Raw genomic sequence first — 144,179 nt, 5'->3', positions numbered from 1 at the left:
CAGGGTGTTTCCATATGTAAGTTGACTAACGCAAATATTGCTGTGGGATGCACATGTAAGTAATTCGTGCCTGTGGGAACCTGGCTTAACACCTTTTATACACCAACGTAGCTTTTCCCAGTTTTAAATATATCAAGTGGCCCAGAAACTTACCCTTTTCATAGATCTTTGGAGCATCAGTCTATCAAAGCATGGCATTTTCTTGTTGATACGAAAACTTCCAAAAACGGCATGTAAGTTTTGCAATGAAGGCATCCAGCATGATGTAAAAATAAATTTGGGGTTGATAACTAACGTCACAGCTGAGCAGACAACTAAATTACAAGCAGAACCGGTACAAGAAGCATCTGAGCAGCACAAACACTGAACACTCTGTTCATATGACATTGTTGCTGCGCATGCGCAGTAACGACTTCTTTCTGGTGCTTGATAGTACAAGCTCTCTGCCAGCTGCTTAAACGAAACTTCTCTGACCTTTCGAGATTAATCACGACCACCCACCATCGCCATCAGAAGAAACGAAACTGGTGTTTTAGGGATTGGAATGTGGAATTTTAGATTAAGGGATATTAGGCTGGCAGAATAAAAAATTTAAAAAGGGAAATGGATAGGTTGAAGTTAGATATTCTGGAAATTAGTGAAGTTCAGTGGCTGGATGAGCAGGACTTCTGGTCAGGTGAATACAGGGTTACAAACACATAGTGAAATATGGGTAACACAAGAGTGGGTTTAGTAACAAATAAGAAAATAGGAATGCAGGTAAGCTACTATGAACAGCATAGTGAATGCATTATCATAGCTAAGATAGACACAAAGCACACACCTACCACAGCAGTAAAAGTTTATAGGCGAACCAGCACCGCTGCTGATGAAAATATTGCAGAAAAGTATGATGAGATAAAAGAAATTATTCAGATAGTTACAGGAGACGAAAACTTAATTGTGATGGGGGACTGGCATTCGACAGTAGGAAAAGGAAGAGAGGGAAAAATATGTCAATATGCCCTAGGGGAAAGCAGTGAAAGAGGAAACTGCCTGGTAGAATTTTGCACTAATCATAATTTAATCATTACTAATACGTGGTTTAAGAATCATGTGAAAGTGACCTGGAGACACCGAATGCAGTTGTCTATATCAAAGTAGCAACGCCAGAAGATAGTAAGAATTTGCAGAATGACCTGCAGAGAACTGATGGTTGCTGCAGGCTCTGGCAGTTTACACTGAATGTAAACAAATGTAACTTATTGCACATACATAGGAAAAGAAATCCACTACTGTACAGCTACACTATTGATGACAAACAGCTGGAGACAGCGTCTGCCGTAAAATATCTAGGCATAACTATCCAGAGCGACCTTAAGTGGAATGGCCACATAAAACGGATAGTGGGAAAAGCAGACACCAGACTCAGATCCATCAGAAGAATCTTAAGGAAATGTAACTCATCCACGAAAGAAATGGCTTATAAGGCGTTTGTTCGCCCTATTCTTGAGTATTGTTCACCTATCTGGGATCCCTATCAGGTAGGGCTGATAGAGGAGATAGAGAAGGTCCAACGAAGAGCGGCGTGTTTCGTCACAGGATCGTTTAGCTGGCGAGAGAGTGTTACGGAGATGCTAAACAAACTCCTCTGGCAGACGTTACAAGAGAAGCGTTGTGCATCACAGAGAGATTTCCTATTGAAATTTCGGGACAGCACTTTTCACGAGGAGTCGGACAACATATTACTTCCCCCACATACATCTTGCGTATTGACTACAAGGAGAAAATTCGAGAAATTAGAGCCAATACAGAGGCTTACCGACAATCATTCTTCCCACACTCTATTCGTGGGTGGAACAAGGTTGGAGGGAGCAGATAGTGGTACCGAAAGTACCTACCGCCACACACCATTAGGTGGCTTGCGGAGTATGATGTAGATGTAGATGAATGTTTCAGACAGATCACATAGAAGTAAGACAGATTTCGGAACCAGATTTTAAATTGTAAGGCATATCCAGGAGCAGACGTGCACTCCGACCGCAATTTATTGGTTATGTACTGCAGATTAAAGATGAAAAAATTTGCAAAAAGGTATGAAAGAAAGGAGATGAGGCCTGATTAAGTTGAAAGAACCAGAGGTTGTCGAGAGTTCCAGAGGAAACATCAGGCAATGGTTGAGAAAAGCAGAAAGGAACACAAAGGAAGATGAATGGTTCATTTTTAGAGTTAAAGTAGTGAAGGCAGCACAGGATCAAATAGATGAAAAGACAAGGCTAGTAGAAACCATTGATAAACATATGAGATACTGAATTTAATTGATGAAAGGAGATGATATAAAAATGCAGTAAATGAAGCAGGTGAAAGGGAATATAAAAGTGTAAAAAATGAGATTGACAGTGCAAAATGGCTAAGCAGGAGTGTCTATAGGACAAATTTAAGGATTTAGAATCATATTTCACTAGAGGAGAGATAAATATCATCTGCAGGAAAAGTAAAGAGACCGTTGGAGGAAAGAGAAACATCTGTGTGACTATCAAGAGCTCAGGTGGAAAACCAGCCCTAAGCAAAGAAGGGTAAGCTGAAAAGGTGGAAGGAGTATACAGAGAGGTCCATACAAGGGATATGAACTTGAAGGCAATATTATAGAAATGAAAGACGGTGTCGATGAAGATGAGATGGGAGTTATGATATTGCCAGAAGAATTTGACACAGCACTGAAAGACCAAAGTCAAAACAAGGTCCCAGAAGTAGATAACATTCCACCATAACTACTGATACCCTTGGGAGAACCAGCCAAGACAAAACTCTGTCATATGGTGTGCAAGATGTATAAGACAGGCGAAATATCCTCAAACTTCAAGAAGAACGTAATAATTCCAATTCCAAAGAAAGTACTTGCTGACAAGTATGGGACTTACCGAACTATCAGTTTAAAGTATCATGGTTGCAAACTACTACCCCAAATTCTTTACAGAAGCAAGGAGAAACTGGCAGAAGTCGCCCTCAATTTGGATTTCAAAGAAATGTAGGAAACACGATCCTATATTGATCCTAAGACTTATCTTAGAATATACATTAGGGAAGGCAAACTTACAGTTATAGCATTTATACACTCAAAGAAAGCTTTTGACAATGTTGACTGGAGTAGGAGCAAGTGGGGCACATTGATGGACAAAAATTAAAAGGGCTGTACATTTTTAAGTAGTCCCTGTATAGTTTTGCTATCACTAATTTTTTGGAGTATAATTATTGTAAATGCAATGATTTATGGAATTAGATGTAAATTTTGCCTGGTTTTCGAAAATTCTTTCCAAATACGAAAGATGTACAATCTCTCATGCTGCTCCACTGGTGGGGTATGTTGAGACATTGTATGGGGAAAGTTGAGACAATATGGGGAAGAATGAGACGCTTTACAATTAGATTTGAAACATTGATTTTGTTCCTATTTTTTAATTATTTGGGGATAGTATTTTAAATTAAGTCATAGGATAAAATATCTCTGAAGAAAATAACACTTAATTGGTTGAAAAAGGCACAAAACAGCTGCAGTAGTGAAACTTTTTACTGTAAGATAAAACATAAAATAAAATGGTAATAGAATTAGAAAGAAAATGTTATGAACTACCTCTATAAAAATCTATTTTAACGAATGTTATACTGCAAAAACGAAACAGGGAAAGAGAGCAGTGATTGCTGGAATTTTGTTCTCTCCATGTTCTTGAGGTTGAGGTAACACCATAACTACAACACTCATCTGGACATTAGAAGTATCTTCAACTACAGGATAGAAGAAATTATTTTCAGGCTTCTGCGACTTTCTCAGAAAACAAACTCCAAAGTCCCCATCATCACATTTTTTTGAAAATCTTCCCTATATAATGGACTACACTTTTCTTGCTGATAAACGTAACGAAAACGTAATGTCCGATGTCAAGGTTTTGTGGAACTGTAACTTAATTTTTACTTAATTGAGCAATATCATCTTCCAAGTCCGATGTTCCATCAATGTGGTGAATTTCGTCTTCAGTCTCAGACCTAGCTTTCTGTTTCTTGAAGAGACTTGTCTTTACATTTGTAACCTGTAGGCCTTCTTTTGTGGACTGCAAGAATTTTACTTTCTGTTTTTCTTCCAGAATTACCTTTTCTGGGGTATGAGTGATGATTTTGCTTCTCCCCTTTTCTCTAAGTTTCTTAGTCCTATTGTATCTTTCTGCTTTTGGATAGCCACAGAGCTGTTCAGGGCTGATGTAACTTGAAGATGGAGGAGAATGGACTTTCTGGTTGTTGTGAAAAATTTGCCTTCCTTCTAGGATCACCACTTTGTTGTGGTAGATCGCATTCAAGCGCTGTCTGGTCACTGTCCTGTCCTTCAGTTGTAGGACCCTGGTTTGTTTCGCTCTATTCATCTGGGGGATGGGCATGTCAACAGGAAAATGCCAGTTTTCTTAAATGAATCGATTGTATTTTCTGGAGTCATTGCACATACATGGGCTATACCTAAACAAGCTGCAACGTTATAGGTGGTGAATGACTGTCCTGGATGTTCACTCATCGACATGTCTACAGCAGCATTATAATAAGCCTGAAATGGCTTCATAATTCCAATGTCGAGTGACTGCATTCTATAAGTTGAATGTTGAGGAACAGTTAAGATGTGCTCAGATGACAGTTTGATCTAACTGGAAACCCGACAAGAATTTAATATACTAATTCGCCAAGAAAGTCTACATAGTCACATCAAGTGCCTCTATGGGGAGCAGATGGTTCAACCCGTCAGTAAGTTTGATAAACTTCGCAAGAAGAAAGGAAAGCATCTGAGTGCCCTCGCCTTTCTACTGAGATGTCGTGACGAAGGTATTATACCAAAATTTGCCAGATTTGTCCATTACATAAATACAAAAGCGGCCAATAGTATTAAGAGGCGAGCTAGTTTGGCCTCAGTTAGAAAACGGATCCGTTTTACTCGTAGACGATTGGATATTATATCCAAAGATTTATTTTATCTTCACTTGGAGATTTTTTTTTATCTTCACTTGGAGATTTCTTCACTGACATCAACAATATTATGGGAGTGGGTTGATCTCTCTTACTGGGCTTTATCAGATTGGGTGCACAGGAGTGCTTCTAGTAGCAGTGCTCTAAATTTCAACGTCTTTGTCGTCAACACTTGATATCGGGAAATGATACTTGTCGACGGACTGTGATTAATCTTACAAGAAAGGAACTGGATGATGTCAAGGTTTCAGTGTTAGAAAGAGGTTTAAACTTAGCACCCATGCCTAGAAGCATTCCCACCATGGAATTCATTTCTTCTGTTGAACAAGCTGTGTTTTGTCTCCCGGAAGAACAGGCGGAAGAGACTAGACAGGAAGTTCCTCACCTTTTGTGTCGGGCTCGGCCTCCACAAAGTAATATTTCTTCAGCTGAATGAGCAGCCATTCAGTCTATTAGAGAGGACCCTGAGTTGTTAATTTTACCAACAGACAAAGGTAATGCTACCGTTTTAATCTCAAAGGCAGATTATGTGAATAAGATGTATGACTTACTTAAGGATCCGTCATATTGTATAGTACAGAAGGATCCCACGGATCGCATAAAATGGACTACGATTTCACTTCTGAAGAAGAGTTCCTTACCTGAGGAACTACGACCTGGTGCGGCCGTTTCACCTAGATTATACGGTTTGCCAAAGATCCATAAGGATGGGGTCCCATTGCGCCTTATTGTTTCTAGTTTGGGTGCATCACCTTACAACTTGGAAAATATTTTGCGTCGGTTCTCAGCCCTCATGTTGGTAAATGTGAACACCATATTTCCAACTCCATGGATTTTATTCAGCATTTAAAGTTGCTTATCTTGGTCCCTCTGAATTTGTTAGTTTTGATGTGGTGTCACTTTTTACTCAGGTTCTCATAAAGAGTCATTGATTTTAATTAATGAAAAACTTGATATGGAAATGACGAAGCTCTGTCGTCATGTTCTGACGTCCACCTATTTTTTATTTGATGACAAATATTTTGAACAAATCGACGGTGTGGCTATGGGGAGTCCTTTATCCTCCTAGTCGCTAACCTTTTTGTGGAGGACTTTGAGGATATGGCCCTGAAAACATCTTTTTTGAAGCCATCGTGTTTTCTGAGATATTTTTCTTGTTTGGCCACATGGAATAGACTCTTGCGCCAGTTATTGGACCATTTTAATTGTCTTCATCCGAATATCAAATTCACGACAGAAATTGAAAAGGACGGAAAGTTGCCTTTTTTGGATGTACTAGTTTATAGAAAAGAAGATGGAACTCTTGGACACAGTGTTTACAGGAAACTGACTCATACCGACAGGTATTTACATGCTACCAGTTGCCATCCACCTTTTCAACGTGCAGGAGTCCTTCCGATGCTGAAAATTTACCAGAGGAGCTGCAACATCTTAAGGACGTGTTCAATAATAACGGCTATACAGACCGACAAATTAGACGTGTTTTTGAGTTTATACTTCTACCTGAACTTTTTGAGGACACCTTTAGGTCTGTGGCTTTTCTTCAGTATGCTGGGAATGTGTCCGCCAAGATAGGTAGACTTTTGAAGAAATATGAGATCAGATGTGTCTTTCGTCCGCCAGCTAAGATTCGAGCACTTCTTGGCCCTGTCAAAGATGATTTAGGTTTGAGGAAGTCTGGCGTTTACAAAATAACGTGTGAGCGCATGAGATTTTACATTGGCCAAACTATTCGTACCGTCAACGACATGTGTATTGAACATCATCGACATACGCGATTATTATAACCAGATAAATTTGCGGTGGCTGAGCATTGCCTCTCAGAGGGACACAGGATGATATACAATGAGACGCAAGTAGTTGCAAATGTTTCTCTGTATTGGGATTGTGTTTTAAAAGAATCTGTCGAAATCAGACCAGAAGACAAGATCATTAATCGTGATAATGGAAACCCGCTAAGTAAAAGGTGGAACCCTGTTTTATCAGACATGAAGAAACATCGGCATCTGAATCGGCCGGCTATGAATAATCATTTGTAACGATATATCGTTTTCAACAGCATTCACCACCAGAGGCGCTGCAACTCAGTTTGCGCCAAGGGACAGCAGGAATGATTTAGCGCATGCGCACTGTATCTAGCGCATGCACTGTTGTACTTCCGATGCATATAAAGGTGCAGTCATTTTGCGAGTGGAATCAGTTATCGGCGAAAGCAGCGTAGCTTTTCTCACCTGATGATGGCGGCAACGTGGACTGCTGAAATATTGTGCTCAGATGACAGTTTGATCCAGCTGGAAACCCGACAAGACTTTGATAAGATGTGCACTCCGTTAGCTTTTGCCATATTAATGGCTTCAATGAACGTGTGACTTTTGTGGTTATCACAAATTAGCAGTGTTTGCCGAGTCATAGAACTCCAGGAATATTTAATAAAATGCAGCATGATGTGTACAAAGTTAACTGAAGTCATCCAACCTGAGGAATGAGCCAGTCCAAGCGTTCCTGCAGATGCACCATAGAGCATGAACTTTTTAAAATGAACTCGTGGGAAAAGCATTATGGATGGCATGGTGTTGCATGCAGCATTGATCACAAGCAGTGTTGTTACTAAAGTCCCCTTTCCTCCGCTGATAACATTGGACACTTGTTTGATTCCATTTTGTGCTAATACCTTCGAAGGCCGCTGGGTGGTTTCGCTTTTCATCTCATCCAGGTTGTAGATGCGGGATGGGTCACAGAGTTCTGTATGTTTCTTAAATAATGTCTCTAAATTATCGAAAAACATATCCACATTGAAGCGATTGAAGGAACTGGCTCTTGCTAGACTGCACCCTTCAGCAGTTCGAAGGGACAGTTGAGGATGGCGCTTGAGAAAACTATAGACCCAGTCTTTGCGGCCATACAATGTTTGTTCCATATTTCAGGACATTCTATTTTATTGATTTTTGCTGTCTCATACGCTAACTTAGGTGTTTCTATAGTTGTGAGACCATAGAACATCTTTGCATTTGCCACTAAAAATTTAAGAAAGTCCTCTTCTTGTTCATCTGACAAAACTCTGCGAACATCACAGCGAGCCTTCATTTCTATAGCACTGCCAGGATTAGTATTTAATTTCTTTACGTATCTAGCAAGAGTCTGAAACTTAAGATTCATCTTTTTAGCAGCACTCCTGATAGCATCTTCTTGTAGAACACGTTTAACACTTTCCTTCACTGTATCTGCATCAAAGGTGCTCTTAACCATAGGCTTTTTTCGTTCTCGCACCACTTTGATCCTTCAACAAACAATCTGAAAGAAAAAAGCATTTATTAAAATAACTACGTCCATTTCTTTCTCACTTAAAGTGAGTATTTACACTCCCCATCATAACTACGCACAGTAAAATCATAGCCTTTACATCCATAAACATTTTCTAATTTGAACAATTTCAGTTAAGCACAAATGCATATGCATTAACCTGATGTGAATTACGCAAAAAGAAATTCCATAACAAATTAAATATATCAAATTACCTGAGTGTATAAAAATTTACATCACTAGTGAGAATTTAGTCCTTCTAGTATTTCTCAGATGTTATACAATTGTGCCAAAACAAATGAAGTTCTTTCGCATTCTCCATGGCAAAGGTATACAGATTTGTCAGAATAGACAACCTAAAGCACTAAATTTTATTCAGAATGATGTTGTCTCAAGGTGCACGTGTCTCAAAGTGCTCCACTTTCCTCTACTCTCTTTGAAATCAGGATGATAGCAGGGCTAAAATACAGGGAGCGAAAGACTGTCTACATCTTGTACAGAAACCAGACGGCAGTTATAAGAGTTGAGAGGCATGAAAAGGGAGCAATTTTTTAGAAGGGAGTGAGACAGAGCTATAGCCTATCCCAAATGTTATTCAATCTGTACATTGAGCAAGCAGTAAAGTAAATCAAAGAATAATTTGTAGTAGGAATTCAAGTTCAGAAAGAAAAATAAAAACTTTGACGTTTGTAGGAGACAGAAAAGGTCTTGGAAGAGCAGTTGAATGAACAGAGTTTTGAAAAGAGAGTATAAGATGATCATCAACAGAAGTAAAACTGGGATATTGAAGTGTAGTCGAATTAACTGAGGTGATGCTGAGGGAATTACATTAGAAGATAAACACTTAAAGCCGGCCGCGGTGGTCTCGCGGTTCTAGGCGCGCAGTCCGGAACCGTGCGACTGCTACGGTCGCAGGTTCGAATCCTGCCTCGGGCATGGATGTGTGTGATGTCCTTAGGTTAGTTAGGTTTAAGTAGTTCTAAGTTCTAGGGGACTAATGACCACAGCAGTTGAGTCCCATAGTGCTCAGAGCCATTTGAACCATAAACACTTAAAGTAGTAGATGAGTTTTGCTTTTTGGGCAGCAAGATAACTTATGATGGCTGAAGTAGAACGGATATACTACATAGAATGACAATTCCAAGAAAAGCGTTTTTAAAGAAGAGAAATTTCTTAAAACTGGATATAAATTTAATTGTTTAGAAGTCTTTTCCGAAGGCATCAGCCCAGAATATAGCTTTGTACTGAAGGGAAACACAGACCATAAGCAGTCCAGACAAGAAGAGAATAGAAATCTCTGAAATGCGGTCCTACAGAAGAATGCTGAACACCAGATGGGTGGGTCACGTAACTAATGATGAACTACTGAACAGAAATAGGGAGAAAAGAAATCTGTGGCACAACGTGACTAGAAGAAGGTGTAGATATTGGAGAAAACAAGATATTCATTCTCACACATTCACGATAACAGCTTACAGTTAAACAAACATAAATGCATGCACAATGTAAGGCATCAAAAACAAACATAAACTAAACCAAACAACACCTATATTAATGCAGCTTGAAACTGCCACCACAAGCAACGTTTATGGGCCACTGTACATTTGTGGGAACAGAGAGTCAGAACAGGTCTCTACATGGCTCCCCCCTTTAGTGCTAACGATAGTGCAGATTGAATTTCGTATGCTGTCGTATGTTATAACTAGTTCGTTCTTGAAACCAGGTGGTACAGAAAAACCTCTTGTTGCTGATTCTTCTGAGTTCTCTGGTTTGCTTTCTGTGGTGGTTGTAATGCCTGTTGCAACCAGAAATGATGGCATGATATGACCCAGTGCGACTGTTCTAGGTGTACCATTGATCATTATGTGAAAAGTATTGCTGCCCGTACTGACTACCAGACACTGTCCATCGTATGATGGCTGCAATGGCTTATGCATTGTATCATTTTGTAAGAACATATATGTGCACTTGTCTAACTCAACAAAACCGAATGTGTGTCTTTCCAACATGTTTCTAGGTATTACCAGTCTCAACTGACGTGTATGATATCTTAATCGGGAGTTGAAGTCTACGGCAGTGATTGTGTCATCTGCTATGCTGAGAAAAAAACTCTCCAGGTAGGTGTAACGTTTGTCCACATACGATTTCCGCTGCTGTGCTCTTCAGACCACCCTTAAACACGTTTGAAGACCTGAAAGCATGAAAGGTAGTGTCTCTGTTCAGTTTGGTGCTGCATGATATCTCAGCACTGCTTTTAACTGCCGATGAAGATGCTCAACTATGCAGTTTGATGTGGTGATGTTGGGTGCTATGTCATCGCACATATGAACTTCGTACCTAATAATGTGATGAATGCTCTGAAGACATTGCCATCACTGATCAGTGGTAATTTTTCAGCATAATTCCAAACCAGGCAATGAAAAAATGTTTCTGCTACAGTTTCTGCTGTGATGTCCTTCATTGGAAATGCCTCAGGCCACCTGGTGAATCTGCCTATCACCGCGAGGCAATAACAGTACTCCTCCGGTGTTGTGAATGGGCCTACGATGTCAGCATGCCCATATTCAAAACGCTGAATTGGCGGAGAAAATGAACCTAATGGTGCTCTGACATGCTGTGTGATTTTATTTCTCTGGCACATGACGCATCTCTTTACAAATGTTCTTCAGTATGTGTGTATACCTGGCCAAGCAAAATTCTGTCCGACTAATCCGACAATGTCCCTTACTCTCAGGTGTGCCAGATTGTGCATTGATGCTCTTTACTTTGTGCTGAATTATGGTGGCACAAATGAGCATATCATTCCCCTTGTTACGTTACAACATACTTTACATTTGCTTCAGGAGATGTAACATGCTATAAACTTAATCCTTTCGATTGTTGCAATGAATCATGCAACTCATTGTCACTTTGTTGCATGTGCATTTGTCAATGCTTCCACACATATGGTGTCATCTGCTACCACAATCACTTTTTCTGCACACGAAAGTGCGTCGGCTGGAACATTTAGTTTCCTGTCCACATGCACAATGCTACTCGTGATCTGACCGATATAAACTACATGTCGCAGCTGCCTAGGCGTTGCTTTCTCTCGTTTTACCTTAAAGGTACAGGTAAGTGACTTATGTTCCATATAGATGGTGAACTGTCGCATGTCTAAATTTTTTGACTGAAGCATAAGTGGCGTACAGCTCAAGGTTATAAGTTGCCCAACATTACTGAGATGGCGGCAACTTATGACTATAGAATGAAATGGACTACTAATGCTGATCAATCTGTTGCTAAAGTGCAGCACGAATAGCAACAGATGATGCATTAAGCATGAGTGCGAGAAGGGCATGCGAGTCAGGGCATGCTAATTGGGTGGTCTCTGCTACAGCAGTTTCCACAGCCTGAAATGCAGTGTCTGCGTCGCTAGTCCAACGCATTCTGTGGTTAGGCTTTGGTGAGCCCTTAAGGAGTTCATTCAGCGGCGTAGTTATTAGTTTGTGATTGCAAATGAGCCGTTGGTAGAAATTTAACACTCCTAGGAATCATCATATTTCTCTGGCCGGCCGGCCGGTGTGGCCGAGAGGCTCTAGGCGCTTCAGTCTGGAACCGCGAGACCGCTACGGTCGCAGGTTAGAATCCTGCTTCGGGCATGGACGTGTGTGATGTCCTTAGGTTAGTTAGGTTTAAGTAGTTCTAAGTTCTAGGGAACTGGTGACCTCAAATGTTAAGTCCCATAGTGCTCAGAGCCATTTGAACCATTTTTTCTCTGGCCATGATGGGCAGGTGGTATTTGCTTATGGCCTCTACTTTTTCATGTAATGGTCGAATACCCAGTGGATTCATCAGATATCTTAGAAAGTGCACCTCTTTCTCACCAAAAAGACACTTGGCAGGATTAATTGCTAGTCCCTGTCTGTGTAGGCGTCGAACACTTGTGTCAAATGCTGTAAGTGCTGCTCTTCTGATGTGGAAATCACCAACATATAATCTATGTACAAATAGAAAAATCTAAATCTCTTGTCACCTCATCCATAAAGAACTGGAAGGTCTGTGCTACATTACACAGTCTAAATGGTATTCTGACGAACTCATATAGGCCGATTGGCGTCGTCACTGGTGTTTTGCGAATGTCTTCCGTAGCTACAGGGATCTGACTGTATGCTCGGACTGGGTCAGTTGTAGAAAATATCGCCTTACTGTGAACATTAGCAGAAAATTCTTCTACATGTGGCACCAGGTACCAGTCTGTTATGTTCCTTGCACTTAGTTGGCGATAGTCACCACAGTGGCGCCATCTATTCTTCTTTTTAGGCGCGACGTGAATTGGAGCTGCCCAATCGCTTCTAGAAACTCTGCAGATACTCTGCGACAGCATGCTGTGAAAACCCTGTTCTACGGCTTTTAGCTTTTCAGGCGTCAAACGTCTAGGCTGATTGTGTGTTAGTGGCCCTGTCGTGGTGAACAGTTGTGCACTTGAACGGTGAGAGTTGTGAGGGTTTGTTCATACTGTAAGTTATCTCGTTGTGATCATCAGCTCAGAATAGTCTGCAGACCTCCGACTTGTTATATATTCTGTAGAACAACTAAATTTTTATCAAAAACCAGGACTTGGCAACTCTGGTTTTTTAAGGCTTTTATTGCGTCTTTAAATATAACAGCCCGCATCTCGTGGTCATGCGGTAGCGTTCTCGCTTCCCACGCCCGGGTTCCCGGGTTCGATTCCCGGCGGGGTCAGGGATTTTCTCTGCCTCGTGATGGCTGGGTGTTGTGTGCTGTCCTTAGGTTAGCTAGGTTTAAGTAGTTCTAAGTTCTAGGGGACTGATGACCATAGATGTTAAGTCCCATAGTGCTCAGAGCCATTTGAACCATTTGAAATATAACACATATTAGATGATAAGTATCTTGTTACAGGAGACCTTCTAGGTAACAAATCACAAGGGTTTTTTCAAAACGTACATATATACATTATTGGTATAAACTTCTGGTCATTGGTATTCCATGACAGCGTGGCTGGTGAAGGAGACTCCTTGCTGCCCTTGACTACTTTACCCATCGAGACTCCAAGTACATCTTCAACTCTCTTGGAATGACATGGAGACCAGGCAGAATACCTCACACAAATAATAAAATACATGTAACACGACTTTTCCCCTAATAAATCTTCTTACCTAATAATTAATATTCTATATTCTGAACGAATATTATAGATAACACAAATGCATATAATTCTGCAAATAAGGCTTGTTCATTTATATTCAAAAATAGTATGAGATTTCACTTCCTCTCAACGAAATTATTTATTTCCAAACTTTGGCTACAAAATATCTGGAAAATCTCGTACACTCACAGATTGTAGGCAACTGTTGAGTTATCTTGGGGTATCCTTTCAGTAACCGTATGTACGGTGCATCACCTGTGACTGTGTGTACCGCTAGTGGAGTGACATAACACACTTTCCCTGGTGTATGCAGATTAGTAGTTAAATCTATTAGATGATAATGTTGCACAACTGGCAGTACGTAGTAGAAGGACAAAAATTCCTCTCCAATAATGGGCTGTCATATTTCTGCCATTGAAAATTGCTATTCAAACACATGGTGTAGCTCCAGGTTAAGGAATAATATGACTGGACCATATGTTCTAATCATGAGTCGTTAGTGGCGAACAGACAACTCTGTTCTCACAGCTCTGGCGTGGCAGCTGGTTTTCTGGATATACCGACACTTCTGTCCCTGTGTCGACCAAGCATTGTAGTTCTGTATCGCGGTCTGTCACAAAAAATCGGTGTGTGTTTGAAATAGAAGTTGTTGTTGCTGTTACGGTGTCTGATTAATGCCTCCACTTGCAAGGCGAGCACCATACCAATCTTCTGTGGTACCAACTTATGTCCTGTGCTGATGGTGATCGATTACGACCTTCTGACTGTTGGTAACATGGTCGTTGATGGTTGAGCATTGTTTGTAATGCAACTACCTGTGTGGTCCACTCTGCCAACTGCAATTGCAGAGAGGCTAGCATCACCATGGGCACATTGTCGTGTCGCAGCGTCAATGCTGAGACACTTGATGCAGGATATATTCAGATATCCTGTCAGCCGTTTTTGCCAGTGTGTTTAAATCGCCCGCACACTTCTTGAGAAGTTTTTGGATGTCTGACGGCAATTGGGACAACCATATACTATGTAGCACATCATTACTTACAGCATCACTTGCCAATGTTCATAAACAACTTAAGAGGTGTAACGGAGTTTGATCTCCAAGCTTTCCAGTGTGCAAAAGCTTCTCTAGCAATTTTACTTCTCATTGCCACAAGTGTGTCTTCAATGCGTTTTTAATCAGTGCATACCGTTTAGTATCCAGTGGCGTGGCTAGAATATACTGGACTTCTACTGCTAATTGCTCCATGAGCGCTACAACCACATAGCTATATTTAGTCTTGTCTGTGGATATTTGTGCAAGGACGACCTGACATTGTAGCTGGGCAAATCAGTATAGAGGATTACATTTCCAAATGGGGGAAGTTTTATTGTCACCATGTTAATTGCACAGCTGGCTACCAGTTCAATTGTGAATGATGAGTCATTCAGTCTCGTGTGAGAATGAGCGTGGCGCAGCTGGCGACCAAGAATCAATGTTGTGAAACTGTGTCAATAGCTGAAGCTGGCACGGATGTGTCAGAATAGGTTGGGGTCACTAAGTATGTGGGTATCAGTGAGAACGAGATGTTTATTCCCACTTATACTCGAAAACAGCTTATAGTTATGCAAGCCGAATGCATGCACAACTTAAACCATAGAGTAACAAACAGAAAGTAAACCAAAGAACAAATACATTAATATGGCTTAAAACTACCACCACACGAAACATTATGCACCATTCTACATTTGCAGGTAAGAACGTCGGAACAGGTCACTACAGAGCGATTGGTTGACAGAACACATTCTGAGACATCAAGGAATCACCTGTTTGGTATTGGGTGAAGTAGGGAGGAGGGAAGTAAAAATCGTAGAGGAAGACCAAGAGATGAATATGGTAAGCGTATTCAGAAAAGTGTAGGTTGCAGTAGTTATTTGGAGATAAAGAGGCTTGCATAAAATAGAGTTACATCAAGCCAGTATTCAGACTGAAGACCACAACAGCCTCATCCACTGCCCTGAACTCGAAGAACTTTCAGCAAGTCATGACTCACTGGACATAGCCCACTTTACACAAGGTAGAGTCATGAGAAGCGGCAACACTGTGAAGATGGCCTACTGAACTGCTTCGTTTGCTGAGAGATTTGCCACTGTACTTATTGTAAACTTTATCTCTTGATGTCGAAAGGTCGCTGGTCTGTTTCTAAAGGTGAGGTTTCTGACTGATATGTTCTTATAAAATGTAGTGTAAATATAATGTAGAGAGTGAAGCCACATGGTGAACATGCTAGTGAAGAGTGGTTCGTTATCTACAGGAAATGTATATTACCATTAATTTAATGATTTTTTTCAGATGCCAGAGAAGTGTTGTGTCCCAGGATGCTCAAGCAATTACAGATCCAGGGGCGACAAAAGCTATATCACGGTATTCCGATACCCAACAGACACAGGTATGCACCAAGAATGGTTAAAAGCCATTCTGAGAGAAGACTGATTACCTTCCAAGAGGTCTGTGGTCTGTGCTAAGTATTTCGAAGAATGGGATGTAATGAATTTTTGTATATTTAAAGATATGCTAGGAAACAAGAAGAAATACCCAAGAGCTTGACTAAAATTGAGAGACGGCGCAATACCAAGAATTTTCCATAATCTACAGCATTATCCAAACAAACTTTCTAAATATGACTCTAGAAAATATCCAGACAAAAGCAAGAGGAAGATCTTCGTAACAGGAATGAAGATTGGCTTACAAAAGATGTTATTGAAAGTCTAATAGTTTTTTTGATTGAAAACATAGGTAGAATTGTGCGAAATGACATGTGATGCCATGCTGTGATTAAAGATTCTGTATGTTCCTATAGGATATCAGTGGAAGGCATTCCAAAAATCATATTAGTGTAAAGATTGACAGTTGTATGAGCATTCAGGTGTGTGTTGGCAATAATACTGTAACTGCACACGATCTGAAATGGATAGTGCCTCTAAACTTGAAAATAACTCTATGGTCACAGCTAGAGAACATTCGACAGAGGTATGTAACATCTGAAACATCCAGTGGAAGTTGTGATCATGACTGTGTCAAAAAACTAAAACGGTGTTGTATACTTGGAGCATAATTTTGCTGATGACAACAGAAACAGCATTTGTCTCAATTTCTCGCATGATAAATTATGTTATATGATATGACAGAGAAAAGGCACTCAGTCAATTTGTTGCTATACGCTTCCTTAATACTTAAACATTCCAGTGCAGCATACAGTGCTCATCATTCAAATTGCCGTTGTATCTACCACAAATGGTTCAAATGGCTCTGAGCACTATGGGACTCAACTGCTGTGGTCATCAGTCCCCTAGAACTTAGAACTACTTAAACCTAACTAACCTAAAGACATCACACACACCCATGCCCGAGGCAGAATTCGAACCTGCGACTGTAGCAGCATGTATCTACCACATCAAAGCAAATATTTTCTTAAGACTGTAGCAGCCAGATTGCCTAAAGAGGCCACCTTCACAGAAGTCGGAGTCTTCAATGTGACACGATCGCACAGTTGTCAAACAGATGACAGGCTTCCCAAAGTGGACGATTGTTGCACATCAAAAATAACCCTGTTTTAATTTGTAACACGTGCAGCTGTATCATTATAGCAAGCACAGAAAAATGAATCACTGATATTCTTCATATTGGCAGTCAGAAAACATAATATATCATTTCAGAGAAGTCTAATGCACTCAGCACTATGTATCGTATGCACAACTACATACACTGGAAAAATACTTTGTTCAAGTGGCCCTAACACTTCCCTTTGAACAAAAATTACTCAGGTACTGAACACTACACGTCACAGATTATACGCTGATGTTTCACCAACATCTGAAACTTGTCCTTATTGAGAGGCTTAGTTATGAGATGTGGTAACATTTCTTCTGTGCATAGACAGTTTATAGTTATATTTCCCTGCCCCATGTGGTCTCCAATAAATTTATGGTTTCTGTCAAAATGTTTGGATTTCACACTGCTGACATTATAGTTGGCAAGCTTAATAGCTCCCATGTTATTACAAATTATCACAGTTGGTTTTATTTTTGTAAGAGATTTTATTTCACCCATCAGTGTTCTGACCCAAATACACTCCTGGAAATTGAAATAAGAACACCGTGAATTCATTGTCCCAGGAAGGGGAAACTTTATTGACACATTCCTGGGGTCAGATACATCACATGATCACACTGACAGAACCACAGGCACATAGACACAGGCAACAGAGCATGCACAATGTCGGCACTAGTACAGTGTATATCCACCTTTCGCAGCAATGCAGGCTGCTATTCTCCCATGGAGACGATCGTAGAGATGCTGGATGTAGTCCTGTGGAACGGCTTGCCATGCCATTTCCACCTGGCGCCTCAGTTGGACCAGCGTTCGTGCTGGACGTGCAGACCGCGTGAGATGACACTTCATCCAGTCCCAAACATGCTCAATGGGGGACAGATCCGGAGATCTTGCAGGCCAGGGTAGTTGACTTACACCTTCTAGAGCACGTTGGGTGGCACGGGATACATGCGGACGTGCATTGTCCTGTTGGAACAGCAAGTTCCCTTGCCGGTCTAGGAATGGTAGAACGATGGGTTCGCTGACGGTTTGGATGTACCGTGCACTATTCAGTGTCCCCTCGACGATCACCAGTGGTGTACGGCCAGTGTAGGAGATCGCTCCCCACACCATGATGCCGGGTGTTGGCCCTGTGTGCCTCGGTCGTATGCAGTCCTGATTGTGGCGCTCACCTGCACGGCGCCAAACACGCATACGACCATCATTGGCACCAAGGCAGAAGCGACTCTCATCGCTGAAGACGACACGTCTCCATTCGTCCCTCCATTCACGCCTGTCGCGACACCACTGGAGGCGGGCTGCACGATGTTGGGGCGTGAGCGGAAGACGGCCTAACGGTGTGCGGGACCGTAGACCAGCTTCATGGAGACGGTTGCGAATGGTCCTCGCCGATACCCCAGGAGCAACAGTGTCCCTAATTTGCTGGGAAGTGGCGGTGCGATCCCCTACGGCACTGCGTAGGATCCTACGGTCTTGGCGTGCATCCGTGCGTTGCTGCGGTCCGGTCCCAGGTCGACGGGCACGTGCACCTTCCGCCGACCACTGGCGACAACATCGATGTACTGTGGAGACCTCACGCCCCACGTGTTGAGCAATTCGGTGGTACGTCCACCCGGCCTCCCGCATGCCCACTATACGCCCTCGCTCAAAGTCCGTCAACTTCACATACGGTTCACGTCCACGCTGTCGCGGCATGCTACCAGTGTTAAAGACTGCGATGGAGCTCCGTATGCTACGGCAAACTGGCTGACACCGACGGCGGCGGTGCACAAATGCTGCGCAGCTAGCGCCATTCGACGGCCAACACCGCGGTTCCTGGTGTGTCCGCTGTGCCGTGCGTGTGATCATTGCTTATACAGCCCTCTCGCAGTGTCCGGAGCAAGTATGGTGGGTCTGACACACCGGTGTCAATGTGTTCTTTTTTCCATTTCCAGGAGTGTAGCTTCCTGGATACTAGATGATAAGGCCATATATTCAGCTTTCACGATGATCAAAGCAACTGTCCTTTATGTCTTCCATGACCAGGATCTCAAAGCAACTTTCAGTGATGGAGTGTCTGCTTTCCAGCTCACTTCCCCAGACTGCATCACGGTAGCCTCCTAAATTTAGATTTGCCTTTTTAGAATGTTTCAGCTTATAACCAGAAGCTCCCTGTATATATCTGAATATTCTCTTCATAGCCATCCAACATTTTTCTCTTGGATCACTGTAAAACGTGCTTACAGAATTTGCAGCTAATGCAGTGTCTGGTGTGGAGGTCTGTGCTAAGTGCAGTAGACTTCCTATGACTTCTAAATACTGTACACTTTCATTATATTTCTTGTCCTCTAGAAACAGGCTTACAATCTTCCATACCAAACTTTTCGAAACAATCTTCCAAACCAAACGTTTCTAAACTTTTTCTTGTATACAGAAATTGATCAATCCATAATTCTTCTCTCTTGGTACTTTTTAGAATCTTCATGTCTAGGTATTGGCTAACTTCACCTAAGTCATGCATATTAAATTCTGACTGTAACAGTTTTAAAAAAAGCCATTTTATTTTCACTATTGGTGAAAACAAAACATAATCGTCTACCTATGTGGACATAACTGTAATTTCATCCTATATATTTGGATCTGCTTTTGTCTGTAACATGCCGAGTTTTTTCAGTTTTATATAAACATTTATTCCAACAATGGCTATTCTGCTTTAATACACACACACCTTTCTTCAAAGGCCAAACTTCCCTTTTCCCTTGATAAGGTCTTTTAACTTCATCTGTTGGGATCACATACATTTCATCTTCCAGGTTTCCATTCAGACAGGCTGTTTTCATATCCATTTGATGAATTAATAGCTCTTCCCTTATGTCAAGAGCTAAAAGAAATCTCAATGATGAATATTGCACCAGTGGTCAGGAAGTCTCATAATAATCTATTCGTTTTTTCTGACAATATCCTTTAACTACCAATATGGGCTTGAATTTTGGTATTTCCCTCTCACAACTTTTAATACTAAACACCAATATTGTTGTTAATAACTTTTAATTTTCGAGTATGTCAACTCATTCATATGTATCATTATCCAAAATTGATTGTAATTTGATTTCAATTGCTTCTTTCCAACTCTGAACATTGGTACACACCAAGGCTTCATCAACTGTGATGGGTTCACTGATGAAGGTTTGGGCAACATACATTTCATACTCTGGATATATTTTGATTTTGTTACATGTGTAGAACGGCTTAAATTGACTTCTTCTATTGAATCTTCTTCTTCAGTTTCATTCTCAAGTAGCATGTCAGTTTGCTCTGTATCGTTATCTTCCTGTGTATCAGTTTCTATCTCTTTTCCAGCACCCTGCATCTTATATTTGATTAAATTACTATACTATTTTGAAGATTTTCATTTACTTTATGTTTAGAGTCCCCTAAAAATACTACATCTCTACTGCTTATTAGCTTCTTACTCAAACGATTACAAAATCTGTATCCTTTTGAATCCTCACAGTAGCCAACTAAAATATATTTCTGAGATTTTACATTCAATTTACCTCTTAATGGTTTAGGAACCATGGCTTCACATTCAAAGACTTTTAAGTGTCTTAGGTCTAGTTTCTTCCCAGGCCATGCTTCATAAGGTATCTTGTTTCCCATAACTTTGGTAGGTGATCTGTTAATTAACTACACCACAGTTGACAGGACCTCTGACTTGAAACACTTACGTAGCTTGCGTCACTTACCATACTTCTTGCCTCCTCTGTGAGAGGGACTATAACAAATGGTAGTCTGATGTTTGGTACCCATATCATTCAACCAAACTGTCTGTTTATATATTCTGGTCCATTGTGTGATCTAATAATTTTAATTTTCTTCTCCATTTGTCTTTCAACTATTTTGTAATAAGCAGCAAATACATCAGTCACTTAAGCCTTGGTACTTACAAAGTAAACATAAATGTATCTAGAAAAATCATCTATGAACGTTAGGAAATAGTAGTTACCTCATAAGGATTTATTCCCCAGAGGTCCACAAAGATCTGTGTGAATGAGTTGCAAGACCTCTGTAGTTCTTCTTTGACTTGATTTGACAGTCTGGCCTGCTTCCCATGCAAACACAACTGACATTGTAAATTATTCTTTCCATAATTTTCCATCCCAGTTGCCATATTCTTCAATAAGACCATACTTTTTCTATTTAAATGTCCAAGTCTCCTATTCCTCAAGAAACCTTTTGCAGCACAAACAGCATGATTTCAAGTTTCAGCAATATTTTGAATTGTATTTAATTTGTAAATACCTCTTACATTAATTGCAGTAGCTACAAAATCACCACAAGAGTCGATTATTTTGGCACTCTCTGTATCAAAGATAACCTTGTTACCCTTCATTACTATTTCACTTACTGAAAGCAAATTAGTTCTTCATTTCAGGTGCATCATGAACAATGACAATTTGTTTTTCCCCATTCGTTAGTAAGTTAAGATCGACTTATCCTGCGAGTTCACACTTTAACTTAGACAACTTAAGCCTATCATTCCAATGTCAGTCCTTCAAATGAAGATCATACGAAACTGATGTAGCTTTAATAATATGCACAGATGCTCATGAATCTAGAAACCATTCTGCTTGGTCCTCAGTCGGTTCACTACAAGAATAAAACTCGGAAAGTGCTTTATCTTTACGAGTAGTTTTCCTCTCAGGACTGCTACAATTAACATGCTCATCTTCATTGCTACTCAAACTTTCGTTGCACTGTGATGAAAAATGCCCAGATTTCTGGCATCTGAAGCATTTAATTGGCTTCTTCTTCTTGTACTTAAGAGTATAAGGCCAACACTGTTTCTATCTTTGGATCATAAGAATCTGGCTCAGTTCTCATGTTCTGTAGAATCTTTACCTTCACACTATCCCCTGTAATGGGTATGCCCGAATTTTCCAATCATAGGTGAATGTTTCTCTGGCTATCCAGCTAACAATAAAGTGCCAATCCATTCTTCTGCAATTTCAAAACAAATGTTCCTCAGACGATTTGAGATTGAAATCATTTTATTGACATATTCTGCCACATGCTCAATCTTGTAGTTATCAGCTTACGAAGTAATCCTGCTTTTCTGGTTAAGCCTCCCTCTTCAAATGTGTTTTACAGTTTGTCCCATTTCTCCTTTGCTGACGTAGCCTTTCCTGCATGAACATAATTAACTTTATCAATCAAAAGGATTAGTTTTGATTTCGCCTTCCACTCCTTAGCAGAAAAAATTGATTCCATAGGTTTCAATATACCATTTACAATGTCCCACAGGTCATCCAAATGCAAATACATGTCAACGGTAAATTTCCAATTGGCAAATTCTTGCGACCTACGAGCTGCTCCATTTGTGGTATCTGTGTTTTACTCCTATTAACAGCCATTTTTATTCAGTGTACACACAAAGTAGCTTTATACAAAGTTCTGCGCCCTCTTACATGAAAGCATGTCAGCATAAAATTTATTAATTCACTTTAACTCAGTGCTGGTCGCATACAGTGCAGCGAAATGACGTGGAAAAACGACTTAGGGACAAAATAAAACTTATGTTTTACTAACACGTGAACACATTTTACATATAGACTACGCCCAAGAGCACATTGCCAATCAATAGCCATATAATATCATTTCAGAGAGATCTTATCACTCAGCACTATGTATCCTATGCACAACTATACACACTGTAAAATACTTTGTTCATGTAGTTCCAACAATTACAAGTTGTAAAACTGCAAGTGCTTGTGTCCAGACATGTTTTTCACTGGATGCAATGAAAGAATGTTTCTCACTCTACCAAATGCAGATGCCACTAGAATGCTAGAACTGTTGTAGCTTCAGGTACTTATGAATTCTCAGTAACACCAGCTATAACACCTCCCTTGAAATGAAATGTTGGATTAATATAAATATAATCCAACTGTAAAATAAATTTTCTTTCCTCATCAGGCAATCTGGCTGCTACAGTCTTAAGAAAACGACAATACTTGACTTATTTTCTGCTGAAATGTTTAAGGAAGCAATAAGTTTTTGGATTTGGTTTGGATGTGGTAGATACAGAAGACAGTTTGAACAAAGAGCACTGTATGCTGCACTGGAGTGTTCAAATATTTTAAGATAGAGTATAGAAAGATATTGACCTAGAACCTCTTCTTTTTCATACCACATAATTTTTTCACACAGAAATTTACACAAATTTCCATTGTCATCGGCAAAATTTTGCTCTAAATATACAACACAGCCTTTTACCTTTGTGACACAATCATGCTCACAATTTTCACTAGATGTTTCAATGGTTACATACCTCCACTTAATGTTCTCTAACTGTGACCACAGAGTTATTTTCAAGTTTAGAGGCACTATCCATTTCAGATCGTGGGCACTTACAGTATTATTGCCAACACACACCTGAATACACACACAATTGTCAATGTTTATGCTAATTCGATTTTTGAAATGCCTTCCACTGATATCCTATAGAACCATACAGAACCTTTAATCACAGCACGGCATCACATGTCACTTTGCACAATTCTACCTATATTTTTACACAAATATGTAAAACTTTTAATAAGCCCTAACATCTTCTGCAAGCCACTCTTCATTCCTGTTACGAAGATCTTCCTCTTGCTTTCGTCTGAATATTTTCTAGAGTCAGATTTAGACAGTTTGTTTAAATAATGCTGTAGATTGGCGAAAATTCTTGGTATTGCGCCGTCTCTTAATTTTAGTGGAGCTCTTGGGCATTTCTTCTTGTTTCCTAGCATATCTTTAAATATATCAATGTTTATTACATCCCCTTCTTCGAAATACGTAGCACAGACCACAGATCTCTTGGAAGGTAATCAGTCTTTTCTCAGGATGGCTTTTAACCATTCTTGATGCATACCTGTATCTATTGGGAATCGGAATACCGTTATATAGCTTTTATCGCCACTGGATCTGTAATTGCTTGAGCATCCTGGGACACAACACTTGTCTATCATTTAAAAAATACCATTAAATTAATGATAATTCAATAATACACATTTCCTGTAGATAAAAAACTACTCTTCACTAGCATGTTTACCGTGTTACTTTGCTCTTACATTACATTTACACTTCGTTTCTATTAGAACATACCAGTCATAAAACTCACCTTTATAAACAGACCAGCGCTCTTTCGACGTCTAGAGTAAAAGTTTTTACAAAAGTAGGATATTTCATAGCAAACGAAGCCAAACCTTCATAATGTACGCAGGACTGCACAGTTCAGTAGACCGTCTTCACAGCGTTGTCACTTCTCAGTTTTCATGCCTCCGGTTTGTGTAAACTTGTAAACTGTAAAGAGAGCTATGGCTATGCACTGGAACCAGGAGAATGTCTCGATCTAACGCATTCGTGTGATCATGACCAGTCCTGACCGTAACTCGAACGAAGCCACTCTTCCCGGGAAACTAGAGTGAAGTCTTGAAGTGAATTGATGCTGAAGTTCAGTGAAGTGTGAATCGACCTTAAATTGGCGTTTTGGATAAAATCTCTGCCTTGTTTGTAAAATATAAACACCAAACAAACAGGACTGCCACAAAGTTACACGTGTTTGTTGTTTGTATTAAGAAACAAAAGGAAAGATGACATATAGGGTTAGATGCATACTGACGCCTGGGTATCACACTGGATCTTGTACATGATAATGCATCTTTTGAGATAGCAAGGAACTGAGGTGAAATGGACTATCAGAAATACAAGATTGAGAAGGTACAGAACTTGAATCAGTCAATATTGCATTAGATGACTTGGAATAGCGCAGTGATAAACAAACCGGGTAGCTTACTTTTGTTTTTGACAACTGATGATATATATATTGTTGGTGTAAAGTTTTGTAGTGTGCACGTAAGCCACTGGACTCGTCTTAAAAAGAGGAAACAAAGTAAGAATTTTCGATTGTTAACATTACGGAGTTACAGGTACACATTTAACAAATATCTGCAATTATGTCAAATTATAGGACGTGTTCTTATTATTTAGCCGTTCCCTTACCGTAATTTCGCAGTACTGATTGCCGTTGTTAGAGGTTACCATTTGAAATTACAATTTATTTTGCTTCAGACATATTGTACAAGTATATGGAAAGTAATGCCTATGCATTCATTGATGTAAAGATCTCACCTCTGTAATCTAAATACGCTATTGAAACTTTAAACTTCAGTAACCATGTGGATCGAATTAGGCACAGTAGGCTACGCCTGGTTAATAAGGCTTTGTATGGTTTTGTTAATTGTTTGTCATTTATATGTGTTGCATTGCACATGTTTTGTAACAACAAGAATTTTTAGTGGATGAGGATGCGTTACACATGAAAAGCATAAAAGCCAATTCACATGTATACATGAAAAAAGTATAGAATAAAATATTAATTCTTAAAAAGTTGCTACAGCAAGAAAAGTAAAGCAAAAACGGAAAGAGCTCACATTGTGAGATATATTTCCCCTTTTATTAATGAGTAGTGCACAGAAAGAAGAACTGTCAGTGAGCCTCCCTATGTATTCATCAATCCTCAGAATTTTAACAGCATTATCGTCATGGTGCAGCCGGCTGTTTTGGCTGAGCAGTTCTAGGCGCTTCAGTCCGGAACCACGCGACAGCTACGGTCCCAGGTTTGAATCCTGTTTCAGGCATGGATGTGTTGATGTCCTTAGGTTACTTAGGTATAAGTAGTTCCAGGGTCTAGGGGACTGATGATCTCAGATGTTAAGTCCCATAGTGCTCAGAGCCATTTGAACGCCATGGTGCACATCATCTCTATTCTATCATCTGACTTCACTGAAGTTGGATGGCCATCCCATGACACTTGTGCTAACTAAACTATAGTGCAAATACACGGCTGATCGTCCTTTTGATAATTCTATCACAAATGGAAAAAAAAACACAATATCCTATGACTATAATATCAATTAATCACCATTGGAATAGGCCAACTCCTGCAAATACCTGGGTGTAAATATTTGTAGGCATGTGAAATGGAATGATCACATAGGCTCAGTCATGTGTAAAACAGCCGGTAGATTTCAGTTTATCGGTGGAATGCAAAGGAGATTGCTTACATATCACTCATGTGACCCATTATGGAATTTTGTCAAAGTGTGTGAGAACCATACCAGATATGACTAACAGGGGATATAGAATGTTTGCAGAGAATAGCTGCACAAATGGTCACAGATTTGTTTGACACATGGGAGAGGGCCACAGAGATGCTGAAGAAACGGAACTGACAGACTCATGATGGTAGATGTAAACTGTCCTGAGAAAGTCTGGTTGCGAAGTTCAGGAACGGCTTTAAATCATGATTCTAGAATATACTACAACCATGTACTTATCACTCACATAGGGATCATGAGCACAATATTAATTACAGCACACACAGAGGCATTTGAACAATCATTCTTCCTGCTCTCATTATGTAAATAGCATGGGAAGAAACCCTATTAACTGGTACCATAGGATGTATCCTCTGCCACACACTTCACAGTGGTTTGCAGGGATTAGATGTAGATGTAAGGGACATAGCCAAATTAGTGATCCCCAAGAACATGTTAAAACTACTGTTCTGTATGCTATCTCCAGTGTGGGTAAATTATGTTTACATAAGGGTTCTTTCAATGAATCTCACTTCTGGCATATGCTTTATTTGCAGTGAGTTTTATGCGGACAGTCTCTTTAAATCGCTCCAAATGCCTTTTTACAAATAGTTAATAGTTTTGTAATCAGACTAAAAGGGATCGCTCCACCTGTTTAGACATAGTACTTGATACTTGTTTTCGCTGAGCATCACCTGTGAGACCTTGCACTAAGCACAGACAGCATAACATAGACCAACATACGAGACATTTCATATAAGGTCCAACACCACGTTGTCTGCTTCCACCACGCAGTAGCACTACTCAAGTGTGCTGCTGAAGTACTGGGTATCATTCATGTTTTTTCTATTGCCGTTAAAACACATCTTTAAGCCAAATATCTCACTACACAAATTTGAGACTACTTTATTACAATGTAAAAACCATTTTATTTGTAACGATAAGCAAAACCAACAATTTCTGTTGCCACTAGGCATTGTATAAAACATGCACTGAGCAGTATGTTTTTGAGCTTACTCGATTGATAACATTAGAGAATAATTTAGCATTTATCTGCTGAAACACCAAATGAAATGTGCCTGATGCCTCTTAGTAGGGACTCTCTCTTGCATTACTACCCATAGCTACTTTCCCATGTGATGATTTTCCCCCCGTTATGATGAACATCCTGCATTCTGTTAGCTAGGAAGTAATCTGTTAAACCACAAAGCAGGTCGAATTATGTGTGAGTGTGTTTAATTGACAACAGGGTCATTCCATGTCAAGTGGCCTAAGGGTCCCCACTCGACCATCTCAAATTTCGATGAAATTTTTACAGGATGTACATATAGAACTTACATGAAGCACTGCCAAATTACAGCTTCATAAGTAGTATGGTGGGGCCACTAGCCACCTTTTCGTAAAGGCTCATTTTTTGACATTGCGACTGAAATGAATAAATGATCAGCTTTGATTTAACATTGTTCAGGATCTAAGAGACCTGTCTTGCTGAAACTCTGCTATCCTGTTCAACTCTTTGGGTACAATAGCTCAGTTGTAGTACAAAAGGCCAAGCTATGGTAAATTCATCATAGTGTGCTATCAAAGTGGATCATAAATCTTGTTGTACCAAATTTTGACTATACTTTGTTGCCTTGTATCTACTGAAAGAATAACTTTATGAAGATGACTGCAAGCTGTCAGCATGTCATAAAGCTCTGCAAGTGGCATTCAGATTGCTCAAATAATAACTGAGTTATCTGAGCTCATCTTGTCTGATCAGAAAAAGTTGTTTTTATTTTGGAGACAGACCAGTCTAGTGTCAACAGTGTTTAGTGTCAACAATGGAGTTTAGTAACATGCTTCAACAATCAGTCTGAAGCACACTGTTGTGTAGTGAAGAGTGTTCAGATGTTGTGTGTGCCTATTTAAATGATGCAAAGTGTGTTATCATTACTGGATAAACATCTTTTCTCAGTAAGTAAAAATTATTTCAAGGTGCGGGGTGACACTTTTGAAATGTTTATGAGGTTATTTAATTTTTTTTTCTGTTGTATTCTCAAGGAAGTTCCCATTATCTGTGATTGTTTAATATTTTTCAGTTGGAAATATACACCACTTCTACTTTATCTAATATTGAAACAACGGCAATTGGAAGCATAAATGTAATTGTAGTGTAATGGATATCAGTGGGGTTTCAGTACCATGTGTCATTGGCTCTTCAGATAATTCTACATGTCATTTGAAAACATACACACATCAACAAGGCTTCATTCCAATCAAAGAATTTTCAATAGAGCAACAGGAATTAATAAAACAAAGAAGTGAGATAGGATATGTTTTACTGAAAATGCACAAATATGTTTTCATCACAAAGCAATACTTGTGGACAAATATGACTTTCTACAGAGATCTTGTAATCCTTTTGGTGCAAAGAACCATTCTGTCAATGTGGAAACAGCAAAACAATTGCAAGCTGTGACTAAGAGCCAATGTGAAACCTGATCAGAAGACCTGTCAAACTTGCAGAAACGATTTTTAGCAAAGAAAGCAGAAAAATCACAGTCAACTTCAAACCAGCCAGAAGATGAAGCATATCCAGAAGTATCAATCGACTCAAGTCTAACTGCTTTGGGGTCTCCCCTCTAAAATTTCAGAGTTTAACAAAAAGGAATGTGAAAGGTTATGTAAAACAAATAATAAGGCTCAAGAGGCAATTGCGAATAACATTGCTGCTGCTGGAGGATTCGCCCCAAAAGATCTTCAAACACCTAGTACAAGCAAGACATGTCCTGATTGTGAAGATTATAAGCAGCTGATTAAAGAATAGAAAGAGAAGTTGCAATTGTCAGGGCAGCCTGAAAAATTGCAAATACTGACATTAGTACCACAAAGCTGGACTATAAAAGAGACAATGCAAGAATTTGGTATTTCAGAGAGGATGGTAAAAGCATCTAGGAAGTTACAGGCAGAAAATGGTGTATTAGCTCTGCCAAAGAACAAGTGTGGCAAGAAGATGCTGTAAAAGAAAGAGTGGTAACATTTTTTCAGAATGAAGAATTTAGCCAAATTTGTCCAGGTAAAAAAGATTGTGTAGAAGGAAAGAAAGTTTTGATGCAAAAATACCTTCTGAATAATTTACCGAGCGAGGTGGCGCAGTGGTTAGCACACTGGACTCGCATTCGGGAGGACGACGGTTCAATCCCGCGTCCAGCCATCCTGATTTAGGTTTTCCGTGATTTCCCTAGATCACTTCAGGCAAATACCGGGATGGTTCCTTCGAAAGGGCACGGCCGATTTCCTTCCCCATCCTTCCCTAATCCGAGCTTGTGCTCCGTCTCTAATGACTTCATTGTCGACGGGACGTTAAACACTAATCTCCTCCTCCCTCCTCCTCTGAATAATTTAAAATAAATGTTTGCTGCATATCGACTTCAGCATGGGCGTGAAAATGGATTTTGCAAATTGAGGCCAAAATGGTGCATCACTGTGGGTGCTGCAGGGACCCACTCAGTCTGTGTTTGCACTTTACATCAAAATGTGAAACTGATGCTTGCAAGCACGCCAATTAAAGAAGATTATAAGAGTCTGATTGCTAAAACAGTGTGTGATTTGGAATCCAATCACTGTGAAATCTTTCTGGGAAAAGAACTACTGGAACAGTTTTTAGAAAGTAGTTTTGAAGACAGTGATCCAGATTATACCATTGAGTTCAAACAGTGGGTGTCCACTGATAGAGGTACATTACAAACCAAGCAGATGACCACTGAGGATTTTATTGAAGGTCTGATTTCAAAAATTGACAGGAACAGTTTTTAGAAAGTAGTTTTGAAGACAGTGATCCAGATTATACCATTGAGTTCAAACAGTGGGTGTCCACTGATAGAGGTACATTACAAACCAAGCAGATGACCACTGAGGATTTTATTGAAGATCTGATTTCAAAAATTTACAAACTTTCCACTCATCATTGTGTTGCAAAGCACCAGAGCAAGCACCTAAAATGCATAAAAGAAAGCTGTAAGCTAACTGAACTGATCATATTAATGGACTTAGCTGAAATTTTTTCCTTCATTGTCCAGGATGCAGCTCAAGGTTTTTACTGGAATAACAGCCAAGCAACTTTGCACCCGTTTGTTGTGTACTTCAGAAATAACTTGGACATCAACAGCATCAGCTACTGTATAATAAGTGAACACCTGGAACATGGTGCAATCGCTGTTCATGCTTTTATAGTGAAATTAATAGAAGATCTAAAGTGTCTGCTTGGAAAAATCACACACATTTACTACTTCAGTGATGAGTCAGCAGTGCAGTACAAAAACTTCAAAAATTTTCTGAACCTCTGCCACCATCAAAATGACTTTGGAATCTCAGCTGAATGGAACTTTTTTGCTACAAGCCATGTAAAATCTCCATGTGATGGAACTGGAGGAACTGTAAAGTGCCTGGCAGCAAGAGCAAGTCTTCAAAGACCAACTGAGGACCAGATTTTGACACCAACTGATTTGTTTAAATGCTGTACAAAGAATATTGGAGGAATCCAATTCATTTTTGTTTCAAAAGAAGAAATTGAAACATAAAAAACTGAGCAGGAAGCAAGATTCAAAAATGGCTGCACAGTATCAGGAACAAGATAGAATCACCATTTTGTGCCATTAAATGAAAAGCAAGTGTGTATTAGAAGAGTATCCAAAGGTACAAATTTTTTGTGGCCAATGTTGACCAAAGTCAAGCAACAATTTCATTCAGAAATATTACAGCCTTACAACCGGACCAATACATTGCCTGTATATATGATGGAAAATAGTGGATTGGTAATGTGTCTGAAGTTTCAGAAGAAGAAAGTGATGTTTTAGTCAGTTTCATGCACCCCAATGGACCTGCACATTCGTTCTATTGGCCAGCTAGGCAGGATGCTTGTTGGATTCCAAACCAACACATTATTTCTGTCATTCCAGCTCCATCAGCAACAAGAATGGGATGACATTATAGCTTGTTAGAATCAACTGTAATTGCTATTAGTAACAAATTTCAGCAAATGAATTAATAAGAACTGAAATATTTGGCTTGTGAACCATAAAGAGTATGACTGGTACATGTATTTTTTAATGTAATATAAATGTAAGTTTATTTGGTACGACAAGATTTATGGGCCACTTTGATAGCACACTATGATGAATTTACCATAGTCTGACCTTTTGTGTTGCAGCTAAGATATTGTACCCAAAAAGTTGAACAGGATCACAAAGTTTCAGTGTGGCAGGTCTCTTAGATTCTGAGTAATGGTAAATCGAAGTTGAACATTTATTCATTTAAGTCGCAATGTCGAGTAATGTAATGTAGTGAAAATGTAAGTTTATTGTTCTCAAATGCAAAGTCTCCAAAATAAAAACAACTTTTTCTGATCAAACAAGATGAGCTCTTTTCAATGGTGCTGAGAAAAATTGAATTTGAGTGATCTCTCTTGAGATATGACCTTTTTAAAGTGAGCCAAAATTGACTGATTAAATTTCTTAGCACATTTTGAACTTCGATAACTCATTTATTATTTGAGCAATCTGGGTGCCACTTGCTGAGCTTTATGACATGCTGGCAGGCTGCGGATAAATAAAGTATTAGCTTCATAAAGTTACTCTTTCAGTAGATACAAGGCAATAAAATATAGCCAAAATTTGGTATGAAAGATTTATGAGCCACTTTGATGTCACACTATCATGAATTTACCATAGTTTGACCTTTTGTACTTTTTGGGTACAAAAGTTGAACCGGATCACAGAGTTTCAGCAAGACAGGTCTCTTAGATCCTGAACAATGGTAAAAAAAAATTGATCATTTATTCATTTCAGTCACAATGTCAAAAAACGAGCCTTTACAAAAAGGTGGCTAGTGGCCCCACCATACTACTTATGAAGCTGTAATTTGGCAGTGCTTCACGTAAGGTCTATTTGTACATCCTGTAAAAATTTCATCAAAATTGGAGATGGTCGAGTGGGGAGCTTGTCTAAATTTAGGCCACTTGACATGGAATGACCCAACAGTGAGGAATTATCTAAAATGCCTTCCAGAAGTTCTGGAATGCGTCATTAACCTGAGCTCTGCTAATGTCTGTAATTCTTACTGGAGAGCTATAATGATGTGTATTCTATGTCACAGTGTGTCAGTCTGTATATGCCAAGCATATTCATGTAATGTGATGTCGTGCAATTTGTAGAGTGGCCTCTTTCGCTGTGAGTCAAAATTCTTAAATCTACCCTGCTTTTAACTACACAGTATTTAAATTCACTGTCTTACTAAAAAGAAGAGAAGCACCCAGAAGAGGAGGAGAATTGAAATCAAACTTCATGGGTTGAGAGGTTGTGATGTTACTTCAATTACACACATCAAAAAAAGTTTTGCTTCACCCCAGTTCACAGAAATCTTGAAGATAGATGTTGACTGTGGATATTGTATCACACACACAGTCCCTTTGACTGTTTAGAGATGTCACTAAACCCGCACAAAAATGTAAACAACCATGCATGAGCAGTGTCTATTAGACGGAGAGGGTCCGAAGCTGATCAGTTCCAGTCATTCCACCAGGAAGGAGGTACACGGCTCATAATGTCTGTAGTTCAACCATGCCTAGACGGTCGATAATGGGGTTCGATCAAATCCGCATTGTTACTTTGTGCCAGAAAGGGCTCTCAACAAGGGAGGCATCTCGGAGTGAACCAAAGTGATGTTCGGACATGGAGGAGGTACGGAGAGACAGGAACTGTCGATGACATACCTCGCTCAAGCCACCTAAGGGCTACTACTGCAGTAGATAACCACTGCCTACAAATTATGACTCAGAGGAACCCTGACAGCAACGCCACCACATTCAGTAATGCTTTTCGTGCAGCCACAGGACGTCGTGTTATGACTCAAACTGTGCACAATAGGCTGCATGATGTGCAACTTCTCTTCCAACGTCCATGGCGAGTTTCATCTTTGCAGCCACAACACCATGCAGTGCGGTACAGATGGGCCCAACAACTTGCCGAATGGATGACTCAGGATTGGCATCGGGTTCTCTTTACCTATGAGTGTCACATATGCCTTCAATCAGACAATTGTCGGAGATGTGTTTGGAGGCAGCCTTATCAGGCTGAATGAATGCCTTAGACACACTGTCCAGCGAGTGCAGCAAGGTGGAGGTTCCCTAGCAAGGTTGAGGTTCCCTACTGTTTTGGGGTGGCATTATGTGGGGCCAACATACGCTGCTGGTGGTCATGGAAAGTCCTGTAACAGCTTTACTATACGTGAATGCCATCCTCCGACTGATAGTGCAACCACATCGGCAGCATATTGGCGATGCATTTGTCTCCTTGGATGACAATTTGCACCCCCATCATGCACATCTTGTGAATGACTTCCTTCAGGATAATGAGATTGCTCAACTAGAGTGGCCAGCATTTTCTCCAGACATGAACCCTAAAAAAAAAAAAAACATGCCTGGGATAGATTGAAAAGGGCTGTTTATAGATGACGTGACCCACCAACCACTCTGAGGGACCAATGCCGAATCGCCATTGAGGAGTTGGACAATCTGGACGAACAGTTCCTTGATGAACTTGTAGATAGTATGCCACGACAATTACAGGCATGCATCGATGCAAGAGGATGTGCTACTAGGTATTAGAGGTACCGGTGTGTTCAGCAATCTGGACCACCACCTCTGAATGTCTCGCTGTATGGTGGTACAACATGCAATGTGTGCTTTTCATGAGCAATAAAACGGGTGGAAATGATGTTTATGTTGATCTCTATTCCAATTTTCTGTACAAGTTCTGGAAATCTCGGAACCGAAATGATGCAAAACATTTTTTGATGTGTGTAATATAAAACTGAGTTAAATTTACAAAGAACTTGGCAGTATCAGTCCACTTGTCAGTATGATGCTGCACCTCCTCTGGTTTGGATGAGTGCACTGATTTGGTTGGAAAGGCTGTCATAATCCACCGTATCCTCTCCTGAGGCAAGCTGGCTGATATTCTGGACACTGGCAATGGGACAGATTTTATGTCCGAGCTGGTCCCACACATTCTATCAAGGACAGATCTGGGGTCTTGATAGCCATGGAAGTACCTTGTCACACATACAGTTAATATAGTCGTCTCATTTGTGGACGAGCATCATCATGTCAAGAAAGTCACTATCATACTGTCGCGCAAGAGGTAACTCTTGAGGGTGAAGGATAGTCATGATGTACTATCAGAGATCCCTCATTGACCATTAGTAGTGACCTAAAGTAGTATCCAATGGCTCTTTGCTCTGTGACACCAGGAATAACACTGCTCATCAGTAATGTTTGTTCAGGGTAGTGCAGAACTGCGATTCCATTGACGAACACAGTGTGACGCTATTCATCAGCTGCCATTTGTGCTTTGGTGGTAATGGCAGTGTACGCAAGGGGGGCTAATTCCCTAGCCTAGCTCTTCTAGTCTCTGACCAATAGTGCAATATGACACAGAATATTGCAGGAAGTCCATTAGATGTTCTTAGGTGGTAGGTGCAGATGTGAAGGACTTAGAATGTGCTTAGTGCACAGTATGGTAATACGTGGTTGATCGGAATCTTTGCAATGAGTACACCTGCCCTCATATTCGGGTGCAGTCCAGCTTTGGGCCAGTCACATCCTCGTGCTCACAAATGTGGTTGTTGTGTGATTCAACCTGCCAGTCAAATGGAGATCGACAAAGAGGCCCCTTTCGAATTCTGTCTCACACGAGTACATGACATCTCCATGTCATTGACAGTGATCATTCAACATCGTACACTGTTAATGTCCCTAATATACCCTACAGGTCTGAAACAACACTGATTCTTTCTGATGATTGTTCTAGCTGTCACAGGAATTGCAGCTCTAATCATTTATCTACTTACTGGTGGTAAGTCTTCTGGAGGTAATTCTGTGTCAATTAAACACAGCACTCAACCCAACCTACTCAGATTTCTTTCAGATTCAGTGATCCAGATAAGAGATAGAAAACTACCAATTTGCAGAGTTGTATTACAATTGCGAAGAAAGCTACAGGTCTGCAAAGTTTGAAAATTGTGTGACATTTGCATGCATATCTCAAAACACCCTATCTTCAGTTTTTCTGAAAAAATATATTGTATTGCTCCAGTATGTTACTATAAACATGGTAAACATTAAAATAGCACATCAGTGGCATCATGCCCAAAACTTATTTCATCTACATTACTACACTAACAAAATGCAGTACGTGTTCGTGTATCCATTTTTTTTTCCAGAACAGCAGCCAATAGCAGCTGCTGTTATTCTGACCAATTGGTGAACATTTCTTGCGGTCAACAGCCAATTAGAGACTTTTATTTCAACCCAATCATCATTAGCTCGTTTCATGGGTGTACTCAACCTGCAGTCTATAGTTGTTGTAGCATTTAGTATCAGTTTGCAAAAAAGTGGATTTCACATCAAAATTGTATTGTTGCAATCCACTTAAAGAATAAGGCACACTAGAATACAGAAGAATTTGAGGAATGTTCAGTAAAAAAGTGCCCCGATGTATTGCTAAACGGAAAAATTTGCAGCAGATGTAGAAACCAAATATCAAAAAACTCATCCGTACCTGCAAGTGATGCCTCAGCTGTGCTAGGTATTCCACAGAAAATTTAAGTGAAGGTGAAACAGCATCGTATCTGGAACTTGATTCTTTAAATACTACCCTTCAGTGCTGTGAAGAAAAAGAGGCTTCAGAGTGAGGTAAATTACTCATAGCAAAAACTATAAAAGGTTGCCTCAAAGTTGGAGCGTATTTACGTGACACAGTTGGAAAAAGAAGAGTGGGAAAGAAATGAAGAAAGAGAAATCTCATAGTCTGGCTGAAAGATAAGTTTCACAATTCAGACACTATGTGTGACAAAATACAAATTTTCACAGTACTTCCAAAGATCTGGAGTATAAAGAAAACCTTTAAAGAATTTTCCGCTTTGGATTACACAGTTTGAAGAGCAAAACAGTAGGCAGCAGAACATGGTACGCTAATGACACCAAACCAAAGCCAGGTAAGACATTGTGTGAGAAAACCGTTCAATGTTTACGTGATTTTTGCTGTGATCATCACGTGAGCTGTGTGATGCCAGGAAGAAAAGACTTATGTGTCTGTAAAAGAAAATGGAATTAGAGTGCACAAGCAGAAGCAGCTAGTGTTGCACAATCTGGAGAAATTATATGCATATTTCACATATACATATCCAGATGTAAATACTGGATTCTCATAATTTTGTGAGTTGCAACCAAACACTGTGTTCTTGCAAATGCCAGTGGGATCCATACTGTTTGTCTGTGTGCTTCACACCAGAATTTTAAGTTAATGGCTGAAGGGTGTAAAGTGAAAGAACTAACAAAGTGTGAAAGACACAAATTACCATCATACAAGCACTGTGTAGCATTTGTTTCATGCAATCCTGCACTTGCAGCATATTTCTTAGGTGCATACCCCTACTGTCCAAGCGTGACAAGACTAACTGATTATCTGTTTGGTACAAACTGCATTGATGAAATTACATATAAGTGTTGTTTAAGAACAGTCAGGGAAGTTCTAGAGACTGTAACAAAATCAGTATACGATTTCAAGAAGTTTTTTTGCATCAAGTTTACAACAGCTTATGCCACATTCATTTATCACCCAGCAGTAGTCACATTTCTTTAAAATCACTAAATAACTCAAAGCAAGTGACTATCTTGTTTGTGATTTTGTACAGAATTACACCTTCGCCATTCAGGATGAAGTATAGGGATTTCATTTGAATAATTCACAGGTTACAATTCACATAATTGTTGCTTACTACAGAGAGACAAATACTAATGAAATACACCATGTGTTATATGTGGAAGTATCTGACTACCTCCATCATGATACAAGCACTTATGTTCTATTTATTGTGCATGGTCTCCTTCGAATTACTCTCATTCACAATTGGTACACCGCTTCCAGAGTCGTTCCCACTTCTGGAATCAGTCTTGGTATGCGTCTTGCTGGATTGCGTGAAGCGCCATCTGTGAATTTTCTGTTTCGTCTGTTGTTTCAAATCTTTGTTCTTTCAACAGGTTTTTCAACTGTGGAAATAAAAGAAAATGTCCACAGGGGTCAGATCTGGAGAGTACAGAGGATGAGGCAGCACAGTGATTTCGTTGTTTGTGCAAGTCATGCACCAACAGCAATGAATGTGTGGGTGCATTGTCATGATGCAAGAGCCATGAATTGTCTTACCACATTTTGGGCCGTTTCCTTCTCACATTTTCTCGCAAGTGTCACAACACATCCCAATATTACCACTGATTAACAATTTGTTGCTGTGGCATGAATTTGTGATGAACTAATCCTTCAAAGTCAAAGAAAACTATCAGTATGGCTTTGGCATTTGACGTGACCTGAAGAGCTTCCCCCCCACCCCCCCCCACCCCCCCCACCCCCTCCCATGGAGAACCTTTCCCTACTCAGTGTGAAGATTGAACCTTGGTCAGTATGGCTTCAGTACTCATACTGTAGGCTTCCTGCATAATTTGGTGTGTTTCTGTAAAGGTTTTCTTGAATTTCATGCAAAATTTTATGCAGACATGTTGTTCCTCTAACTCTGCCATCTCGAAATTAACAAACTGTGTGACACAACTTTCTACTCAATACAGCACTAAAAATAACTAACAGACATACAACAATGAAACTTCCAGCAGTTACACATCAAACACAGTTGTGTGCAGGGATGCCAACCATATTTCGCTGCAGCACACCATTGGTGGAAAATTACGAATGTTACAGAATTTTTTGAACACACCTTGTATTCTGTCTAGCGTAATTTTATTAATTTCTTAAAATGTCACTTTCCAACTCCAACGCACATTTATTACTTTTTGGATATATATGCTGCTCAGTACAAAAACAGAAAGAATTTCAAGAATCTGTCATACCATCAGGAAGATTTTAATGTTTCAGCAGAATGGTGGGAGGCTTTGATATTTCAGCAGAATTTGCTACAGAACACGGTATAGGACCTTGTGAGAGGGTTGCAGGGATTTTGAAGAGATTAGCCACACTTGCCAGCCTCATGCGACCTCATGAAAACCATACTTTGACACCAAACCATACTTTGACACCACAATAGTTGTTTCAGTGGTGCAAAGAAAATGTTCCTGCATGTGTCTTCCAATATACATCAGCTTCCCATTGTGATGAAGACATTGCCAAGCTGAAGCAACATGTCAAGTATATAATAACAATTCCAGGTACCCAGAAACTTCATTGTGTAAGACCTATTAGCAAAGGTGTAGTAAAAACAAAGGTATATTCTGCTTCTTTAATAAGAAAAGTGATTGCTATGGTGAATGAAATGCTGTAAGACATATATGGATTTGTTGCCTGTATGTACGAAAGTCACTGGTGAGTTGTGTATGAAGTATAGGCCAATTTCTTGCATCTACATGGACCACCTCCATCATTTGTTTCCTGCCAAACTTGACACTTGTGTTAACAGAAGATGTGACATTCTCACAAAAGTGGATCCAGTGACACCAACTAGAAAGATGTACAGTCTTCCTGCATCAGATGAGGTGAACATTAACAATTTAAATGGAGACTTGTGAGAGGAGATTTTACCACATTTTATTACCTTTTCATTCAAACTACACTGTAAATGATTCATAACAACACTAAATAATATAGCCATATTTTTACATAACATTACGTATAAATTGCACTTTTTAATAATTTGGGTTTCATATTTATGTGCCACCTCCTGCATTTTGATAGTGTACTGATGCTGACAAAATAAAGTTCTGAGTATGATACCTTTAGTTGAAATCTTGATATATACTGTGTTCATAATAACACATTCGAGCAGTACATTATATGTTTTTCAAAAAAATTGAAGATGGGGTGTTATGAGATATTCAGTGTCAAAGGTCAATGTCAATGACCTTGAATGTGAAAATGCTTAGAAACCCATGTTGCATATCAGCATATCATGTTTACTCATTAGCTTTTCAATAATACAAGTTTCATTGCTGTATCTCAAATAGAACCAGAATTATACTCATTTATTTTGAGACAGATGCATATAAATTTTACACAATTTCCAAACTTTGGAAACCTGTAACTTTCTTCACAATTGTTGTATACCTCTGAAAACTGCTAATTTTCCATCTTTTATCTGGGCCATTGAATGCACCAAATTTGAAAGAAATCTGAGATGGTCAGATTGAAAATGTCACTTTTCTGCATGGAATTGACATGGTATTACCCCTAGATGCTTCACTTTTTTGTCAGGCAGTGTATCTCCTCGCTCTTGCATGCGAGGGTATATGGTTAATGCCATCTAGCAATTCAGCATTTAACTGCAATTCCCTACCACAATTTAAAATTAATAACACTTTGCATTTTAAATAGTATTATTATGTTACCTATCACTTCTCTACATCTGTATCAGACATTTTCTTATCCTGAACAGTTACACCCAAAATGCAAGCTACAAAGGAAATGTGCCTTTCCAATTAGGCAGTAGAATGACCCCTGCAGAGCTCTATGTCAGCAGTGCCACACTATCTTACTTTACAACTTTTTTTCCATGCAATGACTGTAAATTTATACCTTAATGTGCCAAAGGGATTTACTACTAGTAAATGAATAAACAAATTAACTTCACTTTACTCTTAAATTGTTGTCAGTGAAACTGGGACATCTACAGCTGTGTTCATGATAAATACACAGCATTTAAGTAACATTCAACATTCTGATATTTATAGATTCCAGGCACAGTATACTACATTCCTCAGTTCATAACAGAAGAGGAGGAGAAGTACATTATAGAGCATGTTGATTCTGTACCAAAACCAAAGTGGACCCAGTTGTCACACCGTAGACTTCAGAACTGGGGTGGTGTTCCTCATCCGAAAGGAATGATTGCTGAGAAGATACCAGATGTAAGTAGGAAAGAATGGAGTGGTCTTTTTCCAGAGTAGTGTGGAATTTATTTAGACAGTTACCTCAAACCATTAATGGAGCTGGTATCATACTGTTAACAGTGTTGAAGTAAGTTACGAACGTTGTTAATGCTGTTGATCACTTTTCAGTGGTTAAAGAAATATATTGATAAGATAGCCACCCTGGGAATCTTTGAAACTGAGAAATGTCCAAATCATGTCCTAATAAACGAGTATCTCCCTGGACAAGGGATAATGGTAATGTATGACACATTTAATTTTGCACTGTAGGATGCCTTATAATGTGTGAACATAACATTGTATGTAACATCTTTCCCCAGCCCCATACTGATGGTCCTCTGTTCTATCCAACCGTTACAACAATAAGCTGTGGCTCTCACACCCTTCTGGAATTTCAGCCTTCTAAGAGTGAAGACTGCCAGGGAGCATCTGTGGTAAGTCCCTTTAGAGGAAATCAATATTTCTTCTCTAATAGTTTGAAGTCAACAATTACAAAGAAAATTTTCTGTGTATTTCTGTAGCAGGATGATGCATCACAGGGTCCAACATTCTCTCTTCTTTTGGAACAAAGGAGTTTACTCATCCTGCAGGATGAATTATATCACAATTACCTTCACTCAATAGCAGAAGTTATGGATGATCATGTGACAAACAATATTGCAAATCTCCATGTGTGTTCAGGTAATTATGTTTTGGGAGAGAAACTTACCAGGGGCCGAAGAGTTTCTCTGACTATTCGTCATGTTCCCAAGACGACAAAGTTAAAGATCTCAGTAGGCAAGTGACACTGGATTCAATATAAGATGAAGTGTGCTCAAAAAATATTTGTATTACATTTACTTTACCAAAATAAATGTTTGTACATTTTTTGTGAGGTAATGCCTCCCAGATCATTCACCCACCACTTTCTTACATGACTGCTGGTTTAAATATTTACCTGCTGCAGAGATTCTGTTGCCAGATATTTTATTAAAATAATTTTTGTAAAGATTTTTTAGGTAAAGTAGATTAAGGTTTAATGTCCTTTTGACAATGAGGTTGCTGTAGTGAAGCACAAGATCGGATGTGTAAGGAAATCAGCAATGCCATTTTTGAAGGAACCATCACTGGCAGTTACTTAAAGTGATTTGTGGAAACTATGATAAACCTAAATTAAAATTGTCGGATGGGATTTGAACGATTGTAATAGGAAACGTGAGTCCAGTGTCCTAAGTAGTGCGTCACTGCTCTGTGTAACTCCTGAGGATTTTTTAACATTAGCAAAAGCCATCTTCTTTTACAACTCCATGTATTGCACTTTCTGGCAACATTCTGTCTTGTGGAGATATTTACAGCATCTTTAGAGATATTTTCATACTAAGTCCACCTGAAAAATTAAACTGTCACGATGTAAATCTGGCTTAGGCTTGATAACTAATTGGTTATGGCAACTCTTAGGAACTAAACTGATTAATCCTATTTGCAATTATCAAGATGAGAAAGAGTAGTGCTGTAATATTATTGCAATAGTAGTTGGGCTGCTTGTTTATCTGTTGTTTTATTGCTAGCACTGTTTGGTACACAGTAACAATCTATGCATTCATTTAAAGAGGAACAATATGCCCTGAAACAGGAAAAACTAGAGAGCAGCGCATATTCATACAAAATTTAAAAAAAATCTAGAATAATACCTGTAAGAAGTTGTTGACAACAGACAAGTGGAAAAACAAAAAACTGAACTCAGGAGAAAAGTGTGTGAAAAGAAATAAAAGATGCTTCATGAGATGGTGATAAGGGAAAACAATAAAAATAAATTCACTGAAGATATATGTACAGCGAGTCACTTTTCTCAAAATATGACCCTCCTCCTCAAATACACCACAGCACTGCTTTTTTCAGTCTTCTTAGGGCCCTGGAAGGCAGCAATCATGAGGCTGATCAGGCACCCTGTTGGAGGCTGATCAGGCACCCTGTTGAAGTCACTTGGGCTGCCTTTGTTGTGTCAAAGCAATATGTTCCAGTCTTCTTTTCATCCAAGGAACAAAAAGAAATTGGCTGAAACCAAATCTGGACAGTAGAATGGTTACGAACAGCATTATCAAATTGTGACTGGGAACTGCCTGTGTGACTTGGTTTTACAACTGAAAGTCTTCTACAATTTGTGACAAAATGGGATTCCCCCTCCCTGCAATTTTTGTGTAGGTACATGCTGTGTGGTTCTTTAGTGGACACAGAAACGAGGAACAGATGCCATTCATGGATAGAGACTTCAGATATTAATTTATTGTACATCTAATATCCAGTAGTAAAAATAATACATAACTTTGTTGCTTTATTGGCAGAATCAGTTGCTAACAGTAGCTTGGAATGTTGAAACATATACAGATACAAAATATTTATAAATCTGTCAATCTTCAAAACAATGTCTGTTCAGAAGATGGTGAGACCTGGCCACTACGAAAGCCTGTAAATGTTATTCAGCTGCCAAACACACAAAGTGGTGGTTGTGCATGAATGTCTAACGTAAGTTCACCAGCCACTGGAGCTTCTTATGGGGGATGCTTGCCTCTCACTGGCACTGCAGCACCCTCATGCCACAATGATGGCTGTAGGAAATGCGACAGCATAAGTGCCGACATGCATATTTGAAAGTGCAGCCCACAATAATATTATAAGGGGCAACCAGAAAGGGTCCATTCAAAGGGCATGCAGTCCATAATTGGTATGCCAATCAGGCAAAATCGCTGAGAGCATTGAGCAATCATCCCACTGATGCAAAAGGGTTAAGATACCCATTTGATAAAACGCTATGGCCTTTGCTGCGTGTAGAAGTCTATAAGTGCTTATTGCACATCCTCCTCTGACAGGAATCGCCGACCCTTCAAGGCCTTTTTTAAGAAACCAAAGGCGTAATAATCACACAGGAACTTCTGCGTTACGACATTTACGATACATGGACATGCGCAATCATATTTACACAGTTTTTCTGGATGTTTCGTTTTAATTGTGCGACATAATTTTACCAGTGTTGCACAGTACCATTACCCAGTGATGGAGACACCAGGTTCCTTGAAATCAAGAAGCAATGGGCCCCTGTAATCAAAGAGCAGGGTGAGCATTACCTTTCCAGCAGAGGTCTGGTTGTGGAACTTCTTGGGAGGAGAGGACGATGGGTGACACTTTTGACTCCTGTTCCCAGTGGTGGCACCAGCATTCGTAGCCTGCAACAGTGCACTCAAGGAATGAGTTTCCTTCAAAACTGAAGTACACCAGGTGCTTCTGGCAAACAGCCATCCTGTTTGCTATTTGTTCTGCATACAGAGCCTGGAGTATCCGCTTGCTACAGACCTTACGGTAGCCTACCTCCTGCTGGATAGTGTGTTGTATGCTACCAAAGCTGATGTCAAGATCTTTCACTAGTGCACGAGTGGTTATGCTCTGGTCCACCATAAGTGCATCAACTGCCCACTTGTTTTTCTCCGTAATGGAAGAGGCTGGCCTCCCAGATCGACCGGCATCTTGTGTCAAATTGTGACCTGCATGGTACTTGGCACAAGAGTCCACAGTGGTGGTTTTTGTCACACATGTGGCCCCTTATACATTCTTCATTCTGTGATGAATGTCTACTAGCATTCATTTTTTGGCAACCAAGAAAAGAATAACAGCATGTTGGTCCTGTTTTTTGATAATGTCACCATAGTTCATATTTCTGTATTTACTGCACACACATTGGAAAGACACGAATGCCACACTAATCCCTTGCCTACATGCCAATGCTTATATACCTGCATCGGAATCGTGCTGTGTTGCATATATGCTGCAGCAATTCCCTCAAACGGTACTTTTTGATCACTTCTTGTACTTTCTCAGCATGCTAATTCTGCATTCGTTACCGTGAGCTGTTGGAAATACGAGAGTTATACCTGCTATGGTAACGTGTATCAGTATTTCATAATGCCTCATTACCTTTGCACTAAAACTGTTAAAAAACATAGAGGTATCATTAAATTTGCATTGAAGTCCAATTTCTGTTTAGAAGTTGCATACAACAGGCAGAATGTTTGTTACTGATAATTCAGATTGTGGAAAATGGCAAAGCAGGAATGGCCCAAAGGAAAATGCAAAGCTGTAAAGTGTGCAAAACTCTATGTAAGGCAGATGTGGCATAAGCTTTGGAGAAAAGAAAAACAACAGTAAGAACATCAACAGTTTAGATGGCAAGCCAGTACTAAACAAAAAAGAAAAAGCTGAAAGGTGGTAGGAATATATAGAAGCATTACATCATGGCGAGGAACTGGAGTAGAGGCTATTCTGTCGAAATTATTAAGCTTCTTGATATACATATAAAACAGGAAAAGTAGCTTCAAGCTTCAAGAATAATATAAGAATCGCATAGAAAAGTTGGTTGGATTGGAGAGAAAGTGACCAAACTACAGGGTCATCAGTCCTGTAGGAAAGTTCCGGCAGAATGTAAGTACTTAGGAGTAAAGGGGACTCCTTTCCAAATAGCATGGATCCTAGAGAGAGAGAGAGAGAGAGTGACTGTCTCTTCTCAAATGATTTCTTCTGAAAGATGGCAAACTTTTCATTCTCTTTTGTGTGTGCCTCTCAGTGTGTCTGCTATTCGGAGTATGTAATGTAATAATCCCTATACCAAAAAAAGGTGGGTGCTGACAAGTGTGAACAATTACCAAACCGTCAGCTTGTTAAGGCATGGCTGCAAAACACTTGCCACATGCTATTTACAGAGAAATGGAATGATTGGTAGCAGCTCATATGGGGGAATATCAGTTTGAGCTCTGGAGAAGTGAAAGACATGTGAGGCAATACCGACCCTATAACTTATCTTAAAAGGTAGTTTGAAGAAAGATGAGTCTATTTTTATAGCATTTGTAGATATAGAAAATAAATTTGTCTTTGTTAACTGAAATACACCCTTAGAACATTTGAAATTATCAGGGTCCAAATAAATGTATGCATAGGATGGGCAGAAGCAGTCTGAAAAGCTTGTAAGAGTGTTGGATGTAGGTTGTGCTGAGAAATAATTGTTAAGAAAAAAATGCAGTATGTTGCAATATATCCAAGTTAATTACCATTGATACCAGCCAATCAGGCTGTTGGTTGTGCAAATTCAAGTGGCCCACAGGTACAATTAGTGGCAGTTGTTCTCATAGCATAGACAACAGCACCCAAGACTGCTCAGCCTTTGGCTCTGGTTTGACTCTTGCTATTATCCTGTGTCCAATTTTTGTATTGCTCTCATGTTTGGTTTGAGGAAAACAAATGAAGAACACATTTCGTGACACTGTCTCTGGCAGGCCACTGGAATTTTTGTGCACAACAGCCTGATTGGCTAATTTCAATGCTAATTAACTCGGAAACGGCACAACGTATCAAATTTTTTTCTTAACAATTATTTCTCAGCACAACCTACCCTGCCGTACCCTTATAAGTTTTTCAGACTGTTTCTGACCAACCTGTGTATAACTTGTACAGAGAGCAGACTGAAAATATAACATCAACAGAAGGTAGTGGTTAAGAAGGAAGTGAGACAAGAATGCAGCTTATCCCCCATGTTATTCAATCTGAACATAGAACAAGCAGTAAAGGAAAGCAAGGAGAATTTTCAGGAAGTAGAAATAAAAATTTGAAGGTTGGCCAATGACTGTTATTTCATCAGAGAGAAGAAGTGACCTGGAATATTAGCTGAACAAAGTGGATAGTAATCTTGAGAAGCATTTACAGGATTAAAATCAACTAAAGTAAAGCAAGGGAACCAAAGTGTAGAAAATTCAATCATGTGATGCTGAGGGTCTTAGATTACGAGATGATACACTAAAAGTAGTGGAGGAGTTTTGCTATTTGGGCTGCAAAATAGTGATGATAGCCGAAGCAAAAAGGATATACAATGCAGACAGGTAACAAGGACAGTTTTTCTTAAGAGAAAAAGAGAGAAAGAGTAATTTATTAAGAACAGATATAAATTTCAGTGTTAGCAGATCTTTTTTTTTTTTCACGAAGTATTTGCTTACGGTATGGGAAGAATAGAAGCCTTTGAAATAGTTTGCTAGAGAAGAATCATATGGATTACAGGGATATCTTATGACACAGTACTTTATCAAGTTGGGGAGGAAAGATATTTGTGGCACAACCTGACTAAGAGATGGGTAGGTTGACAGGACACATCCAAGGAGAAGTTAAGTGTTAGTGGAAGAAGTATGAGGTAGAAATTGTAGAGGGGATACCATGACATATTCAAATTTATGTATTTTGCAGTAGTAATGCAGACATGACTAGATAGGGTAGAATGTGGAGAGAGACATGAAACCAGATTTCTGACTCGCAATCAGAACAGATATTATCACAGAAGAAGCTGAGTAGCACCATGGTGTAGTGGATATGGTACTAAACTGTTGCATCTAAGGTCGTAAGTTCAAAACTCACCTAGACTGCACAATTTTAATTTCTATATTTGGTTTGAGTACATTCTTGAAGTATCCACAAATGGCAAGAATCATTGTACTTGAATGTTCTGTAGCTGTATATATACTGTATGTGTTTTGGCCGGAGGCAGTTCGCTCCACGCTCTTGTATGTGCAAGTGCTGAATAAACCTTTGTTAAGTGAAGTTAGTGTTTGCCATTCATCTACTTACACCTTCCTCTACGTGACATTATTCTGGTGCAGGCGCTGGGTATTGGAACTTGTGATACTGCTCATTATCGACAACTCACTGGCTCCCATCAGACCATGACAGAGCCGCCGTTTACGTGGCTAGAAATCTGAGCTTGAACCCTATTCAACAGATCGCATCCTATCAGAGACAGAAGAAGTAGTGGACATTACAATGACAGCAACTGTGTGCCACCAAATGAGACATCCTTCTGGGTTCTCTGATGACGATGGCCAAGATCCAAACAAGTGGCTGAAGATATATGAGCGAGTAGACAGATTTAACAAATGGGATGACACCGCGTGTTTGGCCAATGTATTTTTCTACTTGGAGGGCACTGCCAAACAATGGTATGAGAACAACAAGGAGAAGCTCACAAGCTGGCAAGTGTTCCAGGTGGAACTACTCAAGTATTTCGGCAACGCACAATGACAGAAGTGCAAGGCTGAAGATAAATTAAAGTGCAGCACACAGTGTCCAGGAGAAACGAAAGGTTGCACATCTCATAAAGGGTGTTACTGAGGACATGTATCCAGACCTACTCGTGAAGGAGGTTTGGACAACAGACAACTTCATAAAATGGTGCCAGTATATCGAGACAATGCATCAAAAAAGAATTACACGCAAGAAGTTTGAACAGCTTCCAAATGTTGTATCGATGTCTGTGATGGAGGAAGAAACTGATTTCACAACACTTGGATTGCATGGCGAGCAAACAACCGAGATGCTTCAAGAGGTTATAAGGGAAGAAGTTGAACAGATATTGAACCCAATCTCTAGTCCTTCATTTCCTTTTAAAATGGTAAAAAAGTCGAGACCCAGGCAAAGTTACGTTCCTACAATGCCGCATGAGGAACCTGCTTGGGCACCAAGGAAGGCTGACGTCTGGAGGACCCAGGATAACTAACCAGTATGTTTCCACTGTGGACGATCGGGACATGTGGTGTGCTATTGCCGAGAAACGTGGCAGATATTTGATGACGCCCACGCCAGAAGACAGCAGACCAATCTTAGCCGACTCCAAGTCCGGGATGATGAAGATGAACAAGAAAATGTGGGTGCAGGATGACGTAGGTCACCATCGCCGAAAGCAGAGGACGCTCCCCAACACGCCAATCAAGGTCTCCATCACCATTTAGAAGCTCCAGACGAACACCTAGCCGCCTCAACCTGGAAAACTAAAGGGTGCGACCTTCCTTGGAAGTAAGGGCTGCCAAAGAGAAAAATTCTCCGCTGTCGATCACTACGTCGATATCCTCGTGGATGGCTGACCAGCCCAAGCTCTTGTGGACTCTGGAGCATCATATTCAGTCATTTTGGAGAAGTACCATTGCCAGTTGCAGAAAACCGTATTCATCAACAACAAAACATCTTTGGCTAATGAGAAATATGTAAAACCTACAGGAAGATATGCAATTTGTGTCGGTATAAGTGGCCATACACAGCCGTTAGAATTCATTGTCTTACAAGATTGTAGTCATGACGTCATTCTCGGATGGGACTTTTTGAAACCTAATGAAGCAATTGTAGATTGTGGTCACTTGAAGATTATGCTAGACGAGATGAGATACTGTGGACAGGAAGATGCGCATCTGAGTGTGTGGAGACTGTGTGCTGGATGAAGTGATCATTCCTGCAGTCAGCACTAGAAAGGTAGCTGTCATGTGTCATGCCATGCGTCGACCCACAGATCTTGTAGTGGAATGTAAGAGAAGCATACCACTGAAGAATAACTTGGTCATCCCAGCTTGTGTCTTCTCATTTAAGAACAGATTTGGTGAATTGTGGATAGTTAACTGTCGCCGAGAACCACAGATCCTTCCAAGATGCGTGTGCATAGCAAATGCTGAGCAGTTAATTGCAGAACAGCTGAGCATCATAGAAACCTCCCATGCCGAGTCTGTGGGCGAAATTAGTGCTACCACTACGAGACAAGATCTTCTAGCTCAACTATCACCAGATCACACTAAGGAACAACAGAAGAAGCTACTTGCCATTCTTCAAGAGTTTTCTGAATGCTTCAATCCACAGGTGAAGAGCAAATTAGACAAATGGACGGTGAAGCACCAGCTTAGCACTGGAGACCATCAACCAATAAGCCAGAGAGCATACCGTGTGTCAGCAACGGAACGTCAAATAATTTGTAACGAGGTAGAGAAAATGATGAAGAATGACATCATACAGCTTTCGCAGAGCCCATGGTCATCACCAGTGGTTCTCATCAGGAAGAAGGATGGCAGTTGGTGCTTTTGTGTTGATTACAAGACGCTTAATAAGGTAACTAAAAAGGACGTTTACCCTCTTCCACAAATTGACGATACACTAAATTGTCTGAAAGGGTGAAGTTTTTCTCAACCATGGACATGTACTTAGGATAGTGGCAAATCGAAGTAGATGAGGCTGATAGTGAGAAAATTGTATTCATCACCCCTGAGGGCCTCTATGAGTTTATGGTAATGCCGTTTGATTTGTGTAATGCACTAGCAACTTTTGAATGAATGATGGATAATCTTCTGGGGCACCTGAAATGAATGATGTGTCTTCGTTATTTAGATGACATTATAATGTTCTCAGAGACATTTGATGAACATGTATAAAGACTGCGGGCTGTTCTTAAGTGTCTTCAACAAGGCGGACTGAAACTTAATCCAAGAAAGTGTCTCTTTGGAGCAAAAGAAATCAACATACTTGGGCACCTTGTGTCAAATGAATGTGTGCAGCCAGACACAGTAAAGGTAAGAGCTACAACGGAATTTCCTATTCCTAAAAGTATTAGAGAAGTGAGAAGCTTCCTCGGATTGTGTTCTTATTACCATTGTTTTATCAAAGACTTTTGTATCAAAGCCAGGCCACTACAAGAGTTATTAAAAGCTGGTGCCAAAGTTATCTGGGGTGGTGCCCAACAAGATTCTTTCAATATGCTGCGAAAAGCTCTGATGACTGACCCTGTACTTGGTCTGTATGATGAGAGAGCACCTACAGAACTACACACAGATGCCAGTGGGTATGGGATCAGTGCTGTTCTGGTGCAGATTTCAGATGGAAAAGAGAAGGTTATAGGCTGTGCTCCTAGGACACTTACAAAAGCCAAATTTCAACAGTATCTCTGTGGAAGGCCATTCACAGTTGTTACAGACCATCATTCACTTTGTTGGTTGACAGGTCTTAAGGATCCAACAGGGCCACTCGCCAGGTGGGCACTGCGTCTTCAAGAGTATGACATTACCATAGCGTACACTGTTGGAAAAAACACCAAGATGCCGACTGTCTCTCAAGAAAACCCTGTGCAAGACCATCAAGACTTTGATGAATATAGTAACTGTTTCGCTGCACTACAGGATCTCTCTGCTGGGTGTGCGACTACGATGATGGACACTATGTTTCCGTTACATGCTGATGATGACTACATCAGCCAGGTGTTAACCAGAGCTGAGGAAGCTCAGCAGTTAGCTCGACTCTGCATTCTGCAGGCTCAAGAAAATGATCGCCGAAGGTTGATACGAGCCACCGCCCTGTTGTCTACAGCCCGGTGACGTCTGGATCTTCACTCTTGTTTGGAAGGTTATTCTCTCTGAGAAGCTCCTCAGGTGCTAATCTGGACCTTATAAGGTTGTAAGACAGTTGTCTGATGTTACTTATGAAGTTGAAGATTTCGACCCCAACAAAAGACGACGAAAGATCTGAGATACGGTCCAGGTCCTTCGAATGAAGCCCTATAAGGATCCTGCAACCCAGGGTAAATTCACAGCTCCAGCGACAGGCAACAAGTGGAAAGGTAATGAAGAATGTAGCGGCAAGGGAAGTTCTAGGAAGATCACCACCAGTGCGAACATCAGTCATCGGGAGTTGGAGTATGCAGGACCGATGACTCTTTCCTGGACTAGGACGACGTAACACCAAGACGCTGTTCTCTCAAGGAGGGAGCAGTGTCACAGAAGAAGCTGAGTAGCACTGTGTTGTAGTGGATATGATACTAAACTGTTGCATTGAAGGTCGTGAGTTCAAAACCCAACTTAACTGTAAAATTTCAATTTACGTATATTCAGTTCGAGTACATTCTAGAAGTATCCACAAATGGCAAGAATCATTGTACTATAATGTTCTGTAGCTGTATATATACAGTATGTGATCTGGCCAGAGGCAGTTTGCTTCGCACTCTTGTATGTGCAAGTGCTGAATAAACCTTCATTAAGTGAAGTTAGTGTTCGTTATTCATCTACTTACACCTTCCTCTACGTGACAATATTATTTACAATCTTTAGTTTTCTGACACATTCCTGTATATAAGACTCTTCCAATTTATTGGTATCTCAGAGCATTATTTACATAATGAAGAAATAGTAAGACTTTTGTTGGTATATCATAAATGACTTTGCAAGGAATTCATTGTGGTGAGGAGGACTGGCCATTTATGCTAGATCTAAAGACGCATTAAAGAGAGTTGATTGATCAAAATATTATAAAAATGAAGTGCTTGAAGGTTGAGTGGGCAGTTTGAATTTCCAAGTGGAAAAAACTTCATTACAGGCCTGTACAGATCCCCCCACACAGTGCAAAATACAATTTTTCCTCTCCAGGCATTACTATGCCCAGTTATTAAGAAAAACATAAGGTGATTTTGTGTGGGGATTTAAATATAAACTTTCAGACTAATTCTTCAACGGAAATAACGTTAATGGATTTATTCCATTGTTACAGCTTAGTACAATATAATTTTCAATTAGAGTACAGGCAAATAGCAGTACAATCTCAGACAGTATCTTTGTAGATTATTCTCTGGTTGATGGGCACAGTGGGAGAAAAATTAATTTGGCCTGTCAGACCTTGACACACAGATAGTGATACTGAAAGGAATCAGTGACAGTCATATCCCACAGTAGTAAACAAAAGATTCGAGTTTTGAATTCACTAGTAATGCAGACATTTAATGCCAGTCTCGAAAGGCTAACTTGGCAAAGAGTCTACTATCCAGGCAACTTGAATGGCAAATATAATACATTTATTCCAACCTTTATCACCTCCTGGCCAACAATGCTATACGATCATTTCATTTCATCACTTTCTTTAACAGCTCTTTCCCATTAAAAAAGTGCAGGCACATATACAGTATTAATAAGCAACTGCTTTGGATAACTAATGGCATTAGAATACCACATAGGAGGGAATGGGAGCTGCGTCATAATATGGACAGTCAAGACTCCAGAACAGAATTTTATTACAGACAATATTGCAAAGTTCTGCAGAATATCATTAGACAGACTAGGTGCAAGACCTGTCCCATACATCCTCTCACCACCACCAATTCCAGTCAGGTCACAAACATCACCTATCCCATCAAAGGCAGGGCTACCTGTGAAACCAGTTATGTGATCTACAAGCTAAGCTGCAACCACTGTGCTGCATTCTATGCAGGCATGACAACCAACAAGCTGTCTGTTCACTTGAATGGCCACCGACAAACTGTGGCCGAGAAACAAGTGGAACACCCTGTTGCTAAGCATGCTGACAAACATTACATCCTTCTTTTCAATGACTGCTTCACAGCTTGTGCCATATGGATCCTTCCCTCCAACTCTAGCTTTTCTGAATAGCACAAGGAGAACTTTCCCTGCAATGTATCCTTCATTTCTGTATCCCTGGCCTCAACCTTCGTTAGTCATTGTCCTCTCCCATCGAGCCCCTTCCCTGTTCCCATTCCAGCACTACACAGCCCTCATTCCACCATTGCACCCAGTATTTTTACTTCTCTCCTTTTCCACTCTCGTAGACCTTCACCCTATTACTGGAACGTACCCTCCTATACAAAAGATACCAACCATATCCTCCACAGACTCTCCACAGTTCCTGTCCCTTTACCACACAAGTGCCCTGCTTGTCACTATTGATGGAACCTCCCTGTGCACTAACATCCCGAATGCCCATAGCCTTATCACTATTGAACACTACCTTTCCCACACCTGATGGATTACAACCAATAACCTCCTCTCCCACAATTACTTCTCCTTTGAAGGCATTAGGTACAAACAAATCTGGGGTACAGCTATGGGCATCCATGTGGCACCATCCTATGCAAACCTAGTCAAGGGCCATCTAGAGGAATCCTTCCTAAACACCCAGAATCCTAAACACCTCACCTGGATCTGATTCATTGATGTCATCTTTGCCATCTGAATGGAGGGTGAGGACACCCTTTCCACATTCCTCCAGAACCTCAACAGCTTCTCCCCATTTGCTTCACCTGGTCCTACTCAACCCAACAGTCCACCTTGTTACATGCTGACCTCCCTAGATGGCTACATCAGTACCTCTGTCCATCTCAAACCTACTAACCACCAGGAATACCTCCACTTCGACAGCTGCCACCCTTTCCTTACCAGGGAGTCCCTTCCATGCAGCCTAGCCAACCTTGGTAGTCACATATGCAGTGACTAGCAGTTCGTCTCAAAATATACTGAGGGTCTCACTGAAGCCTTCACAGACCGTAATTATCCTCCCAGTCTTGACAAAATCAGATCTCTTGTAACCTTATCTTTCCAGTCTCCCACCACCTCCCAAAGTCTCACCGTCTGACATAGAGGAGCATTCCCCTCATAACTCAGTATCGCCCAGAACTGCAGCATCTGAATTACATTCTCTGTCAGGGTTTTGACTACCTCTCGTCATGTCCTGAAATGAGAAATGTCCTACCCTCCTACAGTGGTATTCCACCATCCACTGAACCTACACAATATACTCATCCATTCCAATGCAACCCCTGCTTCCAACCCCTTACCTCATGGCTCGTATCCCTATAATACACCTGAATGCAAGACCTGTCCCACACATCCTCCCACCACTGCCTACTCTAGTCTGGTCAAAAACATCACCTATCCCATCAAAGGCAGGGCCACCTGTGAAACCAGGCTGCAACCACTGTGCTGCATTCTATGCAGGCGTCACGAGCAACAAGCAGTCTGTCCACATGAATGGCCACTGACAAACTGTGGCCGAGAAACAAGTGGACAATCCTATTGCTGAGCACACTGCCAAACATGACAGCCTCCATTTCAGTGACTGCTTCACAGCCTGTGCCATATGGATCCTTCCCTCCAACACCAGCTTTTCTGAACTGCGCAAGTGGGAACTTTCCCTGCAATGTATCCTTCGTTCCCGTAACCCTCATGGCCTCAGCCTTCGTTAGGCCGGTATTACACTACCAAATTTCTTTGTCAAAGATATTTGATGGTGTAATAGGGAACTTTGTCAAATGTCGTCCAATATTTGATCAAATGTAGGGCCGTGCTGTAGATTTGATCAAAGAAGTCGCTTGTCTTCTGTTCACCGCAATGTGACATGTTACCACATGGAGCGCTAGCATCGCTGCATTCTGTCGTCTGTAGTGTTTTTATAAACATTGCTGGTAAATACAATTGGTGTTTGCCAACAACTATAAAATTAATAGAGATGTATGAAGCTGGTGAGGCACTTTACAACGTGAGGCAGCTTGAATACAAAAATAGATTACGAAGATTAGAGACCTGACCTAACCTAACCCTCTCCTGTAGCAAGGAATCTGAGTGTTAAAGTGAGCCTGCCTTCTGCACATGTAGCAGTTCTTAAGTGAATATTGTGCTTTGTGATATGAGGATACATTTCATTGAGCACAAACAGAAATGTATGCTCATCCATTCTTAAGTAATTGATGTACGACTTGACGTCCTCCACTATAAGCTCACGTAACAAGTTTTGTTGAATGCTTTTATCGTGTCGTCGTAAAACCCATGGCTTCACCCAGGTATGTTTCCTTTTTTCCCCCCGCTTCTCTTCCGCATGTGCACACAGTGCAATTGTGGTACATGCAACTGCTGCGGTTAATAACAAGTTGTTGTTGTCAGCCATCTTGAACTTTGACGAAAAATATGATGACAGTGTAATACCCCTTCTAGCGCTACGTCAAACATCTTTGCCAAATATATTTGACGGAATATTTGATCAAATCTTTGACAAAGAAATTTGATAGTGTAATACCGGCCTTAGTCATTGTCCTTTCCCATCCAGCCCCTTCCCTGTTCCCATTCCAGCACTACACAGCCCTCATTCCACCATTGCACCCAGTATTTTTATTTCTCTTATGATCCATCACAGTTGTACAAAATATTTAATTATTGCTTCTTGTCTTTAGTTGGCAAGTTAAATTAATTTTTTTATTTGTTCAGGGAAATATATAGAACTCCCGAAAGCTGCTGTTCTGAGACAACTACATAATGCAGCTCCAAGGAACAGATTAAATTGAATAAATTATTACATGATTAGAGAGTAAAGGCTCCCATGTGTAGTGATGAATTTTCAGAGATTATGAAGACGAGTGCACCATTGATTAGTTCTCTCTTGTCACCTGTGCCATGTATCTTTCAGGTGTGGTCAGTATCCTGAATGACTGAACTACTGATTAATGAAGCTACTTTATAAAATGTGGTAACATAGATAACAAAGGCAATAAATTTCTTTGTTACCACTGTTTTCAAAGTTATTTGAGAAAGCAATGAATATGAGAATCTCGGTACATAAAAATTACTGTCAGACTCATTTGGCTTCAGGAAGGAAGTGCCCACAGAAAACACTATCCTTTTGCGTGAGGTGCACTAGTATAGTTAATTGATAGGTTGAAGATAGTAGGTATTTTGTTTGATTTCATAAAAGCATTTCCTTGTGTGAATTGCATAATATTTTTGTGTAAATTGAAACATTACGTGATTAGGGGAAAAGCTCAACAGTGGTTCACTTCATACATGGAACATAAGAAGCATAAGGTTGCCCTTCAGTGTTAAGAAACAGGGAAGAAGTTTTAATCTGATGGGGTCATGTAAAGTGGAAGAGGGGGCAGGGTTCTTGGTTCACTGCTTTTTGTGATATATATCTATTATCTATGAAGGTAAGGTGGGTAGATCACGTAACTAATGAGGAGGTATTGAATAGGATTGGGGAGAAGAGAAGTTTGTGGCACAACTTGACTAGAAGAAGGGATCGGTTGGTAGGACATGTTTTGAGGCATCAAGGGATCACAAATTTAGCATTGGAGGGCAGCGTGGAGGGTAAAAATCGTAGAGGGAGACCAAGAGATGAATACACTAAGCAGATTCAGAAGGATGTAGGTTGCAGTAGGTACTGGGAGATGAAGAAGCTTGCACAGGATAGAGTAGCATGGAGAGCTGCATCAAACCAGTCTCAGGACTGAAGACCACCCACAACAACAACAACAACAACATCTATTATCTGGCACTAAACATGACAAATGACTCTAAAGTTATCATCTTTGTAGATGAATCGAGTGTTGTTGTGAAAAATGTGGAATGGAATATAAATGAAGTTACTAACAGGGTAGCCTTAACATTGGCATGTGGCTTTCAGAAAACAGATTAACAGTTCACTGTAACAAAATGCAATGCTTACTGTTTCTGATGCAAGAGCTCTCTTGGGAGTGTCACATTCTATATCTGGTGCTGCTGTCTTCATTGTAAGAATGATCTTGGCCCTCTCTGATACTGATACTTGAAGGCTTGTTTACTTTACTTAGTTTCACTCTATTACCTTGGATGGTTATATTTTGAGACAATTCTGTTCACTCACTGAGAGTATTATTAGGCCAGAAACAGGTGGTCAGGCTGATCTGCAGTGTCACTTCATAAACTTCATCTAGGCCACTGTGCAGGTGTCTTGGAATTCTAACTCTGCCATCCCCGTACATATATTACCTTAGGGGTTTTGTAGTTGGCAATACTGACTCACTCATAAGAAACTGCTACATTCGGCCACTGAACTCTAGATGTAACAATTATTTACCCTTGGATAACATTTCCTTAGACATTGTACAGAAAGGTGTAAACTCTTCAGAAGGTTTTGTTTTCAATAGGTTTCCAGCGGAACTGTACAAAAAAGAGTGGTACACCCCAAGTATTCAAATACAAGTTGAAAGCTTTCTTTGTGGCACATTCCTATTCTGTACAGGAGTTCCAAGCAGTAATTGATAACCCTTCTGTGTAATATGTTATTTATTCATATACTCTGTTTATAAATTTCCTAGCATTCTGAAAACTATGTGATGACTTTTCTCATGACCAAGTAACTTTGGCTGGCTGTGAACCTGGTAATAAATATGCCAGATCATTAGATTTGTTGCAGCCAGAGCCAGTCTTTTAAAAATATTTTCAGCTCATCGTAGCTGGCGTCTTTTGACACTTTTGCATCTCATGGCTTTCCGTCAATACCTTGGTAATTCACTGGCTCAAATGTGTCTTGGGAAAAAATTGGAAATTTGTGGTAAGGTCTTAAGGGACCAAACTGCAGGGGTCATCGGTCCATAAGCCTACACACTACTTAATCTAACTTACACTATAGACAACACACACACACCCATGTCTGATGGGGGAGCCACACGGACCGTGACAAGGCGCCTCAGACCGCAAAGCTTGTCTTGGGAAAGGGTCTGACCACTTTTAGTGTAGATGTGTGGTAGATCAAGCTAGTTACCACCGATCTTTTGTAGATTTGTGTGTTAATCTAAATTGTATATTGGGAAAAGTGTAACAATAAAACTACATTCTACTATAACTCTCATAAAATTTATTTCTATCTTTTTCCTTTGTGACACACAGTTGGTACAAAGTTGAAATCTGACACTGGATTAGTAGGTGCCCAGCCATATTCATTCTCTCTCTCTCTAGTATTACATGCTTCAAGTGTACTGGGATTACTGCACCTCTGAAATCACAAACTGCTCTCAGTGCTAATTTTAGTAACATTTCTGCATACCATTTCACCCTAAACATAAATCTTTAACACTTTGTTCTCCTGAACATAGTTAGCTATGTCATAATACATCAGCCAACCAAATAAGAGTTCAGACTTTAATACAATAATATCTTTGATACAATCAGCTTAACTGATATAGATTTAGTATAAATTTTCACAAAATACAAAACTTAAATTTACAATTTGAACACAAAATACAGGATGGAACTGTGCACATTTATTCCACCATCGGCTCTGCTCTAATTTCTAGTTCATCATCAAATGGATCTTCTAATGCTACATCCATTATATCCTCAGCATCTTCATCCAGCATTGCCTGAAGCTGATGAATGGAAGCCACTAGCACATGGAATTGTTTCCTTCTCATATCAAGTTTCCTTTCCAGCTGTTCCTCCGTTTCCTAAAATGGAAGGCAACATCAGTAGCTAGCTGATAACAATAAAAGTACAGATGATAAAAATATGGACACAATGTTCTAACAAAGACATGACTGAAAAACAGATTATAGTATGCACAAGCAGCCTCTAATTTGCCAGCTCAGCAAGTATGTAGCAACAATAAATGCAAATTTGTCCTTCTTTGAAATACTTGTTTTTCTCTGTTTTTCCCTTGAATTCTCCATTATCAGTTTTTTTTTTTTTCAACATCACTGTCTACTACATGTTTCTGACATTTCATTGTTAATATGCAGCCCTGCCTGTCCTAGCCTGTGCTCATCGGTGATTATTCTGTCTAACCCCTGGAAAAGTTCCACACTGTCCACACCTCTTTCTTCTTTTTCTAAACTAGAAAGAATCCTCTATGTTTTGTAAGCAAGAGCATCAATCCATGGCTGAGTGTACTGATGTATGAATGCCACAGACCTGCACAGTGATGGCCTTTTTAGTATTCGAGGAGCTTCATACCTTTGTCGCACAGATGCTGTACAACTCCAACTACTATCATTTCATAATAATTGACCCCTGACTTTGCCCTGTATTTTGGTTACTCCGGACATGTGGAAATGTTTACTTTTATTTGGTGTATGACTATTACATTTTAACTGAAAAGGGAGTGATAATATTTTCCAATAAGTGTGCTTTTTTGAACATTTTTTTGGTGAGTAACAGCTCTGAAGAGATACAGAAGCCAGACTGCAATTGTGTTCACAATTTCCTTTGCACAGTTTAAACATACAACCATTCCTTTCTAAATTGTCATTTTGTTGTAATAATGGTGGATGTAGATGGCTGCAATTTTCCTAATGGTGATGTGACTCGCCGATCATTCAAAGTGCCGCCGCGCAATTACGCACGTCCTCTATGTGCGGCGCTGTCTGCCAGCCATGCAGCAGCTGCGCCACCTAAGCGGCCAGCCGAGCAGCGGCCACTAGACTGGGACTCAGTGCTCATTCGAATGCTAACGTGTACACGTCTTGCTTGTGAACTTACTCTGTGACTTATATGTGTTGTGTCGTTCTGAAATATATTTGTTAAACTTGATGTTATAACAATTGGCGACGAGGTAGTGGATTTTTCCTTTTCACCGTTGACCCACAGGGTTCCAGGGCTACTGTCGAGCAACTATTGCAAAATCTCCTTGAATAGCAAACACTTCTAACAGCGGCGATTCGCGATTTTGTCGCGGCGTCAAATGCGGGGCGTTTCTCATCATTGGCTTTACCTCCTTTTCCTCCTTACGACGAGACGGCGGAAGACTGGTCTGATTATGAAACACGTCTTCGACAGCACTTCTTGGCATTCCATGTCACGGACGAACAACCATGTAAGTCTCTGTTCCTTTCCTGGATATCACCTCAAATGTATCGGTTGTTGTCGCAATTGGCTCCTTTGAAGGATCCTGCATCTTTGTCCTTTGCTGAAATGTGCTCACTTCTGTCTGTCTATTTTCAAAAGCCAACGCATGTGGTAGCCTCTCGTGTTGCCTTTTATCGTTGTCAAAAACAGCCACATCAATCCTATCGCGCTTGGGCTGCTGAACTTCACGGCCTCAGTCGAAAGTGTCAATTTGTTACTGACGTTCACTAAGAATCCTATGCCGATTCCATGGTACGGGATGCTATTATCCTGTCGGCGCCCGACAAAGACGTTCGGCAACATGCCCTTCAGTTGGCGAATCCGACTCTATATGAAGTTCTCTCCATTGCGCAGTCTTTTGAAATTTATCGTGCCGCTGGGGTGCAAATAGAGGCGTGGGGTGATGTTGGGGAAATACAACCTCTGTGCGCTGTTGACGATGCGTGCGGCGCGTCCCCGCCGGCCGACGTGGCCGCAGTGCGCTCCCACGCGCTGCCTCGGCCTAGCCATAAACAACCCGCTAAGAAACTGCAGCAAAACCCCCGGCAACTTCCTTCATGTCCGCGGTGTTTTACGAAACATTCACGCGAGGATTGTCCCCAACGTTGGGCTGTGCGTCACAATTGCAAAAAGAAAGGTCATGTGTCTTCCGTTTGCAAATCTGACCGCATACATGATGTTCATGAACATGACGCTGATTCTGATTCTGTGTTGTCTGTCAATTGCACTTCTTCCCTTTCAGGGAAGTTATTCCTCACTGTACAAATCCTTGGTCGAGATGTTCGCATGCAAGTGGATACCGGTTCTGCTGCCACTATAATTAATTCTCAGACGTATCTTCAGTTGGGTTCTCCACTCCTGTCACCTGTCACTCGGCAATTACGGACGTACAATAAACAGAAGATTTCTCTCTTGGGACAGTTTAATGCTGAGGTATCTTACAAATCCGTCGTTCGCACTGTTCCCATATTTGTGGTCAACCAGAGCAACACGGAAAATCTTTTTGGTTTCGATGCCTTTCGCGTTTTTGGTTTCTCCATAGATGCCTCTGTCAATATTGTCTCTGATGCTATTCCTTATGCTCAACTGGATTCCTTGTCAATGACATTTTCGTCCCTTTTTTCTCCTGGGTTAGGCCGTGCAAACGACTTTGAAGCTCATATCACGCTCAAACCCACTGCTCGGCCTAAGTTTTTTCGGGCTCGGCACATTCCTGTGGCCCTTCGTGATCGGGTAAAACGGGAGTTGGATCGTCTCACTACTTCAGGGGTCTTGCTTCCTGTCACTTCCAGTGAGTGGTCCTCTCCTGTTGTTGTCGTTGCTAAGCCAAATGGTGATATTCGTCTCTGTGGCGATTTTAAAGCCACTGTAAATGCTCAATGCCTCATCGACACTTACCCTATGCCCCGTCCTGAAGAACTGTTCACTTAACTTGCTGGAGGCCAGTATTTTTCTAAAATTGACCTGTCAGAAGCTTATCATCAAATTCCTCTCGACGCTGCTTCCCGGCAGTTTCTGGTCCTTAACACGCCTTTCGGCCTCTATCAGTACCAACGATTGCCATTCGGGGTTGCCAGTGCCCCTGCTCTCTTTCAGCGATTCTTGGAACAATTATTGCTCCCTGTCCCTGTGTGTATCAATTACATGGACGACACTGTTGTCACTGGCTCCACCACTGAAGAACATCTTCAAAATTTCATGTCTTACAGACTGCCGGTCTTAAGTGTAATCTTCATAAATCACAATTTTTGCAGGCATCTATCACGTACTTGGGGTTTCAACTCTCTCGAGATGGTATTCGTCCGCTTCAGCAAACTGTCGCTACAATCGATGCCCTTCCTCGCCCTACATCTGTTAAGGAACTGCAGGCCTTCTTGGGGAAAACAGCATATTATCACAAGTTTTTACCGTCTGCGGCTTCGGTGGCTCAGCCATTGCATCGCCTGTTGCATAAAAACGTGCCTTTTCACTGGTCTGCGTCATGCGATGCGGCTTTCCAGAAACTGAAGACTATGCTGAAACAGGCCCCGTGCCTGGCTACTTATCGACCTGGCCAACATCTTGTTCTTGCCACAGACGCCTCTCAATACGGGGTCGGTGCAGTCCTTGCGCACCGTTTTTCTGACGGTTTGGAACAACCCATTGCTTATGCCTCCAAAACGCTCATGGATGCCCAACAAAAGTATTCTCAAATTGAAAAAGAAGCTTTGGCCATTATTTATGCTCTTCATAAGTTTGGTGTTTTTCTCTATGGATCCAAATTTCATCTTGTTACTGATCACAAACCACTTGTTTCCTTGTTTCATCCATCGTCACTTCCCGACAAGGCTGCACACCGCCTCCAGCGTTGGGCTCTTTACTTGTCTCGTTTCAATTATGAGATTCATTTCCGGCCAACGGCTCAACATGCAAATGCTGATGCTCTGTCTCGTCTTCCCATGGGTCCTGATCAGGCATTCAATAGGGACGAACTTTTGTGTTTCCACCTGGATGTTGCTGAGCAGCAGGTTGTAGACGGGTTCCCCATCACTGGGGACAGGATGGCGGCTGCTACGAGTTCTGACCCTACCCTCTCCCGGGTTTTACGCTGTATTCAGAAGGGTTGGCCCGATTGCCCGTCCGCTAAGACTTCTGATCCGTTGCGGAACTACTATGCTTTGCGCTACCGCCTCACGGCTAGGGATGGAGTTATTCTCCTCTCCACTGACAATGCTTCGCCGCGTGTCATGGTACCTGCGTCTTTGCGTGCTTCGGTCTTGCGCCTCCTTCACCAAGGGCACTGGGGTGTGTCTCGCACAAAATCCCTGGCGTGCCGTCATGTGTACTGGCCTGGCATGGACTCTGAAATAGCACACATGGTTGCTGCCTGGGGCCATTGTGCGTCACAGGCCGCTGCCCCGAACTCATCTTTGTCACCGTGGCCTTCGTCTGAGAAGCCCTGGGAGCGCATTCATGCTGACTTTGCGGGACCCTTTTTAGGTACTTATTGGCTCCTCGTAATTGACGCCTACTCTAACTTTCCTTTCATTGTCCGTTGCACGTCGCCTACCACCGCAGCAACCACCAGTGCTCTCACCCGCATTTTTTCTTTGGAAGGCCTCCCCTCTACTCTTGTTACTGATAATGGTCCGCAATTTGCCTCTTCCGAATTTGCGGATTTTTGTGCTCGTCACGGCGTTATGCATGTCACGGCCCCGACTTTCCATCCACAATCCAACGGTGAGGCTGAATGACTGGTTCGCACATTTAAGGCTCAGATGCGGAAACTTCTGACTTCTTCTGCTGCTAATGAAGCGCTTCTCCAGTTTCTGGCTTCTTACCGTTTCACCCCCATGGGCGACCACAGCCCGGCTGAGCTCTTACATGGCCGACAGCCCCGGACGCTACTTCATCTTCTGCGGCCTCCCACCTCACGGCCGCGGGTGCCTTCCCTTGGCTGGTTCACCGCCGACGACCTCGTCTGGTTACGGGGATATGGCAGGCGGCCAAAATGGAGCACGAGCCGCATCTTAAGACACCGTGGCAGACGCCTGCATGAAATCCAGATGGACACGGGTGTTGCAGTGCGTCATTCGGACCAGCTTCGGCCTCGTGTGCCAGCAACGCCTGTTCCGAATGCCGCTACACCACCTTTGGCTCTACCTGACGCTCGGGATCTTGGCATCTCTCAATACTCACAACGCAGCCCTCTCACAGTCATCGCGATGCCAGCACAAGAACGGACGCCACCAGGAGACGTGCCCATGCAGGAACCGGATAACCATCCTCTGTCAGAGCAAATCTACTCGCCTCCTCCTCCAACAGATGCCGACACATCGCCCATGTCTCCTGTCATATCAACTGGACTTGCCGCAATGGGCAGATTGGTGCAGGGGGCCCCAGCAGCTTCGACCCCTACGTCTCCTGTCATCTCGACCCGTTATCATCGGGGACACTTCCGTCCGTACGGGAAGCCGCCTCCTCGAGACTTTATGGCGAGTCAAACAACGCCTATGGACGTTAGCCATCTCCAGGACATCTCCATCAAGACCAGTGCAACAATTTCGAAGGGGGGAAAAGTGTTGTGACTCGCCGATCACTCAAAGTGCCACTGCGCAATTACGCACATCTTCTACGTGCGGTGCTGTCTGCCAGCCATGCAGCAGCTGCGCCATCTAAGCGGCCAGCCGAGCAGCGGCCGCTAGACTGGGACTCAGTGCTCATTCGAATGCTAACGTGTACACATGTCTTGCTTGTCAACTTACTCTGTGACTTATATGTGTTGTGTCGTTCTGAAATATAGTTGTTAAACGTGACGTAATAACAGGTGATATGTATGGTCAATACAAAAGATGTAAATGCAAGCTCTGTTGTTGCCTTTCACAAATGTTATGTTTTTATGCACATGAATTTACATAAAGTGCTAATATCACATGTTCAATTTACTTACTTTTGCATTTTTATGCGCCATATGCCTGTGTTTGCTATGTTGCCAGACATCTGAACAGTATTGCTCTCTGATACGAAAAACAGAGTTACGAAAGATTCATAGTGATCAGTCCGTGGAATTACTCTGAGGCCAAAAAAGAACTGGTCATGAAGTTATATATCAAAAACAGTACAGACAACTTCTGAATGTCTTGCTATTAGTGAAAGTATAGTAAAACACATTATGAAAAAATACTGAAAAACTATTTCGTTTATCAACAAAAATTAGTTCTGGCAGGCAATAGAAATTTGTATCGAATAAGTTTACACGGGGAGTCATAAGAAGAAAAACCCATGACTTTTGTATGGAGAACCAGTTTCGAACAGTAGCAACAGTATTGGAGAAGTTAAAGACTGAAGTGGAAGGCATTTCCTGATATGACATGGTGTACTATTCAGAAATTGGGTTTCAGATACAAAAAGCAAAGAACCTACGCTTTTAAGAAATAGTCCAGTGGCATGAAAAAGAGATGAGTTCTTGTGGGGAAATAGAACACTTGCAAAACACTGGATGGAATACTTACTACACTGATGAGGGTTGGTGTGGTGCAAATCATTCCAGAAAGTTTGGATAGCAGGAACAAAAAATGCCTTGTGCACCAGTTGTTGTTGTTGTTGTTGTCGTGGTCTTCAGTCCATAGATTGGTTTGATGCAGCTCTCCATGCTACTCTATCCTGTGCAAGCTGCTTCATCTCCAAGTACCTACTGCAACCTACATCCTTCTGAATCTGCTTGCTCTCTGTCTATGATTTTTACCCTCCACGCTGCCCTCCAATACTAAATTGATGATCCCTTGATGCCTCAGAACATGTCCTACCAACCAATCCCTTCTTCTAGTCTAGTTGTGCCACAAATTCCTCTTCTCTCCAATTCCATTCACTACCTCCTCATTAGTTATGTGATCTACCCATTTAATCTTCAGCATTCTTCTGTAGCACCAGATTTTGAAAGCTTCTACTCTCTTCTTATCTAAACTATTTATCGTCCATGTTTCACGTCCATACATGGCTACACTCCATACAAAAACTTTCAGAAAACACTTCCTGACACTCAAATCTATACTCGATGTTAACAAATTTCTCTTCCTCAGAAATGCTTTCCTAGCCATTGCCAGTCTACATTTTATATCCTCTCTACTTCGGCCATCATCAGTTATTTTGCTCCCCAAATAACAAAACTCATCTACTACTTTAAGTGCTTCATTTCCTAATCTAATTCCCTCAGCATCACCTGATTTCATCCGACTACATTCCATTATCCTTGTTTTGCTTTTTTTGATGTTCATCTTATATCCTCCTTTCAGGACACTGTCCATTCCGTTCAACTGCTCTTCCAGGTCCTTTTGCTGTCTCTGACAGGATTACAATGTCATCGGCAAACCTCAAAGTTTTTATTTCTTCTCCATGTATTTTAATGCCTACTCCAAATTTTTACTTTGTTTCCTTTACTGCTTGCTCAATATACAGACTGAATAGCATCGGGGATAGGCTACAACCCTGTCTCACTCCCTTCCCAACCACTGCTTCCCTTTCATGTCCCTGACTCTTATGTCTGCCATCTGGTTTCTGTACAAATTGTAAATAGCTTTTCACTCCCTGTATTTGACTCCTGCCACCTCTAGAATTTGAAAGAGAGTGTTCCAGTCAACATTGTCAACAGATTTCTCTAAGTCTACAAATGCTAGAAACATAGGTTTGCCTTTCCTTAATCTATCTTCCAAGATAAGTCGTAGCTTCAGTGTTGCCTCATGTGTTCCAACATTTCTATGGAATCCAAACTGATCTTCCCTGTGGTTGGCTTCTACTAGTTTTTCCATTCGTCTTTATAGAATTTGTGTTAGTATTTTGCAGCCGTGACTTATTAAACTGACAGTTCAGTAATTGTCACACCTGTTATCGCCTGCTTTCTTTGGAAATGGAATTATTATTGTGCACCAAAAAAGTATACAATTATCACGGCAAGTGTTCAAGAGTGGAATGACTGGAAAGGAAGAATTCAAAAACCATTTGGTTCTGGGAAAAGAGGATAAATGTGCCACATTGGGAACAAAGATTGGTTCAGGCAAAATGCTGGCTTATGTTTGACTGAGCAAAACGGAGGTGTAGATCATCATTCTGAGATGAATGACACACTATACGAAGAGTGCTTTAGGAGCATTCTCAAAAAATTACCAGACAGAATTGTGAGTTACAGATGAGGCTCCATATCACATGATGATAAATCCAGAATCACGAAATCCATCTCTGAAATGAAAGGAGGAGGATTCTATTATTGAATGGATGGAAAGGAATAATGTAGAGCTTACATCTAATGCCACGTAATAATTTACTAAAGCAGGCCTACTGGATGCCAATGGTCTTGCTGCGGTGGTAAGAACGGTTCCTATCAGATCACTGAAGTTAAGCAATGTCGGGGTGACCATCCGGTCTGCCAAGTGCTGTTGGCAAACTGAGGAGCTACTTGACTGAGAAGTAGCTGCTCCGGTATTGTAAACTGACATATGCGGCTCCTGTCTCGTAAACTGACACATGACCAGGAGAGCAGTAAGCTCACCATATGCCCCTTCATATCCGCATCCAGTGACGCCTGTAGGTTGAGGATGACATAGTGGCAGGTCTGTACCATTGGGCCTTCCATGGCCTGTTCGGACGGAGTTTAGTTTTAGTTTAGGCCTACAGGATCATGCACGACTGAACAGTGAAAGTGAACTGCGCTCAGTTTGTGAGGAAATAGAAGTTCAGTGGTTGTCTGTGATGTACTGTGAATTTAAGAGTGTTGAAAATATCGTGGACCTTCATCATGAACGTGGTAGCAAATGAGAACATAAATTTTAAGATAAATGATACTTTTAACTATTGTGTCCTATTCAGAAACGTGTTCCCATTCCCAATAGGAAATTCCTGATCCAAATACACAACTACAGTAGCAGCAACGAGACCTCAGCCAGCAGCAAAAATGGTGTAGTGGATACAACACTAAACTGTTGCATCTAAGGTCGTGAGTTCAAAACTCACCTGAACTGTAAAATTTTAATTTCTATATTCGGTTTGAGTACATTCTAGAAGTATCCACAAACGACAAGAATCATTGTACTGGAATGTTTCGTAACTGTATATATACGGTATGTGTTCTGGCCGGAGGCAGTTCGCTCTGCACTCTTGTGTGTGCAAGTGCTGAATAAACCATCATTAAGTTAAGTTAGTGTTCGTCACTCATCTAATTACACCTTCTTCTACATCACAATATATTTGCCAGAGGAAGCACAACAGATTGGTGCTAGAAAAAAACCACCGAATTTGTTGCAAGTGACTAAAGTTCCAGGAAGTTTGCAATCCTGTGAGACAGCTGTGGCTATAGAGCAGTGAAAAAGACATGAACAAATGGAGAGACCTCCCTATGTCCTGATTGCTGGGCCAAGCCACGACTGATCACTGCACAGTGCCCTCATCTGACATTGCCACAAATGTCTAAGGAAACAACAGACAGAACTGGTATTGCATTTTGCAATTAACATCAGGTAAATATTGCTCCCAGATGCTCACCACTGATTAGCAATGGGCTACTAATTATCAGCAAGCTTACCACCTCCTTATGTTCTACAACAGACAAGTGATATTTTAGGGCCAACAGAAAGACTGCCTACCCAGCCGAATGGTTAGTGTCACTAACGCAGGGGTGAAGAAGGACCCAGATTCAATTTCCAGTACCTCCTGGATTCTTCTCAGGCACAGAGGTCTCTAAAAGAACCCACTCAGCCTCATGAGTCTGAGTGAGGAGCTGCTTGAATAAAGAAGCAGCGGCATCATAAGGATTTAACACTGCTGGAGAGATTGGTGACATGCTGATCACGTCGACGATCATAGATCGCTCCCTGTCTGCCTTGTAGGCAGCAGTTAGTCAGAACATGCCTAAGGTCTAATTTCGGAATAGTGTTTTTGTTTAAAAACTTAGATTGACACAATATATTTTTAGCTATGTACCCCAGTACAATTAATCTGCACCTTGAGGAAAGCCACTTCAAAACAGCCAAAATGTTGATTGTCTGATATGATGAGGTGGCATCACATCATGAGGGATTTTAATAGAGTTTCTTTTTTACAGTAGCTTCAGAATACAATTTCAGAGAAAGACATCATGTAAAGTACATTAATTTACTTTTTTTTCCTTTCTGGAAGTTTGGCAGAACATACTAGGTTGGTGCATAAGTTCGTAGTGTTTTTGTTTTGCATGATGGTATTCTGGTTGCTGTGGGTTTATTTTGTTGTTGTCTTCAGTCCTGAGACTGGTTTGATGCAGCTCTCCATGCTACTCTAATCCTGTGCAAGCTTCTTCATCTCCCAGTACTTACTGCAACCTACATCCTTCTGAATCTGCTTAGTGTATTCATCTCTTGGTCTCCCTCTACGATTTTTACCCTCCACGCTGCCCTCTAATACTAAATTTGTGATCCCTTGATGCCTCAGAACATGTCCTACCAACCGGTCCCTCCTTCTTGTCAAGTTGTGCCACAAACTCCTCTTCTGTGGGTTTATTTAACAACTGTCATTGTTTATTTGTAGTTCTCTGTTGCTTTCTGAGTTGTCATTTTGAGAGCGTTAGTGGAGCTGTGGATGCTAGACAATGGAATGCCAAGTGGAGAAATTTGAAAATTTTTGACATTCTTCTGTTTGAGTTCAATAGAGGGGTGACAGCTGCACAGGCAGCATTAAACATCTGTGCCATGTACAGGGATAATGTCATTGGACAGAGCACTGCAAGAAAATGGTTTTCTTGTTTTAAGCAGGATCATTTTGGCCTTAGTGACTCTCCACATTCAGGAAGACCTTCAGGGTTTGATGAAGATCATTTAAATACATTAATCCACAATGATCCATATCACTGTACTTGAGAACTGGCAATTGTGATGCACTGTGATCACTCCACCATCATGTGATATTTGCATACAATGGGGAAGGTTGAAAAATTGGGTTTATGCAGACCACTTGCTCTAAGTCGAAATCACAAAAATCAGTGGGTGACCATATGTGCATCTCTGCTTACTCATCATTAATTGGCTCGTGAACAACACCAAACATTCCTATCTTGCAGTGTTACTGGTGACGAGAAATGGCATCTCTATGCTAACATAAGGTTTGAGCCCAAACAAAGCAGCAACTCCCTGTACGAGGAACTGCGCGCTTCCACAAAAGACAGTATTACATCTGGTTGGAACAGCAATGGTGTGGTACACTATGAATTGCTTCCCCGAGTTTAAACTATCAGTGCTGACATTTACTGTCAACAACTGTCAATAACCAGCAAGATTGTGTGAAGTGATGCTACTTCAAGATAACACCTGCCCGCACTCCGCTAGACTAACAAAAAACACTATACAGGATAAGGGTTAGGAAATCATTCCACACCCACCTTATTCACTCGATCTTGCACCCTCAGACTGTTCACCTTTCACTCTCTGTCGAAAAGCTACACCAGCATTGACAAGCTGTTGTAACTAGTGAAGGAAACTATACTGATGACTAAAGTCTCTGTTATGTGTATCTGTTGTGTTTTTTACACTTATGGAAGAAAGCTATGAACATCAGCATCATCCCACTAGTTTAATAATTTCAAACTATGGCTTTTGAAGTATATAATTCACATTCTATTTAATATCTAAATCAAATAGATTTTATAGACTCTGCTTAGTTATTAGCTCCTGTTAATGTACTAAATGCTTTACTCATGTTCTGATCTTACATACAGAACTGAATGTAATATTTCTTACAATATTCTTCTTATTCGTTACATGTGAGATAGGCTGTTTTTTTAGCTACACCTTTAATTCCATATATATCTGTTTTTGTAACTCACTGTGACTTACATACTAAAATTCCTTGGATGGGTAAAAAAATACCAAATGAGATATTCCTATAAAATTTGATGCATAAATGGTATTATCAGTTGAGCAAACTTGAGAAATGCAAATTGTGCTTTAATTGGATACTGTTATTTCAGCAGGGTTAAGAAAAAAACCAACATGGCTTGGACTGGAAAACATTATTGAAAATCTGGCAAGATGAAAATTATTTTTCCTTTTAAATAATTAGTAAGTTAATACAAAAAAAAATTCATTTTTACCACAAAGTATCTACGTTTCCATACAATTAATCGTATTTTCTATAATTCCTGCAACTTTGAGCAGTTAAATTTAAAGAGTTTAAGTAGTCTACTTTGATTTACATACCTTGAGAGATCCCAGTTCTTTCCTTAATGTTGATAGTTTCTCATCAGTCTCCCTACGGTCTGGTTGTTCATTTATGACTTTAGCCAAAACGTCATATTCTATACGGTTTTTCCTCACAGTTTTTGCTTCTTGAAGTTCTTGCTTTGTGCTTTCTATTTCTTCTTTTGCATTCTGTATACGCCTTTCTATTTCTTCAGCTAAACTTTCATAATTTCGTAGTTCAGCTGCACTCATTTCAGCTGAGAGGCGTGATTTTGTCATTGCAAATTCACACTGTGAAAGCTGTGCCAGCATTCTGTCATGAGCCAAGGCACTGAAACAATGAGAACAATTACTGTGCAAAATTAAGTAAATTTTCTATAGCTTTCATAAAACAAGCACAGTTACGACACCATTATGCTAATAACCATCTAGCCTGTTTCCTTACACCTATGGTCCTTTACCTTCCCCAAATATGTGAAAATAGCAAAACAAATAAATATGAATAAAGGCAGTCCTAATAAAGCTTTTTAATATGAGGCTTCCTGTAAAAAAGGAACATGGTTGGCTTGTAATTAAAGGCTCAGAGGTGGAATTACCCAGAAGATGTATTTCACTATATTTTTCAATCATATATTACAAAATTTAATTACCAGTAAGCATTTTGAACATTTCTCACTGGCATTTAAATAATGGTGGTCAACTTTTTAGAACTGTTGATATCAAGTGACGTTATATCAATGGGTGATATATAGTCTTAAGGCTGCACAGTGAAATGCAGAGAGCTTCATCCAGCAGAGATTTGTGAATGCGGCTTCTGCAGAGCAAAGCTCTTATGGGCTTCTACAACACTCAACTAGCAGTGCCTAAGGGTGGTGTACAAACCCCAAATTTACGGTTAATATAAGTTTCACTACCTAGTGAGAGTTTCATGAATGATTAGAGTAAATAAAGGCATGAGAGGTGTTAATACTTTCAGTTGCTAACAAATTTATTGCTTGTGAACAGCGTATACCTGATGAAGTGTGTGTCATTTAAGACAATTTTTACTGCCATTATTCAGGTGCATTCTGACAGTTTTCACAGTGTGACCATTAGATAGAACTGAAGATGACAAAAAAATCAGTACGTAATAGAAACCACAAATTGCTTTGACAGAAAACTACTACATCTGTACATGTTTAGAACTGTTAAGACATGTACTGTTCTATTGTTTGCTCTCATTGATCAGCCAATGACAAAGGTCATCATATTACAAGACAGAAGGCTGGAAACCACTTTCTAGGTACACCTTTTATTGGGGGACTAAGTGCATCAGTGCTTGGAAGGAATGTCCACAGTGTTTGGACAAGACTGAGCACATAAGATGGTTCAAATTGTGTTAGAAAGTAAGTGGTTTCCTGTTCAAGATGAAGTAAGTCATCAGCAAGCAGAAAATTATGTTGAAACTTCCTGGCAGATTAAAACTGTGTGCCAGACCGAGACTCGAACTTGGGACCTGTGCCTTTCGCGGGCAGGTGCTCTATCATCTGAGCTACCCAAGCACGACTCACACTCCATCCTCACAGCTTTACTTCTGCCAGTATCTCGTCTCCTACCTTCCAAACTTTACAGAAGCTCTCCTGCGAACCTTGCAGAACTAGCACTCCTGAAAGAAAGGATATTGCGGAGACATGGCTTAGCCACAGCCTGGGGGATGTTTCCAGAATGAGATTTTCTGGAAACATCCCCCAGGCTGTGGCTGTGGCTCCTTCACAGGAGAGCTTCTGTAAAGTTTGGAAGGTAGGAGACCAGATACTGGCAGAAATAAAGCTGTAAGGACGGGGCGTGAGTCGTGCTTGGGTAGCTCAGATGGTAGAGCACCTTCCTGCGAAAGGCAAAGGTCCCGAGTTAGGGTCTCGGTCCGGCACACAGTTTTAATCTGCCAGGAAGTTTCATATCAGCACATACTACACTGCAAAGTGAAAATCTCATTTCAGAAAATAATGTTGTAGTATGCAAATAGGTAAGGAGAAACAGTTAATGTGATACCACCAAGTACAGGCATCTTCTGGTCTGCCTTCATCTACAATTCTCACCATTTTACAAGACCACATTCAGGCGAGAAACTTTTTTCCTCCACAGAGCAAATGGCACATTGTCTCTCATGGTGCACAGAGACCTCAAAAAAATCTGAAAAGTGTTGTGCCTCACTATGTGAGTAGCACTTTTACACAGACAAGTTGTAATTTGCAGCTTCTTGTTTTCAAGCTACTACTATTCAACACATTCTTTATATGGTGTCTGTCTTCACTAATACTGTTATTTATGTTAAGACAAGAGATGGAACATAACTGAAGTCAAAATAGTGTCTCATACGTAATTGTTTATAGATCTTGCTGGGAGGAGTGTATGCTAAGCATACTATTGTCTTTTTACTAATTAGGACAAGAATATAAATAAAAGTTTCAGCGATTTAAACTTGTTCTAGAATGCATACAATCTTTCTTTCTCATTGCACAGCAATGTCTATTGTAGAAGATGAGAGATTTATTACCAAGTAAAATACAGGGTGTTACAAAAACTTTCAGGAAACATTCCTCACACAAAAATAAAGAAAAGATGTTATATGGACATGTGTCCGGAAATGCTTAATTTCCATGTTAGAGCTCATTTTAGTTTCATCAGTTATGTACTGTACTTCCTCGATTCACCACCAGTTGGCCCAATTGAAGGAAGGTAATGTTGACTTCGGTGCTTGTGTTGACATGCGACTCATTGCTCTACAGTACTAGCATCAAGCACATCAGTACATAGCATCAACAGGTTAGTGTTCATCATGAACGTGGTTTTGCAGTCAGTGCAATGTTTACAAATGCGGAGTTGGCAGATGCCCATTTGATGTATGGATTAGCACGGGGCAATAGCCGTGGCGCGGTACGATTGTATCGAGACAGATTTCCAGAACGAAGGTGTCCCGACAGGAAGACGTTCGAAGCAATTGATCGGCGTCTTAGGGAGCACGGAACATTCCAGCCTATGACTCGCGACTGGGGAAGACCTAGAACGACGAGGACACCTGCAATGGACGAGGCAATTCTTCATGCAGTTGACGATAACCCTAATGTCAGCGTCAGAGAAGTTGCTGCTGTACAAGGTAACGTTGACCACGTCACTGTATGGAGAGTGCTACGGGAGAACCAGTTGTTTCCGTACCATGTACAGCGTGTGCAGGCACTATCAGCAGCTGATTGGCCTCCACAGGTACACTTCTGCGAATGGTTCATCCAACAATGAGTCAATCCTCATTTCAGTGCAAATGTTCTCTTTACGGATGAGGCTTCATTCCAACATGATCAAATTGTAAATTTTCACAATCAACATGTGTGGGCTGACGAGAATCCGCACGCAATTGTGCAATCACGTCATCAACACAGATTTTCTGTGAACGTTTGGGCAGGCATTGTTGGTGATGTCTTGATTGGGCCCCACGTTCTTCCACCTACGCTCAATGGAGCACATTATCATGATTTCATACGGGATACTCTACCTGCGCTGCTAGAACATGTGCCTTTACAAGTACGACACAACATGTGGTTCATGCACGATGGAGCTCCTGCACATTTCAGTCGAAGTGTTCGTACGCTTCTCAACAACAGATTCGGTGACCGATGGATTGGAAGAGGCGGACCAATTCCATGGCCTCCACGCTCTCCTGACCTAAACCCTCTTGATTTTCATTTATGGGGGCATTTGAAAGCTCTTGTCTACGCAATCCCGGTACCAAATGTAGAGACTCTTTGTGCTCATATTGTGGACGGCTGTGATACAATACGCCATTCTCCAGGGCTGCATCAGCGCATCAGGGATTCCATGCGACGGAGGGTGGATGCATGTATCCTCGCTAACGGAGGACATTTTGAACGTTTCCTGTAACAAAGTGTTTGAAGTCACGCTGGTATGTTCTGTTGCTGTGTGTTTCCATTCCATGATTAATGTGATTTGAAGAGAAGTAATAAAATGAGCTCTAACATGGAAAGTAAGCGTTTCCGGACACATGTCCACATGACATATTTTCTTTCTTTGTGTGTGAGGAATGTTTCCTGAAAGTTTGGCCGTACCTATTTGTAACCCTGTATACTTAACATTTTGTTCCACATGGCAAAGTAGACATTCAACCTATGACTATTGTGTACAAGTTGCCATTTGTGAAGTCTGCATTAATGTCTCTTTAATCCTATCAATTAAGTCCCAGAATTGGGCATGCTTTACTTCCTGCAATATGAGGTAAATAATTCCAGTCAGATATGAGCATTTTACTGAGATTAGTGTTAAAAACAAGCCTATTATTAAGATACTGAAATGCGCATGAGAAATACAAAATGCATCTACTGATTCAAAATGAGTTTGTTGCTGGACTTAGTCAACACATGAATTAGTCTTGAGAATATTGGTGCAACATAATTTATAATAAAACATAAGGAAAAGAGAGAAAAGGATAGTGTGGGAATGCTCAAAGGAAGGGACAGACAATATGGACAAGAAAACATGACAGGTAATTTAATGTTTTGGATTTGTGTGTGTGGTTATTTTTCAAAACTTATGGAAATTACAGTTCTCAAGCTACCTTTTTCCAGTTTATGTGCCACCCTCCTTGCACACACAGTGGACTTACACCCATGGGTGTCTATGCGACACGTGTCAAACTTTAACGAGAGTTGTTGCCTCCACATTTATGTTTAGGTTTCATTTGTAGAATTTCAGAAAAGGATACTGTTGTGACAGTGCCACGATATTTAAAAGTGCCGCTACGTCAGTATGCGAACACGGCGATAGAGGCGCTCCGCAACTCGGCTGAGCGTGGGAGCGCCACCTAGCTATGAACGGTGCCGGCCGCATGTCACGGCACGGCAGTCTAATGACAGATACAGAGTTGGTAGCATGTAACCCGCTATTGTTTCTACGTTTGTATATCCACGCAATGTATTAGTGATTAAAGGTTATAACACTTTTTGGCGACGAGGTCGGATATTTTTTTTCCTGCGTTGTGGAATTGTGTGTTCGTCTCGGGGCAGACATGGAACAGCTTATGCAAGCACTCATTGAACAGCAAACACAGCTGACGGCTGCTATTCAGGCGTTGTCGACGTCGCTTACTCATCGTCTGTCTTCCTCTTCTCCGCCTCCATTCCCTCCTTACGACGAGGCCGCTGAAGACTGGGAGGATTATGAGAAGCGTTTGCGGCAACACTTCTTGGCTTTCGGCGTTGTCGACGCTCCTATGTGTAAGTCGTTATTTCTATCTTGGATTTCCCCACGGATCTATCAGCTGCTATCTCAGTTAGCCCCTCTGCGGGAACCTGCCTCTCTGTCCTTCCAAGAATTGTGTGACTTATTGTCTATTACCGAAAAAACACCCACGTCGTTGCCGCCCACGTGGCGTTCTACCGGTGTCATAAACAGCCCCATCAATCTTACCGGGCTTGGGCGGCAGAACTACACGGTCTGAGTAGGAAATGTCAGTTTGTCACGGACACTCATCATGAGTCTTATGCTGATTCAATGGTTAGGGACGCTATTCTACGGCTTGCTCCTGATAAAGAAGTTCAGCAATGTGCCTTACAACTGCCAAACCCGTTGTTGTCGGAAGTTCTAAGCATCGCTCAATCTTTTGAAGTGTCTCACGCTGCTGGTGCGCAAATAGACACGTGGTGTGATGTAGGCGCTGTACAGACCACTTTCGACACGGACAATTTGCCTGTTTCACAGGGGAACGACGATGTGGCGGTGGTTCACTCGCGTCAACAACGTCGCGTTGGGCCGCCACGAAAACAGCAACCACAGAAGCAGGTTCGTTCCGCACTTCCTTCTTGTCCACATTGTTTTGTACAGCATGACAGGGCCGCGTGTCCAAAACATTGGGCCACATGTAATTCATGTAGGAAAAAAGGCCACATCGCTTCTGTGTGTCAGTCCCCTAAAGTTCCTGTCAACGAGGACGAGGCATCGGACATGGATGTTAACTGTGTGCTTTCTCAAACAAATAAGTTGTTTGTTACTGTTCGTGTTCTGGATAAAGACATTCGCATGCAAGTGGACACTGGCTCTGCAGTAACTCATTAATTCTCGCACGTATTTGGAGTTGGGCTCCCCTCCCTTGTCTCCAGTTACGCGAAATCTGCGAACTTATAATAAGCAGAAAATTCCTATCGTTGGCCAGTTTGATGCTTCCACTGCCTACAAGTCTGTTGTTAGGCCCCTCACGTTTTATGTGGTGGATCATGCGGGCACTGAAAACCTGTTCGGTTATGATGCTTTCCAGTTGTTCGGGTTCTCCATTGATGATGATGTGCACCTCATATCTGAGGATATTCCGTATCAACAGCTGGATGGGTTGTGTTCTGAATTCTCGTCCGTGTTCTCTGCTGGTCTGGGTCGCGCCAAGGATATTGAAGGCCATATTACTCTTAAACCTACAGCTCGCCCTAAGTTTTTCCGGGCACGCCCTATTCCGATGGCGTTGCGTGCGCCTGTCAACAAGGCTGAGATAGACAGGTTAACAGCTTCAGGGATTCTCCTTCCTGTTACCTCCAGCGAATGGGCATCGCCAATCGTGGTGGTTTCTAATCCAAACGGGAGTCTGCGATTGTGTGGTGATTTTAAAGCCACTGTCAACGCTCAGAGCCTCATTGACACTTATCCTCTTCCCCGTCCTGAGGAGTTATTTACCAAGCTCGCTGGGGGCCAGTTCTTTTCCAAACTTGACTTATTGGAGGCGTACCATCAGTTGCCGTTGGATGCGTCTTCCAAGGAATTTCTAGTCATCAACACTCCTTGTGGGTTGTATCAGTACCAGCGGTTACCATTTGGCGTCGCTAGCGCGCCGGCCATTTTTCAGCGGTTTTTGGAACAGCTCACGGCTTCCGTTCCCGGCTGCATCAACTACCTGAATGACATTGTTGTCACAGGGGCCTCCACTGAGGAGCACCTTCGCAATTTGCGTTCACTGTTTCGGGTTCTGCATTCGGCTGGGTTGAAGTGCAATCTGGACAAGTCTCAGTTCTTCCAACCCTCCATTGTGTATCTTGGTTTCCACTTGTCCCATGAGGGTATACGTCCTCTACATCAGCACGTTGCGGCCATTACCGCTCTACCTCGGCCGTCTACGGTCAAAGAACTTCAGGCGTTTCTAGGCAAGATTGTTTATTATCACAAATTCATTCCATCCGCAGCGGCGGTGGCTCATCCTCTGCATCAGCTGTTACGCAAAAACGTTCCTTTCTGTTGGTCCGACGAGTGTGAGCAGGCTTTTGTCCGCCTGAAGGCTCATTTGCAGTCAGCGCCTTGTCTTGCCACATTCCGTCTGGGTCAGCACTTGGTTCTGATGACTGACGTGTCACAGTATGGCCTAGGGGCTGTTCTCGCCCATCGGTATGAGGATGGGTCAGAACGACCCATCACCTATGCTTCCAAGACCCTCAACGATGCCCAACGGCATTACTCTCAAATCGAAAACGAGGCGCTCGCTATCATTTATGCTCTAAAGAAGTTCAGCGTTTTTTTGTATGGTTCTAAGTTTCACCTCATCACCAACCACAAGCCGCTGGTCGCTCTGTTCAGCCTCTCGGCGTTGCTTCCGGATAAGGCAGCTCACCGCCTGCAACGTTGGGCCTTATACTTGACTCGTTTTCACTATGAGATTCACTATCGCCCCACGGCCCAGCACGCCAACGCTGACGCGTTGTCGCGTTTGCCGATGGGCCCCGACCCGGTTTTCGATCGAAATGAACTACTCTGTTTCCACATTGATGAGGAAGAACGTCGTGCGGTCGAGGGTTTTCCACTTACAGGTTCGCAGGTCGCGTCGGCTACTGCGCGGGACCCGGTCCTGCGTCAGGTGATCAGTTTTGTTCAACGGGGTTGGCCGGACAGGACCAAGGGCCGGGCATCGGATCCCCTTCGCAACTACCATGCCTTGCGCCTTCGTCTGTCTGTTCTTAAGGGTGTTGTTCTTCTGGCCACGGATGGCGCATCTCCACGGGTCGTGGTGCCAGCCTCTCTTCGCAAAGATGTTCTCAAACTATTGCATGAAGGCCATCGGGGGATTTCCCGCAGGCACGTTTATTGGCCCGGTATTGATTCGGACATCGCCCACATGGTCGCTGCGTGTGGTCAGTGTGCTCAACAACTGGCTGCACCCCGTACAATGCCCTCTCCGTGGCCTGATCCGGTGCAGCCATGGGAACGGGTGCACGCTGACTTTGCCGACCTCTTCCTCGGCACTTATTGGCTACTGTTGATTGACACCTTCTCGCGGTTTCCGTTTGTTGTTCGATGTCCGTCGCCCACCACTGCGGCGACAACGCTGGCTTTGTCCAAAATCTTTGCGCTAGAAGGTCTTCCATCCACGATCATCACAATGGCCCTCAGTTCTCTTCGCAGGCCTTCCGTGATTTTTGTACTGGACAAGGGATTCATCATGTTACAGCACCACCCTTCCATCCGCAATCGAATGGGGAGGTCGAGCGCCTTGTCCGCACTTTCAAAAGCCAGATGAAAAAATTCCTTAGTGATTTTTCCACAGATGACGCTCCGTTGCAATTTCTGAGTTCTTATCGCTTCACGCCTCTGGGTGATCGCAGCCCTGCTGAACTCTTGCATGGCCGCCAACTGCGCACTCTACTGCACCTGCTTCACCGTCAGGCCTTGTACTGTGTCCCCTAGTGCGGGAAACTACTCGGTGGGCACCGACGTGTGGGCACGAGGGTATGGATCTCGCCCTAAATGGATTCCAGGGGTGGTCAAGGCTCTTCGCGACCGCTGGCTTTGTGAAATACATACGGACGACAGCATGGTTGTTCGCCATTACGACCAGATGCGCCCACGAGTGGTGGCCACGCCGGTGCCACCGCCCCTTCTTTCGCCTCCACCAGCCCGAGAAGCCAGTCCTGTCGCTGCTGCCGATCTTCCGTGCGTGTTGCTGCAGCCGACGTCGCTACCGCTTCCGAGTATGCCGGAACTGGCCCCAGTCGCGCCGCCGCCTTCTCCGGGACCCATCTCGCTGGAGCACACCCCCAGGTCCACGACGCCTATGGATGCTGCTCCGGAGTTTTCACCCATCATCTTGTCCAGGAGGCACGTTCCACGCACAAGGTTCCGTCCTGGACATTTTCGACCATACTCTCGTGTTTCTCCGCGGGATCTTCTCGGGGCCTCCCAAGAGGCCATGGATATCTCCGCACTGTCCGTGTCTCCAAGGAAGTGAGTGGTTTTTTTTTTTTTCAAGGGGGGAAAAGTGTTGTGACAGTGCCACGATATTTAAAAGTGCCGCTACATCAGTACGCGAACACGGCGATAGAGGCGCTCCGCAACTCGGCTGAGCGTGGGAGCGCCACCTAGCTATGAACGGCGCCGGCCGCATGTCACGGCATGGCAGTCTAATGACAGATACGGAGTTGGTAGCATGTAACCCGCTATTGTTTCTACGTTTGTATATCCACGCAATTTATTAGTGATTAAAGGTTATAACAGATATATCACTCACACTTTAAAGCATATAGGAGAACAATAACAGTGAATTCTAAAACAAATTTTAGTTCTCTTCAGTCACATTGCACAACAGATAGGTAATTGTAAGACATAGTTCTCTTTCTGCAGAGTTATGAACCTAGTTTATTTACTTATTTAACACAGAATTACAGCAACAAACTAAATACTTTAAATAGAATATTATTGTTTTCTACTATGTAACTGATGTATTTAAACCAAACATGTGTAACAGTTTAAATCATATTTCTATCAATTTTGGTTAGGCAGCTAGAACTGTTCAAAGTTTCAGGGAAGGATGTAACATGCTGTATGTAACTGGCTGTGTTCAGATGGTTGTTCTGGTGATGGAATCTACATTTAAGTGAGTTGAGAACACAATAAGTAGTAACACCATGTTTTGAAAATGTCTTCTGGAAACTGGACACATCCACACACACCTGCAGCAAATCTTTACCCAATCAATATCATCTTCCATTCAGTTCAAACAACACAGAGTCACCTGGGATAAGGTCTGAGCTACTGGACAGAAGCTTGAGAATTTTGAAGTCTGCTGTAAGTCATTGCCCTGTGTAACAAATGTGAAGAAGTGTGTATTCTTAAGGGATGGTGTTAATTGCAGAAACAAACCCACTAAAACTATCTTAATTATTTCAGTATAGTAAAGAGTGAAGTGGATAGTCACTTTAAAGCACCGATGACCTTCTGTCAAAGCAATGATAAACAAAAACTGTACAGTAAAACTACTCATTTGTGTACCTCCTTGTACAGTGACTGTGAAGTTAATTAATTAACACATATTGCCAAGCTAACAGAAACTTGAACTTCTAACTACAGTGGATATATGGTGAGAAGCAGACTGTGTCTTGTGGACTTGAATCCTAGACAAACTTTCCTAGTTCTTTCTGATGTTCAATAATTAAACACCATTTAGAGAAGAAAATGAAAATATTTAGAAAAAAAAACCCTTAAGCACATAGAGACACATTACATGACCAATATAACAAATAATTAAATAACTAGTGTAATGTGGTCCTGCATAAGGTGCCTGGGAGTGATGGTCAAGAGTATGGGGGATAGTAACCATTTGCAACAAACGTGTTAATATGTGGAGGCAATACATCCTGTGAAAGACAATGAAAATATCTATCACAAAGCATACATACACTTATGCATAACATGTGTTGTGAGCTAATGAAGACGCATGACTGTGCTATCACAGTACGTCTCTCCCAAAAAGGGATATTGTCATTACATTTGGATTGCAACATAAACTGTGGTATTTTGCATAGTGTGCGATGTTTGGCCAATAATACCATAGGTCCAGGGCACATATAAAATGGACATAGAAACTATGCACAAGTAGTTATAGAGACATTGTTTTTGAGAGCAACTTAAAAGTCATTTCAGAGGTACTGAAAAAATCTCGTAAGTTAACAATTTTATCAAAGCAATTTACAAATCGGCACTGGCTCCTGGACACACATCTTTCTGTTTGTTGCTTTCAACTTGAATAATTTGATATTATTTCATCTTCCTTTCCCACACTTTTTTTTTCATCACTGCAGTTCAGCCTTCACCTCTTTATTCATATCTTATCTTTACAGTCATATCCTTTTGTCTGCACGTTTACTAAGTACATGTATCTCCTTTGTTTGTCTCTATTTGTAGCTATAGGTTCTAGAAGTCAGTTTGAAAATTTTTTACAGTTCCGACACCACTTTTCCAGCTAGTTATGTGTCTTTATTTCGTTGATAATTTTCTTCCCTTGTTCAAAAATCTCCTTTTTCTTACTTTTCATCACAAATGCCTTTACTGACTGGTCCAATGTTGTTCGTTATTACCAACTTCCAATGAGGATTTATTCTGAGCACTTTATTATATATAGAGGGGTCCAGAAAAATATAGACACTCTTTGATATCTTTGGAACAAAATGACACATCGTTGCAATTCTGTGCGGTAGCGTAGGCCATCGTTTTCTTAACAGACCTTGGTGTGCATTTTCCAGCAGATGACAGTACACCAATGAATGACGTAAGATCACTTGAGCAATGAAAGCCAGTATTTACGTGGCACTAGAAGTACAAAAAGATGATGGAGGTCCAATGGCAATGGCATAATCTTTACGGAACTCAGCCACCAATACGTACAACAATTTATCGTATTCGGGATAAATTTGAAGCCAACATTACTGTTCAGGATTTGCATAAGGGACGGTCTGGCTGACCATAAACATCAACAAATCCAGCTTCCAGCAGTGATGCGTTGCAACATTTTACTCCGTCTGTCCCAAATCTGTGAGACAGGATGCACGTGAAAGTGGGGTAAGCTGATCAAACGTTCAGTGAATTCTGAAGAAACATACGACAAATTCTGAAGGCTGCAAACTGGAAAGTGTACACACTAAGATCGCTGCACACTATGAACAAGGACAACCCGGATCAAAGTATAGAGTACTGCAAATGGTTTGATGGCATGCTTTGCGAGGATTAACGGTTTGCAGGGATCGTTATCTGGTCTAATGAGGCGCAATACAAACTGCACACTGCAAACCACCACAGCTGCATGTACTGGGCTCCTGAAAATCCTTATGGTCATGCTGACAAACATGTTATCTACCACATGTTAATGTATGACGTGATCTGTCATTATGCAGTTTGACAGGCACATTTTTCTTTGATGGAATCGTAACTAATGAGGTGTATCTTCATATGCTGCAAACACTGATGTTACCTGCTACCCACAAGGTGTTTGGAAATGAAAGATTTTATCTACAACAAGATGGCGCTCTGCCTCACTACCACAGAGATGTCAGAGCCAACTTGGATGAAATTCTACCTGGACTATGACAGGAGCTGTTGAGCACCCACAACAGTCTCCAGAACTTATACCTCTTGACTTTTGCCTAATGAAGTTTATCTACAGAATCCAGCTACACTGAACAAGCTATGAGAAACCGTCGAAGTGTCTGTTTGGCTAGCACACCAGCAACACTGACAGCTGTACTTCAGCCAACAGTTCATTAGCATCAATGTTGTTTGGCTGCTAATGGGGGGTAGCTTTGAACACATAAAATAACTCCCTCCCCCCCTCCCCCTGAAAGAATGGTAATGATATGTCATTTTGTTCTATTAAAATTGAATATAAAAGAGTGCCTACATTTTTCTTTATGCCCCTGTATTTAAACTGTGAATCTCAGTAATCATGTTTCATTGCTATTTCCGTTGCATCAATCATCATGCCACAATCAAAATCCTTTGTATCATTTCATAATAGATAAAATTGTAAGGTTTCAACAGCAATATCAGAAGTGGCTAAGAACATAAACCCCCTCAACAGGACACAAGATTCCTCAGAATTAAATCAAGGTACATAATATCAATGTTATGGCACAGCTATAAAGGTCCAGATACAAACTCATTGAAGTGGGAAAATAAAATTGTCCTTAAAATCACACAAATATGCAAAAACTTAAACATCTACATTTTGCACGTAAACTGAAGACAATTCCTTTTGTAGTACCCAATGCACAGAGTTACTAAAGAACAGATTTTTAAGGGAATCACAGAAGTTGGTCCCCCCCCCCCCCCCCCCCCGGACAAATGGCAAACAAAATTGGGGCAGTCACTGAACATGCACTGTAATGAATCATATGTCTATAATCAAATGCCAATTATAATAATTACATTCTTACAAGCCTGTGTTACCACAGACTCAAAATTAGTGAAACCTCTGCACAAGGGAGGTTAAGTAGATGAATTCAACAGCTACTGGTACCATTATGATTTGTGCTTCTGAATTATTATTATTATTTCTTTTCTTTCTCAGACGTTATGTCTGGTTAAAAATGGAAAGTGACACGGACCTTGATCAAGCGTGACTTCCTTTTAACTGTACGTTATATGTTACATTGCATTTAGGAAGTTTCGGGTACTTGAACAAGTATCAATAATTACAGATTTCTGTAGTTGTATATATAAGTTTGGATGTAGCTGTATTGCGTTGATGTACTGGTGGATATTGTGTGGTAATAATTGGTATAATGTCAACTTTATCCTGATGCCACATGTCCTTGACTTCCTCAGAGAGTTGGATGTATTTTTCAATTTTTTCTCCTGTTTTCTCCTGTATATTTGTAGTATTGGGTATGGATATTTCGATTAGTTGTGTTAATTTCTTCTTTTTATTGGTGAGTATGATGTCAGGTTTGTTATGTGGTGTTGTTTTATCTCTTATAATGGTTCTGTTCCAGTATAATTTGTATTCATCATTCTCCAGTACATTTTGTGGTGCATACTTGTGTGTGGGAACGTGTTGTTTTATTAGTTTATGTTGTATGGCAAGCTGTTGATGTATTATTTTTGCTACATTGTCATGTCTTCTGGGGTATTCTGTACTTGCTAGTATTGTACATCCGCTTGTGATATGATCTACTGTTTCTATTTGTTGTTTGCAAAGTCTGCATTTATCTGCTGTGGTATTGGGATCATTAATAATATGCTTGCTGTAATATCTGGTGTTTATTGTTTGATCCTGTACTGCAATCATGAATCCTTCCGTCTCACTGTATATATTGCCTTTTCTTAGCCATGCGTTGGATGCGTCTTGATCGATGTGTGGCTGTGTTAGATGATACGGGTGCTTGCCATGTAGTGTTTTCTTTTTCCAATTTACTATCTGCGTATCTGTTGATGTTATGTGATCTAAAGGGTTGTAGAAGTGGTTATGAAATTGCAGTGGTGTAGCCAATGTATTTATATGAGTGATTGCTTTGTGTATTTTGCTAGTTTCTGCTCATTCTATAAAGAATTTTCTTAAATTGTCTACCTGTCCATAATGTAGAATATAATAGAGGGAAACATTCCACGTGGGAAAAATATATCTAAAAACAAAGATGATGTGACTTACCAAACGAAAGCGCTGGCAGGTCGATACACACACAAACATACACACAAAATTCTAGCTTTCGCAACCAACGGTTGCTTCGTCAGGAAAGAGGGAAGGAGAGGGAAAGACAAAAGGATGTGGGTTTTAAGGGAGAGGGTAAGGAGTCATTCCAATCCCGGGAGCGGAAAGACTTACCTTAGGGGGAAAAAAGGACGGGTATACACTCGCACACACACACATATCCATCCACACATATACAGACACAAGCAGACATATTCAAAGACAAAGAGTTTGGGCAGAGATGTCAGTCGAGGCGGAAGTGCAGAGGCAAAGATGTTGTTGAATGACAGGTGAGGTATGAGTGGCGGCAACTTGAAATTAGCGGAGATTGAGGCCTGGTGGGTAACGGGAAGAGAGGATATATTGAAGAGCAAGTTCCCATCTCCGGAGTTTGGATAGGTTGGTGTTAGTGGGAAGTATCCAGATAACCTGGATGGTGTAACACTGTGCCAAGATGTGCTGGCCGTTCACCAAGGCATGTTTAGCCACAGGGTGATCCTCATTACCAACAAACACTGTCTGCCTGTGTCCATTCATGCGAATGGACAGTTTTTTGCTGGTCATTCCCACATAGAATGCATCACAGTGTAGGCAGGTCAGTTGGTAAATCACGTGGGTGCTTTCACCCCTCGTACGCCAACCTATTCATGGGTCGCTTAGAGGAAACCTTCTTGGTTACCCAGGCCTGCCAACCCAAAGTTTGGTACAGATTTATTGATGACATCTTCATGATCTGGACTCACAGTGAAGAAGAACTCCAGAATTTCCTCTCCAACCTCAACTCCTTTGGTTCCATCAGATTCACCTGGTCCTGCTCCAAATCCCACACCACTTTCCTTGACGTTGACCTCCATCTGTCCAATGGCCAGCTTCACACGTCCGTCCACATCAAACCCACCAACAAGCAACAGTACCTCCATTATGACAGCTGCCACCCATTCCACATCAAACGGTCCCTTCCCTACAGCCTAGGTCTTCGTGGCAAACGAATCTGCTCCAGTCCGGAATCCTTGAACCATTACACCAACAACCTGATAACAGCTTTTGCATCCCGCAACTACCCTCCCGACCTGGTACAGAAGCAAATAACCAGAGCCACTTCCCCATCCCCTCAAACCCTCCCACAGAAGAACCACAAAAGTACCCCACTTGTGACAGGATACTTTCCGGGACTGTACCAGATTCTGAATGTGGCTCTCCAGCAGGGATACGACTTCCTTAAATCCTGCCCTGAAATGAGATCCATCCTTCATGAAATCCTCCCCACTCCACCAAGAGTGTCTTTCCGCCATCCACCTAACCTTCGTAACCTGTTAGTTCATCCCTATGAAATCCCCAAACCACCATCCCTACCCTCTGGCTCCTACCCTTGTAACCACCCCCGGTGTAAAACCTGTCCCATGCACCCTCCCACCACCACCTACTCCAGTCCTGTAACCCGGAAGGTGTACACGATCAAAGGCAGAGCCACGTGTGAAAGCACCCACGTGATTTACCAACTGACCTGCCTACACTGTGATGCATTCTGTGTGGGAATGACCAGCAACAAACTGTCCATTCGCATGAATGGACACAGGCAGACAGTGTTTGTTGGTAATGAGGATCACCCTGTGGCTAAACATGCCTTGGTGAACGGCCAGCACATCTTGGCACAGTGTTACACCGTCCAGGTTATCTGGATACTTCCCACTAACACCAATCTATCCAAACTCCGGAGATGGGAATTTGCTCTTCAATATATCCTCTCTTCCTGTTACCCACCAGGCCTCAATCTCCACTAATTTCAATTTGCCGCCACTCATACCTCACCTGTCATTCAACAACATCTTTGCCTCTGCACTTCCGCCTCGACTGACATCTCTGCCCAAACTCTTTGTCTTTGAATATGTCTGCTTGTGTCTGTATATGTGTGGATGGATATGTGTGTGTGTGCGAGTGTATACCCGTCCTTTTTTCCCCCTAAGGTAAGTCTTTCTGCTCCCGGGATTGGAATGACTCCTTACCCTCTCCCTTAAAACCCACATCCTTTCGTCTTCCCCTCTCCTTCCCTCTTTCCTGACGAAGCAACCGTTGGTTGCGAAAGCTAGAATTTTGTGTGAATGTTTGTGTTTGTTTGTGTGTCTATGGACCTGCCAGCGCTTTCGTTTGGTAAGTCACATCATCTTTGTTTTTAGAGATATGTCCATAATGTAGGTTTTTTATGTCGATAAATCCCCTTCCTCCTTCCTTTCTGCTTAATGTGAATCTTTCTGTTGCTGAATGTATGTGATGTATTATATATTTGTGGCATTGTGATCATGTAAGTATACTGAGTGCTTCTAGGTCTGTGTTACTCCATTTCACTACTCCAAATGAGTAGGTCAATATTGGTATAGCATAGGTATTTACAGCTTTTGTCTTGTTTCTTGCTGTCAATTCTGTTTTCAGTATTTTTGTTAGTCTGTGTCTATATTTTTCTTCTAGTTCTTCTTTAATATTTGTATTATCTATTCCTATTTTTTGTCTGTATCCTAGATATTTATAGGCATCTGTTTTTTCCATCGCTTCTATGCAATTGCTGTGGTTATTCAACATGTAATCTTCTTGTTTAGTGCGTTTTCCCTTGACTATGCTATTTTTCTTACATTTGTCTGTTCCAAAAGCCATATTTACACTCCTGGAAATAGAAAAAAGAACACATTGACACCGGTGTGTCAGACCCACCGTACTTGCTCCGGACACTGCGAGAGGGCTGTACAAGCAATGTTCACACGCACGGCACAGCGGACACACCAGGAACCGCGGTGTTGGCCGTCGAATGGCGCTAGCTGCGCAGCATTTGTGCACCGCCGCCGTCAGTGTCAGCCAGTTTGCCATGGCATACGGAGCTCCATCGCAGTCTTTAACACTGGTAGCATGCCGCGACAGTGTGGACGTGAACCGTATGTGCAGTTGACGGACTTTGAGCGAGGGCGTATAGTGGGCATGCGGGAGGCCGGGTGGACGTACCGCCGAATTGCTCAACACGTGGGGCGTGAGGTCTCCACAGTACATCGATGTTGTTGCCAGTGGTCGGCGGAAGGTGCACGTGCCCGTCGACCTGGGACCGGACCGCAGCGACGCACGGATGCACGCCAAGACCGTAGGATCCTACGCAGTGCCGTAGGGGACCGCACCGCCACTTCCCAGCAAATTAGGGACACTGTTGCTCCTGGGGTATCGGCGAGGACCATTCGCAACCGTCTCCATGAAGCTGGGCTACGGTCCTGCACACCGTTAGGCCATCTTCCGCTCACGCCCCAACGTCGTGCAGCCCGCCTCCAGTGGTGTCGCGACAGGCGTGAATGGAGGGACGAATGGAGACGTGTCATCTTCAGCGATGAGAGTCGCTTCTGCCTTGGTGACAATGATGGTCGTATGCGTGTTTGGCGGTGTGCAGGTGAGCGCCACAATCAGGACTGCATACGACCGAGGCACACAGGGCCAACACCCGGCATCATGGTGTGGGGAGCGATTTCCTACACTGGCCGTACACCACTGATGATCGTCGAGGGGACACTGAATAGTGCACGGTACATCCAAACCGTCATCGAACCCATCGTTCTACCATTCCTAGACCGGCAAGGGAACTTGCTGTTCCAACAGGACAATGCACGTCCGCATGTATCCCGTGCCACCTAACGTGCTCTAGAAGGTGTAAGTCAACTACCATGGCCAGCAAGATCTCCGGATCTGTCCCCCATTGAGCATGTTTGGGACTGGATGAAGCGTCGTCTCACGCGGTCTGCACGTCCAGCACGAACGCTGGTCCAACTGAGGCGCCAGGTGGAAATGGCATGGCAAGCCGTTCCACAGGACTACATCCAGCATCTCTACGATCGTCTCCATGGGAGAATAGCAGCCTGCATTGCTGCGAAAGGTGGATATACACTGTACTAGTGCCGACATTGTGCATGCTCTGTTGCCTGTGTCTATGTGCCTGTGGTTCTGTCAGTGTGATCATGTGATGTATCTGACCCCAGGAATGTGTCAATAAAGTTTCCCCTTCCTGGGACAATGAATTCACGGTGTTCTTATTTCAATTTCCAGGAGTGTATATCATTGCTGAATACTTCTGTCATCTTTAGTAATTGGTTGAGTTGTTGATTTGTTGCTGACAGTAGTTTTAGATCATCCATGTATAGCAAATGTGTGATTTTGTGTGGGTATGTTCCAGTAATATTATAGCCATAATTTGTATTATTTAGCATGTTGAATAGTGGGTTCAAAGCAAGGCAGAACCAGAAAGGACTTAATGAGTCTCCTTGGTATATTCCACACTTAATCTGTATTGGCTGTGATGTGATATTATCTGAATTTGTTTGGATATTAAGTGTGGTTTTCCAATTTTTCATTACTATGTTTAGGAACTGTATTAATTTAGGATCTACTTTGTATATTTCCAATATCTGTATTAACCATGAGTGGGGTACACAATCAAAAGCTTTTTGGTAATCAATGTATGCGTAGTGCAGCGACCTTTGTTTAGTTGTAGCTTGATATGTCACCTCTGTATCTATTACACTGGGCAACAACCAAAAAAACGTCATGGATTTCTCAGCTGATTTAGACTAATTTTGGTGTTCTGAGTCCGAATATCACATTGATTTTGCTCTATCAGGTCAACTTTTTGAGATACAGCCATAGGCCTACATGACCATTTTACCCTGAAATGTAAGCCTTTTTATAGGCTTCAATATGCTAATATTAGGGGTTTTAAGGGGATTATTCAGGACGTATGAAAACAAAAGAAGCCTTTAAGATTGTAACAGTTAATCATTCCAATAGATGCCTTTTTTTCTTACTATGGTATAAAATTTATTCTAATTTTTATTGTCTGACAGTCAACTGCATATTTCTATTACTATTTCAGATTGATATGGCTTCTGCGCGACGTTCATGCATGAATAATCCAGACGTTTTCTGCTACATCTGCGGAGAATACACGCTTTCAGTGGACAGGAAGAACATCACTGGATTTGTGAAGAAGGCCTACCAGGCTTACTTTCAAGTCAAGCTGGGTGACCAAGATAAGCCCTGGGCACCGCACACGGTCTGCAAGAAGTGCGTGGAATACCTCCGGCGGTGGACGAAGGGCACGAAAACTTCACTGAAGTTTGGGATTCCGATGGTTTGGAGGGAGCCCTTTGACCATGCATCGGATTGTTACTTCTGCGCCATCAATACTACTGGCATCAACCGGAAGAATCGGCACAGCCTCCAGTACCCCGACCTTCCATCTGCCCGCCGTCCAGTTGCTCACTGCGAAGAAATTCCTGTACCAGCGTTCACAGAGCTTCCTAACATCGACGACGAGGCCACCACTGCAGACGAGGGAGGATATATAGCAGACGAGGAGTATGAAGCACAAGATGGTCGGCAGCTCTTTTCACAATGCGAGCTTAATGATCTTGTTCGGGATCTCAGCTTGTCGAAGACTTCATCCGAGCTGTTGGCCTCCAGACTCAAAGAGAAAAATCTACTTGGCGAGGACACGCGTATCACTTTCTTTCGTAGAAGGCATGAGGACTATATGGGCTACTTCTGCCAGGAGGAAGACCTAGTGTACTGCCGAGATGTCGCCGGTCTTCTTGTTAAACTCGGGGCTCCTACATACGATCCGAGAGATTGGCGACTCTTTATTGACAGCTGCAAGTGCTCTTTGAAGTGTGTGCTCCTCCACAACGGGAACGAGTTCGCCTCAATCCCTCTTGCTCACTCCACAACTCTCGTAGAGAAATATGAAGCAGTGAAGTACGTGCTCGACAAAATCCAATATGAGCAGCACCAATGGATCATTGCGTCGACTTCAAGATGGTGAACTTTCTACTTGGTCAGCAGTCCGGGTTCACGAAATACCCATGCTTTATATGTATGTGGGACAGTCGAGACAGAGCCCAGCACTATGTAAAGAAAGTGTGGCCGCCACGAGAGCAGTTAGTACCTGGTGCGAGAAACATCATAAACGAACCTCTTGTTGACCGGGAGAAGATATTGATCCCACCGCTACACATGAAGCTTGGGTTAATGAAACAGTTCACGCGTGCTCTGGACAAGGATGGGCTTCCACTACCTGTGCCGAGCCTTTCCGCGACTGACCATTGAGAAGCTGAAGGCCGGCATTTTCGATGGGCCACAGATACGGCAGCTCATAAAGGACACAGAGTTCGAAAACTCCATGAACACGTTAGAGTGCGCCGCGTGGAAATCGTTTGTGCAGGTGGTGAACAACTTCCTGGGGAACACGAAGGCAGCAAAGCACGCCAGACTCATCAGCAGCATGATAGAGGCCTTTCAAAAGCTCGGGTGTTTGATGAGTATAAAGATGCACTTCCTGTACTCACACATGGAGAAGTTTCCTGAAAACCTTGGGGCGATGAGCGACGAGCAGGGAGAAAGGTTCCATCAGGACATGCGCCAAATGGAGGATAGGTACCAGGGGAGGTGGGACGCAGTCATGATGGCGGACTACTGCTGGATGCTGAAGAGAGACAACCCAGCAGCTGCTCACAAACGGGAATCGAAGAAACGCCGATTCATGCCGTGAACTCTGAACTTTTGTGTCACGTAACGCTCATTGTTATACTAATATTATGATAAATATGCTTATTTACTTTGATGGAGTAAATAAAAACTTAATGAATTTGCATACGTTGACTTTTATTTCTTGAGGAAAATGGAAAAAATCTTCCGGGGTTTCTCAGCAGATGATACAAAGAAATTTGTTTTTTTACGAAAAATCGATTTTTAAAAATTTCTGTAGCAAAAAATCCTGACCTGATAGAACAAAACCAAGGTCATTTTCGGACTCAGGGCATCAAAATTAGTCTAATTCAGTGGGGAAACCCTAGACTTTTTTTAAAAAATCTTTTTTTGTTGCCCAGTGTTATCAGTTGCTCTTTACATCCTCGTGCTCCTTTGCAGCAGACTTTTTGTTCTTCATTTATAATTTTGTTCTGTGTTGTATGTGTCATTAATTTCTGTGTAATGACTGAAGTTAATATTTTGTATATTGTTGGTAGGCATGTTATGGGGCGATATTTTGCTGGGTTTGCTGTGTCTGCTTGATCTTTAGGTTTCAGATAAGTTATTCCTTGTGTAAGTGTATCAGGGACTGTGTATGGGTCTGCAATGTAATTGTTAAATAATTTAGTTAGATGTGAATGTGTTGAGGTGAACTTCTTTAGCCAAAAATTTGCTATTTTATCATTTCCAGGGGCTTTCCAATTGTGCGTAGAATTAATTGCTTGGGTAACTTCATGTTGCAAAATTATCACTTCAGGCATTTGTGGTATCATCTTGTATGAGTCTGTTTCTGCTTGTATCCACCGTGCATGTCTGTTATGTTGTACCGGGTTTGACCATATGTTGCTCCAGAAGTGTTCCATGTCTGTTATGTTTGGTGGATTGTCTATTTTAATGTGTGTGTTATCTATTGTCTGGTAAAATTTCTTTTGGTTTGTGTTGAATGTTTGGTTTTGTTTCCTTCTATTTCACTTTTTTTGTATCTTCTAAGTCGTTTGGACAATGCTTGTAATTTCTGCTTCTTTTCATCTAACTGCTCTATCGCTTCTTGTTGTGAGATTTTACCTAACCTTTTTCGTTTTTTGTCTTTTATTTCAGTTCTTATAAATTGTGTTAGATGTCTGATGTCTTTTCTCAGTTTTTCTATTCTGATCTGTAGCCTGTGTTGCCATGCTGGTTTTGTGGGTTTCTTCTGTGTGTGGGTTGGTTCTGATCTCTGCCTAGTGTGTATATTTAGTGTAGTGAGTGCTCCTACATAAACCAGTAATTGTAACTCTTCCATAGTTGTATTTTCATTTATTTTGTTGTGTATGATTGTGTTGATAGTTGTTATTGTTGTTTTGACTTGTGGGTTATTTGGTGGTCTATGCAAGAATGGTCTAATGTCTGTATTTGTGTCTTTGTATTCCATATATGTCAACTGAAATTTTTCTTCTATATCTAACATGTGTGTCACTTCATGTTCTATTTGTGCTTGTTCCGGTGGTTGTCTTAAGATTTCGTTTTCCTCTGTTTAATTGATGCGTGTTGTTCTTTTTTTGTTTGCTCTGGGATGTTTGAGTCCATTACTGTATTTTCTTCTTCTTCTGATTGCACGTTATTTTGTTCCAGTATTTGTTGTACTTGTTGTTTGATGTTTTCTAATTCTGACTGGGGTATCCTGTTATTTTTTATTATTACACGAATCTGATCAGCTAGTCGTTGTTCTGTTAAAAATTTTAATTCTGGATATCTGGTAATAAATGTTGTGATCTGTATCCAGTTGTGTTGGTTCCTAAGTTTGTTGCTTGGTAATAACAGAACATGAGGTGTCGGTTAACTTCATCTGACCATCTCATCCTCTGTCTTTGTTTTCCTTCTGGAGTGGTTGCAGGAAGCATATCCTGCAAAACACCTCTATTTGGATTTAAATCATTTGCCGTGTGGCTAGCAGTATCGTTACAATTGTGGACGGGCATAAGGTTCAAGCGTCGTCCCCGACCATGACAGCGCTTGTCCGAGGCTTCATTAGTTCTGTCCTGAACCAACTAATCACACTAAAAGGGGGGTTAGCCCTATTAGTGGTTTGTTCTTTTCGTCGCCTTTTACGACTGGCAGAGCATACCGGAGGCCCATTCTTTTCCCCGGGCCTCCACGGGGTTTATTATTATTATTGTTATTGTTATTATTTCTATTTTCTTTTTGCACAATAAAATAACCATGACTGATCAACAACTCAAAGTTTTTATACAATATTCTCAGACTTCTTGCCAAGTCAGTCAGTTGCTCCTGACAAAGATGATGGTGGAAATCGCTGAAAGCTTGACATTTTATCATGAACTGAGGTGACAAGAAGACCAAGAATGTTTTATACAACAGTGTAGTCACGAAAGACTTTGTTCTCAGACTCAAAATTATGGAATAATTAATCAAAGACTTTTTTTCTTACATGAAAAACAGAAATAAATAACTGTGGTCGCGAAACAGCTACAGTGGAAAATGGAACTGTCTTTTGTGTACAAGGTGTACAACTTTGCTTCCACCGTTTTTTCCCCAACATTTGAGGCTTTAATGAAACAAATTGGTTACACATGTATCATTCAAAGTATTTTCCATTGCTGGCCACAACTTTCTTCCATCTTTCGGGCAGTGTACAAATCCCGGGTCGAAAAAATTGTTCATCTTTTGAAGCGATTCATGAATCGATCCAATTTGTGACTTTTTCATGAGATCGGAAGTGTTGGTCAGCCAGGCCATGCGCCACTGATCTAAAGAGGTGGTAGTCAGAGGGAGCAATGTATGGAGACTATGGCGGGTGGTGTAGGACTTCCCATTTTAATGTTTCCAAGTACGTTTTGACCTCTTTGCAACGTGGGAGTCAAGCATCGTCGTGGTGCAAAATCGCTTAATTGTGCCTCTTGCTGTATTGTGGCCATTTATCTTTTAATGCTCTGCTCAAACACTTTAATTACGTTCAACAACGAGAACCTGTGAGTCTGTCACTTGGTTTTAACACCTCATAGTACATGACATACCGAGTACACGACGCTGAGCTGGTACCACCAAAAAGCATGATCCTGGAGCCATGAGTATTCGGTTTGGCCATTGACATGGAAACATGGCCAGGATATCCCCATGATTTTTTGTGTTTAGGGTTATTGTAATGAACCCATTTTTTGTCCCCGCTCACAATGCGATGCTGAAATCCCTTCCATTTTTGCCTCTGAAGCAACTGTTCACAAACACTCAAACACCGTTCAACGTCTCTTGGTTTCAGCTCACACAGGACCCAAGTTATTTCTTTCTGAATCATGCCCATAGCCTTGAAATGTTTTGAAATGGCTTGCTGTGTCACTCCCAATAATCGAGCCAATTATTCTTGAGTTTGACACGAGTCTTCGCTCAGCAATGTCTCCAATTCTGCATCTTTGAAAACATTCTCTCTTCCACCACTATGCCGGTCTATGACGTTAAAATCACCGTTATTGAAGCGTTGAAACCAATCACCACACGTTCTTTCACTAATAGCATCCTTACCATACATACTTGAGAGCATTCGATGACACTCAGCCGTAGTTTTATTCATGCCGTTGTTTTATTCATATTGAAACAAAACAGTAACACCTCCCACTAATGACGAGAATTAGGCTCGTAAACTGCCTTTTTCAATCAAGAACAACTTTATGATGCAGATAAAAATTGACTAATGTTTGAATGAGGTTATGTTGACCGAGGTCCAAGCTAACTGCCTAACATCTGTGATCTGTTTCTTTCAACTACTACTTACCATTGTCGCCACCTATCAACAAATGGCTGAAGCAAAGTTGTACACCTTGTATAAGACACAAAAAGTTGCACCACAATGACAATGACATATAACATGACACAGGTTTACATTTGATCAGGGCCCTGTACTCGAGGCTTTTTGAGGTTTCTTGAATTCACAAGTGTTTGTGTTATCACTGTATTTTCAGTAAGCAGCTGGGTTATGGACCATATCCCAACAGGTAGTGTATAGCTCCCTAGGTTGGCAGAATGTATGGAAGGAACTGGCAAGTTCTTCCCCCTGTTTCTGCCCTGTCCCAGATTTCTTGCCATTCTCTATCAATGCAAGCCTTTATTTCCTTATTCGATGTGGCTCTTGTGCCCAGTCTCTCCTGTACCTTATCATATTCCTCCTTTCTGAGCCAATATTGTGCACCTCTCTATCTTATGTCTAGGTCCAGAGGTATTAAACCTCGTTATCAACAGTGGCACCTCAGTCGGTATTATACAATATGCACCTGTGGCATGCAGGAATACAATTCTCTGCGCTCACCATTGCAAGTTCCTGGCTCTCTGAGCCCAAATGCGGTCGCCCTCAATAGCAATTGACACTTTGTTGTGCTACGTTCTTATTGCACTTAGTGGCAGCTGAGAACATCTTTGACCAATTGTTGCTGTTTTATTCAGGATTTTAATACTTCTTTGCCAGATGATTTCAACAAGTGCAAGAAAGTCTTGTTGCTTGTCGATGTTTATAGCAAGTTACCTATATACTTCCTTTCCTTTCACAGGTTGCTCATTTATTCCGATTGTGGGGTTTCTTGTTCCTGATAATGTTCCTTTTAGTAACATACAAACTGTTTTGTGTGCTGATATAGTTAGTTTGTTTTCTACATCTACATCTACATCTATACTCCGCGAGCCACCTTACGGTGTGTGGCGGAGGGTACTTATTGTACCACTATCTGATCCCCCCTTCCCTGTTCCATTCACGAATTGTGCGTGGGAAGAACGACTGCTTGTAAGTCTCCGTATTTGCTCTAATTTCTCGGATCTTTTCGTTGTGATCATTACGCGAGATATATGTGGGCGGTAGTAATATGTTGCCCATCTCTTCCCGGAATGTGCTCTCTCGTAATTTCGATAATAAACCTCTCCGTATTGCGTAACGCCTTTCTTGAAGTGTCCGCCACTGGAGCTTGTTCAGCATCTCCGTAACGCTCTCGCGCTGACTAAATGTCCCCATGACGAATCGCGCTGCTTTTCGCTGGATCATGTCTATCTCTTCTATTAATCCAACCTGGTAAGGGTCCCATACTGATGAGCAATACTCAAGAATCGGACGAACAAGCGTTTTGTAAGCTACTTCTTTCGTCGATGAGTCACATTTTCTTAGAATTCTTCCTATGAATCTCAACCTGGCGCCTGCTTTTCCCACTATTTGTTTTATGTGATCATTCCACTTCAGATCGCTCCGGATAGTAACTCCTAAGTATTTTACGGTCGTTACCGCTTCCAATGATTTACCACCTATGGCATAATCGTACTGGAATGGATTTCTGCCCCTATGTATGCGCATTATATTACATTTATCTACGTTTAGGGAAAGCTGCCAGCTGTCGCACCATTCATTAATCCTCTGCAGGTCTTCCTGGAGTACGTACGAGTCTTCTGATGTTGCTACTTTCTTGTAGACAACCGTGTCATCTGCAAATAGCCTCACGGAGCTACCGATGTTGTCAACTAAGTCATTTATGTATATTGTAAACAATAAAGGTCCTATCACGCTTCCTTGCGGTACTCCCGAAATTACCTCTACATCTGCAGATTTTGAACCGTTAAGAATGACATGTTGTGTTCTTTCTTCTAGGAAATCCTGAATCCAATCACAAACCTGGTCCGATATTCCGTAAGCACGTATTTTTTTCACTAAACGTAAGTGCGGAACTGTATCAAATGCCTTCCTGAAGTCCAGGAATACGGCATCAATCTGCTCGCCAGTGTCTACGGCACTGTGAATTTCTTGGGCAAATAGGGCGAGCTGGGTTTCACATGATCTCTGTTTGCGGAATCCATGTTGGTTATGATGAAGGAGATTTGTATTATCTAAGAACGTCATAATATGAGAACACAAAACATGTTCCATTATTCTACAACAGATTGACGTAAGTGAAATAGGCCTATAATTATTCGCATCTGATTTATGACCCTTCTTGAAAATGGGAACGACCTGTGCTTTCTTCCAGTCGCTAGGTACTTTACGTTCTTCCAGAGATCTACGATAAATTGCTGATAGAAAGGGGGCAAGTTCTTTAGCATAATCACTGTAGAATCTTAAGGGTATCTCGTCTGGTCCGGATGCTTTTCCGCTACTAAGTGATAGCAGTTGTTTTTCAATTCCGATATCGTTTATTTCAATATTTTCCATTTTGGCGTCCGTGCGACGGCTGAAGTCAGGGACCGTGTTACGATTTTCCGCAGTGAAACAGTTTCGGAACACTGAATTCAGTATTTCTGCCTTTCTTCGGTCGTCCTCTGTTTCGGTGCCATCGTGGTCAACGAGTGACTGAATAGGGGATTTAGATCCGCTTACCGATTTTACATATGACCAAAACTTTTTAGGGTTCTTGTTTAGATTGTTTGCCAATGTTTTATGTTCGAATTCGTTGAATGCTTCTCTCATTGCTCTCTTTACGCTCTTTTTCGCTTCGTTCAGCTTTTCCTTATCAGCTATGATTCGACTACTCTTAAACCTATGGTGAAGCTTTCTTTGTTTCCGTAGTACCTTTCGTACATGATTGTTATACCACGGTGGATCTTTCCCCTCGCTTTGGACCTTAGTCGGTACGAACTTATCTAAGGCGTACTGGACGATGTTTCTGAATTTTTTCCATTTTTGTTCCACATCCTCTTCCTCAGAAATGAACGTTTGATGGTGGTCACTCAGATATTCTGCGATTTGTGCCCTATCACTCTTGTTAAGCAAATAGATTTTCCTTCCTTTCTTGGCATTTCTTATTACACTTGTAGTCATTGATGCAACCACTGACTTATGATCACTGATACCCTCTTCTACATTCACGGAGTCGAAAAGTTCCGGTCTATTTGTTGCTATGAGGTCTAAAACGTTAGCTTCACGAGTTGGTTCTCTAACTATCTGCTCGAAGTAATTCTCGGACAAGGCAGTCAGGATAATGTCACAAGAGTCTCTGTCCCTGGCTCCAGTTCTGATTGTGTGACTATCCCATTCTATACCTGGTAGATTGAAGTCTCCCCCTATTACAATAGTATGATCACGAAACTTCTTCACGACGTTCTGCAGGTTCTCTCTGAGGCGCTCAACTACTACGGTTGCTGATGCAGGTGGCCTATAGAAGCATCCGACTATCATATCTGACCCACCTTTGATACTTAACTTAACCCAGATTATTTCACATTCGCATTCGCTAATAACTTCACTGGATATTATTGAATTCTTTACTGCTATAAATACTCCTCCACCATTGGCGTTTATCCTATCCTTGCGGTATATATTCCATTCTGTGTCTAGGATTTCGTTACTGTTCACTTCCGGTTTTAACCAACTTTCCGTTCCTAATACTATATGCGCACTATTTCCTTCAATAAGAGATACTAATTCAGGAACCTTGCCCTGGATACTCCTGCAGTTTACCAATATTACGTTAACTTTTCCTGTTTTTGGTCTCTGAGGACGGACGTTCTTTATCAACGATGATAATGTTCTCTCTGGTAAGCCGTCAGGTATTTTATCGTTTCGCCCAAGGGGGGGTCCCTCTAACCTAAAAAACCCCCGTGTGCACGCCACACGTACTCTGCTACCCTAGTAGCTGCTTCCGGTGTGTAGTGCACGCCTGACCTGTCTAGGGGGGCCCTACAGTTCTCCACCCAATAACGGAGGTCGATGAATTTGCAACCATTATAGTCGCAGAGTCGTCTGAGCCTCTGGTTTAGACCCTCCACACGGCTCCAAACCAGAGGACCGCGATCGACTCTGGGCACTATGCTGCAGATATTAAGCTCAGCTTGCACTCCGCGTGCGATGCTGGTTGTCTTCACCAAATCAGCCAGCCGCCGGAAGGAACCAAGGATGGCCTCAGAACCCAAGCGGCAGGCGTCATTCGTTCCGACATGTGCTACTATCTGCAGCCGGTCACACCCAGTGCGTTCAATAGCTGCCGGAAGGGCCTCCTCCACATTACGGACGAGACCCCCCGGCAAGCACACCGAGTGCACACTGGCATTCTTCCCCGACCTACCCGCTATTTTCCTGAGGGGCTCCATAACCCGCCTAACGTTGGAGCTCCCTATAACTAATAGGCCCACCCTCTGTGACTGTCAGGACCTTGCCGGAGAATCGGCCACTGGCCCAACAGGCGAGGCATCCTGTGGTGGCTCGGAAACGATGTCATCACCACTAGGAAGCACCCCGTACCTGTTGGAAAGGGGTAAGGCAGCCGCCACGCGGCCAGATCCCACCTTCGCCTTTCGGCCAGGCACGCGCGAGCCCACCACTGTCCGCCATTCACCCTGGAGTGATGGCTGACCGGTAAGATGCTCACTGCCGGAAGACGCAGCGACATCAGGGGTTCCATGTGATTCCAAGGCCACCGAAGTAGGCATAGGTCTCACCACAGTTGCCCCAACGCCACTACGAGCCGACGCCTGCGCCTCGAGCTCGATGAGCCTAACAGACAAAGCCTCCACCTGTCCCCGAAGAGTGGCCAATTCTCCTTGCGTCCGCTCACAACAACCACAGTCCCTACACAACAGCTACTTAGTCTTTCAAGAACTACCCCATTTTTTCCCCTCTAATTTAGCCTCGAGTTGGCAGATATTATAATTAGCACATCGTCTGTATAGGTATTGCAGTCTCTAGTGTTCGTTACACTCTGGAGCTGATTTATTAACGGCTCTACATCTACATCCCAGAACTCTGCATCACAGAGGTCTGTGGGCAGCCTTTCGTGATCTTTTTAACAATTTTCTTTCCAGGATTTTCTAGTTGCAACTGTCTGTCTTTGCAATAATCTCATCGGCTGTTACAGAGACACTTGGGGCAATCCAACTTTTACAGTGTATTGGACAGGGCAGGCCACCATAAATTACAAACACTCTAGCCTTATCACTCATTGTGTCTATAACATGTTTGTTAAGTGAGGTGTTCACAGTGTCTACTGCATGATTTATCGCATCATGTGTGGATTTCCCTTCCCTGAAACAGTACTGCTGAGGCTCATGCCTACTGTCTGTCTTTGGTCCTTCAAGCAATGGCACAGAACCTTTTCCTGTTCTTTGGCAAAAGCATTTACCAAACAAATCGGCCTGCAAGATTTCAAGTCTGGTCTTTGTCTTCCCCTCTTTTTAGTATAAGATATTCAATATTTTCCAGATTCTGTGCACCCATCTCTGCATAAAACAATTGTTTTAATAACTCTGGTATATATGGTACAATATGGTCCACTGGCTGATGCAACACATCTGCCATAATTCTGTAATTCACTCGCGCTTTCTTCTTCTTTCAGAGTCTGTGCACCCATCTCTGCAAAAGACAGTTGTTTCATAACACTGTTATATATGGTATAATTTGGTCCACTAGCTGATGCAACACTTCTGCCATAATTCTATCAGTCTCTGGTGCTTTCCTCTTCTTTCATTATTGCTGGCCTTACTTCCTTCAGGGCAAATATAATCACAACACTATTATTCATATGCTGCTCTAGTAATTCAGAGTGTCTGATGGTTTGCTGTGTCTTCCATCGTAGTATCGTTGTAGTGCCTCGAGAATTTCCATGTAAATTCTAGAGACACTCAGCTTTCCACTGTCTAAAACACCCGATATTTTAAGTACGAGGGTGAGAGAGTGGAGATGTGTCTACCTCGCCGTCGGTTTCTGTGTGTGCAGGAAGGACGTGTATTGGGAGAATACAGCAATAGTGACGGTCAATTGGTGCGAACAAGTGTTTGCAGCATGTGCCTGAGAAGTTGTATGTCCAGTACAAAGAGCAAACACGCACTATTCCTCGATGGTGTAACAACTGTATTGTTGTGAACAAATGAATTATGTTTTGAACAAAAAGACACTTACATCTGACTTGAACAAAAAGACACTTAGATTTGACTTTCTGGTGTTGAACTTGAGAGAAACAAGAACTGGTTTTATAGTGGTTATTAAACCAAACACATTATAATTGTATCTGTTAGTTTCCAATGATCCAAGAAGGGGTTGACTCGCAAGAGTTGAACGCTTGTGTGAATCTTGTGAAGTTGTTTTATTGAGGAGATGAAAATAAAACAGAGCTGAACAAAAGTATCCTGAGAGTACAGAATCATTTCAAGAGTAGAAAAGAAGTCTATTTTGTAATTCCCTTAACCAGTTACAGTCTTCAGAGAAAAAGAGTTCGTGAAGATTGACGCAGTTGCCTGACTCCAGAAGAACATTGTCTCTCCTGACGTCCGAAAACCGTTACAACATGGCGATGGTGACAGGATCCGAAGAAAACTGGAATTTTATGACAGAAATGAAGAGAAGATTTACACATTGCCATAGCAACCAAGCCTAACAACATACAAGAACTGTTTCCAGAAATCGAATTGAGTCCAATGAACAAATGGAAGAAAGTTGCGAGGGCAATGCTGTAGAAGACGTGAGAAAGTAATAGTGGAGAAAACTGGACAGAATACCTCAACTTTTCGACTAAGACGATCGGGTGTGGAGAGTAAGCAGTCTTCACACACGTACACTGCACTGACGCTGACGCAGTAACCACCCACTGACGCCGACTGCACCAGCTGGTGCTCACCAGTGCTGATTCCGCGTCCGCTCACCGACGACGATTCTGAAACCAATGTCCGACGCTGCCGGTGCCAGTGGTGTCTCCACCAGCGCCAATTACACAACTGCCCATCAACACAGCTAGAACTCTACGCCGGGTGAGCGAAAAACAATAATTTTTTGGTAAAGTTGAGGGGACAATTGCATATAAACTGTTATTATAGTTATTGTATTCAGTGGTGAATTTTCTTTAGATGATCACTAGGTCTAAGATCAATAAAACTATGAATCAGAAACAACAACGTGGAACAACTTCAGAGCCAGCCATGACTGGAGAAGTTGAAAGGGGAGTGCCAGACTGGACGGAGTAAGTAAAGTTAATAAGTACCACTTTGAGTTAAAAATTAGATGCACAAATTGCAACTTTGAACAATTAGATGCACAGAGTGCAAATTCAACCACTTTAAGACATGAACTAAATGCTAGATTAGATGACCAAAGTGCTAAGTTAGATGATCAAAGAACAGATTCAAATGCTCAGACCGAAGCTCTAAGAAAAGAAATATGTTTAGTACATTCTAGTTTAAATGCCCAAAGTGAAACCTTGAACTGTCAAGCAGCAAATATAGTTTTATTATTGACTGAATTTGACTCTTTAAATAATAAGGTAGAAAATCTGAAGTTACATACGAAGAGTGAACTCACTAGTTCTTTGAATACTCTCGTAAATCAACTGTTCACTGACTTTTATCAGAGACAGAATGAAACTTTAAATATTCAAATGACGAATATAGGTTTGTTGCCCGTCAAAATAAATGCTCATAGCAAAGAATCTAGTAATTGATGCGAAGGCATAGTTACTTTGGAGACTGAATGCGACGTCCAATATAATAACAGGGTGTATACGTGGACACCCCCCCATGAACCATGGACCTTGCCGTTGGTGGGGAGGCTTGCGTGCCTCATCGATACAGATAGCCGTACCGTAGGTACAACCACAACGGAGGGGTATCTGTTGAGAGGCCAGACAAACGTGTGGTTCCTGAAGAGGGGCAGCAGCCTTTTCAGTAGTTGCAAGGGCAACAGTCTGGATGATTGACTGATCTGGCCTTGTAACAATAACCAAAACGGCCTTGCTGTGCTGGTACTGCGAACGGCTGAAAGCAAGGGGAAACTACGGCCGTAATTTTTCCCGAGGGCATGCAGCTTTACTGTATGATTAAATGATGATGGCGTCCTCTTGGGTAAAATATTCCGGAGGTAAAATAGTCCCCCATTCGGATCTCCGGGCGGGGACTACTCAAGAGGATGTCGTTATCAGGACAAAGAAATCTGGCGTTCTACGGATCGGAGCGTGGAATGTCAGGTCCCTTAATCGGGCAGGTAGGTTAGAAAATTTGAAAAGGGAAATGGATAGGTTAAAGTTAGATATAGTGGGAATTAGTGAAGTTCGGTGGCAGGAGGAACAAGACTTCTGGTCAGGTGACTACAGGGTTATAAACACAAAGTCAAATAGGGGTAATGCAGGAGTAGGTTTAATAATGAATAGGAAAATAGGAACGCGGGTAAGCTACTACAAACAGCTTAGTGAACGCATTATTGTGGCCAAGATAGATACGAAGCCCACACCTACTACAGTAGTACAAGTTTATATGCCAACTAGCTCTGCAGATGACGAAGAAATTGAAGAAATGTATGATGAAATAAAAGAAATTATTCAGATTGTGAAGGGAGACGAAAATTTAATAGTTATGGGTGACTGGAATTCGAGTGTAGGAAAAGGGAGAGAAGGAAACGTAGTAGGTGAATATGGATTGGGGGGAAGAAATGAAAGAGGAAGCCGCCTGGTAGAATTTTGCACAGAGCACAATTTAATCATAGCTAACACTTGGTTTAAGAATCATGATAGAAGGTTGTATACATGGAAGAACCCTGGAGATACTAAAAGGTATCAGATTGATTATATAATGGTAAGACAGAGATTTAGGAACCAGGTTTTAAATTGTAAGACATTTCCAGGGGCAGATGTGGACTCTGACCACAATCTATTGGTTATGACCTGTAGATTAAAACTGAAGAAACTGCAAAAAGGTGGGAATTTAAGGAGATGGGACCTGGATAAACTGAAAGAACCAGAGGTTGTACAGAGTTTCAGGGAGAGCATAAGGGAACAATTGACAGGAATGGGGGAAAGAAATACAGTAGAAGAAGAATGGGTAGCTTTGAGGGATGAAGTAGTGAAGGCAGCAGAGGATCAAGTAGATAAAAAGACGAGGGCTAGTAGAAATCCTTGGGTAACAGAAGAAATATTGAATTTAATTGATGAAAGGAGAAAATATAAAAATGCAGTAAATGAAGCAGGCAAAAAGGAATACAAACGTCTCAAAAATGAGATCGACAGGAAGTGCAAAATGGCTAAGCAGGGATGGCTAGAGGACAAATGTAAGGATGTAGAGGCTTATCTTACTAGGGGTAAGATAGATACTGCCTACAGGAAAATTAAAGAGACCTTTGGAGATAAGAGAACCACTTGTATGAACATCAAGAGCTCAGATGGAAACCCAGTTCTAAGCAAAGAAGAGAAAGCAGAAAGGTGGAAGGAGTATATAGAGGGTCTATACAAGGGCGATGTACTTGAGGACAATATTATGGAAATGGAAGAGGATGTAGATGAAGATGAAATGGGAGATACGATACTGCGTGAAGAGTTTGACAGAGCACTGAAAGACCTGAGTCGAAACAAGGCCCCCGGAGTAGACAACATTCCATCGGAACTACTGACGGCCTTGGGAGAGCCAGTCCTGACAAAACTCTACCATCTGGTGAGCAAGATGTATGAAACAGGCGAAATACCCTCAGACTTCAAGAAGAATATAATAATTCCAATCCCAAAGAAAGCAGGTGTTGACAGATGTGAGAATTACCGAACAATCAGTTTAATAAGCCACAGCTGCAAAATACTAACACGAATTCTTTACAGACGAATGGAAAAACTAGTAGAAGCCGACCTCGGGGAAGATCAGTTTGGATTCCGTAGAAATACTGGGACACGTGAGGCAATACTGACCTTACGCCTTATCTTAGAAGAAAGATTAAGGAAAGGCAAACCTACGTTTCTAGCATTTGTAGACTTAGAGAAAGCTTTTGACAATGTTGACTGGAATACTCTCTTTCAAATTCTAAAGGTGGCGGGGGTAAAATACAGGGAGCGAAAGGCTATTTACAATTTGTACAGAAACCAGATGGCAGTTATAAGAGTCGAGGGACATGAAAGGGTAGCAGTGGTTGGGAAGGGAGTAAGACAGGGTTGTAGCCTCTCCCCGATGTTATTCAATCTGTATATTGAGCAAGCAGTAAAGGAAACAAAAGAAAAATTCGGAGTAGGTATTAAAATCCATGGAGAAGAAATAAAAACTTTGAGGTTCGCCGATGACATTGTAATTCTGTCAGAGACAGCAAAGGACTTGGAAGAGCAGTTGAATGGAATGGATGGTGTCTTGAAGGGAGGATATAAGATGAACATCAACAAAAGCAAAACGAGGATAATGGAATGTAGTCGAATTAAGTCGGGTGATGTTGAGGGTATTAGATTAGGAAATGAGACACTTAAAGTAGTAAAGGAGTTTTGCTATTTGGGGAGCAAAATAACTGATGATGGTCGAAGTAGAGAGGATATAAAATGTAGACTGGCAATGGCAAGGAAAGCGTTTCTGAAGAAGAGAAATTTGTTAACATCGAGTATAGATTTAAGTGTCAGGAAGTCTTTTCTGAAAGTATTTGTATGGAGTGTAGCCATGTATGGAAGTGAAACATGGACGATAAATAGTTTGGACAAGAAGAGAATAGAAGCTTTCGAAATGTGGTGCTACAGAAGAATGCTGAAGATTAGATGGGTAGATCACATAACTAATGAGGAGGTACTGAACAGGATTGGGGAGAAGAGGAGTTTGTGGCACAACTTGACCAGAAGAAGGGATCGGTTGGTAGGACATGTTCTGAGGCATCAAGGGATCACCAATTTAGTATTGGAGGGCAGCGTGGAGGGTAAAAATCGTAGGGGGAGACCAAGAGATGCATACACTAAGCAGATTCAGAAGGATGTAGGTTGCAGTAGGTACTGGGAGATGAAGAAGCTTGCACAGAATAGAGTAGCATGGAGAGCTGCATCAAACCAGTCTCAGGACTGAAGACCACAACAACAACATACGTGGACAAGGAAAAAAAATTCCCGGATTTTTCCCGGGTCTCCCGGTTAAAAATAGATTTTCTCCCGGGTGAAAATACACTTTTTCCATGTTAAGTGACAGTATACTTGGCCTCGGAACTGTAAAACTTATCCTTTTAATGGATATGGTTTTATACAGCAGCGTAGAATTTACCGGCACTTTAGCAAACGAAACTCAGGGGGAAAAAACACGTTTTGGAAAGATTTTTGATGTGCAGCAACATGTACACTGCATGTTTTCATATTGCGAAAGTATAAATTCGAATTCCACCAACAGGAAAAGTCAATGGTTTAAATTAATATACATAGTGTTGCTACAAGAAAGGCAAAGCTTTCGCATACAATATTTGTCTCAAAGATTAATAAGCTACAATAGAAGCTCAGCTTTCACATATAATGTTGATCTGTTTAGTGGATGTTACACTTTAAGATACATCACACAAATACGCCAGCAACACATTATAATTGTATCTGTTAGTTTCTAATGATCCAAGAAGGGGTAGCGCTTGTGCGAATCTTGTGAAGTTTTTTTATTGTGGAGATGAAAATATAACAGAGTTGAACAAAGGTATCCTGAGAGTACAGAATCATTTCAAGAGTAGAAAAGAAGTCTATTTTGAAATTCCCTTAACCAGTTATAGCCTTCGGAGAAGAGGAGTTCGTGAAGATCGACACAGCCGTCTAACCCAAGAAGAAGATAGGCTGCACACAATATGTGAGTAAACTGTGAGAGACCTGTGAGTCTTGCACCCAATACCACACAGTCTCTCCTGTCGTCCGAAGACCGTTAGATCGCCTGGCAACAGAGTTCTGAGTAGATACTGCACTGATGTCTACCAGTCTGACGTCACTGTACTATTGGATCATCTCAGGGTTGATAATACAATGAGTGATTGAATATTGTTGGTTGAAAGTTTGTATGGAATTCCCCAAACATCGATAGAAAATTAGCCTTCTTTGTTGTCCTGGCACCCCTAAGGATCTCTGTTGCTATCTTCTTGCCTGCCTTGCTCTGCATCTTAAAGACTGTAGGGCAGGACTCAAGGGAATTTTAAAACCTTTTGACTTCCTAATAAATGTTGGGATCACTTTCTCTTGTGTCGTCTTCACGGCTCACACCAATTTGTTGACTTTGGAGTAAACATCAAATCCGCTTCACAGCAGTGGTTGTAACTTGAATTCTGTCTTTAAAAAAATACCAATTAGCTCCGCATTGATTGTACAGTTGCTTGTACTGGATGTTAGCATTTAAGTCATTATTTACATGTGTAATTGTGAAGAAAAGAGATTATGGTCACTTGTTGCAAGTCCATTACATACCTCCATTCTGCAATGCACACACTGACTTTCATACTCGCAAGGCTTATATCCATATTTGTTGCCATACCTGCACGATTCTGGAAAGTAGATGGGTTGAGAGGCCTGTTCATCACATGAAAGCCAAGTTTTTGTGTAGTGTTCTGCAGGCAGAGTCCTCTTTCACCAGTTACTCTGCTATGACACAATACTGATTTCGCATTTGCGTCCATTACAAAAACATGTCTGTCGTGTCATCCCAGTATTGCTGCTGTTTTTAAATTTTCTATATGTGGTTTTATCTCCACACTGTATTGAAAATACTGATTAGTTATGTAAAATTTTCCGAGGGCTGTCATAATTTCTATTGTCACCACTGGTTCGTCACGGAGTTGATGTATCTTCGTCACTGTTCTGTCATTATCCAGCACCGCAATGAGGGCCATCGGATGATGACTTTATGCTATAATCTGTGATGTTACTGGCAAGGGGGCGTAATGCCCCATTATTGGAATATGGCTCCTGCTTCTGGTTTTTGTTAGCTCATTCTCCTTAATTTTTCATTATTATATTTTTTTCAACATGGTTCATGAACCTTATCCACAGCTTTGCCCTTAAAAAGTGCAGCTATTCCATCCTCATCCTCCTGCTCCTCCTCCTCCTCAACTGCTTCAAGAACATTCTTCAAGACCACTTTGGGCCTAATTGACGACACTTTTCTCCCATTGTCAATACACCTTCACACAGGAAACACTTCTCACTTGAACTCATTATGGTTCAAAAATGGCTCTGAGCACTATGGGACTTAACATCTGAGGTCATCAGTCCCCTAGAACTTAGAACTACTTAAACCTAACTAACCTAAGGACATCACACACATCCATGGCCGAGGCAGGATTAGAACCTGCGACCAGAGCTGTCGCGCGGTTCCAGACTGAAGCACCTAGAACCGCTCGGCTACAATGGCCGGCAACTCATTATGTATGACAATTTTATACATTTAAACTGAATTTACCAACTGCAGAAATATTCTAAGTGAATTTTGACGGTGAACTCAAAAACAACAGCCTGCACTGGAGAACAACGCACAAGACTGACATTCCCACATACCAAGCATTCCAGTAACATTGTGACACCTGGCGGACGAAACTCTGATACAGATGTGCAATAAAGTACAGTCAGGGCGCAGACGGGATGGGGGTTGAGTAGGTCCTGAGATGGCCAATCTTTTCAGCTTTGAAATCGCACTTACTTCACCACACGCTACACGCTATACAGTTGGTGTGACAAAAAGGTCACATGGAACTACTTTGTGGAAATTTTACCCTATTTTCTTTCACGAATAGGCAGCTTAAACCAAAAATACTTTCATTTTTTCATGGATCTATCTATTTTCCACCCATTTCCTTGCCAAAATTTTGGTGGGACTTTAAAAATTCAGATTCGGCACCCATGAAAACATATAGAACATTTGTCAAAAAAACTTCTACTAAACTTTCCACTACTTGGCATTTTGGAGCACCATCTGACTGTTCTATTATTTCATGCAACAATGTTTACAGATTTAGATTACAGCACATGGAGGTTTCATACCATACTGAATTCTAAGTCTCAGAAATCATACCCAGATCTTTAGTCCTAATGATTGCCACAAATAATTGAAGGAGAAAGATAACAACTCACCAAATTGTTGAGGTGCTGAGCCATCAACTGACACACCCACCCACCCACCCACCCACCCACCCACCCACACACACACACACACACACACACACACACACACACAAACTACTAAAAGGTGTTAGCACAAAAAAGCAAGTGTTCCCACAAGTGAGGAATCCTTTTTGTCTAAGTCATTTTTAGGGCAAAACAGATTTAAAATAAGGGAACAGCACAATAAAAAGTATTGCATTTTTCATTCATGTCATGAGCATTGTAAACATCTCTGTATTTGGATCAACTTCGGAGAGCTTTTTCCTTGTCCTGTTAGAACTGACCTTTCTTGTGGAGTTTCATTTGTAGAATTACACCACTTTATGAATGATTTTAGCAAAACATTGAGTCTACGGTCATCCCCTGTACCATCACCATCAATCAGGAGCCTCCGTCGAATAACATCCTCTGAAAATTAGAACAAATTATTTACATTTTAGTACTGAGCAATCACATTTTATAGTTTTGCAATAAAATTATGATTGAGGACATATTATTATTAGAAAATAAACAATACAATGACCAAATGTGAACTACTATACAGACAGACATCCATCTTGAAGTGCTGCGCTGCTGTTACTAAAAGTGGAGGGACATATTTCTTTTATGAAGTACCAAACATACAAGAAGCTACATGTGTGTGCGTTAATGGAATAGTTTCTCGCGGATGTAATAAAGAAAAGACGTGGTTGATGACTGTCATATAACATCAGACATCTACATTCTTTAAGAATTAAGACCTGTTTACAATGAAGGCTGTTATTTACCATGGTACTAACAGTGATTTTCAATGGTCTAACCTAGTAAAAAAATTGTTTGCAAGATAGTGTAATAAGAAGGCAGCTTACTTTCTGCACAGCAAAAGCTGAGAAAATGCCTCTTGTAAATTTGTAGGTAAGGAATAGAGTCCTGGTGGTGTTTAATGTTCATGCACGTAAGTGTGAATAGCTGTGTGCCAGTACGAATTACATGTACTGCACAAGATGTGATAGTAAAATTGCAATGATATCAATAACTGACAATGGCAAACCAACAGTCAACCACAACAGATATACTAGACACCCACAGCATCACTAAGCACCAATCAGGAAGGCAGTAAGCGACATCTCCGGTAGTTGCGAGCCACTGCCTCATGGTCTTCAAATACTGCCATGCAGGACAAGAGCAGCCAGTTCTATTCTGTTCTGTCTCTGAGTTGTATCTACAGTTCTGTCTTGAGTGCAGTCATGTCTCGAAGTTCTATTTCTGCCTCCAGAGGACAGTGTCATCATATCGTCAAGCCTAGTTCAGTCTTAAATGTGCAGTGTGCTGAGTGCCATCCACAGACTCATTTTCATCACAGTTGTAGAAACATTTAGAGTTCATTAACTGCAGACTTGAACTTTTAACACAGCTCAGTGTCTATAGCTGACTCTTGTGTATTTCGAAAGCAAGTTCCACACATATTCACACAGTCACAGCAGTTGAGAGCTAAAGGTAAGTACATTTTTTGCATCAATACAGCGCGCTGTTATTTGATTGCTCATACAACCAACTCTATCTTTTGTTCACTTGTATGTGTGTTTGAAGCACAATATAACAAAACCACACTTTTTTCTCTTTTCTTTCAGTGTTTAATCAGTGGCACTAAACGCTAACAATTAGCAATCGCTACTCTATGATTTGGCAATAATTTTTATATGTCTTCTGTAGCCGGAAGCTTTTATTTTAGAACAAATGTCACAATACTAACAACATGAAGTAGATCAACATAACGAAGAACACTGCTGTTTCTACCAAGTGTGAGTTTCTCTTTTATATTGCATAAAATTTTGCAGTGGATTCTTTTTCTACTTTTACTCATCTTGACAGCCTGTTTTGTTTATATTTTATTTATCGTAATGCATATAAGCAACTCAAACATAAAGAAAGAATTTTACACGTTTACAACATATATACATATACTGCAAAGGGATGGCATCATCATGCCTTTAGATCAAGCACCTCTGTCCACTCAATTGCACAGACCAACTAAGAAGATTGTGCTTCATATGAATGAGCTACGTAAATGCAAAAGTATTGTATTGGGTAAGTTGAAAACTAGTGTCACTACCTTACTTGAAGGTTAAGATTTCTCTTCGTTTGAAGAGAGATTCAGTATGGTCTCTCAATGATGCAGATCCTGTAAAAAGATTTTCACAACCTTGAAGGAAGTGCAAACTGATGACTGCCGTTGGAGGTCAAGACCTCCTTCCAATAGTCATTTACAAATTGACTCCATGGAAAGGCAGGCTCCAGGATACCACAATTTTGTGATATTTCTGCACCAAAGCAACTTCTCTTTGTAGGTATGATCACTAAGGAGTGGAAGCCAGTAAACAGATGTAGGTCTGAAGACATCAGCAATCTGTCTAAGTGCCCCATTAAGTTGGGTGTGGATTAGCTTCATGTGAGGGTGATTCAACCACATTAGTGCTCAGTATAAAGCTGCAGAGAAGGTGATTTTATACTAGTGCACCTCAAGGTGGCTGTAGTAGCTCCCCTACTGAACAAACAATGCTATGGATTTTATCCGCTATATTTCATTTGTGATATTTGAATGAGTGTGCATTGCTAATGTTATTCTCAAGTATTTTGAAAACTTTGTATTTGTTAATACTATATCCTTCAGTGCCTCATGAATTTTGCTATCGGACAGTTAACTGTTCAAGCAAATGAAATCCAACTTCAATGCTGGCTATCAATATAGCAGAACTTCTGAGACTCTGTTTAATACAAGTCACATTTCTATGCTTTAAATGGCAGGAAAGATAGCACTGCACCCTGTGGGGCTCTATTGTTTATCTACCTGTATCCTACACAGCTGTCATTTCAAGGAATAGAATAGAAACCACTCACTGGAACCTTTTCCGGTGTTACGGCCAAAAACAAGTAAGAACATTTTTATTATTGTTGTTGTTATATATTGTATGACATGCCAGCAGCATATATACAAAAACTGTCATTACAATGCAAAGGAATATACAGGGTGATTATAATTAAAGCTTAACTTTCAAAACACTGTAGAAATAATACTACTGGTCAGAATGATGTCAAATTGCAACAGAATATTATTGGAGAAGGGGGAAAACTTATGGCAGAAAAAAAAGTGTAAAATTGATCAATAGATGGCACTGTATGTGTCAGAATATGTAAATAAAAACACCTGTCATGTGCACATCTTACTGAAGTTGGTATAAACAAGCTGGGTACACGGCTTTTCCTCCTTTGGCGTCTGTGATGTTCGCCATGACTGTCTCAATGCAGGATTGTGCTCTGCTTGTAAAGCTGTATTACAAGAATGATGAATGTGCTCACTTCGCTCTGCAGAAGTTCTGGACACTGAAGGGTTTGAAAAAAGGCGATGGTCCGATAAATGCCGACGGTCTGGAGAAATTTGAAAAGATGGGGGTCTTTTGCTGTGCAACCTGGTAGAGGGAGGAAACGAATTGATTCAACATCAGTGGAAGCAGTGGCCACAGCAATGCCGGAGGAGACGAGTGGTGGTGTGCAAATGTGTAGTGCACAGAGACTTGCCCGAACACTGGACGTTCGCGTGAGTGCGGTGCATAAAATCCTATGAAACATCCATCTTTGCTATCCATTCAAAATTACCCATGTGTACGGGCTGCTTCCTGTTGACCTGCCAGCATGAGAGACCTTTGCTTTAGAATTTCTTGCTCGCATGGAAGTGGATATGACTGGCCACGAAAGATTCTGTGGACAGACGAAGCCCACTTACATCTGACAGGATATGTCAATACACACAATTGTCAAATATGGGCAATGGAAAATCCACACGTAAATCAACCAGTACCACTTCATCCTGAAAAGGTCACTGTGTGGTGCGGGTTTACGGCATCATTACCATAGGACCATATTTTTCGAAGAAACAGGTGCTTCCGGTCCTGTTACCTGTACTGTCACTGGTAAGCGCTATGAGCGTCTTTTGCGCAACCACATCATTCTGTCTCTCCAACAGCATGGATGTGTGGATGGGATAATTTTTATGCAAGATGGCGCACCTCCACACACTGCAAATCCAGTTAGGCAGCTGCTGAAGTGCCATCTTAATCCGTGTGACTTCTGGCTATGGGGCTATCTAAAAGATGTTGGCTTCAGTGTTCCAACTGCAAACTTAGCTGCACTGAAGGTGCATGCATTGCGCAACACATTTGGAATGTGACCCCAGAAACACTGCAATAAATTGTGGAATATGCTGTTTCTCAATTTCAACTTGCAGAAAACAGTAGACAGCACATTGAACATGTTTTGCCCCAGTCACACGGAAATTAATAATCCAATTTGATTGATGCTTTTTATGCAGTTATTAATCTCAGGACAATTAATAACTGATGTGATTGATGCTTTTTATGCAGTTTTTGGCCTCAAGACAGTTAAAAACCAATATGTGATGCTTTTTATGCGATTTCTGGCCTCAGTATAATTACAAACCGATGTGAGTGATGTTTTTTATGTGGTTTTTGGCCTCAGTATGATTAAAATCTGATTTTTTCCATCCGATGTGATACGACCTTGCTGTGGTGGATGGGCTTATGTAACTAACAGTATTGCACCTGTACACCCTGCACACTGAGTAGTACAGTTTGTTTAACGTCAAACATACACCTTCGGCATTGTTGTATGATTCATTCGTCATTTGTAGTCGACCACTATTAACCCTTTCCACTCCAATGTCGAGTGCCACTCGACATCGCGAAATTTGTTTTCCGCTCCGATGTCGAGCCTCATTCGACACGACTTTTCGAAGCTCTCAGACGTATTTTGGGTCTACTAGGCATTATTGCTGCAGTGTGCTGCCATCTAGGAGAACTAGTGTTAACTCGGTGTCGAACAGTAGCAGCTGTGTTAAGTCAAAGATTGTAATTATTCCGTTCAAGTCCACGCGCTCGAAATGGCTAGTTCTTCACGTACAGTACTTTCTGAGGAAGTGATTTTAGATCTTTTAGAGCAATCTCTAAGTGAAAACGAGAGCGAAAATGATTTTGATAGTGATTCATTTCAAAACAATTAGAGTGACAATGGCGAATAAAACAGTGACAATGTGCATGTTTCTAGTGTTTCAGCAGAGGATTCGTGGCGAATGTGGAGCAACACTGACACTGACTTCACAGATTTTCCCTTTGATGAATCAAAGTGTGGTTTTATAACAGAAAGGCAGAAAGTAGTTCTGTTCCATCATCGCCCTTCGGATTCTTTCAATTAATTTTTACAGATAACCTATTTCAACGAATAGCAGATGAAACGATTAGGTATGCTACATCGAAAATACGTAAAGTGACACCACTTCCACAACATTCTGCATGGTGGGACTGGAGAAATGTTACCATGGAAGAAATGAAACGCTTCCATGGTGTGCTACTGAATATGGCAGGACTTTTTTTCAAAAGAATGGTTACAATCATCCAACTTCTTTCCAGACTGTTTTAGTCGCCGACGATTTATGCAAATTTTCTGGGCACTTCATGTTTCTAATTCGACGAGTGCTACACATGTCAACAGTCAGGTTCAGTCACATCTGAGTAAAGTGACAAATGTACTGAATTACTTGTCTGACACGTTTCTCGAAATTTATCGACCATATCAGTATTTAGCTGCTGATGAATCTACAGTATCGTTCAAGGGTCGTGTATTATTCAAAATGTACAATCCTCAAAAACAAAAAAAATGGGAACTCAGAGTTTATGTCATTTCGGATTCATCAAATGCTTATATCTGCAGTTTGATACCCTATTTTGGTGCTGTAACAACTGAGTCATTGATTTGTCCACACTTGAATTTTTCTGAGAGAATAGTTCTTCAGCTGCTAGCTAATATCAGAAATGTTACAGGGCAATCAGTGTACCATTTGTACACTGACCGTTTTTATACAAGTGTTGCATTAGCTGATGAGCTGTTGAAACAGAACATGCATCTAACAGGAACGATTCAGGCCAATCGCAAAAACCTTCCAGCTGCAATCAAGAAAGGAGCTCTGTGTCTAAGGAAGCACAAAATAAAATGCCTCCGCAACAACAAAATGATGGTTCTAGCATGGGAAGATAAACGAACAGTTCTCGTGCTTTCTACAAAAGCCAATAACTCAGTGTCACTTATAGAAAGGAGAAACAGAAAGGAAACGGAAGAAATAAAGAAACCAAATGTGATTATTAATTATACTTCAAAGATGGGTTGAGTTGATCCATCTGACCATTTTATTTCCAGTTACGGTTTTCTAATGAAAAGTCTCAAGTGATGGCGAAAACTATACTTCAGGCTGTTGGAGGTAAGACTTGTAAACAGCTATTTACTATACAGGAACCACTGTGAGAAAAACAACTAGACAATACCGTCTCACAAAGCATTCCGTAAAAGTGTTATAAGAGGATTAGTTGCCGAAGAAAGAACTCAAGGACAGAAACGAGGACGTCGTTCAACTTCTGATGACGAGGAATGCTTGAATGGAAAGTTGCACATTATCAATGAGCTTCCTGGGAACAAGCATAAGGATTGTGCAGTGTGCTCAGACAGAAAAAAAGAAAGGTGGCAGGCGTGAAACTGGGTATTACTGCGGAACATGCTCACGAAACCCATCTCTCCACCATGAAGAGTGTTTCAAAAAATACCACACAATGGAAAGTATTGTACTAAAAAAGCTTATGTAAATATATGAATGAAAGCACACATTATGTTTTAAAATAAAATATGGCGTTTCAGTCTTCGATCGTTATTCTTCATTTTCAATTACCGGTTTCGGGCTAGCTGCCCATCTTCAGATCTGTTAGACAATGTTAAAAATGTAATTAATAAGAGAGATACATTTAGTGATAAAAATATCTCAGTTTACAAAAAGAAATTTTGGAACGTATTAAATGCCAACATACCAATGTTGTAGTTACAGAGTAACTTGTCCGTACAGAACACACAGTTCACTGTCATAAGTAAAGTAAATTTCAATCTGTTAAAACATTATATCGCAGTATTTAAGAGTAACCTGATTGGTAACAGTAAAAAGTGCCCTCTACCTATAACAATTGTGCATCTGTTATTATTTCGCCATATATATAATGTTTTAACAGATTGAAATTTACTTTACTTATGACAGTGAACTGTGTGTTCTGTACGGACAAGTTACTCTGTAACTACAACATATGGTATGTTGGCATTTAATACATTCCAAAATTTCTTTTTGTAAACTAAGATATTTTTATCACTAAATGTATCTCTCTTATTAATTACATTTTTAACATTGTCTAACAGATCTGAAGATGGGCAGCTAGCCCGAAACCGGTAATTGAAAATAAAGAATAGCGATCGAAGTCTGAAACGCCATATTTTACTTAATGAACGATCGCGGAATTCCCAGTGAGACAACCATGTCTTGTTTTGATAAACATTATGTTTTAATGTATACCCCAATTGTTGGCCAGCGGCCACATTGTTTCCACAAAGACATCCGCAGAAATCTCTGCGGAGCACTGCCGCCCAGGCAGCGGCGATTTAAATAAGAGCGCGCGGAGCAGCCCTGTGTCTGCCATACGGAGTGCAAAGGGTCAAATTATGATGCTTACAGTGCCATCTTTTGCTACATTTTGTAACCATTTATTTTTCTTCTGCCATATGTCTTCCCCCTTCTCCAGTGATATCCCATTGCGATTTGACATCATTCTGACCAATGATGTTATTTCTAAAGCGGTTTCAAAGTTTAACTTTAATTATAATCACCTTGTATATACAAATATATTTAAAATAATGAATAAAATATTTCTTATAGATGCAAGTGGTCAATGTGATATGATATACAGAAACATGACAGGTATTAGGTGAGACTAGAAGGTATTGGTTACACATCAACATTGGTATTGGTTACACATCGGATCCACTTCATAGCTCGAGGAGTGGCTTCTGTGAAGTCCTCTTCTGATCCACTGAATTTCCTAGTAGGGCACACTTTTGTGAAGTGGTCCAGAGTTTGGTCACATGCTCCACAGCCACAGTTTGGGTTATCTATGAATCCCCAGTTTTAAAGCATGGTCTTGCATCTAGAGTCGCCACTTTCGATACAGTTCAGCTTAACCCAGTCTCACCTAGCAAAGCCAAACCCTTTTAGTGCTTTTGAGGGGTCAGTTATAAGGTGATAATTACTGACTGAGTTCACCTTCAACTCTATGAACAGCAGCAACATCAATAGTCTACACCACTGTAGAATACTTTGTTCCTGTCTGGCAGAGAAGTCACCACACCAACATGGTAGACGTGCAACTCCACGATACCATGCGTATTACCACTGGGACATTAAAATCTACCCCAATACCATGGCTCTCTGTCATTGCCGATATAGCACCACCGAAACTAAGATGGTAGAAAACATCTATTAAAGAATGGGAAAAAATAACACAAATAGATGACACAAAATGCCTACATATTCAAGATGTCATTAAAAATTTACCAAATCACTGATTGAAGTTACAAAATTTGATATGGAATAACAACTACATAAGAGGAGAGGACAGCTTCAATCTTACAGACACTTGGAAAAAGTGAGAACATGATTGTAAACTACAGGTTTTACATAAATCAACATTCAACTTTCTCACAATCTGGTATATTTCTGTTGGCGCTATGTCACCTCCTATAATCTAAATAAATTTACATATGGTATGTGGCTGTAATCTCTAATGTGTTTGCCTTCATATTTTAACTACTGACACACTGTGTGTTCGATATACAATTGATGAAATAATCCAGTATTTATATGAACCACAATGAAAAACTAGCCAAAGACCACAAAACAAAACATGCACAGTGTACCAGACCACTGACCACTAATTTATCATGTGGATTCAGTCTATATCAGGCTTGGCTCATGGTTTCCATGTTAGGGTAGACTAATGCATTTACCAGTCAGAACTATGGTTCCAGGGTTCTCTACACAGTTACACATTATAAAAATGTTTATAGAATGTAACTAATTTCCTTTTTGTAATAAAGTACTAAATAACAGTAAAAGACAAGCATTATATGTAACATGTTTAGATGCTAACATCACATTTCCTGACACTTTACTGCAACAAACCATGTTAAAAATGATGTATTTTGGAAAGATCTACAATGCGGTGTGTTGGTTGATATGGTGGAGGGGACCAAACAGCAAGGTCATCGGTCTCATCAGATTACGGAAAGATGGACAAGGAAGTCAGCCGTGCCCTTTCAAAGGAACCATTCCAGCATTTGCCTGAAGTGATTTAGGGAAATCACGGAAAACCTAAATCAGGAAGGCTGGACACGGGTTTGAACTGTCATCCTCCCGAACGCAAGTCTAGTGTGCTAACCACTACGCCACCTGACTCAGTACAATGCGGTGTGTGTTAGCTTTTTTGCATGCAAAGTTTTTTTCATATTTTAAATTCCAAACTTTAAATGTGTGTTGTGATTGGCTGACAGAAGCAAAGCTTCACAAACATGCTGTATTTACAGGTTTTCTTATTTATATTTATGCATTATGAAAATATGCAATTTCAATTAAATACCACAGTAAAGGTCTCACCAACAGCTAAATTGCTGGGAAATGTAACTAAATATGTTACCCCATTTTGTGCTATTTTCAGGCTCATGGTATGCTGTGATTATTCACAAGAAAATACAATTCACAAGAAGTGAGGCACAATAAATTTAGAAAAAGAAACTTGCTATAAGGCACATTATCCGGAAAACATTACCAGCAAGTAAGGAAATTCTTAGCAACTGAAGGTAATAGCACATGGTTCACCCGATTATTTTCTCTAATTATACATGTAGGTCTCACAAATTTGTGACAGTTATGCTACTGTAAAATAGGGTGCTCTGGTGAGACATTTTAAAAATTTCACATGCTTTTCCTGCAGTGGATAGATTATCAATGCCAGAAACAAAAAACTAATGGTAGGATACTGTTAGGCAGTACGAGCTGAGCCTTCAGTAGGCCCATAAGATCTGTACTCTGCAGAGGGCACATCTGTAAACCTCTACTACACAGAGCTAACTGCCATTTCAAGGTGAAGCCTTATGATTGATTGAGAAACATCACCCAATATCAACTGTTCCAAAACCGTTGACAGTCATTATTTAAATCCATGTGGCAAATATTCAGAATGTGGCATGACAATTTAAATTCTGCATTACATGGTAGAGAAATGTATTTTAATACATATTCTGAGGTGGCTCTGCCTCAGAGCCTTTAACTATGAGCTACACCAGATCTAGATGTATCTTGCATCATTGCCTCCAGAGCCAAATTGAACATGATACCATAAGCGACAAATAAGAATCACTGATCAGCACAGAAGTCATTTTACCAATACTAAACAGATAATAATCATTATAGGGCAATAACAAAGTGGTATACGTAATGCCTCTAATCTCTCATACTGGACATTTCACTGAACAACTTACTGAAGTGTATGAGTTAAAGTGAACAACTAACATGAACAACATAAACTGTGAAACGTATCCAGGAGTGGACTCTGACCATCATTAGTTAGGCAATGTTAGAAATTACAAAAAGGTAGGAAATTAAGATGATGGGACTCAGGTGAGTTGAAACAGAGATGGTTGCAGGTTTGAAAGTGAGCGTTAGGTAATGACTGACCAAAATAAGCAAAAGAAATGCAACAGAAAAAGAATGACTAGCTTTGAGGAATAAAATTGTCATGCCAGCAGAGGGATAAGATGGCAAGGCCCTGTAGCAGTGCTTAGATAACACACAAGACATTTAATGTAATTTATGAAAGGAGAAAACACAAATGCAGCAAATGATGCAGGCTGGACTTAATACAGACTTCTACAAAGTGAAACTGACAGAAAGTCCAAAAAAGGAAAGTGGAAAAGGTTTGAATATAAATGCACAGCTTTACAGCACCCAGGTATAGGAAAGTTATAGAAGCATTTTGAAGCTTTTGCTACAGGAAAAGATTTTCATGGTATGTTAATAACACTCCCAATAAACAGGGTTTCATCTCGTAATTCTGAATTATTTATTAAGCAACTTGAAGTGTTAAACTTCGTGCCTTACACGCAGAATGAGGTAATATGAAGTAGAGATTTGAATTTTATAGAGCACACCTGTTCTAGAAGTGGATTCAAGCTGTTTCTTATAATATAGATCCACTTGCATAATTTGCAAAGAGAGATATAGGATGCACCACCATTGCTACTGGTGGGATTTTTATGGACACACTGACATTGTAAAATCATAGCATAATTCACACAGTTAATGGCCTCTCACATCATGGTGGTCAACTGTTGACATTCAATATCAAAGAGCATGGCGAAAACAAAAAAATAGAATTTGCAAAATACAGAGTGGAAGGTACGAACAATACCCTTGGTGTAAATGAAAATAAAATGTATTCTGTAACATAGTCATATGCTACTTCCAAAACTGATTTCCTAAGAAATTAACAATAGGAAGCAGATTAAATGCACTTCAACGCTGGATTGGAATCAGAATCTCATGCATGACTAAGAGATGATTACTTGTCATAAAGTAAGGATGAAACCAGGGTTAAACCACATTACATCCATACTGTAAAATTCTGAGCAATGTCACCGGAGAATCAAAATGTATGGACTGTTGAGGAAGCATAAGCCCCTCCAGCAACAATATATAATGGACCAAAGTATTACAGTAAAACCCATTTGGAACATAGTAAAAATGAGACAAGAAAAATGAAAAAAGAGAATGAGGAAATTTCATTGAAAGTAGATTACGAACAGATCAAAGGTAGCCCCCAAAATGAAGACACTCTTAATAACTTCTTTTTTATCAATAGCAGATGATTTATGTTTGAACATTTCCTTATCACACAATCTATAATTCCTATTTAAAAAAAAAAAAAAGAGGCATCTTCCAAACCACGTTCGATAAAACTCAACTTCATCCTACATCCCCCAAAGTAGTTTTCAGTGTTGTCAAGCTTCTTAAAAATATACGTTCAAGTGGTCACGATGAAACCAGTAGTAAAATAATGAAATGTCATTCAGCTGAACTTAGTAATATATTGAATTACTTCTACAAGGAATCTTTACACAGTGGCACTTTCCCAGACAATCTTAAGGAAGCTGTTTTCAAGACCATGATATAAGATACATATTACACACACTCAGTACAAGCAAGAACACTCAGCAGCAAATAGTTTGGATTTCAAACAGGACTTTAAACTGAAGAACCATTATTTATATTGGTAGATGATACTCAAGAACCAATAAATCCGAAATTACTACCATTGGGAATATTTTGTGACGTGGCTACGGCATCTGAATTTGTTGTAGATGGATGTTGGATGAGGATGGGCTGTCAGGATGCACCATATTAAAACTCATCCGAGTTTCCCAAGTGGTTTATTATTTCCAGCTACAGTGACCCCATTCCTCTCAATCTGCGTCACCGGGTCCCGCAATGCTGAGGGCACAACTTGACTGTTTGCAAAGCGGCTTGGCGGCGGAATGGTTGCGCCAGTGACCTGTGCAGCGCACTGCTGTGTGTCGGCCTTGTACAACCGCGGAGTTGTGACGATATCAGGCTGTACCGGCAGTTGACTCAGTGGTCTCTGTCCCTGCCGCCCAGGAGAGCTGTAAGGTGACCCACAGCATGCTTCCTCAGAGTCATGTACTCATAACACCTGGGTTGGGCCAGTGGGGCCCCTTCTGCTTGTAACTTACGCCATGCACACCGCTATGTTTACTCTTTTCAGCAGGTCTACGGCCCTGTGGCCTCCATTCTACTTTGCAACCACTGGTAGCGTAACTTACTGTCAACAGGCCCGCGTCTGGCTGCAACTTGTGGGCTCCGAAATATTGCACTGAAGTTAACCTTTTCCCATCTTAAGCAGTGGTGCTGTTACAGTGTAAACCATGATAACTTAGTACAAAAGTTCAAATATTATGAAACTGTAGATGCAGAAAGTTCACAGTTTTTTTTATCTTATTTGAATGACAGAAAGTTATGTGTAACAACATAATGAAGGGCACTCAGAATATGAAGCAATCAGACATGGTGCACAACAAAAAATATGATCCATTTGTAGTTTCAGAAGATGCAAATTTTGTACATTTTGCAGATGATACAAATATAGGAATAAAAAATAGTACCAGTCCCCTTACTGAAAAAGCAGTTAATGAAATAATTGAGAACATCAACAGACAATTCAAGGCAAATGGATTATCACAGAATTTTGACAATACTTAATACATATAATTCAGTACTTCTCATGGAACTCCGTATGCTATAACGATATGATTCTCAAACAAAGAAATGCAAGCAGTAGAAAGTGTTAAGTCTTTGGGATTACAGTTAGATCACAACCTCAGCTGGAAAAGCCAATGCCTGAAATTAATGAAGTGCCTTGTTTCAGCTATGTTTAGAGTACACATGGTTAATGTTACAAGTGATTTATAAAGGAAAAACAACTAGTTTATTCTACATACTTCCATTCACTAATGAGTTACTGAAACATTGTTTCGGGAAATTCAAGTTACAGGGATAGTATTTTCAGAATGTTATTTTGTACATCCATTTGTACTTATCATAGACTGACATGGCTAACATTCTCATCAAATATGAAAACAGCACTTTGACTGGTTAACTGGTGATTTGTACAACATTTTTGCATGTGAGGTATAAAAGCTGTACTTATAGTGAACCACTGATAAAACTTAGGCTCCTCAGTACAGCCATTTGTTGAAGCAGCACAAAGTGTCCCTGGGTAGATGTTATTTGAAGTCCATCGACTCTGAACTGCAGCACCCTTCTACACTCGGATGACAAAAGCAGATGTACAGTAGGCATAAACGGGCAGTGGATTGATGGAACTGTCATTTGTACTCTGGTGATTCATGTGAAAAGTTTTCTGAGTTGATTATGGCCACAAAACAGTAATTAACAGACTTTTAATGTGGAATGACAGTTAGGACTAGACACGTGGGACATTACATTTCAGAAATCGTTAGGGAATTCAACATTCCGAGATCCACAGTGTCAAGAGTGTGATGAGAAACCAAAATTCAGGCATTCAGACCATGGGCAATGTAGTGCCAACAACCTTCACTCAATGACTGATAGCATCACCATTTGCATAGAGTTGTCAGTGTTAACAGACAAGCGACACTGCAAGAAATAACATAGAAATCAGTGTGGGACATACGATGAATGTACCTGTGAGGACAGCGAGGTGAAATTTGACATTAATGGGCCATGGCAGTAGATGACAGGCACAAGTGCCTTAGCCTACAGCGCCTGTTCTGAGCTCATGACCATATCGGTTGGCCCCTGTACATGTGTTCTGGGCAGATGGCTTCTGAATTCAGATGGTAAGACCTGGTGGTGGGGTTTAAGTGTGACATGGACACAGATCGTCAACAAGGTATGTTGCAAGCTGGTGGTAGCTCCACAATGGTTTACGTGGAATGGACTAGGTCCTCTGGTCCAATTGAACTGATAATTGACAGGAATTGGTTATGTTCAGCTACTTGGAGACCATTTTCAGCCTTTCATGGACTTTATGTTCCCAAACAACAATGGAATTTTTATGGATGACAATGCGATGTCACTAGGTCACAGTTGCATGTGATTGGTTTGAAGAACGTTCTAGACAGCTCAAGCGAATGTTTTGGCCACGCAGATCACCCAACATGAATCCCATCAAACATTTATGGAACATAACTGAGAGGTCATTTTGTGCACAAAATCATGCATCAGCAACACTTAGGAATTATGGACAGATATAGAGGCAGCATGGCTAGTTATTTCTGCAGGAAACTTCCAACAACTTGATAAGTAAAGTCCAGTTGCTGTAGTACACCACGCAAAAGGAGGTCCAATGTAATATTAAGAGGTATCCAGTGAATTTTATCACCTCAGTGTATATGATCAATGGTAGCAGGTGAGTGTCATGTGCACCAACACAGCCCAAAACAGTTGTTGATTCCCTACTTGACCTACCAGAGACCCTATTCAGTGGCATTCCCTGTTCCTCAAAAGCTCTTACCCTTGTTGGATAATTGCCAAGCCCAGACGCATCATAGTTGTAGACAAAGCATGATTTCTCATTAGCTTTTAGTCCACATCTTCTTCTTGTGTCTTTACAACCCTTTGTTGATCTTTGCCTTCTTAACAGTTTCTTTCCATTCTGCACTCTCATTTGCTTCCCTTCTCCATCCTCTGATTCCCAGGGCTCTGGTGTTTCTTCCACATTTTACAGCCATCATTTATGTGGTCTTACATTTAATTTTATTCCTATCAATTTCTATTTGAAGACCTTTGTAGTTTATGTGTCCTGCATCCTTAGATCACACTCTAGCCAGGTTATTCTTTTACTTTTAATTGGACCTACAATATCAGCTCCTTGTATAAGACAATCCAACATAATTGCTCCATGCTCTCCAGGTACCATCATTATTTTTGGATCCCTCCATAATTTTTCCATAGTATTCATTGTTCAAATTTTTGAGTTATTCATCAGAGCTGGTTAGTGCCCATGCTTCACATCCATATGTAACCAGTGGCCTATCATAGCCATATATACAGGGTGTTACAAAAAGGTACGGCCAAACTTTCAGGAAACATTCCTCACACACAAAGAAAGAAAATATGTTATGTGGACATGTGTCCGGAAACGCTTACTTTCCATGTTAGAGCTCATTTTATTACTTCTCTTCAAATCACATTAATCATGGAATGGAAACACACAGCAACAGAACGTACCAGCGTGACTTCAAACACTTTGTTACAGGAAATGTTCAAAATGTCCTCTGTTAGCGAGGATACATGCATCCACCCTCCGTCGCATGGAATCCCTGATGCGCTGATGCAGCCCTGGAGAATGGCGTATTGTATCACAGCTGTCCACAATATGAGCACAAAGAGTCTCTACATTTGGTACCGGGGTTGCGTAGACAAGAGCTTTCAAATGCCACCATAAATGAAAATCAAGAGGGTTGAGGTCAGGAGAGTGTGGAGGCCATGGAATTGGTCCGCCTCTACCAATCCATCGGTCACCGAAACAGTTGTTGAGAAGCGTACGAACACTTCGACTGAAATGTGCAGGAGCTCCATCGTGCATGAACCACATGTTGTGTCGTACTTGTAAAGGCACATGTTCTAGCAGCACAGGTAGAGTATCCCGTATGAAATCACGATAATGTGCTCCATTGAGCGTAGGTGGACGAAACTAAAATGAGCTCTAACATAGAAATTAAGTGTTTCCGGACACATGTCCACATAACGTCTTTTCTTTATTTGTGTGTGAGGAATGTTTCCTGAAAGTTTGGCCGTACCTTTTTGTAACACCCTGTATAGCCATTTGAGCTGTCAGTTTACCATCTACATTATTGCATCTCCTATGGTGTACGGCTTCTTTCAGTTCCACCAAACGGACAGTTAATTCCCTATCCACTCTCACCACTGGCATGGAATCTGCCAAGGTTACCTTAAAAACAAAAATATATTTGGATGGTATGTTCAGCAGTTTTATATCTAACACCTCTTCCCTTTCCAGACTATCGAAGGCCTGCTTGAAGTCCTCATAGGTACTGTGGAGCTTATTATTATATTCATATGCATTTTCCTGTATCAGTATGAAAATTTGGTCCACAGTTGATCTATTAACCCTAAAACCACACTGATAATCTCCCACTATGGAACTAGCCTATTGTATAGGATTCTGGATAAAACCTATTATACCACATTCAACAGAGTGATCCCTCCACAATTAGAACAACATGCCTTGTCACATTTCTTATGTTTGGGCTGGATCACTCATGTAGTCCATTCTTCTGGAATTCTTTCTTGATTCAAGAGTAAACAGAGAATATTATATATCTGGTTGTGTTATTTGCAGCAATGCAGGCCAAAACAGTTGTTGGTTCCCTACCTAATACAGTGGAGACCCTTTCAGTGGCATTCCTTTTCCCCAAGGGCTCTTACCCTGGTTGGATCAACGACAAGCCCAAACTTACTGCAATTGTAAACTAAGCATGATGTCTCAGTATCTCTTAGCCAACATATTCAGTTCATTGTAGGAAGTATAAACTACAAATGGATATCTAGCATTCTTTTGGGACTTCTGAAGGAACTTGTAGGTTTATGACTGGAGACGCCGCAGCTATGTACTGGGAAGTATCTTCAGAATAATGCAGAAGATTTATGTATGATCAATGCTTGGTACATCTTTGAGTGTTTGTGGTCTACATTTTGTCACCTCAAGAAGAAAGTTCCATAAAGGCCTGATACCAATTCTCATTAGGGTGACCATCTTTCGATGGAGTTTTCAACGAAAAATTGTTGTAACATTGATTTAAGTTCATTTTTCTCAGATGATACCCCATTTCTGAATGAGCAATTAAATAAATGGGAAAAAAGCATGAGGATGCCTATGTGGGGGAAAAAAGCGTGAGGATGCCCAAGGCCTAATTTAACCAATATCCTCCGCCTAAAGAAGAAATTTTAATAAAATGATGCAAATCCTGTATAAAGGGTCAGATTTAATTTCTTCTTTATTCTTTAATTCTAGACACCCAGAGAAATAAAATTTTCACCTTTTAATTCAATAGTATGGGCTATGACTAATTTTGGGACACCATAAGCTGCTTTTGCCTCTCTAAAGGTTTTAACTTGATTGATACCATCATGCATGCCCCTTGACACACATCATTTACAGTGTAACTACAATCTAGCCTAGTTGTGGATCCCTGACATTTTTCAAAACCTGATATGAAATAACATCGTCATATAGTTTTTCCATCTCCACTAGCAGTATCTGTTCCTAATACCCCACTTTGCAATTTTTTAGCAGGTAAATGTAAACATGCAGTGGTTCTTATTTAACTTGAAAGTAGGTAATTTCATTATTATAATCTCATTTTGGAATGATGAAATAACTTAATAAGCCATAAATGTATTTTAACTTATCAGTAGATGAAGGAGAAAATACAATTTTCTTTCTTTCAAAACCGGGAGCTATCAGACTGCTAGACACATCAGCATGAAAATCTCAATAATTAAAAAAATTATACAATAAAAAAGAAAGGGTAGTGATGTAAGTTTTTTTAAGAGGTCTCTGCATAATGATCTAGAATTAACACCAGATGTAATTATTGCAACACACCGAATGCAGTCATTTAGTGGGCTAGCCAAGCCATTTAGCTGACAGACCACAATCTATTGACAAATTTGTATTTGGACCTGTTAAAATCAAATGGTGAATAGAGCTGAGATGAATATTTTTGTGCTTAATGTTATGTGATAAATTCCTTTGGAAAATGGCCCATTTTGTAATTTTCATAACATGATGTTTGAGATGGTTATAAACACAGTTATAACCACTCAAGAAGGTCATAGAATGGTGTTGGTTTACTGTTACCCCTGCTGGTAAACCCATACCCAGTCCACACTTCGGGACTGCAGTTTTCACTTACCCCTGACCTAATCAGGGAAATATGAACACTTGGGGTAAATGTAAACTTATCACGATGTCAAGTTCGAATCAACAGATTAATGAATCCAAGAGCACAGTTTATATTTTGGGCCTATTATGTCTTAAAATTACAAAAATAACTTGTTGAAAAGTACGATTAAAATACTAGGACCAAAAACCACCTCTATGAAGACCTCAAGGGGTTTAACAATAATACAGAAAGGAATCAGACATATGGGTACGCATGTATTCAACAACCTAATGGAGTACATTAAATATTATGTTGATAATATAACAGAGTATGGGTCAACAGAAACATCCGATCTCACACGTCGGCTTTGATCCGTGACATAAGGGTGTTGTGGTGTGTGACGTCATTATGGCGCGGAGTTTGGTTTGTGAGTGTGGCGTGTTTGTAGATGTCGTGTTGTTGTTTGTTGTGCCCTCTGGTGGTATGTTCATGGTTTTCATTTGTTTGGTGTGTTGGGCTCAATTTGCTGTTGCTCAGTGGTGAGTGCTACGTGCGTCTTTTTGAAGTGGAATTTGTATCAGTGAGTTAACGGTTTTGTGTGATGGTTAATGTAATGATGATTGCTGTACGTCGGGTGGGTTTGTTATTAAGTGTATTCGGTTGTGGTTTTTTGTTCAGGAATGGATATGAAAGACCAGATAAATAGTTCTAGGTTGAGGGCTATGATGGGGGACACAGCTTTAGAGCTGATTAAATTCCTTCAGCTATTTGGCTTAATTGCCGAGGTCGTGAAGTGCGGTGTGTGCCGTGAACCAATGAAATTGGTTAAAGTTCCGGCCTCTCGGACCAGGGACGGTTACATGTGGCGCTGTCGCAAAGATGACATATGGCGTTCCATACGGCGCGGTACCTGGTTCGAGAAGTCTAGATTGGGCATGCGTGAGATTGTGCTTGTTACATATTATTTTTGTTATAGATCCCCACAGAGTTTTTGCGCGCATGAGACTGGTGTGAGGGAGAGGACTGTTTTAGATTGGTATTCCTTTTGTCATGAAGTGTGTTCGGAATTTATTAAGTACAGGGGTAAGTTGGGGGGGGCATGGGGTGGTTGTGGAGGTGGACGAGTCACAGTTTGGGAAAAGGAAGTATGGGAGGGGGAAGTCTGTGGCTGGTCTTTGGGTGTGGGGGGCTGTTGTTCCGGGGGGTGGGGGTTCCGAATGTGTTTTTAGGGTTGTGGAAGGGAGGTCGAAGGCTGAATTAGTGGGGTTAATTGAGGAATATATAGAGCCGGGGTCCACAATAGTTTCTGATGCTTTTTCTTCTTATAGGGGGGGGGGGGGGGGGGGCGGTTAAGTCAGTTCTTGGGAGGGGGAAGAGGCGCTCTTCCAACCTTCAGTCTCATTTAGATGAGTACTGTTGGCGGAAGAGTGTCCCAGAGGGCTATTGTATTGTTCGGGTTTTCTTAAGGGCTGTGGGTAAAATGTATAGGCCGAAAGTGGTTAGTTAGGGTGGGCTGGGTAGGTGGGTGAGTGGCTGTGGTTCAGGGTGGGGTGGGTGGTTTATTTTGTTGTATAGTGTTTTTAAGGTTGGGGGGGGGGGAGAGGGGGAGTGTGTTTGTTTTTTGTTTTAGTTGTGGAGGATCTATTTTGTTGAAGTTTTTGTTGAGTTGTTGTGTGTGATTGAGATGTTTTTTATGTTGCATTTGGTTTTTGTTTGTGGGTTTTTTATTTTGGGGTTGGGGGGGGGAGGGGGTTGAGGTGTGGGTGGGTTGGGTTTTTCTTTTGGTTCAGTATTTTTTCGTTGGTTTGTGTGTGTGTGTGTGTGTTTGCATGTGCATTTGTGTGTGATTGTGGTGGCCAATCTAGTTTGTGGGGCTGGAACTTTCTTGTGCTAAGTTCTCATTTTTTTGTTTTTGGCGTATGTGTTGTGTATTGGGGTATAGGGAAGTGTTTCATTGAAATTTGTGGCTGTGGAGGTTGGTATTGGTATTTGTATTGGGAGATGTTTTTGAGTTACATAGGTCAAGGGTATTGGTCGATCCTAAGTTATGGGATTGGGAGCTGCTGTTGAGCTATATAGTTGGAGGGAAGTGTTCAATCTCAATGTTTGGTGGAGTATGTTGATTTTTGTAATGGGAGATGGGATTGGGAGCTGCTGCTGAACTATATAGGTCAAGGGAAAGGTTCGATCCCAATTTATGGGATCGGGAGCTGCTGTAGATATATGTAGGTCAAGGGAAGTGTTTGTTCGTAATGTTTTGCGGTGTATTTTGATTTTTGTATTGGGAGATGGGATCGGGAGCTGCTGTTGAGCTATATATGTCAAGGGAAGTGTTCGATCCCAATTTATGGGATCGGGAGCTATTGTAGATATATTTAGGTCAAGGGAAGTGTTTGTTTGTAATGTTTTGCGGTGTATTTTGATTTTTGTATTGGGAGATGGGATCGGGAGTTGCTGTTGAGCTATTTACGTCAAGGGAAGTGTTCGATCCCAATTTATGGGATCGGGAGCTGCTGTAGATATATGTAGGTCAAGGGAAGTGTTTGTTCGTAATGTTTTGCGGTGTATTTAATTTTTGTATTGGGAGATGGGATCGGGAGTTGCTGTTGAGCTATTTAGGTCAAGGGAAGTGTTCGATCTCAATTTATGGGATCGGGAGCTACTGTAGATCTATATAGGTCAAGGGAAGTGTCCGATTCCAGATAATAATGTGTTTTGTGGTATTTGGTGAGTTTTGTGATGTCGATTGTTTTCGTCGTCTTGCGTGCTTTTGTATGGCGGTGGGTGGCTAAATTTGTTTATATTTAGTTTCTCCCCACCCAAAAACCCCCAATTTCCCACACTTGTCCCGTTACAGTCATTAGGCTTTTTGTGAAACCTTTGTGTATGTTGTTTTTCTATGTATTTACGTCTTTATGATACGTATGCAACGATTTTATATCCGCCATATTGGAATTGTCGTTTATGGTCGTTTCCGCCATATTTGTGGCGTCATGGGTCAAAGCCGACGGGTGGGATCGGAGGCTTCAGTATTTCCCAGAGTATATGACTGAAATAAAGAATTTTATGTTGTGGAACTTGTTCAACTCCATTAGGAGTATCTTCACAGAAACTTTTAAATTTCATATTTTTAAGTTAATGTATAATTAGAATTAGACTAGCACTCTAACACACCATATAAAGTTATTTTACTGCAACATTTTACAATGGAATGCTTTGAGCCATGACACAGTGGTGTGTGACGTCACTACGGTGCGGAGTCTTTGAGTTGGTTGTGTTTTGCAGATGTCGCATTGTCGTATCTGATCGTGCCCACTGGTGGTGGATGTGCTGCTGTATTTGATCATGCCCTCTGGTGGTGGATGTAGACATGCTGAGTTTAACGTTTGGTATTGAGTTAATTTGAGTTTTGGTTGTCATCGTGCTAACGTGGTCTAGAGTTTAGGATGTTTGTGTAGTAAAGTGGACTGTGGAAGTGTTTTCAGAACATTATTAAGGTCTTTTGTGTGCTGATATAAAACTTCCTAAGTTACATATAAGCGCACACTGAGCTGCAGAGTGAAAATCTCATTCTGGAAACATCCCCCAGGCTGTGGCTAAGCCATGTCTCCGCAGTATCCTTTCTTTCAGGAGTGCTAGTTCTGCAAGGTTCGCAGGAGAGCTTCTGTAAAGTTTGGAAGGTAGGAGACAAGATAGTGGCAGAAGTAAAGCTGTGAGGACCGGGCGTGAGTCGTGTTCGGTAGCTCAGATGGTAGAGCACTTGCCCGCGAAAGGCAAAGGTCCTGAGTTCGAGTCTCGGTTGGGCACACAGTTTTAATCTGCCAGGAAGTTTCATATCAGCGCACACTCCGCTGCAGAGTGAAAATCTCATTCTGGAATGCCAAAAGGCTTTTGACAATATTCACAGAAAAACACTCTGAAAAATTATGATGATACCTGGCACAAAATATAGTGATCCACAATTTACCTACGACACCTACGGAAACCAGGATGTATTGTAACAGTCCAAGGACACAAAAGGAGATAGCACCTGCGATGGGAATGAGACTGAGACAGGACTGCAGCATATCCCCAAAAAATTACTTATAGACGGCAATTTATTGCTTCGGCGCTTTTTAAAATATTGTATTTTCGTAATGAAATCTTCTCCTAAAGAAATCTTCCTCATGTGGCCTATGAAACTTACGGCCTACTCGTACAAGCAGTGAAAAATAATAATAATAATAATAATAATAATAACGCGGGATTCAGAAACATAAAAAATAATTAATTTTTCAGAGGTTAACATGTGTGTCTAAGCAGAAAAAATATAACTACTAGTGGTACCCACAAGTTTATCACAAGTACCACTTAAATCTTGAAAAGAAAATTTCTATTCATGATTTGTTTTATTTCATAACACGTTGTACGAAAATCTTATTTTTCACCGTGCCATTTCCCAGTTTTTTGAATCACGAACAGTTTAACTTTACCAATATCGCTATTTCTTTACTTGGTATCTCACATTATTTAAGAACAGCACTTAATAAAAGAACGGATGCCACACAACAGGAAATAGAATGGTTTCCATAGTTTGCCTTACATACCATCACTCATAGCACTTGTTTTTCGCTGCAGCGTCACTCTGCAATTTACTGCCGCACCAATAGCAACAATAATAATAACAACAACACCCAAGCTCGCAAGAAACGCTGTAAACAAAATCAAAGGTAACACGCAAAGAATCAGAGGTAATTCGGCGGCATTCTCGTGTATCGACTTTTGGGGCAGTTCAACATACATCGATATCACGCGAAATATGAATTCAAAAAAGGTAGAATGAGATTAATACCACAAAATTTGAAGATATTTCGCCACCTTACATACTGTTTATTTATACAGCTGAAAACAAAGCTCCCCTCCCCCTTGCTTTTGTTTACTATTCAGACACAAAAGCAAATGACTCGAGACCAGTGCTGTCTGATTCCGGGTACCACGAAAAACGTATTTCACCCTCAGGCTTACTAATAGTTGTGATCTAATTTGTGCATTATACACTTCTGAGACACGTATCGTCGCCCAAGCAATAATTCCCCCTATTTCAGTGCGAAAATAATTATATTTTTGAGAATTTTCAGACTTTTACGAATGTCGTACATGTCGTATTTTGTGGTAAGTCGACGTTCACGAGTTACTGTTGAGAATCCAACTAACTTCATTAGCGACATCTGGTTTGAGAAATCACTTTTCCGTTAATTACAGTGTAGCTATTTAAGCAAACAGTGCAATATTTAAGCAGAGAAATATGTTCACCTTTTCTTTTAAGGAAACATTTGAAACTTTCAAGGTGTATGACCGCGATGTGTAGCTCTTACGGGCTTGCTGTGGCGCAAGAGTGTAGAGAATTCTTCGATCGTTCAAACAGTAATTATTCAGGGATAGACATGTGCTATAACCATCTGGTTTTATTCACATATTTAACGAAATACAACTTGACAACGGAAACTAAACAAAGATCTGTCAAACTGAAAAACAACGAGGAAACAGAAATTCAGCAGAGTTAGATCAGAAAACCAAAGAATAATATACACTTTTAATCCCCATCCGAATTCAATGCTTTCCACACAGTGCCCCCTGGTGATAGAGGAGAGCTTCTGGGATGTGCGATTATTTATGGCGCACTTGGCGGCCTTCTCATGAACAGACTGCCGGCGTCTCTGGTGCTTCCTGTGGGCTAGTTCTCTGAGTCAAGGGCGACCTTGCAATTGTGTGACCAATCCCACTACTGGGTTGACTTGAAGACACTGATGTGGCGTCCCAGTTTACTGTTTCCGCAAGGGAATGTAAGGAAATACGTCAGTCTGACCCGTCTCAGTGACATCGTTAGCAGCTTATCACTGCATATTATTTGACTGTACAGCCATCACATTTTAGTATCTGTAAGGGTCCGGAGTATGGTGGTTGTAATGATGGGTGCACTACATCTGTCCTTAACATCATGGGCGAGTATGTCTGTTCTACAAGGCGGTACGCTGTTGAAGGGTGTAACACAGAAATATGAAGCTTTACTTGTTGCAGCAAATATGATAGTTCTGACTCCACTGATAGCTGTTGTTCTGAGAAAAACTCGTCCTGCAGGTATAATATCTCCCCTTAAACCACCTCTGCTTTTGGTGCTCCGACCTCTGACTTGGCATTGGCCCGTTAAGACCAATCGCAGTGTGGTGGTCCAGGTGTTCTTGTAACATTTAGCGCAGCTTTTAATGCTCTTTGTCACTACTCTGCCATCCCATTCCTTTTGATATGGTATATGATTGTATAATGGTGATTAAACCCACATAACTTGGATAGGTGTTGACTCAAATAACCACCCCTGATCCATAGTGACATGAGTTGGACTGCTGAAACAAGAATGCCAAGCCATTAGGAAGGTTCTTGCTGTTGTTCCTGCCAATATTTCACTGATTGGCTTTCCCTCCGCCCACTGAGTGTATCTGTTAAGAGCGGTAAATATGTAACGACGCCCCTCAGATGGTGGGAGCGGGCCCATGAGATCTATGTGAACATGGGAGAAACGATCAATTATTTGTGTAAATTCTCCCACTGACATGTGTATGTGTTTGCCAATTTTGCATTGTTGTCATGTTACACATTTTCTTTCCAATTGACGACAGTCTTTTTATATACTGGGCCACACATACTTCTATATCATTAGTTTAATGCTGGCTTTGGGATTTGGATGGACGAGATTTTGAATGCTGTCAAAAACCACTCTTCATAGCATTATGGGCATGAATGGCCTGGGCGAGGGTCTATACACATCATACCAGATCAAGTCCTAGGTACCTAATAACTGCAGTTGTTTGAGGTAGAGCTTTCTGTTGCTACGGTCGCAGGTTCGAATCCTGCCTCAGGCATAGATGTGTGTGATGTCCTTAGGTTAGTTAGGTTTAAGTAGTTCTAAGTTCTAGGGGACTGATGACCAAAGAAGTTAAGTCCCATAGTGCTCAGAGCCATTTTTAGAGCTTTCTGTTGTTTTACAAATACTCCTGCAGCTGCTTGTCTGTAGTTAGCACTGTGTTGAGGTGACTGTAATTTCTTGTATCAGAGATAGCACCGATTCTGGAGAAAAAAAAAATCAAGTGCTACATTTCCTGCCCCTCTTATCTGACTTACAGCTATTGTAAACTGAGCAATAAATTGTAACTGGTGAAACTGTCGGTGAGAATAACCATCCTTAAAATGGTTCAAAAGGCTCTAAGCACTATGGGACTTAACATCTGAGGTCATCAGTCCCCTAGACTTGGAACTACTTAAACCTGACTAACCTAAGGACATCACACGCATCCATGCCTGAGGCAGGATTCGAACCTGCAACTGTAGCAGCAGGGCGGTTCCGGACTAAAGCGCCTAGAACCGCTCGGTCACATCGGCCGGCCAACCCTCCTTATGCTGGTTAAAAGTGAATGTCATTGGTTTGTGCTCTGTATAGACTACAAATGGTCTAGCTTCTACATAAGAGCGAATTTGCTGCACAGCTTTATAAAAGGCCAGTAGCTCTTTGCCATATGCACTCCAGTTGGCTCGAACCTCCATCAGTTTATGGGGGAAAAGCCTAAAGCCTTCCACCTTTTCACAACATATTGCTGGAAAGTTGTCCTGATAGTCTGTTGGTTAGCGTTCACAATTACTGATAATAGCGAATCTTGGATAGGGCGGGACAAAGGACTGCTTGTAGCAAGCTGCCTTTTACCTTTTCGAAAAAAGGAAGGAAGATCGGGTTTAGTGTCCCGTCGGCATCGAGGTTGTTAGAGATGGAGCACAAGCTAGGACTTTGTCAAGGATGAGGAAGGAAATTGGTTATGCCTTTGCAAGGAACCATCCTGCCATTTGTCTGAAGCAATTTAAGGAAATCATGGAAAACCCGAATGCAAGTCCAGTGTGCTAACCATTGCGCCATTTCACTCAGTCACCTTTTCGAAGGCCCCACTGCATCTCTGGCGCCCATGGCAGGGGGCATCAGCACATGATGTTACTTGACAGTGCTGCATATATCTCTGCTGCTACAGGTAGGTGACAGTAGTAGAAGTTAAATATTCTCAGGAATCTTCTTAAATGCTGAATGAGGAATGTCCTTAACGAACTCTGTCTTCTATTGGAGCAGACAAATACTGGCAGCTGAAACTGTATGACTGAGGAATGTTACAGATTTTGTCGCAGAATCAGCAGTTATTTATGTATCCTGTCAAAAACTGCACTGAGGTGGCTCTCACGTAATGCAGCTGTTTTGGAAAATAGCAAAATATCATCTAGACAGATGAAACAGTAATTTAGCCCTTTAGCACTTCATCTACATAATATGCCATGACTGGATGCCATTTTTGTAGACCAAAAGTCATGCGTAGATACTCGAAAAGGCCAAAAGTGTTTTAGGGGGGTCTTCTACTGCCATAGGAATCTAGTTATACGCCTTTTTGCAGTCAGTCAAGCTGATGATTGTATCTCCAGCTAGCACATTAATGGAATATCTTATATTGGGGACTGGGTAGCAGTCTGGAATGGTTCATGTGTTTAAGGCATGGCAATTTCCTCAATATCTCCAGGTCCTGTCTTTCTTTTTCACTAAATGTAATGGTGATGCCCACGGGTTGTCAAGTCTATGTATGATGGCTGCTTGTAAGATTTCATCAAATTCTCCCTTGCTGCAGAAAAATGGTCAGATCCTAGTTTCTGTGACCCTTGAGAGAATGGTCGTCCAGGTGTTGATATGGTGCACCATGGAAAGAAGAACCTTACCTAAGTGGTTGGCATTTATCCGTCTACCCTCTAGTACTGAATTATGGGGTGAAGTAATGGTGTTGGTAACACTTCTGCCCATAGTATCTGTGACCAGCTGACTGCCCATTTTAACCCTTACCATACTGAGATTTATTTCCATTCCTAGTGAGTGAAATCTGCTTCCAGTATTGGCTCAATAACGTTAGCAAGCTTGAACCTCCATTCGAACTTTTTACTGACACCCAGGTCAGCTGTCACTTCACAATGGCCATATGTAATGGGCGATCTGCTGACTGCTGTAAGGTGGAGAGGTGTGCCCCTTGGTGCGGTTTCGCTCTGTCTGTATGATTGCATACTTACATCTAAACTTGAGTAGATAAGGTGGCAGCAGGTAGCTTTCTTGTCGTTTACAAACAAACGACGCAGTGATGTAAATAAGCATGCTTGATTCGCTGTGTATGTGATCGTGGTCGATTTGTCGCTAATAACTTGGCCAATCTCGAGTTGTGTGCCTTGGCTATATGGATTATGTCACTGACGATGCTTCCAGGACTAGTAACAGCTACTTCGTTTACTATTTGGTATTCTTGTTGAACAGTGCGGCCTGCTGTGCCTTTTGCAAGTCACTGAGGCTGTTTGGGAATGCACATGGAGACATGCACCTTGTGGCCTGATAAACTAAACACCCATGGTCCAGAACTCTGGGTGACTTTGTTACCCTTGTACTGTTTGGCCGTCTGTTTGATTTTACCAGCAGGGTGGATGCCTGTCTTCCTTATTTTGTCCAGTGCAGTTCTGCTTATTTACCGTCAGTGTTGTTAATTGCTTCTGTAATATGTCCATTTAGCATTTAAAACTTCTGAGCTGTTCGTTAACGTTGGTTTGTTGATCCTGTCGTACATCCTTGGTCTCCCATGAGCTGATGTCATAAGCTACTTGCGTCACCAGTGAAGTATTCACTTCCTTTTCTACAGTGTGCGCTTTATCTGTCATTGAAAGAAAGGAATTAATCTCGATTTTCTCACATATGGCCATGGCTGCCTTTACTGGTAGTAGTAGTTGTGCAGCTATATGCGACGTAGCTTTGCGTTTGACATTTCTTCTATGTTGAAGACGCTCCCTAGGTGACACAACAATTCCGATGGTGTTCTATCACCGATAACCTCGAACTATAATACCTTCTGCATGAGATGATCCACCGATTTACGTATCCAGTGTCCGTAATGTGAAGATATTAAAAGAGAAACAGATCAACCAGGAGCACAGGAAGACAGTATTACCATCAAATTGAATGAAAACTTTACAAACAAGAAGTCAGAAGTTGAAATTATTTTTAATAATCATTTTCTAAATGTTGTGGATATAATAGGATCCAGGTGTTCATTAGAAGATGCTAGTCAGTTAATGGAAGAGGCCATACCTATGCAATTTGATACAATTTAAATCTCACCCACTTCTCCCTCTGAAATTAGGAAAATAATAAACTTGCTTAAAAGCAAAAACTCACATGGAATTGATGGCATTTCCAGCAAAATACTAAAAACTTGTTCTCAACAGATAAATAAGATTCTCAGCCACCTGTGTAATTGCTCTCTGGAACAGGGCATTTTCCCTGATAGACTGAAATATGCTACTGTTATACCTTTGCATAAAAAAGGGGATAGATCTGATGTCAACAATTACCGTCCAATCTCCCTTCTAACAGCTTTATCCAAAATTTTTGAGAAAGTAATGTATTCAAGAGTAACTTCGCATATCTGTAAAAATGAAGTACTAACAAAATATCAGTTTGGTTTACAGAAAGGTTTTTCAACAGAAAATGCCATATATGCTTTCACCAATCAAATTTTGAATGATCTGAATAACCGAACACCACCCATTGCGATTTTTTGTGATCTCTCAAAGGCTTTTGATTGTGTAAATCATGAAATTCTACTAGACAAGCTCAAGTATTGTGGCATGAGTGGGACAGTGCACAAATGTTTAATTCGTACCTAACTGGAAGAGTGCAGAAAGTTGAAATAAGCAGTTCTCATAATATACAAAGATCAGCACATTCCTCTGTGGAACTATCAAGAATGGTGTTCCACAAGGGTCGGTTTTGGGTCCTTTTTTGTTCTTAATATCTATTAATGACTTGCCATTCTATATTCATGAAGAGGCTGATGATACAAGTATAGTAATCACACCTGACAAACAAGAATTAACTGATGAAATTGTCAATAATGTCTTTCAGAAAATTACTAAGTGGTTCCTTGTAAACAGACTCTCACTGAATTTTGATAAGACACAGTACATACAGTTCTGTACAGTTAATGGTATGACGCCATTAATAAACATAGACCTTAATCAGAAGCATATAGCTTAGGTAGAATTTTCAAAAATTTTAGGTGTGGCCATTGATGAGATATTAAATTGGAAGAAACACATTGATGATCTGCTGAAACGTTTGAGTTCAGCTACTTATGCAATAAGGGTCATTGCAAATTCTGGTGATAAACATCTTAGTAAATTAGCTTACTACGCCTATTTTCACTCATTGCTTGCATATGGCATCATATTTTGGGGAAATTCATCACTGAGGAAAAAAATATTTATTGCACAAAAGCGTGTAATCAGAATAATAGCTGGAGTCCACCCAAGATCATCCTGCAGACATTTATTTACGGATCTAGGGATATTCACAGTAGCCTCTCAGCCTATATACTCCCTTATGAAATTTGTTATTAACAACCAAACCCAATTCAAAAGTAATAGCAGTGTGCATAACTACAATACTAGGAGAAAGGATGATCTTCGCTATTCAAGATTAAATCTAACTTTGGCACAGAAAGGAGTGAATTATACTGCCACTAAAGTCTTTGGTCACTTACCAAATAGTATCAAAAGTCTGACAGATAACCAACAAGTATTTAAGAAGAAATTAAAAGAATTTCTGAATGACAACTCCTTCTACTCCATAGAGGAATATTTAGATATAAATTAAGAAAAAAGAAAAAAATTACAAAAAATATTTTAAAAAAACAAAAATAAAAAAGTTGTTATATGAACTTAATTATGTTGTTACATTAACTTCATTATGTAATGTATTGGAAAATTTTACTCATTTCACATCATTATGAAATATCGTATTCATGATCCATGGAACTAGTATTAATCTAATCTAATCTAATCTCTAATCTGTCCGGCCATCCAAGCAATTAACTGCCACAACAAACTTCGTATTATCGTTAGCTACACTGTTTTACATGAATGTTAAATCTAAAATTGTGAACCAGAGTTCTGGTGTCTCCAGTGGAAACGTAGGAATTGCCCTTTCATCCACAGAGTGGAACTATGCTAGATTCAGCCAGTGACTGCGGTGATAGCTCCATGTCATTTCGTGTTGAAATTCGAGTCTGAAGCTCACTAACCTGCTTCTGCATATCCTCTTGCAGTCGTAAAAGATTTTAGTGGTCGCGGCCGGCAGTTCTGTACAGTGTGATGTGCGAGTGTTTCACACGTGTGTCACGCCACGAGTGTTCGATTTCACGCTCACAAATTAGTTACACGCCGGCCACCATGAGCGCTGTGTTTTGTCCATTAACTCTGTACCGTTTCCTCTTACATTAGTTTGTAGGAATTTATATGTTTATGTTTACTCTATGTTGAGGTGGATTCGCAGTTTCGACAGGCCATAGTGTAGCCTACTTGGCGAGCGACTGTTGCATTAAGTACACAGTGTGAACTAATACGAAAATATTCCCCACTCACTGCTATTTCGAAAAGATCTTAATATGTAGTGGAAGACAATAGTACATTAAAATATTTTATTTTGTACACCGAAGGAAATTGCAAAATAACGATACATGTTTTGTTTAATGAGCTTCACTCACGATTTTTCCAGTGGAATGGCGAAAAGAAAAACCGGGAGTAAGACTGACGTGGTATGCAGAAGTTTAAAATAAGATTCGTAATAAATTAACGATGAACGGCAAGTATCAGAAATATACGTAAACATAGTTCAATTACACTAAAAAGGCCCATCTACACATATCGTAGACAAACACTTATCGTAGACATCTACACATATCGTAGACAACTTCTATAGAAGTGACGTTGGACACCTAAATTTTGAATTTTTCTTCGTAATTTTTATTTTTATATTGCTTAACAGATAAAAACACTGTTGTTTTAGACATTCTGAAATATTTGTCGAACGATGACTCCTCCTCTTCCAGCTGCTTGTAAAGAGTATGGAAGTCTCCTTCATAGTCTCAGTACTTTTCGTTTTTCTAACCTAGACTCTTTTTGCTCTCTGTTTCTCATCATCAAAGGCAACAGCAATCTTTGAAAACTGCTTTAAACTAAATTTTGGCATTTTATGACGATCTACCATGAACTGCGAAATAGCGCCTCTGGTGAGTATTTTATGAACTAGCTGTAACGTCACGACGTTCTTTCGACGTTGACGTGCCATTTAGTGCGAATGCTACGCAATTCCTCTGACCGTCGACGTTCCAAAACGTGACGGTTACGTGACGGTGGCGTTCTGGCAAGTGTGAATCCATCCATCTTTATTCGTTCTCTCACGAGTCTTGTCTCGGCGTACACTGCGTCTAAAAGACGTTCTGTGTTATTTGACCTACGAACGATTAAAGCCGTTGATGTCCCAGTAAGGAGATATCGTTTGTACGTTATTATTCGTAAATTAAGCAGGTTAAGCGGTCGGGCGGGCTAGTACTCAGCCCTGCAGCCACGTTGGTGACCACAATGTGATTTACGACTGCCTGGCCAACGCCACCTAGTTCCTAGGTGGCGTTGGCCTGGCGCACATGTTAGACGAAGTACTATCGCAGGATTACGGAAAATGTGGCAACTACCAACTCTACTGTGTCCAGGCTCGCCGTACGATCACCAGCTTTCTCGCCTCACAACCGTGTACTTTGGACTGCTCAGGTCGATGCAAGTTGCTTCTATTTGGGAATTACAGCGACGTCACCAAGTAAGTACTGGTTATGAGCCAACTGAACCAACAGCACGCGGCTCAAGTGCAAGGTGTGATAATTTCGCCTATAGAGAGTGGTGCATACGACCATCTCAAAACAGAACTAATGTATCGCAGCATGAAGAAATTTGAAAAGTTGCGCCACCGTAGATGTCGTTTGCTAAGTACTCTTGCCTTTCTAAAGAGATGTCGTTCCGAGAACGTTGTTCCAAATTTTGCTAAGGTTATGCATCACATCGATTCTGCAGCAGCTAAGAGAATCAAGAAACGAGCCAGCCTCGCATTGGTACGTGAGAGAGTGCAATTCACCCGCCGGAGCCTTGAGTTTATCTCACAGGAATTACTCAAACTACATTTGCAACTGGCTAGTAATTTCACTTCTTTTTCCTGGGATTGGATTGATGGTGTCACCTGGGTTGCAGCTGATTCCGCCCATAAGAAGGCAACGGGACGTCAAACAGCTAAGTTCTCACGTCTCCTTGACAAACCATCTCTGCAGGTTCCGGGCAAGACTGTCATCAATTTGAGTGGCATGGTGTTGAGTGATGATGCGGTCTCGGTTTTGCAGAAAGGTCTCAACTTCGCTCCCACCGCCAAGTTCACTCCGGTCGCAGAAATTGTTAGTGCTGTTGAACAGGTTGCAGCTCGACTTCCGCCTGAATCAGCTGAGGAAATACGTCGTGAAACTTGTCGTGCGTTGACGAAATCCAAGCCGATGAAGTCAAATATCACTAGTAAAGAGAGGGCGGCCATTCGTGATCTGAGGGAGCGCTCTGAAATTGTTGTCTTACCGGCCGACAAAGGCAATGCTACAGTTGTTGTCTCCCATAAGGACTACACTGATAAGATGCAGAGCCTGCTAAATGACGATTCCTACCGGAAGATCAGCGTTGACCCTACAAAGAAGGTGGACAGCAAGACGAGGTCGCTTCTCAAGGACGCAGATTTACCGGAGGGTGACGCTAAGAAATTGTTACCCCAAGGTCCGGTACCGCCTAGACTATATGGACTCCCGAAGGTTCACAAAGAGGGGGTACCATTACGCCCCATTGTCAGCAACATCACGGCACCTACATATTTGTTGGCCAAATACCTGACGGGAATATTAAGTCCTTACGTGGGTAAATGCCCTCATCACATCCGTAATTCCGTGGATTTTGTTAAACGCCTTGATAGCTTCACGTTGGGTGAGTCAGATATCATGGTGAGTTTTGACGTCGTTTCCTTGTTCACGAGGGTACCCCTGCGAGAGTCACTAGAATTGATTAGTCAGAAGTTTGACGAGAAGACCACTGAACTTTTTAGGCATGTCTTGACTTCCACGTATTTTCTTTTTAATGGAGAATACTACGAACAGACGGAGGGAGTCGCCATGGGTAGCCCACTCTCACCGGTGGTAGCGAATTTGTACATGGAGAACTTCGAGGAGGAAGCCCTGTCGTCATCCGTATGGAAACCTACTTGCTTTTTCCGTTACGTGGACGACACTTTCGTCATCTGGCCACATGGTATGGATAAACTCCTTGACTTCCTTACACATCTAAACTCCATACACCCCAACATCAAATTCACTATGGAGACTGAAACGGAGGGTAAACTACCTTTCCTTGACGTCTTGGTCAAGAGAAGGCCTGACGGCACCCTAGGTCATGGGGTGTATCGGAAGACAACGCACACTGATCTGTATTTGCACGCAGACAGCTGCCACCACCCTTCACAGAGGAATGGGGTACTTAAAACTCTAGTACATAGGGCGCGCACTATCTCTGACGCAGAGAGTCTACCCCAGGAATTGGAACATCTGAGAACTGTATTTCGCAAAAATGGGTACTCAGAGTGGCAGATTCAACGTGCTCTCCGCCCAACCACTACAGCACAACCTGTGGATATGGATGAAATCACGAGGGAGGAGGTAGGCACTGCGTTTATCCCATATACAGGCGCACTCTCGGGAAAGATCGCCCGCATTTTGAAGAAACACCGGGTCGGAACGGTGTTTTGTCCTCCGAATAAAACTCGTGCACTTGTGGGGAGCGCCAAAGACGACCTCGGTTTGAGGCAGGCCGGCGTGTACCAGATTCCGTGTCAATGTGGCAAGTCGTATATTGGTCAGACGATGCGTACCGTCGAGGATCGATGCCGTGAACACCAGAGGCACACTCGACTGATGTATCCGAGCAAGTCGGCGGTCGCTGAACATTGTTTGTCGGAAAATCACGCTATGGAGTATGAACGCACGAGGATTCTGGTACAGACGTCGAGATACTGGGACAGCGTTGTTAGAGAGGCCATCGAAATTCGCACCAATGACGACCTCATAAATCGTGACTGTGGCTATAATCTTAGCAAGGCTTGGGAACCAGCGATTGGGTTAATCAAGAGTAAATCGAGCAAATGTATAGTTGTGACGACCACGGCGGACGGAGCCATCACACCGACGTCATCTCAGACGCCGTCGCAATCTGTTCCACCGCGCGACCGTGGCGCGGGGCGCGGACGGCGGAGTGAGCGCGCCGCGGGCGGAGGGTATTTAAATCCGCCGCCGCCGCGACCGAACCCAGTTCCACCTGAGCAGCCATAGTGTACGGATCTCCGTGCCGGCACGTTCACAGGAGCTCAGTCCGTCAGTTCACCTGATGATGGCGACATGTATGATCGCCGAAATATTGTGCCCGTTGGACACTGTAGACCGGCAGTACACCCGTGGATATTTTGATTATCAAATACGCCGGGAGAAACTCAAGAATCACATCATACACCTTTACGGGGAGGAGATGTATCGCAGCATGAAGAAATTTGAAAAGTTGCGCCACCGTAGATGTCGTTTGCTAAGTACTCTTGCCTTTCTAAAGAGATGTCGTTCCGAGAACGTTGTTCCAAATTTTGCTAAGGTTATGCATCACATCGATTCTGCAGCAGCTAAGAGAATCAAGAAACGAGCCAGCCTCGCATTGGTACGTGAGAGAGTGCAATTCACCCGCCGGAGCCTTGAGTTTATCTCACAGGAATTACTCAAACTACATTTGCAACTGGCTAGTAATTTCACTTCTTTTTCCTGGGATTGGATTGATGGTGTCACCTGGGTTGCAGCTGATTCCGCCCATAAGAAGGCAACGGGACGTCAAACAGCTAAGTTCTCACGTCTCCTTGACAAACCATCTCTGCAGGTTCCGGGCAAGACTGTCATCAATTTGAGTGG

General features: G+C 41.3%; 2 protein-coding genes across 2 annotated transcripts; one reads left to right on the top strand and one right to left on the bottom strand.

Moving 5' to 3' along the window:
- Window positions 1-24,319: 24,319 nt before the first annotated feature.
- LOC126194910 (alpha-ketoglutarate-dependent dioxygenase alkB homolog 6) lies at window positions 24,320-40,980 on the top strand. The gene is made up of 5 exons (XM_049933269.1): window positions 24,320-24,761; window positions 39,909-40,085; window positions 40,236-40,343; window positions 40,427-40,540; window positions 40,628-40,980. The coding sequence occupies exons 1-5, from the start codon at window positions 24,732-24,734 to the stop codon at window positions 40,889-40,891; spliced, it is 693 nt and encodes a 230-aa protein (XP_049789226.1). The 5' UTR covers window positions 24,320-24,731; the 3' UTR covers window positions 40,892-40,980.
- Window positions 40,981-57,333: 16,353 nt separating this feature from the next.
- LOC126195825 (THO complex subunit 7 homolog) lies at window positions 57,334-131,960 on the bottom strand. Its single transcript, XM_049934468.1, has 4 exons — window positions 131,823-131,960; window positions 109,083-109,206; window positions 70,033-70,345; window positions 57,334-57,945 (listed from the first exon to the last, which is right to left on the bottom strand). Exons 1-4 carry the CDS (start codon window positions 131,830-131,832, stop codon window positions 57,763-57,765), a joined length of 630 nt encoding a protein of 209 aa, XP_049790425.1. The 5' UTR covers window positions 131,833-131,960; the 3' UTR covers window positions 57,334-57,762.
- Window positions 131,961-144,179: the final 12,219 nt, after the last annotated feature.

Source organism: Schistocerca nitens, chromosome 7 (genome assembly GCF_023898315.1).
Source record: "Schistocerca nitens isolate TAMUIC-IGC-003100 chromosome 7, iqSchNite1.1, whole genome shotgun sequence".
Classification (NCBI taxonomy): Eukaryota; Metazoa; Arthropoda; class Insecta; order Orthoptera; family Acrididae; genus Schistocerca; species Schistocerca nitens.
Note: the sequence above shows the minus strand (reverse complement) of the source record. Positions and strands in the feature narration are given on the sequence as shown.

Bases quoted from the DNA above. Each gene is read 5' to 3' on its own strand.
- LOC126195825 (XM_049934468.1), bottom strand. The intron at 70,346-109,082 runs GTCAGTTCTAAC...TCATTGTTTCAG, and splicing joins AATGAAACTCCACAAGAAAG to TGCCTTGGCTCATGACAGAA. The intron at 57,946-70,032 runs GTATGTAAATCA...CTTCCATTTTAG, and splicing joins AAGAACTGGGATCTCTCAAG to GAAACGGAGGAACAGCTGGA.
- LOC126194910 (XM_049933269.1), top strand. From the start codon at position 24,732: ATGGACTATCAGAAATACAAGATTGAGAAG. The intron at 24,762-39,908 runs GTACAGAACTTG...TGATATTTATAG, and splicing joins AGAAATACAAGATTGAGAAG to ATTCCAGGCACAGTATACTA. The intron at 40,541-40,627 runs GTAAGTCCCTTT...GTATTTCTGTAG, and splicing joins ACTGCCAGGGAGCATCTGTG to CAGGATGATGCATCACAGGG.